The 117,666-nt window shown below is 41.0% G+C and overlaps 5 protein-coding genes, 1 non-coding gene and 1 pseudogene across 9 annotated transcripts; 3 read left to right on the forward strand and 4 right to left on the reverse strand.

Moving 5' to 3' along the window:
- Positions 1-2,236: 2,236 nt before the first annotated feature.
- LOC138192805 (protein-glutamine gamma-glutamyltransferase 5-like) lies at positions 2,237-14,102 on the reverse strand. Its single transcript, XM_069140478.1, has 15 exons — positions 14,069-14,102; positions 13,261-13,455; positions 12,849-13,085; positions 12,644-12,762; positions 12,412-12,540; positions 12,053-12,230; positions 10,196-10,331; positions 9,820-9,923; positions 9,319-9,558; positions 9,119-9,172; positions 8,695-8,751; positions 7,114-7,353; positions 6,772-6,932; positions 4,478-4,617; positions 2,237-2,719 (listed from the first exon to the last, which is right to left on the reverse strand). Exons 1-15 carry the CDS (start codon positions 14,100-14,102, stop codon positions 2,563-2,565), a joined length of 2,181 nt encoding a protein of 726 aa, XP_068996579.1. The 3' UTR covers positions 2,237-2,562.
- Positions 14,103-15,455: 1,353 nt separating this feature from the next.
- e2f1 (E2F transcription factor 1) lies at positions 15,456-27,456 on the reverse strand. Of its 2 annotated transcripts, XM_069141372.1 has the most exons (8): positions 27,344-27,456; positions 26,191-26,475; positions 25,783-25,882; positions 23,313-23,532; positions 22,242-22,394; positions 21,717-21,831; positions 21,337-21,613; positions 15,456-18,963 (listed from the first exon to the last, which is right to left on the reverse strand). In XM_069141372.1, the coding sequence occupies exons 2-8, from the start codon at positions 26,440-26,442 to the stop codon at positions 18,722-18,724; spliced, it is 1,359 nt and encodes a 452-aa protein (XP_068997473.1). In that variant the 5' UTR covers positions 26,443-26,475; positions 27,344-27,456; the 3' UTR covers positions 15,456-18,721. The 2 variants fall into 2 exon arrangements, with proteins under 2 accessions (XP_068997473.1, XP_068997474.1); XM_069141373.1 differs by lacking the exon at positions 27,344-27,456 and having other exon boundaries at positions 26,191-26,834.
- A 612-nt stretch (positions 27,457-28,068) lies between these two features.
- Positions 28,069-36,298, forward strand: znf341 (zinc finger protein 341). 3 transcript variants are annotated; one of them, XM_069140182.1, is made up of 16 exons: positions 28,069-28,109; positions 28,827-28,937; positions 29,661-29,851; positions 30,157-30,306; positions 30,415-30,756; positions 30,835-31,018; positions 31,257-31,350; positions 31,441-31,531; positions 31,742-31,934; positions 32,912-33,162; positions 33,319-33,527; positions 34,274-34,370; positions 34,465-34,597; positions 34,761-34,872; positions 34,963-35,033; positions 35,288-36,298. In XM_069140182.1, the coding sequence occupies exons 1-16, from the start codon at positions 28,079-28,081 to the stop codon at positions 35,920-35,922; spliced, it is 2,895 nt and encodes a 964-aa protein (XP_068996283.1). In that variant the 5' UTR covers positions 28,069-28,078; the 3' UTR covers positions 35,923-36,298. The 3 variants fall into 3 exon arrangements, with proteins under 3 accessions (XP_068996283.1, XP_068996285.1, XP_068996284.1); XM_069140184.1 differs by having other exon boundaries at positions 32,915-33,162; XM_069140183.1 differs by having other exon boundaries at positions 31,260-31,350.
- Positions 36,299-36,334: 36 nt separating this feature from the next.
- Positions 36,335-59,423, reverse strand: itchb (itchy E3 ubiquitin protein ligase b). Its single transcript, XM_069140185.1, has 24 exons — positions 59,275-59,423; positions 55,699-55,790; positions 55,009-55,150; positions 52,937-53,061; positions 50,874-51,008; positions 50,541-50,586; positions 50,258-50,439; positions 49,481-49,832; positions 48,521-48,616; positions 46,296-46,470; positions 45,924-45,993; positions 45,244-45,328; positions 44,971-45,099; positions 44,043-44,115; positions 43,743-43,814; positions 43,324-43,412; positions 42,610-42,769; positions 42,331-42,464; positions 42,048-42,188; positions 41,755-41,875; positions 41,565-41,669; positions 41,029-41,125; positions 40,615-40,687; positions 36,335-38,988 (listed from the first exon to the last, which is right to left on the reverse strand). The coding sequence occupies exons 2-24, from the start codon at positions 55,766-55,768 to the stop codon at positions 38,889-38,891; spliced, it is 2,772 nt and encodes a 923-aa protein (XP_068996286.1). The 5' UTR covers positions 55,769-55,790; positions 59,275-59,423; the 3' UTR covers positions 36,335-38,888.
- Positions 59,424-60,453: 1,030 nt separating this feature from the next.
- On the forward strand, positions 60,454-85,726 carry calcrl2 (calcitonin receptor-like 2). The gene is made up of 13 exons (XM_069141024.1): positions 60,454-60,561; positions 72,878-72,935; positions 73,067-73,241; positions 76,645-76,752; positions 76,921-77,033; positions 78,299-78,390; positions 78,661-78,790; positions 79,003-79,156; positions 80,403-80,463; positions 80,792-80,858; positions 81,331-81,549; positions 82,055-82,096; positions 82,281-85,726. Exons 1-13 carry the CDS (start codon positions 60,512-60,514, stop codon positions 82,596-82,598), a joined length of 1,587 nt encoding a protein of 528 aa, XP_068997125.1. The 5' UTR covers positions 60,454-60,511; the 3' UTR covers positions 82,599-85,726.
- Positions 85,727-86,503: 777 nt separating this feature from the next.
- trnaq-uug (transfer RNA glutamine (anticodon UUG)) lies at positions 86,504-86,575 on the reverse strand. The gene has a single exon. It is a non-coding gene; the product is annotated as a tRNA-Gln (tRNA).
- On the forward strand, positions 86,568-91,538 carry LOC138192806 (uncharacterized; annotated as a pseudogene).
- Positions 91,539-117,666: the final 26,128 nt, after the last annotated feature.

Consider the following 117,666-nt stretch of genomic DNA (forward strand, 5'->3'; position numbering starts at 1 on the left):
ATAGCCTCAGCTTTTCAAAGCAGCCCAGCGGTCCCGCTCCCTGCTTTCCCCTGACGTTTAATTTGTCTGAAAATCAGCGAGCGTGGAGTCTGATTATCGTCTCCGTCTGCCAACGCCTCTGCCTCAATCTCTCTGACACTGAGGTGAGATCACAAGCTGTTTGGTACACACGTCAGACTGGAATCCTTTAGGTTGGAACAATCCTCGTCTGGAAGATCCAAACAGATGCAAAGAATCTCTGTGTAAAGCATCTTTAATCTCATCTGCATGAAATGAAATGCCCAACACAGGCAGAGATCTGCTGTGTTATTCCTTTCAGACGCCCGTCATATTGACAGGAAAAAGTGCAGGAAAGTGTCTTCGTCTGCGGTTTCTCACTTTTACATGCAATCTGATGTATTTTGACAGAGCAACACATTATTTTCCTCTTTCTACAATCACTAGTTTTTCTGTGTGAACCTAAACTATTAAAATAAATGTAAAAACGATCTTCACTCACATTTGAAACTTTCAATGGTAAATGTTTTTTTCCTGTTCCCAACCCCTGACCCCCTGTCTATTTTTTTTGGTGAATGACAGGAAACAATTATAGTTAAATAGTCATTATGAAGAGAAAGTACAGAAGATGTGTATTCTATTAATCTATTAGAGTTTAATTATATTATTCTATTGGAGCTTAAAGAAGTCAAGCTATACAGTAGAGAGCACGGCAATATGAAAGGGACAAAAGTAAATAGGTTTTATAAGTTTTGTGGCTAACCTTTTGCACTCTGAGAGTAAAAGGAAAAAAGACACAAGAAGAAAGATCTGAAGACATCAATTACAACTGATGAAAAGGACCACAGAAGAAACAAAATAAATAATAAAACAGAATTGACTTCTTTTTCTTTGGTTACATGTAGCAGTGTGTGGAAGAAGTAAAATCAGACACAGGTGGAAACTCCAATACTGCCACCTTGTGGTGGTGATGTGTTACAGGAATGCAGGTCATTCCAGCCTAAGGTGTAAAGGGGAAATTATGATTTATAAATTAATTCAACTCAAATGACATGGCTTGAGTCATGTAAAAAGTCTGTGTTTTTATTGGGTCTGAAAGGCCAGTCATCTACCAGGCAGGGTGTGTCAAAGGATTTTTATAATTATAATATATATTATAATTATTATTATTTATTCTAAATTGCATATCAGTTGTGAAATAAAATGTTGTTCTTGATCTAGTGAAATATACTATTGAGTTGCATTATGGGAAAGGAAAGATTAATGTGATTTCGATATTAATCAGTAGAAACAAAAGAGGGACTTTTGATTTTCATCATTATTTTTTTCCTTTTTTTATCTGTTTGTCAACTTTCTGACATAACGTTATTCTGTTTTGTGTTGTTTATTTATAAGGAAAGATTAAAAGAGTCACCACACAAACCGGACAAACAGGAAGTCAAAGGCAACTAAATCTTCTGTGATATGGGACACTGTAGTGGAAGAATCTTCACCTGCAAAACTTTCATTATTTCAAGATTCATGATGATCAATTTTATCAATATGACATCACTTTTTAAAGAAACATCTATATATGTTGATACCTATACTATATTTCGGATTGAGGGTTTACATTTTTAGAATCATATGAATTGTAAAGTATATAGTTGGTGTTCTTGTCTGATGAATGGTGACTGTACCACGTGCAGATGTGGCTACAACCAGTCTGGTGAGATTAAGGGGCTTAGTTGTGTTCTCGATCTTGGAAGTAGTGGCTTGAAATATTTGTTAGTGCAACGTGCAACTTGCACAACAAATATCAATAATATTGTAATATATTTTTTGAGAGCTTTCAACCTCATCTCACAAACTTCATCACTGGATATTAGTTCATATTTCCATATACAGCATGTATTTTTTTTCCGACCTGGTTTCTTTTTTGTAAAGGTCTTCAGAGACTTTTATTCTATAAATCATAACATATATTTGAAAACATAAAATGTCTTTGTAAATGCTGCTATGGAAATGGTTCCTGAACTTGCCCTGTGTGTGGTTGATGACACTGTGAACACACACCTGAGACCTCCTCTCCACCTGACGACGGCCCAGTTCAGACACATTTTACCTTATGAAACAAAAAATATATAGTAAAGTATGCAGAAAACAGTGTTGCATCATATTCATTACAAACATATTTTTTGGTATAATTTGTCTTGAATCATTACAACCCATTGACGCACATATTATACATTAATATACTGTATATGTTAGTCTATTACATGTATGCAGAAGCTGAGGTACACCTTTTATTAAGTCACTGAAAAGTAAAGTATTATCACGTACTGTATGGCTAAGACTCTGTTCATATTTACAAAATAAAGGAAATGTTCTGCATCTATCAATGAATATAAACAGCTTCCGTGAACTTCAGTTTTTCTTTAGATATAAAAATGTAATAAAAGAAAAAAAAGAATCTTACTATTTTTAAATGTTAGTTTTAAAAATAATCATGTGCGTTTATTTGCATTAAAGAGGTTAAAGATGTTGTTTTATGTTTAATCTTACAGGTTGATGGACTATTCGGTGTCATGCAGTCGTAACAGACACCGTGTGGTAGCTCCTTGAAACAATGTTGGGGCTGTTGCTGTATGAAAAAGTGGCCATCAGCAGTTTGGTGCCGGGTAAAGTGGCCATGATGGACACTGTCTTCTCTATTTTCTCGCCTGGCTGCAAAAGAACCATCCTGGGAGACAGAAAAGAGAAACTTCATCTTTGGACATTTCCGCCTTCACAAATATATGTTATGTCCAGAGCACAGAAACAGTCCACAGACCTTGTGTTTTTGAACAATAGGAGGAAATAATAGTGGACACTAAATATGGGGGAAATTGGTGGGGGATTAACTGTCTCACAGCACAAAATGTTTATAATATATCTGTGTGTGGGGAAGTAATGGATGTTGATTAATACCACCAATTATTCAAGGAGTCCTTTCCAGGTACAGTGACATTTTTAGGCTCCCAGAAGTCTCTTTCTGCTCTTTCTCAGTGCCAAAGCAGTTTTGGTGACGATGATGTATCACCTCTTAACTAGATATTTCTGCTGACTCTCTTCTCTAGCATATCCTCTCCAGGGTGAAACTTTTACTTCATTGTCTGTGCAAATAAAAAGCCACCGTGGTTCCACGGCATCAGAATAACAAAAGGTGTCATACTTTAGTAGGTAAAGTAAGGTCCATAAAAGAGACAAGAGGAAATGGGAGAGGAGGTTTAAGTCTGTATGTCTTTCACAGTGAAGTATGTTTGTGTGATACAGACAAAAATTCTAGAAAAAAAAAAAATTGGGTTTAATAAAGAATGGTGTTTTTGGTCCATTAGAGCGACCTTTAATAGTGATTAGCACTGAACCAAGTTGCAACTCACTGTGACGTAACACAATGGTTTGTAAGCAAGCGCTTTGAAGCTTTGCATCTGGCATTTTGGCCCTCGCCATTGTGTTTTTTTGGAGCTAGAAGTGACCATATTTGAACATGCTCAGGAGAAACAAGGGGTGGATCTCACTTAGACCTGAGGACACTATGCCCACCTACCCATACAGGAAACCTGACTGACACACACTCAAACATACCTTTTTTTGATGCCCAATATATAATTTGCTATGGATTTATTTTCAGAAGGACACTGTTCAGAAGGAGTGAATTTAGTGACTGACACCATAATGACTTGTGGAAAAAAATATTGACTTCACTTCTTGGACCCAGAGACTACCTCCACTTGCACTGAACAAAACAGCAAGTGTAGCGTAGCATAAAGAAAATAGATAAACTGCTGAGGTTGACCATTGAGGCTGGTCAACACAGACAAGCTTGTCTAAATCAGTAATAAAAACTTTATCACCTTTCAGAGCAAAACAAATTAAAACATTTACTAGGGAAAAAAAAAAAAACATAACATTGGTTAACTTTTGCGCAACTGAATTTGAAGAATGTTTTGCAGCGTCCATTTGTTCTCTACACTGTGTGATGCAAATACATTCCTTCTTGAGGTCAAACAGATCCTGAAGGGATGCCCAGAGGTCTACTGTAGACTAAAGGAACTAATTATGGTTTAGTAATACATTTTAGAAAATGGAGACGGTATGCAGACGCTGTTTTGAAAAAATACAGTTCAAAGAGTATTTCACATTTTAACCAACCCACAAAGTTAGATAACAGCATTCGAATGTTGCAACCTTTTGTTCCTGCTGTTGCAAAAAAAAATACCTTGACAGCATTCCCAGACCGCATTCCTCAGACACATAAATCACAAACTATATTTTCTTCTCAACTGAAACATGAAAGAAAAACATGTGAATGTGGACCTGGAATGTGAACACAGGCAAGCTTTTGTCTTCTATTTTTTTTTACAGCACCTCTGTTGTTCCATTGAGCCAGTGCAGATAAAAAAAAACTGAAATATCACTTGAGAATGAATATTTGATGTCTTTCCTTAAAGAGACTTACCTGGCCTCCTGTTTTCCCTGTAACAAGCCAGATCCCACCACAGTCAGCAGAGCTCCAGTCAGAGTTTTGCTTAACTGGTTGGTGAAGGACACCTGGACTGTGTACTCCTTCTTCATCTGGATGTTGTACCCTCCTTCAATCTGCAGAGCAGCAATCACACAATCAAACACTGGATCACAAAATCATGTGTTCACTTAATCAAGAGCTCTGCTGCTTTAAACTAACAACTTTGTCCACACTGGGCTGAATGGTTGTCAAACATGAACAAATAGAAAACAACAAAAAAAAGATCTGTATTTTAAGGTACCAAGTGGTAAACCTTGTTGCTTTTACTAAATAAATCAAAGTAGGAAAAATATATTGTTTTTAAGCAGCAAAGGAAACTTAGATAAGAATTGAAGGTTGAAGCTTATAATGTTTACAGCAGATTTTACTGGAACCAACCATTGGTATTCTTAATGAGGTTAAATGTGATTTTTCACCTAAAGTTTTTTGAATAAAGTGTCATCTTTTATATTTACTTTTTGCTATTCTTGACTATATTCAAATAGTGCAGTGCTGAGTAACAGGAAATGTGGTAAGAGAGCAGAGGATTATGACAGAATTATGGGGCTGGGAGATGCATAAACAATTATCATAACATAAAACACGGTATAAGATAGCAGAGGAATGACATGCAGAGAATTCAGATTGAACCACGACTCACTGTTAACAACATTTATGCTCATGTGGTACGAGTCCTAAGCACTCGGCTGTCAGATTGCTCCAGAGATGTTGTAATTTATGGCATAACAGAGGAAATATTGTTTAATGGAAGCTTTTTGTGACTACAAAACATTATATTGGGTGTTTTACATGGAAGTTACTTTTTATTTTTTTAAATGTTGGTGTAGCTATATGCAGATGACTCAACTCTGGTCTGTGCTTCAGCAACATTAGTAAAACTGATAGAATCTACATGTTGAGTTGCATACCGTTAAATAAGGGGTGAGAATGAACAAATCAATACTGAACTAAATGAATACATTTTGGTAGTAGACTAAGAGATCCATCCATCCATCCAATCAAAAACAATCGGAAACCCCTGTGTTTCCGTGGTTGGGGCTGTCGCAAGCATTGGAAGCCTTCGTCCCCTTAAGCGCAGACCGATTCGGGATGCTTTGACAGGATTACGAGGCTATGAGATGCATAAACAATTATCATAACGTTAAATGTGGAGGGTTAATTTGAATGTGTGGATCCGAGGGAGACCGGTGGTCACTTTGTGGAAGCTAATGGAGATATAAATTGAGAAGGAAGCATATGTTTTTGGTGAGCTCATGGCCTTTACCCTGTAAGACCTTCACCCTAACACCAGTACAACATCAATGCAATATAATGTAATGCTCAGTACACAATGATACAAGTGAAAACATACTGCTAATTTGGGAAACAAATAGATTATTGATAAAGGTCAATGACCTTTTGAATGTGATTGTTACATATTTGTTTGACATTTGAAATAAAAGAGTACTTGTCATGCAACACAGTGATTACCAATTAAAACCCATTATTTTGACATTTTCCCACACTGATTTCCATTAAAAAAAAAAACATTGGCGGAAAACCAAGATAGAAAAGGTTATTCTCAGATTATATACACATAATGCTTTGAAATGGACAAAAGACTTGATAAGCAACTCTAATTGTGTTTTCAGTCTACATCATATCTGTATTATGTTGCAGTAGATTCACTTTTCTTTTAAGCTGAATAACCTGGTGATAAAATGCTCAAGTGATGATAGTTGCTAATTACTTATTGTGTACTGACATCATTAAGGCTAAAGCAGATTCGGTATTCGCTGGACTGCAGAGATCAATGTATGGTACAGCCTCTAACCATTTTTTGCTTATCATCCATCTAAAGTCAGGACTCAACAAAGGGAGCAAAGTTTGTTTTTCTGCTCAAAAGAAAATGTGTTTGTGCTCACTACATTTTCAACTTCAATGCCAAAGTATTGACAGCTGACTTACATCACGATATAATTTAGTCTCTGTGTTAAATAACTCGATTTAGGTCACCAAACTATGATGCACACATGAAGGGAGAGGAGAGCTTGATGTGTTTGATGCTCCTCTGATGTGATGTCTGTCTGTGCTCTTCATCAAAATAGCTTGATCTTGTCATATTCAACTGACAACCATGAAACAGATCAAAGTGAGGAAGATGAAGAAGAAAAAGAAAGGAAGACAACGGTTCATAATTAATTCATATGACTGGGAGGCTGGGTGCTGGGTGCTGGGTGCTGCTGTACCTCTATGGTTATCGGTGGTGGGCTTATGCTGAACTCTTGTGCAGCCAGGACTCTTTCTTTGGTCCTCACGTCCTTTATCACCACTGCCACATTTACAATATCATCACCTGCCAAGACGGACTCGTACTCCGAGTGAGGGATGGTGTGGTGGAGCGTCAACACTGTAGAGCATGGAGAGGAAGTGGAAAAATCAACAGAGAAACAAAGCAAATCACACAGAAGGTGCATAAAACAATAATATAAATGTAAGATAGCCAACAGGTTAATTAGTACTAAAAATCAAGCTGCACCAAATTACATTAACTCTATATGTGAATGATGAATTCCCGTGTATTCAGTCACCTTCAAACGGCTGTATGTGCACTTCTTTGTGTATTTTCCAGAAGCTCTCCTGTGGGTTGCTGTCGTAATCTTTCAGCTGAGCGTTGATGTGCTCCATCAGGACCCGGGGGCTGCTGCACTGGTTTATAACCGTAACAAACATGCGGATGCTCTCACCCAGTGACGGCACCCCTTCTATATTCAGGGACATCTCCAAACCGGGCGACACTCCTCCTGGTGATGGAGTGTAGGCTGTTTCAGCTGAAAGATGTGTTACAGTTTAAGCTCTTTAACACATTGATGCTTAATCAAACACTATAAGGTCAAAAGTGTGTGGAAAGCCCCCTCCAATTAGTGGGTTCAGCTACCTTAAGACCCAATTTTACCAGCGTACACAAAAAGTATTATAATCAGATTTTCTTTGTAAACTAAAAAATTGGTTGTAAATTTCACAAGGTAATACGTTATTAATAATATAACCAATTAATTGCTTAATAAGTAGGGCTAGCTATTCAATCTTTATTATGTCTTACTTTCAGTCATGTTGGATGCTCCGCTGAGGAATGGTCAGGGTTTACGTTTGTTTGTCTGGGTTACGGAAAAACTACCAGCCCGATTTTCATGAAATTTGGTGTAAGGGTGTAGTATGTGCCAAGCAGGAACCCGTCAATCACATTTAGGACGGATCCACAAATTATCTTCACTCTCATTAACATTACGTTACGTTAACATTATTAAGTGCCATAATCTTGATATCCAGTAGATGGCAGTAAAGTTAAATCATGACAAAACATAGGCCATGACTCCATATCACTACACATCCACAGGTACCAGTGAACCTCTGAGATACACATGTATCTGCTCAAACTCAATACAGCAAGCAGTTGTTATGGAGAACTCGTGGACTGTGGTTTCATTGAGGAGAACCAGAATCCGTACAACAGCTTCATTAAGGTACAAGTTTATTTGAAATCAATGTAATAGTTTTTGGAGATATAGCTGGACATACGTCGTGGTTGCAGTTGTAGAAAAGCAACAGTATTATATCAAAATGGCCAAATTCCAGTTCATCAGTTTTATAAGGAACACAAATCTGGAATAAATATCCAAAACTTCAATTCACATGCTTACCAGAATGAAGTTTTGATAGTTGTTTTAGTAGGGAGTAGTGGATGAAGGGTTTTAGAAACAGCAATGAATATAGGGTCTTTCATCACATGTTTCTTACAATATCATTACTATCGCTGAGCATATCACTAATTATTTTCCCCTTGTGGGATTAATAAAGTATCTATCTATCTATCTATCTATCTATCTATCTATCTATCTATCTATCTATCTATCTATCTATCTATCTATCTATCTATCTATCTATCTATCTATCTGTCTGTCTGTCTGTCTGTCTGTCTGTCTGTCTATCTATCTATCTATCTATCTATTAAGGTTTTTAGAAGATATGTTGCCAGTGGGAACTGAAACTTTAACCTGTACAGAATTAGTCATCTAATTATAAATAAATAAACACCTCAATGTAGTCAGTATGTGAACATGAAGCCAAAATAGTGTCTTAACACAGGTCTGATAGTATGTATGAAAGCTTACCTGCTCCACCATCTGGTGTACTGGACATTAAAGCAGAGGATGAGGTCAACATATCCGCTGTAAAAGTATATGAGATTTTGCAAGATAAAGAAACACAATCAGATGAAAATAGCAAAAGATCAACAGATCATCATAAAGCAGCATTTTTTTTTTTTTGGCAACATAATATAAAGATGGAATACGAGTTCACTCATAGAAATGGCAAGTAAATTTGTTTTTTCCATTACATACACCACATGGACATGTTAACAGGGCTCCAAAGTTGATTTTCACTATAGGGGGTCATTAACAAACCGCTCAACAGTTCTGTGATTCTCTTTTTGTAATCTGCACATAAAGTTGCAAAACAACTTTCCAATACTTATGTTTGTATGAGAAAAAGGCGATGTTAAAGTGCTGTTGCTTTGTTAAGATGATTTGTTACCCAAACACTGTCCACTCCTCGCTTTGCTTCTTACAGTGCCCGCTTGTTTCCTCCCTGAAATAGGAAAGAACATCATCACGCATATGGAGAACAAAGACAGAATAGCATCCGTCTTTTACTGTCTCTAAAAACTGTATTTGAATAACACTCACTTTCTTATTAAATAAAGATACACTACACTGAATCTGAAGATCTCTCACTTTTCTTGCTCTTATAAGTCTGCGTCAGATTCTCTGGTCTGTCTGAGCCGACGCTCTTGGTGTAGATCAGTTGCCCCACACACTCATTGTCCACCGTCCTCCCCACCACCAGGCCATCGCGCACAATCAGCCGGATGACGTCAGCATCAACACAGGCGTAGATGAAGGAGGAGTCATACGGGGCGCCAAGGCAGCGTCGCTGGATGGCAGCTACCGGGCACGGGCCACAGCAGAATGTCCCTGACCAGAATATTGTGTTTATTGTCACATACTAATCATTGATCATTAACAAATCAGTCCCGTGATCCATTATTTCCCACAAAGGGACATTTACTCAAGCAGACAACTCTTATGTGACATCTGGTTTTAATCATGGTACATTTAGTAAAGTTGGTGTTTCTGTCCAAATCTTTAGGTGCTTTATTAAAAAAGTACAGAAAATAACTGAATCCAAGTGAGGAACAGCATCATATCGAGGCCCACCTTTGGGCGGGGACTCACCTGCACTCTTCTCCTGAGGTGTTGGGTCCACGACCTGCCAGCCGTCAAACCCTACACCGAGGTCTGGTCTCCTCATCCAGCACTCCACCCACACGTGGAAGTTCCTGCAAGAGTACACACGAGTATAAATACAAACACTTAGACACACTTTATGGATGCATTTGCATGGATAAATGAGCAAGCAAAGATTTATAATAACACATAAACACATGTTGACACTGACTAACAGCAATGTAAGCAATGTAAGCAATAAAACGGTCATTACGTGAATGCTAAATTATACTAAATCAACATCATGAATAAACTGTCAGATTAATATTTAAGCAATCAAAACACAAACTGGTATCTTTGTTGTTTGAGAGCAAGTGACACCAACCAAATGCTGTCTTTTGACAGGCCGATCTTCTCCCCTGTGCTCGTGTAATACTCTTCAATTTTCACGCTGCCATCGGTGTCGTGGGCTGCGTTAAAAACTGTCACCACCCTGGAGGGAATCCCCAGAACTCTCATCACTGAGGGAAAAAAACACATCAGGCTTTAATATCACTTACAAAACATATTTTCTCTCTCTTACAGAATGTGGCCATGCAGGTGGCTTTGGTTTGTTACTATTTACCACAGAAGTCATGACATCAAGGTCGACCTGCAGAGAACTGTGAGAGTTGAGTGGGAAAATAAGTAGGAAAACATACTTGTTATTTAAGTGAATATTTAACTACTTAAATGAAAGAAAATATGTAATAATCCCATCCCAGTATGAACTAAACCATCTCTTTCAGTTACACATTTGCAGCTTCCAACCCCAAGCTGAAATAACCCAGATCAGGGTTTTCCTCCTGGTGATGTAGGCTTTAAAAAGCTCCTCCAGTGCCACAGAAGACATTATACATCACTCTGCAAAGACTGAGTTTATGACTTGTAACTAGCGTTCATCATCCCTTAACTTCCATATTGTAATTACTAAGTAATAACTACCTGGGAATTATTCTGAAATATTTGGAGTTTGTGTTCAGTGACACAAAACTGCTTTGAAGCCCACAAAATATGGATCTTCACTGTAAACTGTAGACCACTGTAAGGTATTATAAAAACCCAAATTTAACAGACACAATGTTATATTGCAAATCCACCGTATTTTAATCCTCACATGACCAACTTTGAAGTCTAACTGCTTTAATGATGATATGATGATGTGTCTCTACCATCAGTCCCATATAATCCCATTCAAGAGCTCCCATTAAAGCACCCGTGTGTAGGATTTAGTCAAGCAGTGAGGGTGCAGATTTTAATCAACTGAACACCCCTCACATCACTCAGTTCCCAGCACGTAAGAGAATCAGTGGCCGCGCCACAAACAAAAAACATAACAACAACTTTCTAGGCTACTGTAGAGACATGGTGGTGCAACATGGCGACATCGCTCCCTACGTAGATACGAAGAGCTCATTCTAAGTTAACGAAAACACAATGATTCTTCGTTTCATGTTATTATACACTAATGAAAACATAATTATGAATATTATATTCCATCTCAGCCAGTAGATCACACAAAATCCAACACAGTGGTCCTTTAAATGATAATGTCCCTAATGTCTTAAGCTTAACTTAACACACAGCATGGAAATTACAGTGGTCTATATTACTGCATGTATTCGTGTTTGATCCCAGTTGAAAGTAAACTGCAGTTTCGAGGACAGCTTTGTTGCTGCTTGTTATAGATTCTCAAAGTGTCCGGAGCTCTGCTGAATGCCGGAAGAATGAAAATCATTCTCACAAAGTCACTGAAAAATCCCTCATAAGTGCTAAAATAGGTAGAGATCAGGTGACTGTGAAGACCATAGCTCAACTAGTTCATACCCGTGTCATTCTCATGCCCTGTCTGGACTCTTCTCCACTTCTTTGGGTCCGAAGTACGTTTTTTTTGTAAGCAAACTAATAATGAATGTTGCCGTCTTTAATAATGAGCTACGAATGAAAGCAATAAATGATGAAATTCAATGCAAGTTTCACTACTGTAGTGTAAAACAAGTAAAAATGTATTTAGCTTAACCTCTCTGGAACCTCAAACTCAAACCTGTGATGACTTTCTGACTACAAATACTACTGGACTGTATACACCTATTAAAACTCAATGAGATCCACAGGGCAACTCTTTTGCCCTGGCGATAACTCCATAAATGTTGCAGCTGATTTGATCATAAACACACTCTTGCATCCCAGTGATTCAAAGTACCTGTGCAGAGGACGGATGCAAAGACCCAGCACTGTCCGTAGCGCACGGGGCTGCAGTTGGACGACACCCAGCGGTGAAGGATGTCAGCGCTGCCGCTCCAGTCGGTCGGCCTGACACCAGCTTTGTAGCCGCCCTGCCACTTTCCCTCTATGACACCCAGGTCGTCATTACAGTTCACCTTGGACAGGAGACACATTACTGACCTCACTCTCTTTCATCAATGTTGTAACTGCAGAGAAAATTGCTTGTTGATAAATTCCAGTCATTTTATTTATAATATTAGTAACCGATTTTGGCGTAACAGGGCACGCATGTGCCCATCCAGCATGCATACAGAGTTTATTCGTGTTGTCTCTCACCATAGCACAGACCACCCTGCTGAGGTAGACGGGGTCTGCTCTTAAAACGTAGTCTCTGTGTGTGTCGTCGAGGTGCTGAGGGCTGACCTGCAGCAGCTTCAGACAAGCTTCGAGGACTCCAGGTTCATACTGCGCACACAGAAACCCAAATGTAGCTGTACTGTATTGTTACCTGCATGAAATGCTGTGACGATCCATTCACAGTAGCTGTATGTTGTTGACCGTCACATACCTGACCAAAAGACCAGGGCCGCTTACTAATGTTCAGTTGCGTGCCCATGTAAACCAGCCCATAATCACTCTTGAGGTACTCCTTTATGTGGACATCCAGCGGCATGTAGACTGGGTCATCTGGAGAGCAACGACAGAACTGTGAAATGCCATCTCGGACTAGACAGAAGCAAAGACTGTGGACGATAACAGTTACATGGACCCGCCTTTCAGCCAAGGGTTGCAGAGCAGCACGAATGCTCCCACTGTGTAGCTCATCCTGTGCCCTCCGGTGTTTATGTGGACCAGGAGCTGATACAGAGCCACGGAGGAGTGAACAGGGGAGCAGATGTGGATGGTGACTGACTGAGGATGCATGTCCCCGGGGTAGATCGTGGCAGACCAGCCGTGGGGGTGGGACCAGTTCTCAGAGAACTGGACAGGGATCCTCTCTGACAGGCTGCCTTCACAGGGAAATAAATCACTGCCAGTTTACTGGAGGTGAGACTATGAGACAATCTGAATCCATGAGGAATAGAAAGTGAGAGTATGTGATTGAATAAGGGTACGTTTTACTGCTTCTGAATGTAACTTTTATCATTTAAAAGCATACGACTGTGTTATTTTTTTCTTTAATACCTAAACAAACCTCCAGCACCAGACTCTCAGTGCGAGGACTCCACGGCCGGCTGTGGAAAAGCAGAGTGAGTTTGAACGGTTTCCCTCGTCGGACCACCAGGTGGTTTTGGCTGAGCCCCTGGGTCTCATGGGAAATGCAGTTTTCATAAGCCTCAAAGTTGATGAACTTTAGTCGGCAGTGGCCGTTGACAGTGCCTGGAACGAAAACACATTATTAATAACATATTAATGTGGAGACAATAGGAAACAGTCTGCATGACAATGATCTATCAAAACAAAGGAAAAAGAAGAAGGGAGCTTTGGGAGATAAAGATCAAAGAGACATTTGATGTCATTGTGACAACACACTGTTGATAGTATCATGAGATTTCTGGCTACTGCTGAGAAACAAAAAAATACAAAACTATACAATATTTAAAGAAGACAAAATCTATTCTGAACTGAAAGATACTGAGTTCTTTTCACATTACGTGTTGAGAAACCACACCGACTCCGTCACATTCCTTTACTTGACCATCCTCACATTCTGTCAGGCAGATTCTTCAGTACGATATCCCGGTAATGTTTAGACGCTCTTTTGAATAGTATTTAAATTAAATGAAATAAATGAAAAAATACTTGATGTGATTCATCTGATGTGGCAGAGGCTAATAAAACATTGTGAGGTGTTTTGCCAAGTTTATGTAAAACCAGAAGAAACTACATCAGGACTACCAAACACAAATAAACTTTAACGTAACTCAAAAGCAAACGTGCACCTTCCTACGGAGATGCTTGAAGTTGAGTTTGATTTTCAGAGTGTACTTACCACCGATGTATGTTACCTCCTGCATGTGGCCCATTGTCTGACAGTAGACGCTGCAAGTGACTGAAAGAATGACAAGCATGCTCCACCTTCCTACTGATAAACATCTCACACCCACCCTTTTCCAGTCATCATCCATCCACCATTGTGTGTGTGTGTGTTTGTTTTTTTTAATCTTCTGCTTATACTTGTATATAGGAGTAAACCAAGTACGTGTGATCAATACTTTTTAACAATGATTAAACCAAAGGGCTGCAGCTTGGGGAGTAGCAGCAGGGTAGCGATGGACTTTAACCACACAGGGTATAATAAAACAAATTTGTTAAAAAAAAAAAAAAAAAAAAAAAAAAGCATTGTTGCTATTAACCAATTGGCACAATGAGCCAGAGGCAAATATAAGTAATTGTCACAGGACATTAATAAAAAAAAAACAAAGACTCACTTTGACATGTCAGAGGCTTGAGCTCTGCAGCATTTTATGTTCTGTATTATTAACTGGGTTTCTCTGCTGTTTGTGCCGTTTTGAGTGTAGAGCTCCCTCTAGCAGCAAACTTTGGTGCTTTACTATTGATACACAATCCTCCTGCAAGATTAGTTCCCGATCAGACGACTGTTTTTTTCTCATCAATTCTGTCGGCGGGCAATTCCACACTTTCCTAATGGAAACAATGATTTGACATTGTAAATCAAAATAGTGTGTATTTCCCCCAACACAAATCCCAGAAGTGAGAAATAAACCCTGACGGACAAACTAATGTCAAACAGCAGTCAATCAGTCACATTTTCTCCAGTAAAATGCCTCCTTATTTTGAGATTGTATTGACAGATGAGTAACGGACACGTTTCCACACAAACGTGCGCATGTGACAGAAACACCACGTTCACTTATTTCTCTAATTCATTGTTGCAAGTGGATAAGGGAGTGACAATTGGTGACGACTTCCCTTTACTTGTGGCCACCAGCAGAACATTTTCAGGATGAAGGGCTCCCTCTAGCTGCACACTTGAGACTGCATTTGCTTGAATCGGTTGAGCACAGTTGGAATGAGAGCTCCAGATCTCTGACCACATTTTGAAGTCTGAGGCCTTCTTTTGTCTAAAAATGATCATTTCCTCAAAATACAAGGAGTTTTGGATTTGTGGTGTTTCAAGTACACCGTATAAGAATTTAACAGCACAGGTCTCTGGTGGCTCCCGTGCAAATGACACCGAATGTGATGATGAAGTGGAAGAATCACATTTTACATTTACACCGTGACCCTTTCTTGCAAGTGTGGCGCATCGCAATTCTGAAGTCATGACAAATTCTTGGAAATAGCTCATTGGATTACTTTACTTTTAGTGTCGGGTTCACTTAAGTTGCACAAAGAGAAGATGTGGTGAAAATAAGTAAAATTAAAATAGTAAACTTTTATTATTTTCAAAGAAAATTGGATACAAAAAAGGACATATTGATACCATTAGTAATTCACAAGTACAAGCCTGCATTTGTTTTTGTTTTTTTAAAAACAGAACAAAGCATTAAAAATAAAATTTTGGAGAAATAAATTTAATTTTTCTTTTATTGATTGTAAAAGTGAAAATGTTTACGATGTTGTAAAGCTCGGATCAAAAGTCATATTTAATGAATCCAGTACAGCCCTGACCTATTATCAGAGACATATCCCACCTGTCTCCGTACACCGGGCATGCTTTGATTCCTACAATCCCAGAAGATTCAAAACCTCACAAATCCCGCACAAAACGCCTGAAAAACATGCATCCTTTCACCGTGAACCAAACACTTCATATTTTACCTCAGCAAGGCACTACAGTTATCCTGCAGGAAAGCAAACCGTGGGCTTCTCGCACTCGACGGACGACATCTGTCGAGGCTGAGGGCCGAGAGGGAGACGGGTTAGGGGTTGCATGGGCATTTCAGTGGCCGAGTTCAAAACTTTTCAGATCCTCGTGACGTTTTTTGTTTTTTTTGCTGCATTTTAAGGTTTCTGCAAAGCTGAAGGTGAAAGGAACCAAGAAAACAAAACGTGACAGTAGTTACAAGGTTTTTACACATTCAGATGAGTCGGAGGCACCCAGAGGCAACAAAATAACACACGTACGACCTCAGATTAGCAATGGTGAGTGCAACATGTAGATATCTTGAATCTAATCTTTAGTCTGTGACTAATTAAGGTATACAATTTAATTTACACGTCAGTCGAAGTCAGTTGAATTTTGTGAGGCTGTTTCTTTTCTTTTCCGGCACCATTAGCCAATGCAAAGGTTGCACATGGAAAACAACAGGTTAAACATATATTTTCTATGAGAGGAAAAAAAAAAACCATGGCAAAATATAAATGTGCTACAAAAACAAGAAGCTCATTTACAAACAAAAACACGTTTGCATGATTTCCATGAATTTACAAATTAAAAGTCCCTTCCTGTCAGAAAATAACTGGAAATTTTTGTACATCTTTTTTTTTTTCTTTTTTCATTTAAAACCCTTTTCTTTAAATAAATATGAAATTCAACAGAACAGTTTTTCAACACACACACACACACACACACACACACACACACACACACACACACACACACACACACACACACACACACACACACACACACACAATACTTAAGGAATGCAAAAACAAGTTAGCTTACATAAATTAGGACGATGAAAACAAAGTGTGACGTTTTTCAAACTACAACAGACGACATGTAGCAGGACAGTTTGTCATCTCATACTCAGAGTATGTGATGTAAAAATGTCTTTTATTGCTGCTTATTTTACATGAAAATCAAAAACAAAAGGCAGTTTATGAAGATGAAGCCTGGTGTGACCAACAGCAGAAAAACAATAATGAATGGATTAATCGGGGGCTGAGATACGATGCAGCACCCTTTACCTGATAAGTCATTGATTTAAGGCATGAACATTAATTTGGAGCTGATTTTGTGTGCGTATATTGAACAATAACAGGATGTCCCTGTTTCCAAGAGTTCATCACTTCCACTTCATCCTTCCTGAAGTCTCTTGTTTTACACTGATTAAATTAGTACAAGCAAAGAAGCAGCTGTGCTTTGAATCACCCATGAAGATCTGAAACCAACTGAATGCTTTTAGAAAACGGTGAAGAGTTCCCCCAACATGACATCAGCAGCTGGATGCTTTCAGGAGTTTCTGTCTGTCGGCATCTGGTGAACATTTCTCACTTGACCCATCTTCTAAAAAAAAAAAAAGTTGATTGGCATTTAAAACAAAAACACACAAGTTTGTTACGAACCCACACGAAACTCCATCTAAAACCCTCTCACACATGTTTGCACCAGAAACATGGATTTAAGACTTTGCTCTGCTCCGAACACCTGAGACTATGGCTAAACGCCTAGCTAACTAATACAGAACAAACTCAGTATTAGTCTTGACCCGCTAGCAGGACTGCAGCAGTCTGTTGTCAGCAAGCCTGGTTTCCCACACACTGACAAAACACATCTTCAAGTGTCACACTGGAGTTTCTAGTTCTAAAATCATTTTTCAGCACTTGACATTTTAAAGGACTAGCGTGGATTTTCTTTTGTCTTTCTTCAATGTGAAAAGCATTCCTAATAAAAATTTGCCAATATAAAAGTCACGGTAAGCCTTTATAGTTCCATTTATTCAGATAAAGATAAAAGGTCCGGTTCCCCAAAAGCATCTTAGCTCTTAGTTCATGTTCAAAAATATGAATTCAAATCCACTGACTTGTTTCAGTGGGTGATTAGAAATGACAACCCCGTGTCAGTCCTCCATGGGAGTCTGTGCAAATCGACTCGGAGCCGTGGACATCGCCGTCTGTTCTAGAGACGTTACAGGATCCAGTTTTTCAGGATTACAGTGTTTTAAACACTAATCATTCTCTTCTCCTCTGAGGGAGAAGCCTGTTACTAGTTTAGTTTTTTGAGCTCACAACCATCTGTGTTGTTGTGGGGGAAAAAAAAAATGGAAAAAAAAAAAAAAACCCTCGCTGAAACTATGTGAAACTGCACCGAAGATCCAAGATACTTTTGGAGAGCCCAGCCCTGAATGTGTATGCTAGAAAACATAAGTGAAATAGGCAGTCAATATTACGACTTTAAGGCTTCTTTAGGCGGTTATCGGACTTATTTTTCTTTGAAACAAATTTCTAAATATGTCGTTTGTTGAGTTTTTAAGGTTTTAATCAAAGCCGGGAGAGGAACTTTAAGAGTTGTAGCATCAGTGTTCAGGAAACCAGCCCGAAGAGTCCAAACGCCACACACACACAAAAACACCTGCACAATCCACTTGGATAAAACATCATCCATAACAATAACAACAACAACAACAACAACAAAATCCTCACTTGGTACAAAATATCAAAATAACATTCATATAAATAATTTAAATAGCTATGCTAAAGCTAAAGTCTGTGTCTAAAATTTTCAAATGGCCGAAGAGAAGTGCTGATGATGTGCTGAACAATTTTGGGGAAATTTGGAGATTTTGTATTTGGGGTGGAATTTTGCAACGATTACTACAGAAAACACTTCCCCAGAAACCCACCATTCAAACATTACGCGCGTGTTTCCGACAGGTTTGTCGATAGAAAGTTGGTTTCCAGCTCTCCTTCAGAAGCCCCAGGGGACGGAGGTCAAGTCTCCTCCGCTTTCCATCTAACTGTCCCCCCAAACCTGCGAGAGGTCACCAAAGTCACAGTCGAACAGTTCGCTGATGCCCTCGTGGTCCTCCAGACCAAAGTGGTAGTCGTGGCTGTGAGGGGGGGACAGGTTGATGAAACCGTCCAATGGGAGGGTGAGGCCCTCACCGTTCAGGAAGTCCAAGGAGGAGAGGGGTGAGAGGTCAAAGTCTGGGATTTCTCCGAGGCTGGAGAACGGGTCGCCTCCCAGGAGCGATTCTGTCACAGAGAGTAACGGGTGAGAAATGGTGCGGGACTGACGGGGGTCAGGGACATGTGATGGTACTGCTCACTGAACCAACAATTAATGATCCGATCGAATGAGGGCTGATCATCAAGTCTGTAAGCAACAGAGCAGCTATCTATCTATTTTTTAAATTTTTTTATTTAGTTTTGGGGAAAAAAAAGTATTGTTTGAAAAATGCCAGATGTCTTTATAAACCTCCATGTGACTAAGAGGGGAATAAGGCAGAGTTTTGCTTCTAAATGCCAAAAGACAGTGTTTCCCCACCGTTAACAGGTGCAGCACCAAAGTGTATTTTCACACCACCTTAGTTGCTATAGCTTCTCTATTAGCTTGGTTTTACCAATGTTTGGTGATTATTATTATTATTGTTGTGCTATTAATTGTCCAAAAATGCATAGTTTTGAGTCAAATAAGTGCCCACTATTAGCACGGCGCCTACACCCTCCAGAAACGGAGGGAGAACCCCGAGACAGGGCCGACATCTGTTAAGACTACGGGCCCGATTTACTAAGATCTCAAATAACTGGTACTAAATTGCGTGTTCCTTCCAAAAGTGTGCGCATCTTTTTGCACCCGTTTTGCGGGTAATTACAACAGTATTTGCGTCACCGATATCAGCTGCAAATCGCTGTATTTAAATGAGGTGTTTACGCGCGTTAAAGTGATTCCAGCAACGGAAAACAGAGCGACCGCGAAAGCAAAAAGGAAATCTGAACCCATCGAAATCGAGAAATATTAATATAACAAGAACAAAGCAAGTCAATACTGTGGAGGCTTATGCCTTTATTATTAAGCCTTGGTTATTACCTGCACCGGGTCTCCTTCTCACCACAGTAAGAGCAGCCGTCTCTCCTTATTTGCGCTCCTGATTAATACGTTCCTTTCGGTCGTACTAAAATACACAACAATCACTTTCTCCTGTTTCTACTTTCAGGTTTAGTGAATATCCTCGCGGGTGCTAAATTCTTCTATTTGAATGTTCCCTCCCAGTATTTTGCACCTTCAAGCACAACCCCCCCCCCCCCAATATTACATATGGATGCATGTTTAGACATTGTTTTTGCGGGTGTGGTGGAGTTTGCATGGAATTTCACACACACACGCAAACCTTTAGTAAATCAGGCCCCGTGTCTCTTCTTCCCTCGTTGTGAAGTACGGCTCTGCGGTGCATCCGTTGTAAATGTGAATGCAGGTACGAGGGCACGGGTGTGTGTATGTGATTGTTGGAGCAGCTCCAGGCTGCCTGACAAGCTGATGACGTCTGACTGTATAAAAGGAGCAAATATGGCGCTCCGACACCAAAGTAATCCTTTGTTCTTTAGTCTTAACAGAATATCTGGTAGTAGCTCAAGTTCGTCGGGGTGAGCCGACATTTCCTTTTGCAGTTTTCTCCTGGTATTATAAGACTTTGTGTTTCGTTTATTGATCTTGGTTTAGGTTATTCAAGTTATTTTTGTTTGTCGTTTTGGTCCGAGCTCACCCTGAAGACAATCTTAAATTACCTACACTTTTTTTTGTAAATCGTTTGTAAAGCAATAATGCTGTCGGCACCGTCATCACTCGTGCGTTCCTGTAGCTGCTTGGTGAAAACGGGTTATTTTTTTTTATGTTGTTTCTCTGTAACGCAGGACACATTGTGGCCGTGGAGATGAAAGTTCAACAATCTGAGGAGAACAGATGTGCGAGTCGGCAGAAAAATAGCCGAGAATCAAACTCATGACAGGAAGTCTGGTGAGGCAAAAGACCACGATAAACTGTGGCATCACCCGCTTCACTCCTGATATGCAATGCTTCACATGGCCTTGGGAATAATATGTGGCGCATGCTGAGTAAGTCCAGACACATTTTCACATGTCACAGCAGGAAAATCTCAGGTGTGTTAATGATGGCTGAATTCCACTCAGAGGTCCTGCAGCTGTGCACGCTGGTTCAGCGTCAGGCTTCATGGGATACTTAAGAGAACCGAGTCATCATTAATGTTCCCGATCGCCCCTCTGTGACACGTCAAAACATGTCTGCAGTGAAAAAGGTCTCTTCTTTCAGGGACAGCATACAAACAATGCAAATGAGCGTGGAGACAGTCTCTCCTTTTCCTTTCTGTATTTTGTCCTGCGCCCGCACAGCTCGGCTGAGTTTTGATGCATCATCAAAATTATTCGGGAAAAAAAGCTGCATTCTGGTCAAACTATGAATGCGGTTTATACATCGGTGCCTTAAGAAAGCGAAGCACTTTTTTCCATTAAGAATCCATTTCAACTGACTGAATGAATGAATGCTGCAGTTCTCCACTTTTTCCAGCAACATGTACTCAAAATAAAGTGGCTGCATTAACTGTGAACACTCACCTGAGTCACCTCCCAACACCAGAGACGAGGGTTCCTGCTGCGAGGCTGCAGTCACTGTGGACGACGAGGACGTCGGCGATGACAGCCCCGCCTCCGTTTTGGGTTGCGATTGGTCGGTGGGTTCTGTGGTAGGCGGGGCTATGGGGGCCATGGAGGGATCAGCGTTGGATTTGGAGGGACTGCTTCCCGTCACGGGGCTGCAGACGCCCGAGCTGTCTTCTGGACAGAGGAAGACGTCGATCGGACCTCGCGTGCTCTTCAGCGACACCTGGTAACCCTGGGAGACGCAGAAAAATACAGATCTGGTCAATAAAAACACAACACTCTCAAAATAATAAGATGGAAAAAAAAAAAAAACCTTCTTTATATAAGGCCTTTACCTCGCTGGGCTCTGAAACGTGCATCTGGGTCTCGGGTGGAGCTCTGATCACCATGACCAGCTGGTCCGGGGAATCAAAAGACTGCCTCAAGTCCTGGCAGCGCACATAGCCCAGCGTGACGAACACAACCATTAAGGAGCACAATGCATCTTCTTTATTTTAATTTTAAATGTATTTACTCGGGGCATATTTGCCGAACATTACTGTACACAACCGTTGGAGTTCATGTTCTTTGCTCAAGGGAACCTTGGCAATCACAGCTGTCCTCTCCACCTCTGTTATTCCACTTCATATTAGATTAGAAACACAATTTGGATTTACTGCGACATCTGTAGGTGACTGTAACGTGCGATTCGGCTCCACTCGTACTGCTAGAATCACTTTCCACTCGTCCAATCGTGGCTCATCATTGTGAGAACATACAGCCTAACATGTTTGGTGAGTCCGCACACGTCACCACTGGTTCGTAACCAGTTCAGGTCTACAGGCACCCGCTGGGACACCCGAGACGACTCGCAAGGATATTTCTTGTTCTGCGGTTCCTCTGTGAGCAGTCGGAGCTGCAGGTTGCATTTGGAGAGGAGCTCGTCCAGCTGCTCCTCAGCGTCTGTGAGGTCACACACCTCCCTCTGCAGCTCCTTATGGCGGGAAACCAGTGCTGCATCAACTCTATTTCCACTGCAGGGCAAGAAGTGGAGGTGTTGATGGAAACCAAACACACGTACCAAGCAATTTTACACTTTCACTGCTATAAGGCCCATCGTTGGCTTCCTGTTAAATCAAGAATAGAATTTAAAATTCTCCTGTTGACTTGCAAAGCTCTTCATGACCAGGCTCCATCGTATCTAAGAGATCTTATAGAACCACATCATCCTGACAGATCTTATAGAACCAGACTTAGACTGAAAACTTTCCTTTTTGACAAAACGTATAGTTAGAGCTGCTCAGGTGTCCCTGAACCATCCTGCAGCTATGCTGTTCTAGTCCGAGGCTGCTGGGGGACCTTGTGATGCACCGAGCTTCTTTCCTCTCACTCTTTCACTCTCAAATATACTCTCCCAAAGCTTATTGTCTGTTGCTTCTCCATTCAGATCCCTCGCTCGGGTAGTTTCTGTTCTTTCTTTTGCAGATGTCCCGCCATGGAGCTGCATGTCTCTACTCTGTGATTTTCGGCCCCACCAACAGTTCTTCTCTTGTACCTCTATGCTGTCCTTTTCTCTCTCTGCTCTCCTCTCACTCCAACCGGTCGAGGCAGATGTTCTCCACCTCTGAGCCTGGTTCTGTCGGAGGTTTCTTCCTGTTCAGAGGGAGTTTTTCTTCCCTCTGTTGGAGCTTTTTCTCCCTTAAAGAGGAGTTTTCCCTCCAAGCTTGTGGGAATTGTTGAATTGTTTTTTTTTTCTTCTGTATAATTCTGTAAAATTCTGCTGTTAGGACTTTAATGTGTTAAGTGCCAGGAAATAACCTGTGTTGTGATTTGGTGCTATATATTTTGAATTGAATTGAATAATAAGGCCCATCCAGAGTAAGAGCTGTAATTCATGTTTGCAGATTTTTCCTTTACTGCGTTATTTTGTTTGTTTGGTTTTTATTACTCACAGCCATTGGATGTTGTTTTTGGACTTCTTGGAGATGAGCTGGATTCCCTCCAGGACGTTGGTTATGTCGTAGATGCGTCTCTTCTGGACATCCAGGACCTGCGAGGCCCAGTTCAGGTCCACCACGCCGTCGGCCGACTGGGACAGCAGGTTCAGAAAGCGCTTGGTGGTCAGGTTCAACGAAGTGTCGTACCGCGACTTCTCCGTCGTGGTTCGAGGAACTGGGCCGGAAGGCAAAAAGAATATCTATACGGTTAAAGATCCTCTTCATAACCACTCTTGGTCCTTTTTCTTTCCTCATAAAACGACACCCTTCCTGGTCTACAGCCTGAGTTGAAGCAGGAGTTAAGAAGAGCGCTCCACCTTTCCTAAGTGAAGGATTACAGGTCCATCCTGTTTGTCCTGGAGGAAGTGGATAATTTAAACTCCAGAGTAAAACTAAGCTGAACAGGAAAAGATCTATTCCTACATTTTTAATCAAATGAGACACTTGGTCATGGAAGAAACGGGTCGGCATTCAGACAAACTTGTGAATAAAACTTTACTCTTCAGCTAGCTAGGAAATGTGCCATGTTATTCTGTACATCAACTTGTAAACAAATGTCCGTCACAAATTGGATTATATTCTTTTAAATTCTGTTTTACATCGATCATTAGTAGTTCATATTCAAATTCTCCCAACCATCCTATAAAAACAGTTCACTACTCTCTATAACTAACAGATGAGAGCAGCACATGCCCTTGCGTCATGACTCCGCCCCTTTATGAGTGAAAGCAGCCTCCTAATTTGATGGGAAATTCAAATTTTCAAGTCTTTGTGAATTTTTTTATTTTTTTAAATAAGAGTACCTCGTTACTTTTTATCCATTAGGAGCCCAAAACGTTTGGCCGGTCAGGTAAACTAGTCTGTTATGTTGTTTTTATGGGGGAAAAAAATTGTGAATGTGCATTTTCAGTTTGTCTCCTTAATGGAGGCAAACTGAAAATGCACATTCACAGCTTAATGCTGGACGAACAACCACACTCATATGCCAGAGGTGTTATTTCCTGCAATATAGAACTGCCTTATTGAATTATCAGGTATTATGTTTCTGACATCTGTTAGACACTATAGACACTGTATTATGTCAATAAAATGTCAATCAAGGCAAACATGTCCTTTTCTTTTTAGTGTGATTTTCTTCCTGTCGTTTACAATGGTGGCAAATACTGAAACCTATTTAAAACACTCTTTCAGTACAAAACTTTGATTTTGCTTTGATAAGTTTATAAAAACCTGCGGATGATTCAGCAAAACAAAAAACATGAAATACAGATGTCAGAAACACGTTAAAACAGATTCACTGTCCATTAACGGCAAGAAATGTGTCTCGCCCGTCATCCCCTGCCGCGATCAATCGTCTTCAATCTAAGTAGGTCTTCCCGTTTTCTCTTTGGGTCACGTAGTGAAGTGTAACACCAGTATGATCCTTTCAGCGTCCTCGAGTACATGTGATGTTAACGTAGTCATCAGAGGATGTCTCTGTGTAGACATCCAAGTACCTTAAATTGGACGTCTCAGTGCAGCTCAACACTACAAGGACACCAACTGTGCATGTGCTGGAAAACCAAAATGGATGCTGAATTTGAGAAGAAGCTGTGTGGGGAGGGCCATCTCTACATTTCATCTTTAAAATTATATAAAGACAACGAGAGTTTGGGATTATGTCCTCCTGTAGACGTCAATCTACTGCGAGTGTGGAACATGTCCTCTAGAGAGTAATTTAAACATAACTACACGTCCATGATACCCGCAGCTGTCTGTGTGACCGTGTGTGTGTCCGTGTGTGTGTGTCCATCCGTGTGTGTGTGTGTGTGTGTGTGTGTGTGTGTGTGTGTGTCCATCCGTATGTGTGTCCGTGTGTGTATGTCCATCTGTGTGTCCGTGTGTGTCCATCCGTATGTGTGTCCGTGTGTCCATCCGTGTGTGTGTGTGTGTGTCTGTCCATCCGTGTGTGTGTGTGTGTGTCCATCCGTGTGTGTGTGTGTGTCCGTGTGTGTGTGTGTGTCCGTGTGTGTGTGTGTGTGTGTGTGTGTGTGTGTGTGTGTGTGTGTGTGAGACGTCCGGCCCGGCTACCAAAGAGAACCATTCAAATTTCCAACATTCTATTTTGAACTTGTGAACCACAACAGCTGATCAATGTTAACGAGAGCGACAAAACAACATAAACACATTGACAACTAGTAGCAGCCATTGTTTACTCAGTGTTATCTTTTGTTATTTCAACAGACTATTATCTTGAATTACTCCTCAGTAACGGCGGAGATAATGACAGGACGGCAGGCTGTCATCTGCGCTGATAAAAGGACAGCTGACAACGACGGCGGGAGCAAAGGTCAAAGTGTGTGTGGATCGGATGGACGAGCAGATGTGGTGCTCACAGACGGCTGTGTTGCCTCTCTGGGGGGGGGGGGGGGGGGGGCGTGTGTACCTCTGGGAGGGGCAGGCGTGGATGGTGGTGCTTGGCCCGTAGACGGTCGCGTGGTGCTGACATACTGGTGGTCACTGTCCAGGTCCAACTTCCTCTTTACCTGAAGAAACACAGATCGAACATCATCACAGCAAACAGCTTATTATATGTACTAACTCTTTATTAAGAGGAAGGGAGGAAAGTGATTTACCAAAAAAGAAAAAGAAAAGAAACCTGGGGCAAAATGTCTTAAAGCAACCCACCTGTTGCTTTAAGACATTTTGCCCCAGGTTTCTTTTTTTTTGACTGACTTGAAACAGCTCTGGTAATATCCTATTTTATGGTACAAGTCCTTATGTAACCACTTCCCTTATTGCTTCTTTCACTTTCTATCACCTTTGCCTCCCACACTTCCCCTCCTCTACTCACCGGAGGTCTTCCCAAAGCCGGTCGTCTCTTGTCCTGGATCCCCACGTCAGCGGGGCCCTGCGGCGTGGCAAACAGCAGGATTTCGCCCGTGCTGGTCGGGGCTGCAGCCGGGTGGAGTCCCTCATTGCCGGGGCTGGTGATGATCACGATCTGATGGTCCTGGCCCAAGTCGATACTCCCAGAGTTGAGCAAAGTCTCGAAGTCTGCCAAGAGATCCTCTGATGTCTGCCCCGTGATCAGAGTCTCTGACATGGCAGTGTGTCACCGGGGACCCCCTTCACTGGACTTTGGGGGTAATGAAGGGAGAGGGGGGAGGGAGAGGTGGGAGGGGGGGTCACAAACTAAGACTAGAGAACCAGTTCCTGCTCACAGTGAAATCTCCTCGAGGTGTCTTTACAGTTCATAGGCAGCCGGAACATTTCGTAAAAGCGAACCACCACTACCAATATCACTTCGGCATAAGTGAAAACTGTGGTCGGAGACGTGTCGGATCGACATCAGACCGAGGGTGAAACAGTCAGACAGGATGTTCTGCCAAACAGGAAATCTGGCAAAGGAGGCGACGTCGCTAAATGCATACTAACTGTGCGCCCCGAGAGGAGTTATCAAACAACCCGAGTCGCGAACCGACCGTGGGAGCAGCGAGCTAACACGGCTAATCTTTTGTTGTCATCTGTCCTGTCAGTACAGTACAGCCGAGGCCCGGCCGCACACCCTGCCCTGAACACGGCCACACACACACACACACCCTGCTAACGAGCTAGCCACCCAGTCAGCAACAAACACTCCAACAAGTTCGCCAACAACAACCGTGAAGCCGCGAAGGAAGCCGCGAAATAATGTGACTTCTCCTTGCAGCTGACCCGGGGCTGAGTTAAGAGGCTGGTAAAACTTTAAATCAGATCACAGAAGTGAGCTTCCAAAAATAAAACACCCACAACGCGAAAGGCGTCGTCATCCCTCAGAAACACTTTCCGGAGTGCATTTGCCAAAGCGGCTGTTCGTCCAGAGCAGCACGCGGAGTTATTGTTGAATGTGGAAATATAGGGCAAATTAGCATGCTAGCTGAGTTATTAGCCTCGTTTTGTTGGGGGCACGCAGGAAGCAGTCCCGACAAAATTTGGAAACAGAAGAGGATAAATTAGGCGCATACTTTTAAACGAGCAGCCGCCGGTCCGTCAGCTGCTCACCCGGGGCGCGGTCCATCCAAAAAGGCGCCGTCCCGACCCAGTTATCGGCCTTTATTGTTGTTATTGTCCCAGCTGATGTACATCTAAAACAAGCCTCTGACGGTTTTCGCGCGAAATCTTTTTTGCCGCGAAACCGGCACGTGGTTCAATGCGACGGTTTCTATTGGTCGAGAATCTGCGCTGTCAGCAGGTGAGCAGCTGCCGGTCCCTGATTGGTGGGAGCGGTTGTCTGTATTGTTGCCGAGTGCTGATTCATCGATCTAAAGGTGCGTTCAAGTTCCTCAGAAGAAAACGAAACGTACAGGCGTCGCTGTCGTTATTTCCAATTTTACACAGAGCGTATGTATTATTGATTTATTTTATATCGCACAAGTATTTTTCAATTTAAAATACTGTCAGTGATAAAGTTTTTTTTCACAACTTTAGCGTGTTACACTCCGTCATTCCCTTTAATGTGGCGCGAGGTAAGAAGACCTCAGCCGCCACGTTTGGAGGCTTAAGACAAATAAGTTATTTTTCCAAACGGTGTTTTTTTTTTTTTTTTCCTCAGTCAGTGTATTGTCAACATTATTTGAATATTTTACGAAAATCCTCTGGTTTAAAGTGGTCTCGCAGCCTTTTCCTGAAATGAAGAGAATTCACCTGAAGAGGCAGCCCCTGCTAATCGAGCACCAAATGCGCAGAGGAAGAGCTACAAGATGGCGCAGGCAATATTTGAAGTGCTTGAAGGTAGGGGTAATTTTCTGTAATAGCATCGCAACTGCAACCCCGGTGAAACGCTAATGAATACGTCCAGTAATCCCTTTTTGCAGGCCTGCTCGGACATGCAGAAAAGCCGCCGCAAGTCAATGTAAAGGCGTCTATTTGTGTTACAACAATCCAAACATCCCACAGTGGTGGGTGTATGAATGTAAACAAACAATGGGATTGATTACTGTTCAGAGCTTCTGAGCAGCTCGTAGTGTAAATGCTTTTCATCGTATTACAGTCAGGCAGTAAAATGATCTGCAATTCAGAGTGATTGTACATTTTTTTGCTGCAGGCACTTTGGAGGACAGCACACTGTAATCTTCCTGTACTACACATATTAAGACTTTGTCTATTTTAATTTATCACGGTATTAATCATTATTAATACATTCTTGAGCCTGCCTAATTCTGTGTTATGAGATTACTGTAAGTAGAGCTGGACCTAAACACAAACTATTGTTTCCTTCCATCTGGTGAAGTTTTCTTTAATTCTTCTTACAAGATACAGAGTCTCTGCAATCTGCGTAAACAGACACCGCTCTTCCCAAACACCCATAAGAGACCGAACATGTACTTATTCATATTTTCAGATTTCAGTGGAACATACACTCTTTGAGCATCTAGAACAAAGTGTATCTTTCCAGAATGTGAATTAATATATTGATTCTTTAACCCCGCTGTCTTTCCGCCTCACCAGGCATGGACAACCAGACGGTGTTGGCGGTCCAGTCTTTGCTGGACGGCCAAGGGGGAGTCCCCGACCCAAACAACCAAAATGTCTCTGGGACGCCCACGATCCAGCCCATGGGTATGTAACCGGGTGTACACTATGTAACCGCAGCAAGACAGGCAGCATTATTCTCTCATCTAACTCCAGGACATCATATATGACAAGATTTTAGTTTCATCAAATTGGACCGCATCCCCGAGAGTTTTATTTTTAACCGTATGCCAAACAGATCTCGACAAATCTTGTCTTAAGATCACTAAAGTCGGTAAATGTCAGCTCAAAGGCTGCCCTTTATTTTACTTACATTTAATCATTCAAATAGGTAGAAACAGTGTTTACACAAGATTAGGACAGCACTTTCAAAAATGTGCTACCTTACTGTTGTGGAAGGGTTTGTACAGAACGCGTCATGTATTCCTTTGGGACTTAGAAGCAATAATCAAATTGTTACGAAGTGCTTATTTCTGGGATATTACTGCATTGCATTTCTGATTGCTTTTCCTGCTCACGATAATTAACCGGCCTTTTTTTAATACTCGAGTTCAAACGTAAAATGCATAATCACATCTTGCCTGCCAACGTAATTTTCTTTTAAAAGACCAAGCACATCCAAAGGATGGACTATAGATTGACAGCAACTCTTATTTGTTAATTTGTAATACATTGCAATATGTGAGCAGTCAGTAATGTCTTAAAAATGGACTTTTTCTTTGTATACAAATGCTGGTTGTTCTGACAGCAGTGTCCTCGTCTCCATTATTTTCTACGGTGATCGAACCTCCCTGTCTGTGTTCCCTGCAGACGACGAAGACGTCTTCCTGTGTGGGAAGTGTAAGAAGCAGTTTAATTCTCTGCCAGCCTTCATGACGCACAAGAGGGAACAGTGCCAGTCTAGCGCCCCCTCCCTGTCCACAGTGTCCCTGGCCTCCACCAACGCCTACACACCCGTCCCGTCAATCAGCTCCGTGCCACAGACTCCTGCCAACAGACAGGTGAGAGGGCACAAGGGCTGTTTTATCTGGCTGATACTGTGTTAGATTGAGATCAATTTAATAGTGAATCAGTTTGTAGGTTAGGTCATATTTTGTTGCTTCGTGTGTGAGGCATAACATTATTACAAAAGTGACAACAGATGTGGCAAGGAGATTATTAATTACATGGCAGAAAGAAAGAAGTCACACATGATTAAAAAAAGAAAAGAAACGGATATTTTAGAAATATTTAGTTGTTCTAATTTTTAAAACGATCCACAATTCAAACTGGTATGTTTGTGTATTACTGCCCATTCGTACATCAGGTGTCTACCTACATCACCGTCCCTCCCTCCCCATTGACACACACTCTGGTCCAAGGCAACGTGCTGGTCAGCGACGACGTCCTCATGTCAGCAATCTCAGCCTTTACCTCCATCGACCAGCCCATGGCCGCCATGCAGACACCTATACAGGTAAGTCAGCAAGGGGCGACATTCTCACGCCACTTTTGTGTGTCTTAACCCTTTAAAGTTTCACATCCGAGCTGCACCATTATCAAATCTGTTTCCTTTTTAATGCAGAGTAACCTGAGCATGCACACAGCCGGTGTGTCCTACCTTCAGCACCATCACCACCACCACCACCATCATCATCATCAACAGCAGCAGCAGCAGCAGCAGCAGCAGCAGCAGCAGCAGCAGCAACAGCAGCAACAGCCGTCCTCCCACCCCCTCCCCTCCAGCCAGACCCCGGCCCACTCGCTGCCAGCTGGACAGCCCGCACAGCAGCCGCTCTCCTCACAGGTCCCGGCGAGCCACAGCAACTCAGTGGTGCAGGTGTACAGCACGCTGCCTCACATGGCCGGGGGTGGTGGCGGTGCAGAGATCCACACCCTGGGTCTGCAGCCGTTCCATCCTGTACAAGTGAGTAAAGCTGGCCATCGGCATTGCCCACCCTTTTATTTCCAAGAAAAGCACCGAGCTCATGTTTGTGTCCCTCAGGTGCCCAGTCAGTGTGTGGAGAGCCAGTCATTCACCACGCCACCGGTCTACAGCCCTGGGAAGCAGGGCACCAAGACAAAAACCTGCAGCATCACCAACAACATGGCGGAGCTGGGGGACTTTGAAAAGGTCATCATTCCCAAACGACCGAGGGGTGGCAAAAAAAGCTCAGACGGAACGACGGGTATGTGAGGAAAACCATTTCTAGTTTTTCAAAATATCACCTATGAATTTGACGAACTTAATTTGAATCAATAAAAGCATCACAAGGAAAGGCTCTCTGAAACAATACCAAGGACCAACCGCACGTATTTGTACACACTTCTGTAAAAACAACTCAAAGCAAACTGTATTGAAGTATTGATAATATTGATATGAACTGTGATGATAATTGTGGTGTAATTATGGATTTCTCTCCTCAGCAGAGCAACTGAAGGGAAAAGGTCCGAAGCTGAAGTGTAATTTCTGCGACAAAATCTTCTCGAAAAACTTTGATCTTCAGCAGCACATTAGAAGGTGAGTTATCACCAGCGTTTCGACTGAACCCATTAAAAATAGATATCTATCCAGAAGAAAATTACTAATAATTATTATTTTCTTTTGCAGCCACACAGGAGAGAAACCGTTTCAGTGCATCGTCTGTGGCCGAGCCTTCGCCCAGAAGTCCAATGTGAAGAAACACATGCAGACACACAAGGTTGTTAATAGTTTGTGATAATACTCTGATCTCACCTCAGATTACTGAATATAGTTTATCCAACGCTACTCATTCTGAGTACTCAATATTCTTAATGGAATATACTGCCGTGATTTATGATACCAAATGTTAATAAATCACAGATTAGTCCCATGACGGATGCAGTGTTGTGCCAACAACACAGTAACCGCAGCTGTCTTTACCTTATAGGTGTGGCCTATGAGTGTGGCCAGCACAGTGTCCAGACTACCAATTACAGTAAAGATGGTGCCAGTGTCATCCAATGAGGAAGAAGGAGTCGGGGATGATGAGCAGCAGCAGCAGGAGCAAGGAGAACATGACGAGGAGGATCCGCAGGAGCAGAGCAGTCAGACACAAGCAGAGGAAGAGTCGTCGCAAACAGGTAATGACTGTTATGTATTGGTATTGTTATATCGATGACACCGTTATTATTCACATCTGTCAACGATTTAATGTAGTTTAGAAGGGGAGAGTGTCACCCTAATTATTTTTTGCAGCTACAATTTACAGATGTCTCCAAAAGGCCTCGTGTGGCCTGCAGACCTTCACTAGAGAAGCCTCGAGCCCTGCTCAGTTACTGCAGCACACACAATATTGTCAACTGTGTGGCCATTATTAGTTTAAAAGAGTGAAATAAGGAATTCGAATCTAAGATTAACTTAATGTGGATCCAAATGATTTCATCTCCCTATGTAGGCTTTGTAAGGGAAGAGCTGGGCTATAATTTTGTGCAACTATGTCGCTGTTTATGTTCTGATGGAGAATCAATCTTCCACATCTGCATCATGATGCATCTTGACATTGGACATTTCCACAGCTCTATAATAAGTTTCAAAGCTTAGAAGTTAATGTGACTGGCTGTCAATGCTCTGGACCTTTTCAGGACAATAATAAATTGGAACGGGATAACAAGACGCCTACTTTGAACATACAGTTTCACAACTGTTTTAAAAGAAACACTGAACATTGTTTTTGTACTGATATAAGCTACCTATAAGATTGTCTCTCAATTTCCCTTTCATCAGTAAAATCAAAAGTTATCGAATTAAAGAGGCATATAGTTCTTTGCAGCTTCCTCACTACAGCAACTCAATTTACATAACTCTTGAAAATAGTCTTGAAAAATTGTGAATGTGAACATTTTAAAATAGCAGGTTCTTTCTCCAGTTACCACTAATAAACCAGCTGCCGTTATATTGCTGTCGCTTATAGGTTTCTGTTACATGTGGAACAGTCTACCAACAGAGTTGTAGGATATTAAAACAATGGAAAGAAAATCTGATCTCGGTGGTAAAAGTAACAAAGCCCACTGCATCAGATTTACAGCCCTCGCGGTATAAACTCACTTCCTGTCTTCAGAAGCACCAGGAGAGTTGGAGGAGAGTGTGACTGAGGCTCAGGCTGATCTGGAGGGCAGCCAGGGGGAGGACCTGCAGAACGGGCATCCCCAGGTCCCGATGCAGGCGCAGTCCAACCAGAACCAACCGTGTCAGGCTCACACCAAACAGATCGTGGTGATCGACAGCTCCTACCAGTGCCAGTTCTGCGCCAACAAGTTCAAGACCTACTTCCAGCTCAAGTCCCACCTGACGCAGCACAAAGGAGAACAGGTGCGTGTGCGAGAAGGTGGCAATCATGTGAGCCGTGCAAGTTTTTTTTTTTTTTCAAAATCACATGGTGGGGTGTGAAATCAGTACGGTAGTTTATACATAAATGGCATAAAACATCCAAAAAAACAGGGAATATTTATATCTGCTTCCCTGCAGGTTTATAAGTGCGTGTTAAAGTCCTGCTCCCAGACCTTCCAGAAGTTGGATCAGTTTTTGGAGCACATCCGCACGCACCAGGAGCAGCTCACCTACCGCTGCCACCTCTGCAGCAAGGTGTTCCCCTCGCTGTTCGAGCTGGGAGTCCACCAGTACTCTCACTGCTTCTGCCCACAGCAGACCACACGCAAGGAAACCACCGTGTACAGGTCAGCGCAACCACTCTGGTGTAATGACAACATGTGAACTACAGGGAAGAACACCGGGCAGATATATCTCATTCCTTCGTGCCTCAGAGCTCAGTTGTTGCCCAGAATACATTAAAAACACATCAGTGGTCCATGCGTTACATCTGGTCACACGTTCCATGTTTTGAGTCTCAGTTACACTGTCCTGCTGCTGTAAATACAAATGTGTATAAATCCGCTACTGAAAATAGTCCCTGACAAATATGCTTTTAATGCCGCTGTTTTATAATGATAATAATAATAAAAAACAATAAACTTGAATTAATAAAGTTAATAAACTTTACTTATGCAGCACTTATCAAAACAAAGTTACAGCGTGCTTTACATCATATTTCCAGGATTTAAATATTGAATGGCTGAAATAAGTAAAACCAGGCAGAAATCATGTAGAAAATATCCCCAACGAAAAATATTGATCTGAGAATCCGAGGCTGACCGTCTGAAGATCAGACTGAGAGAAAAGATCTGATTTTAGGAAATTATTTTTTTTATTTATTTATTTTTTTTAACTTAAAGTGTATATTTATTAAGATAATAATCATGAAGATGTTCATCTTCAATAAGAATGAATGGGCTTGGGGCTGAGTGCCACAAGTTGGCTGTTTTTCTGGTATGAAAAAAAAGGAATCGGTGCCTTCGTGCTTTGGTTTAATGGGTGAAGTTGGTTGATCCTCCATCACATTTGTTTTTTTTGCGATTCCTTTTAGGTGTGTGAAATGTCAAAGCAGGTATTCCACCCAGGAAGCTCTGGAGCAACATCTGCTGACCGCCTCGCACAGCTTCCCCTGCCCACACTGTCAGAAGGTACCGCCCACAGCTGACGCCGTTCACGCTTTTGTTCTTCACGTCATATTTTAAGATCTCCGTGTCTGATCTGCGGACTCTTTGTGGCGACCAGGTTTTCCCGTGCGAAAGATATTTCAGACGGCACCTCCCCACTCACGGCGTTGGAGGGAGGTTCAAGTGTCAGATCTGCAAGAAGGCCTTCAAGACGGAGCACTACCTCAAACTGCACACACGTATTCACTCAGGTCTGGCAAACTTTCAAAGCCATTAGTCACATTTTGCGCTGGCATTATTTCTGCAGATAAGTCGGAGCTCGACGTGCCGATGTCACCGATGAAACGGTTTCACAAACACACCGAGTGTTCTAAGTGTTTACTATGTGTGGGTTTGATGTTGATTCTATTGCAGGTGAGAAGCCATACAAATGTTCCCTCTGTGAGGCGACGTTCAACAGGAAAGACAAAGTGAAGCGACACATGCTCATCCACGAACCCTTTAAGAAATACAAGTGTCCTTTCAGGTAAAGATCTTTGCTGACGTCATTGATTTTTTTTTTTTTAATTTTTACAAGTTAAATCTTTTCATGCTAACTTGTCTGTTTTCTCATCAGGACACATGTAGGCTGCACCAAAGAGTTCAACAGACCAGACAAACTCAAGGCCCACATCCTGTCACATTCTGGTGTGTGAATGAAATCAGTTCCTTTTTTTTTTTAAATTCGTTTCGGATGTTCTGATAAGCGAAAGCATTTAAGAAACTTCTTTTCCCACGTCATTAAATTCTCTATCAGCCAGTTTGTTTGAAGAATATGTAAAAGCTGAACCGATTTTTATGAATATAAGTGAACAGATTGAGCAGATTAAATATTGATGTGGGAATATTGCTTCTTTTAGTACTTTATTACATTGATTCCTATAAACTCGTCTCTCCTCCAGGTATTAAACCCTACAAGTGTCTCTTCTGTCAGAAGGCGTTCAGCCGCCGGGCTCACATGCTCGAGCATCAGCAGTCCCACACAGACAACTACCGCTTCAGATGCTCCACCTGCAACAAGGGATTCACCAGGCAGAGCTACTACAGAGACCACAAGTGTCCGGCGGCGGCAAACGGGGCCGAAGACGAAGGAGGGACGGGAGAGGAAGAGGATGCTTCGGGAGCGCTGACGGCTGAGGAGAAGGACGGAGAAGAGGACGGGAGGAGGTGCAGGTTCACAACAAAAGCAAAAAGATCATGGGCTGAGGAGGAAGAGGAGGAAGAGGAGGAAGAGAGCTCAAAGGGCAGCCAACAGGAAGTGGAAACACACGGGGAGGAGGACGACGAGGAGGAGGACGACGACGACGACGACGAGGAGGACGATGACGATGATGATGATGAAGGAGAGGGGAGGAGGAATGACGAGGGTTGTCAAGCTGCACTGTCAATCATCACCATTGAAGGGCAGGCGCAACGAGACGAGGAAGAGGAGGAGGAGGAAGATGACGATGATGATGACAGAGCGGATCACAGCGGTGAAGCACTGGACAACATTCAGAGTAACGATCAGAACTGTTTGCAGCCGCCATGTTTGTAGTCTTTATCGTCGTTTCCTGGATGCTTACAGACCAACTAACAAACTCGGTTCTCCATCTTTAAATGAAAAACAATCCGTCCGGGGAAAGATTTCATTATTTGTTTTAAATTAAAACATAATTTAAATGATTCACCGTGCTTCTTTTTCTGTAAGCGAAAATACTTTGTTACCCGTTTTATTATACTGCCAGTGGACCATTTCTTTGTTCTTGTGTAAAAAATGTAACTGCAGTGGTTCATGTAAAAATGTCATGAATGTCATGAAGGCAAAAGCAGTGCCAATGTTTTCCTATAATTATTTATATATAATTATATATAGGCTATTATTATTTATTTATTTATTTATCTTGTATGTCTAAAACGCAGTCACACACATGTCCTTGACACACACACAGATTCTTTGTCAGCCAAGACACAAACAAATTTTTGATTTAATTTATTAAGGTGGCAATTTCTATATTACACATCTTTCATGTACATCAGAAATTAAACAGGGAAAAGAAAATATAGAGAGTTACCATAAACCTCTTATTAAATCCTTTCTTTTACAAAAGAAAATTTGTTATTGACACCATTTACAACTTCTTCTCGTGTACAGGAGAGTGACAGTGGTTTAGTTGGATATGGAGGATTCTGGAAAAACAGCTTAAAAAAACGCACACAAAAAAAGTAGCGATGAATTATGACATTAACATATTTGCTTAACTACTGCATCCCCGGGATTTAAATATGTGATCGACCCAGAACAGCATCCTGCGTCGGGGGGTAACACTCTGAGGAAAATCTGGAAATAGGCAATTTTTACCAATAAACTTTTCATCGGGATACATTCATTATTTGACGCTAACTTTGTCTCAGTAGTTGTTACCCCCGTTAGCCGTTAGAAACGGGTCCCGTGTCTCCACCCAGCTCAAGTCTGACGGCTTTCCCACACTGGGAAGACTCCTCCTGGTTTGGTTACTCCTCCACAGCTGGGTCAGACCAGAGCAGGAGTTCAGGGGATTTATTTTTCACCTATGCTGTTGCTAAATAGGATACCTGATGGCCGAGGGTGGACATAAGGCTACCTGAAGGCTAATGACGGACACTGAAGACCCCCCCCCCCAATCTCCACGCGTGTGGAAACAAAAGAGCCCAACGACTCGGACTGCGCGTCCCACATGCTGCAAGAAAAGAAAAAAAGAAAAGTGCTGTGCTTTGTCAGACTAACGCCACCTGAAGCCGCTGCTGCTCAGTAACCACACCAGTCCTTTCAGGGTGTCATCTAAGCATTCAAAAGGACACTCCAAAATGACAAATCACACCACCGGCCGTTTGTTCAGATCCTCTTGAAGTTTGTTACAGCTGATCGGATGTGTAGCACACCTGCCAAGTTAGACCATCGCTGTACACATTCAGCACTGGACACCACGTTGGCAAAGCATCAGGAGGGGTTTCTTTGTACACACACATCTGGAATCAGTACAATAATCTGCCTGAAATCAGCTGTTTTGCGGATCTGTAAATCAATACCAGAGGTAAGAATCCTCACCTCAAGTCGGATCTTGAACACATCTTCAAAAATAAAAAAATAGTGTATTTTTTTCACTGGGTGTCTCAGAATATCAGTTTCAATCTGCTCATAAAACTAAGTAAAAATACTCAGGATGTAAAATGTTCCTTTTAGTGTAAAAGGGAAGACAAGCTTTTTAAATGCTGGCTGAATCTTTTTGAGAGACATTGTTAACTGGTTTATTGTGGAGCATTAAAACGTCAAAACAAGGCAAATGCTACACGCGTATGAAGATCTACATGCAGTTCCTGCATTTTGCAAATGATTCGTTAAAAACGTCTGTTAAGATTTAAAAATGGGTTTGGTTTGACTGGATTTTGGTGTTTTTAAAAGTTCTGACAGGTTAAATCATCATTCATTTCAAGGACTTTTTATGGATCTTGTTTTGTAATCACGACCACCCTGTGAATTAAAAGGTGTAAAATGTCTCTTAAAGCTGATATTAATATGAATAACTTAAAAGATTCTCCGAGAATACTCAAATCCACGACATCCCATTCCACAACCGCAGTGTGCAAAACTCCGGCCCTATAAAACTAGGGCCAGCTGGAAGTTTCGGCCCCACATTTCCCACCACTAGAAATTATGGAGGTTACAACACTTTTCACAATCATTACTCGATTCACAGGTCAAACACTGTATAACCAGGAACACCAAACAGGCATGTCTCCCGAATCTCTTTGAAGCACCAAGATTGTCTGTTAATAGAAGCGTTAATTTGGAGCACTAATAATTCCACCAAATCAAATCTGTCCGTTTCTACTGTCATGTGTTACTGTTTAGTTTAAAAAAAAAAAAAAAAAAAAAAAAAGATCCAGTTTAGTCAGAAGTAGAGTTGCAGATCAAAGAGGGAATCTGGTGCAACAAATAATCTGAAGAGCAACAAAATGTGTTTACCGGTGAAACTTAAAACACCCTCTCGATCGCTGCTGGAACCCGTGGCCCCGTCCGATCAGGAGATGTTGACGGTTACCCCGAGACCACCCGGTTCCCTGCCATAACATGATCACATGTGTGGGGAGGAAAAGCTACTGATGTCACAGAGGGTGAGAGTTCAGGATCCCATGCATTATTTTGGCGCACTTTCTGAGAGACAGGAGCAGCTTCTGTGTTTTGGTTTAGAACGATACGACGTTTTCTGGTCGCGACGAGGCGCTGAGAGGCCTGCGGTGAGCTCAGAGCTGCAGCAGCAGAGGCCCGAAATCCCGACGGCCGCAGTCTTTTGCATACGCTCCCGTAGACGTACCGTACAGGTGCACGCATGCATGAGCACGAACTCCCAGAAACACCTGCCTATTCTGAAGAGGCTCCCTGATTTGAACACTGGTGGGTTGTTTTTTTTTGGTTGTTTTTTTTGTTTTTTTTAAATTCCTTCAGACTCCTGCACCAATTATTTCACCTCCTCCTGGTTGCTTTCACTCCTGACCGAAGCCTTCAGTCTCCTCAATGGCGAACATCAGCTTCTCTTTCAGCTGCTCGTAGCTCTTGTAGGGCGGCAGGTCCAGTCTGTTGAAGCTGGGAAAGGAACATGAAAAAAATATATTACAGTTTGACATGTAAAGTCTTATTCTTGAAAAGACTAAACTTGGATTTGACCCGTGAGGAGCTACTTTCCCTGTGCAGCCATATTGGATCTTTTCTTGTAGCTGTCTGGGATTAGGGCAAGGCTACTCAAACCGTGGCCCTCGGGCCGGATATGTCCCGTCTGAATTTTGCAATGGCCCGCTAGAAGATGCCTGTCGTGTTAGTGATATGATAAAGAAAACTAATACAAAAAACTCTGAACCACAGACAAGGATGGAAACAAATATGTGGCATCTTGACTCATAGACGAGCTTTGTGTGTGAGGACTTTTGGGGGGGGGGGGGGGAGGCCTGGAGTGTGTTGCAGTATGTGCTGGAATAGACCACAATGGGAATTCCTGTGACACACCCGCTAAAGAAAGACTTTGTAAATTAAACCAAAAGCAAAATGTCTTTCTCGAAACTAAAGACACATAAAAATCGATTATGAAAACTGAGAGTTCCAAACCAAAAGGGCCGACGGGTATTGATTTGCTCTGCCGGCTGCAACAAGTAATACACTGATGTGCTTGTTCCGCAAAATAACACATTGCTGTGATGAAAGAACACAACATGAGGAAGAACCGAGTCAAATTATGCCTTGTTTTCTGCTAGTTTTTTCTGGGGACTCGGAGCAATGGAGACGGACAGTGCAGGGACTGCTGACACCTTTTTATCCACTTACACATGTGAGTTGAGCTTTTCTCACATGAATGCAATAAAACAAGCGTACATCTTCCCATAACCAATTAAGTTGCATAAGTATCTCGAGATTGGTCTCATTACCGATGAGCCAAACTATGTTAAGTCGCAAAATCAAAGCAGAGTCGTTGTCGTCACTCAAACAGGCTTAAAATGACAGAAGTCTGATGTATGATAGTTGTTTTGTGGTGAATCACCCGGCTGAGGGATGTTGTTGTTGTGAAAATGCAAAGATTAAAGATCTGTTTATGTTAATTCAAACACACCTAAGTTTTTGCCTGTGTCACTTTTTTCCCCATTAACACATCTGGAGCTGCTAGAAGCACCTGATGTCTGCTTGGAATTGTTTTGATCGTATCCTAAACCGGCCAAAACTGTTTTACCATGTTTACTGTAAAGTTAACAGGCAATAATATTTTGTACTGGTTGTAATATAGGTAGATTTGGTTGGATAACGGTTGAAGTAAAATTACACATTATCAGGTGTTCTTAGGAAGTGGGAACTTTTATTGCGAGGACCCAGGAAGTGGTGCACGGTAGAACAACTTCAAACTGTTTTTTTCTCATCGAGTAACAGTCGTCTTGTATTTTGCTGTTTGAAACTTATACCACAAAAGAGATGCACATGATTAGTTTATTCAATGTATTAATGACATTAAGAGTTATTTGGAGCCATTCTTTGACAAAATATTCTGTACGGCCCACGAGCCTTCAGTGATCTTTCTATTTGACCTTGTTGCTATGAGTATGAACGGTCCTGGATTCCGGCTTCACGTGTCACTTGAAAAGCAGAAAACACTAAAGTTTTCTAGAATAAACTGCAACACACGGTTAATCAGTCATTTGTCTGCTCCGATTTCAGTTTGCATAAACTCACCATGTGTGACTTCTGGGAAGCCAGTTTTCTTTCCCCACCTTCTCAATACAGAACTTTTGAGGACCGTTGCTTCCTATAAAGTGAAGCACAAGTCAGCAGGATCTCAAGTTATTGTGGCTGATTGAATGCATCATCATGAATGAGACAGTTATAGAAACCTGGAACTGATAAAACACAAACTGTTTCTGAGCAAACATACTAAAGACCACAACTGGTTTCACCAAAAACCTACAGATTAGAAGAAGTAGAAATGTGCTACTAAATAAACGGTAAATGAAGATCAGGGTACAATGCTTAAACCCTTTATGCGACTGAATGAGGCTCAGAGCGTTATCCTCACACTCGTCTAGAGTCATATTTCACCGGCATGTGAAATGAAATGCCAACTCAAATGGTAATTGCTGTAATCATTACCCATAAGGTCGGCGTAGCCTCCAACAGGCAGGCGGCAGGTGCCAGTGACAAACTGCAGCAGCCTCATCCTCTTCTCATTGTCCATCTCCTTTATGAACTGCAGGCAAAAGTGGCATTTAAATGTCACCAGAGAGATTATACAACTCATTAAATCAATTTGGGAGAAAGACAAACAGCATAAGTAAACTGCTATAAGAGGCCCAAGATGCACTGAGCGAATTATTTCTTTTAAATATAATTATGAAAAAAAAAAACATATTCAACTGATATATAAAATGGTGCTGCATCCAACATTTAAGTATTAGTTCAAATGTTTCCTTAGTCAGTTTTTGGGCATAACAGTCTATCAGTATATCTACCACCTACTTGTCAAATGCTTTACCGTTTAATCAAAATAATGTCAAAACACAATACTACTCAAAAAAGAGAAAGAATTCTTCATAAATATATAAACTGAGCGTCCAGAATATCCAACATCAACATTACAGTGAAAAAAGCTTAAATTAAAGTGCTCACTTCAGGAGCTTGACACTGACCTGCCAGAACCAGATGATCTGTTTACTGCTGCGAGCATAGTGTCTGTAGATGGTGTTTCTTTGCCAGTCTGCGAGGTCGATCTCCTGCATACCACAGAGCATCACCTGCAACAGGACATAAGTAAGTCAGACGAAGGGAGACACACTTTGGTATAACATCATGCGCCAAGAGGTTCTGCTTCCACCGTACCTCCAGCTCTTTAGCGTCAAAGTACTGCAGGTACTGCTGAGGGAGGACCTCGTTGAAGCCTTCGAAGAACGCCTGCGTCTGCTCTTCCACTCCTCTGGACAGCCGCCACTCTGCTACCAGCCTGCAGGGGGAGACAAACACACACCTCATAAACGTCCATAAACACTAAAACAACAGTTCAGTAAGTACGGTTTAACCATTGAGACATGTTGAAGCAACTTCACATCGAATCTACAACCTGAAATATGATTCACTGACTTAAAATTCACTGACTGAAAACTCAAAAAACCCACCTGATGTACTCCTCCTTGTTCTCCTCTGTGACTTGAATGTCTCCTCCTCCTGTTTTCAGCTCATGTGTGGAGATTTCTCCCAGGATCTCCTTGTCAACAGAGAAGAACATCTCCAGCTCGCACTCCTCGATGTCGTTATCCCTGAATAGCAGCAGACACCATCACAGCACAACCGTTAGAACAGACGTGTGATGGATAACGCAATCCATCACATTTTTAACCTTTCACAATTAACTGCTAAAACATTGAAAACCCCCTCCACATACAGCATCTCTGTACTCACTTGATCCAAATGAGGGAGTTGTAGAACTCCGGATCTATTGACTCCAGGTCTTTGAGGGCCAACGGTTTGTTGAGGATGCGTTTGTAAAATGGCAGAGAGAAACCCGTGTCGATGAACTTGCCGTGGAAAAGAGCCTGAAGGACAAAACAAGCTTCTTTATTGTTTTATTTATTTATTCACAAGCTAAGTAAATCTTTTCTCTGTACATAACATAGCATAACCTTAAAATAACTCTTCCTTGTCACACTGATTTAAGCAATGCATGTTTAAATGACTAACCATGGCAATGAAGCGTCCTATGAACTTGAAGTACTTGAGGTGGTCGGGGTTGATGTAGGAGGCAGGGTTGATCTGAAGACAGTAGTTATCTTTACCGGCATATTCAAACAGGCAATACATGGGGTTCAAAACCTCGTGGGACAACAGGAAGAACCACTCCCTGTGAGAGAGACACGACACAAATGAGGACAGGGTGAGAGATGATGCAAATACAGAACAAAAATGGCCGACAAGACAAGTCTCAAGGAAATTCAGCAAAAGTTGTAGATAAACTCAAACAGTATTAAAATATGACCTGCAGGGAAGAACTTTTGTCTCTCCCTTCTGCCAGTAAGAGTACTTACAAAAACCTTTTCAACGTGCTTACGTCATAGCCTCTGCTGTAATCTACTCTGTCGCCAAAGTGGGAATGTCTCACCAGACACTGGATTTAAAAACGAAGTGATTAATCTGTTGGTAATATACTTAATCAGGATTGTGTGAACTCATTTGACAAAAGCTTGAATGTAACAGAACTTCATTTTTATGTTAAAGTTCTGAACTAGCGCTTGAAGCAGCAAAATATCCAATAATTATTCTTGAGGAGAGGTTAAGTGACCGAAGCAAATACAATCAACACAGAATTTATGTTCTGTAACATTCAAATAAAAAAAAAATTCTTCACAAGGCATCTGAACCTCCAGAGAACAGAAAACAAAAAAATGAACAACTCACCTGGCGACACCTCCATAGTCGAGGCCTTCTTCTCCAGGGAAGATGATCCATAACCTCCTTCGTAGATCCTGAGCATTGAAGCTCATTATCTAAAACAGATGATATAATGATAGACTGGTGGTGTACTCACTTGCACATAAGAATCATTTATGATCAAATACTGTAATTTTACTCTGCACTTATTCTGTCTTATTGTGCATCAACAACTGTAGCTTTAAACAAAAGCTTTAAAACTATTCAGGGAATTTTACATTTCAATTCTAATTTTACATTTCATTTCTAAGAAATGTGCAATGAAGAAGAACACATCGTGTTAGGTTGGTGGAGCTGGTAAAGTTGGTAAAAGTAATAGTCTGAAGAAAAGGTTTCCTAGAGCCGAGTGAAATGTGCAACAGCAGGGCTGGCGTGGGTCACTGTACCTGCTGGAAGGAGTCCTCAAACAGGGTTTTTCTGGACACTGTGATCTTGATGTGTTGAGGCAGCGACAGTTGCTGGAGAAAAGGGAACATGTCACCAGTAGTTAGAGGTCAAATGTGCTTTAAGTTATGACACGACACCAACTGCCTGATAATAATTTATTTTCCTCTGAAGACTCACTGTTGCAAGACCGCAAGCACACAATGTGACTGCACGAGTATAAATGAGTGAAGGATGGAGTACATTACTTAAGAATAATTACCAAGTAATGCTGTCAAACTGTTCACGGTTTTGACTCTTACCTGACACCAGAATCTGAAGTACTGTACTTTGGCTTTGAAGTCTCGAACGTAGGTGATCTGGGGTCCATTTTCACTGAGAAAAAATAGGGGAGAGAAACTTGTGTTTGAATACCTCAAAGGATATTAAATGTTACTTTAAGATATGTTTATCCCACGCTATTACCAATATAAAGTGGATTTATCTTGAGACAATATTTGTGGCAATTAAATGTGACTTAAGTTGAAAACCGATGTAATTACAAAAAGTATTATAGTACAAAAGACTTTGCGGGTGTGTAAATATGTTGCGGTTTCTTGGTCAGGATGTTACTGCTCCTGTCAGATCATGTGGTCACACTCTTATCGTCATTCACCAAACTGGTTTATCCACCTTTAGAAGCACACCAGAGTAATTACCGAAGTCAGGCTGACAGGTTACTATCATGAGCGTGAATGACAGAAGCATGAGAGACTAGGTGACCCATTAGCCATATCAGGAAAATGCATCACAACTTCTAAATATGGACAGTGACTCATGTAGCTAAAGATCTGCTGAAACAGAACTACCTGGATCAACAGAGCTCCCTCCTGAGGTGCTAAACTAAACGTCCAGTTCAAGATAAATTAATATATACTTTTCAAAATCTTAGAAGCAGCTTATCGAGTTAATTTGAATGATTGAATTTATGACACTACTCCACCAACAGTCTGTGGTGTTATCTGGCTGGTGACACATCCATCAGTAATTTCTGGTATGAAAAGGGCATCGTGTTCACTCAATCAATCCAGTTATTTATAAGTTTCAAAGTATTATTATTGCAGTTAAGAGCATGCTGTTAAACTGCTTCTTCATTAGCTGTTGAGCATCTGCTCTAGTTAGCTTGCTTGTGTCGTATGTGACTCTCAGAAGATTTCGAGAAAGCAGAAAACGGCACATTGGAAGACGTACAGTGATGATTTTCCAGTGCGAGGGTCGATGTAGGTGGTGGTTCTCCTGTTGTGGTCTACAAAGTAAGGAATACCATCCACAGTGAACCTCATCTCCCAGCCCTCTGGAAGAGGCTTGTCATTCAACAATCTGGAAAATGAGATCACACCAACATTTGGTGATGGATGTTTTCAGAAGTAAATGCTATACAGTACACAAACTAACGTCATACTCAAGTATAGTGTATTTACAGGTTCATTTGATAGTGAGAGCAGTATACAAACACAAACTAACCCCTGCGTTCGTGGGTCCTCCCATTGTGTTGCCCGTGTAGGATGATGTACAAAATACACTCTTCCATTGGTGTCCGTTCTCTTCTCTGAAAAGACACAGTAAGGCCAGACAGTCATCTCGTCACTCTCCCGGTCCATTGTTACATTTGTATGTGTTCATCCACTAAAGTGACAATTCAGGGTGGTGACTTGACAAATTTGAAACTTTTCAGTGCTTTAATTCATAACTATTGAGATATTTGAGTTTAAGAGGAAGTCTATTACTTCCACCAGGCCAAATGCAGTTCACAGAAACTCAAAGAACTACATAAATCTGTCCATCATAGGGCTCATAAAGATACCGTCAGTATAACAGGATGATATTTAACAATACAATGAGTCCCACTACAGATGTCAGGATGCACCATTTCATATCAACAGGGATGTAAAAAGCTCAGCAGCAATCAGGCTGCAGCTAGCAAAGAGTCTCTTGAGTTAGACTCAGCTCAAGCATCAGGCAAGACAAGAAAGGCAACATCTCTTTTGTGAATCTTTATTTCGGAGTACCCACAACTCTACCACTGTGAATTACCCGTGTGCTGGGACTCGTTGTTGAAAGATAACAAACAGCAAACTTCTTGTTTGGTTAAATGATGTGTCAGAAGTCTGTGTAAATAAATTGAAAAGCCTCAGTGATCTTACCCCATCCGTGTGGCAGAGGCCCAAGAGGATCAAACTCCTTATTCTGTGTGGCTGAGACCTGATCTTGTACCTACGGCGCAGATAATCATAATTAATACGAATCAAAAAGCACCTGTGGTTGCATTTGTGATACGATGTACAAACATTTAAAAGCCGGTTTGTCATTAACAGCAAACAGTTCATGGCGAACCACAGTATGTAAACACAGTAAACTACCAGCTTGATCTGGTACTCCAACAACTAAAAGAAGTTGTTTGATGTTACATGCATATATGAACAAAGGTCAGCAACAGTTAAAGACGTGGCCTCCATATTTTGGTTATTAACACCCACATCTCCACAAAGTATTACATGATAAGGAGGACTTCTCACCCCGAATATGAACCTCTGGTTGAACTGCTGCATGGCGCCCTGCAGCTGGCTGCGCTGGTGCTGCCATTGCTCATAGTTGCGCACTGTCTCCATTGTTGGGCGCTGCCATGTGGTGGTTCGTGTGATGTGATCGACGAAGTAGACCCGGCCCATCTGGTCAACACGACGCTCCCAGCTGAAGACAAAGGGGACGGCGAGAGAATGGGAGAAAGAAGAAGAGTGTTTGCGGTCAGACTGGATAAAAAACTAAAGCACCTCAAAGCCATGCACAATTCAAACCAGTTAAATATCACACTGATTATTTTATGTAAATTGCTACACATATGGAGCCAGGTGAAGTAGGGTCAGGAAGGTTTTTGGTACTGTCCCTGATATATATATGATCTATAGCTGTATGCAGCTTCATCAGTGATGGCTTCTTCTATTATTTTGGTCGCGCTGTCGCAGAGCAGTGAAGCGTGAGATACTCAAGAGCACGGAGCTCCGTGAGATGAAAACATAGAGAGCATCAACTCCCGGGAATTAGAGGCTGCTGAGGACCGAGCACGAGCGGTTGGCATCCAAATTGCGCTGAAGGGAAAGACTCGAACGACAGGTCAGCGTAAGCAGCGGGAGAAGTTGCTGATAAATCCCGAATCACCTCGTAATTGGGTTTGTTAACCGTTTTGAGACATTGTGTTAATTTGTATGCGTCTGCCTCGTTTAGAGAGGAGATGAAAGCTGTTCCAGATGTGCGGGTCCGAGCACACAGGCTGCGCACTGAAATACGACTGACTTCTTTATTTTCTTTGAAAATGTTGGTGTTCCTGTAGAAGTTAATGCCACTTACACATCTCAGATTCTCCGTTTCTGCTTGACAGGAGGAAGCCACTGCTGTTGTTTTCTATGTAGCTTTTAAATATAGTGTTTCCTTGAAGTTTTCTTGTTTCCAGTTGTCATTCCTGGTATATTGTAGTCATAATTAAGTGGAAAGCAATTGTTTCATTTTGCTGTCACAGACATTATTCTGTACTTTCAAAATTTGCCAAATTAATGCTGTGCTGCAAGAGCGCAGTCGGGGGAAATAAAGGAGCCACATAAAATTTACATTTATTTTGGTGTCCGGTGTCCTTCTTTTAACCAGGCCACACTAATTTCGTACCAAACTTGGTACAACTGTATTTAATAACCAGCCATGTCAACAAAGTCTTGAAAATAGGTAGAAATAAAACTGTCGCATTAGAGAGAAAGCAGAAAGGGTTATGTTATGGTAGAAATGGCCCATTGGATTTACATTACCGGGTTAAATGGAGGAGTGGAAAAAAAAAAAAAAAAGATAGGTACGTGCATCACAGCTCAAGAATAAAGGCTTTAAAACAACTGTACCAGTGCATGGGCAATCCTACCTTTCACCAACATCTGTAACCAATTCATTCTGATGATCATGTACCACTGTATTTAATACACTTTGCAAGTACGGATAGGTCATGATTTTCACATTTTTGAGAAGTTATTTAATTATAAAAAGAAATTCAATAGTTTATGCGACTATCGTCTTGTCTTAAAAAATACATCTTTCCTTATTTTTATAGATGCCTGGTGGTAACAGAAAACTAGTGCCACAAAGTGGCAGTAATGTACCTAAACGCTTTTTGCAAGCCACCATTAACCATCAAAAGGAGGAGAAGAAGAAAATGTTGGTACAACGCTCTGGTAAAACACGTGGCACTATGAGATAAGATGCTCCAATAGAAACAGAGGAAACATGAAAAGATGACTACAGTGAAAGAGCTTCAAAAAAATAAAATAAAAAGGAGGTGCAAAGTAAACTCTGACAGGAAAAGCTAGCATATAATAAGTCTCCCACAGCTATTTCAAACATTTCAGAGCAAAACACCGAGCAGACTGTTGAGACAAAGATCAACAATCAATGGCCAGACGAAGTGAGTTTGATGTTGGAAGCTCAGCGCAAACAACAGCCCTCATTCAAAAGGTAAGAGTAAAGACATGCCTCCCTTCAGCTCTGCCCAAGACAAGGGTTTTACAAGATGAATGGCATTTGTTGAGCCGGAGTCAGAAATGGGAACAGCAGTGGACAGCAGCTACTGTCATTAACAATGCATGTAAACAGCATGCTGCGAAATCAGGACGTGAACCAGTATCAGGTATTTTAAAAGGAAAATACTCAATAATACTGTAATAATAATACTGTGTCTAAGAACTATCAGAAAGAAAAGAGTTTTTACCCAGGGGGCAGTGGTTCAGGCCGTTCCCACGTTGTTCTCTTTTCCACGTGATCAACAAAATACAACCTGCCGTTCTGATCCACCCGCTGCTCCCATCTAGATAAAAGGAGAACAATAAATTTGAGGACATTTGGCAATGACTTCAGCTATTTAGCTTGCGCATAGATTTTTAACAGCAATTTCAACAAGAGTCATACGACCACAGACGCAGCGAATAACCAGTGAAGGTTGCAGTGACGACAATAAAACAGCTCAAAAGGAGAGGAATTACAGCCTGAATAAAACAAAAGAGTAACAATAAGGAAAAGGCAGTGATGACCGTGAAGCGGGTTCATCACAATCACAGAATGGAAAAGAAGTGACAAACCTTTTGACGGAATCACTGTTCAGATACATTTCTGCTGTCTTCTACAGACAAACAAGTAACATGTCAGCTTTTTTCTATTGATAATAACACCCTTTAAGTCTAAGACATCTGTCTATCCCCACTTTTATCATGATTTCCATTGTTTTCATACAACCCTGTGCTTTTAATATGCACACTTATATGTATCCTTCGATGGCTTCAGGAATCAATAGATGCTCGCTAAGCTTTGGCTCATTGGTGTGTTTTTGTTGAGCTGCAATACATGAAATCCAGAGTTTGATAACACAACCACATTCACTGCTCAAACTATTTCTATTTACCACTCTTACTTTCCAAACGATTAATCAATTTCAATTAATGTAGCTCAACTGTTTTTCTTTTGTTTCTTGGTCTCTGTTCTTCATGCAAAGCAGCAACTCTTATAAAATAGCTGGCTTGGGTACTATTGTAAAATGATTGCTCAGCTGGCATTGAGAAATTAGATAATACTTGCCAGTCTTTTATGTTCCTTACATAATAAACTGGCATTAGCGTTTATGATTGTTTAACAAAATCTCCCTTAGGTCTGCGAACACTACAACATGAGAGCTAACCCAGGAGGCATCGGTCCGGAGTTGACTGCAGGGACTCTGGGAGAGACAGCAGGGGTGATGCTGCTGCTGGTCGGCTGTCTGGTTGCGGCAGCTCCGGAGCTGGAAGCCGACGTGGAGTTCCTGTCCGAGCCTGCCGACGGACTTGAGTCCGGGGCCGATGAGGGCGCTGTTGAGGGGGCCGTTGACAGGGTCATTGAGGGGGTCGTGGAGGGTGCCGTGGAGGGCGCTGTGGAGGGTGCCGTGGAGGGCGTCGTGGAGGGCGCCGTGGAGGGTGCTGATGTTCGCACCGGTGTATCGCAACCTGACTGACTGTCACTGCCGTCCGCTGGAGCAGAACCGTTACTGGAAGAAGCTAAAGAAAGATTCAAGCATCACAGAGCTCATCACAGACCGTCAGACCAGGGCAGCAGCAAGTACAGATACAGATATGTGACAAAGATGCACAAACGTAACTGTCTGGCTCGAGTTGGCTATGACATAACAGCTGACTTAAAAGAACAACTTTTCCCTTCAGCCTAACTATCCGTGCATTCCTCAGTGTAGCCTTGTCTGAAAACAGCTCTTATTGAAGTAAACTGGTTGTACAAAAAAATGTCATTGAGAGCGAGTCGAGTGTAAGCTCAACCCCCTACTTACCCTCAGGGTAAATGTTTGACATTGATATAATTGTACACAGTTAGTGGAGGAGAAAAGTGCTTGATCTTTGTCTCCCCCCTGTTCTTAGTTTCTAAGTGTCTTGAAGTGATCAAAGTACATGTCCTTCTGTAAATGTCTGACCTGGTGAGGAGGTGGGTCTGCGGGGTGTTGGAGGAGGAGGTCTGGAGGGCCTGGGTGGTCGCAGAGGCCTCAAGCCCCCTGATGACACTGAGGGAGACCCCGTGCTGTTCGCTGCCCTGCGGCCACCAGGAGAAGACCTGTGCTCTACGCCATCCACGGCCGGAGAGCTGTCTCGACTGCGCCTGTGAGGAAGGATGGTGGACGGAGATAAACAACAAAGGAAAAAAAGAAGAAACTACAAATTTGACACGAGTGAAACTTGACTGAAGGTGGGATATTGTACCTGATGGCATGATCCCCATTAGGCTGTGATTCTCCATTTGATGTACCTGAAGGAAAAGCACACGACAAAACTGAATTAGAAATGTGAGTTCCCATAAGAAAGCCTGTCAAACAAACAAACAAACAAACAAACAAACAATAGAATGTGCTATCTAATGTGTTCGTACTGTTGATATAAGTATAGGTGTTTTGCTCATTTATCCAACATCCTTCAACTTCAAACAAGTAAGACACGATACTGTCAGAATTAAAGTATGTTCACTAAACAGTTTGAATATTTTGCGTATTTGTCGTTCAAACATGCTTTTGATGGAAACTCTCTGCGTTGACTCACTGTGATGGTCGGCTTCGGCCGTAGCGAACATCTCGGGGTCGACAGTCATGCCGTCGAGGCAGACAGACAGGTCTCCCACCACATCTGACTGGTCTCTGTCTGCACACAGCTGTAAGGTCTGCACCACCTCAGAGACTACAGGGAAATGACAGTATGGTCAGAGTGAGACGATGGCATCTGAAATATACCGCCTGCTATTAATGAAGCCGGGACACTTTGGGCCAATCAGTGACTTGATGCACTGTCCCTTCAAATATCAAAGTCAAAGCAGCATTTAAAAGTAGATTTACATTAAGATATAACTTCAGAAGTTAGTTTTGCCACCAGTTGATTTTAAATCACATCCTGACAAAAGCACAACACCAACAGTAGTCTTTTCTTGGCTTAGGTTAAAGAGAAATTACGCTTTAAATTCCAACTAATTTTCTAAATACATAGGAGGAACATTTTCCTGCTCTGACATGGAACATCAATCAGCTCTCAACATCTGATGTATTTTTTTTTACCCGAGTTCTCCGTCACTAGCGCTGCGGGACAGCGTCCCTGCATACAAAATAATCTAGTTGAAGTCTTTATGAGAAATAAACCAAAAATAAACAGCCCAAAAATCTACCAACGCAAAAGCAGATGATAAAAACAGCAGCCTCTTGTGGAAATGTTAAGTGGAGGGGCAATGATTTATTTCCTACAGAGGAAAAGTGACTAGCCACAGCTGTAAGTGTTTTGAAATACTTTATGTATTTTAAGGGCTGGCTGATGGTTTTATAGAGGCTTTGACAACCGCAAACAGTTCAATTAAAATAACTTTGATGTGTGCTTTAAAACTGCTATAAACCTGTACCACCACAGAGACACCAGACAAGTCTTAGCCAAAAGCTCTTGTGGGCAGGAAGTGATACAGTTTACATTGTTGGCAGCTCCAACAGCGGTTTAAAATAAATGAGAGAAGAACAGACAAAAGATCAACCTTCAGAAACTCAAACTTCATCAACAGGAAAATCATGGAAATAACCCCCAAGCTGTATTTCTACAACAATATGTACTGTTTAACATGGAAGATGTCATTACAAAGACAGATTACCATTTCTCATAGTCCATACACAAAAACGTTTATATTGGACAACACAGATGTTTGGATCAGAAGAATTCAGTTTCACACAGCACTCCAGTATATTTACAATCTTTTTACAGTCTGACACACCACTATGGTTTTGGAAGCCCTGCAGGCCTTTGAGATTAACAGTCAAGCGATGTACTCGCTACCATTCATCCATCTTAAGTAGACAATCGAGTCTGAATGAGTTTTATTCGTTAAAAGAACAACGCTTCTTCCAGCAACAATTGTTAGTTGAAACTGGCACACAATCATGCATCAGGATTTAAAGGATCGGATAAATATAGATTTCCATTTCTTTTTTTAATCGTAAAGCAGGCCCAGGAGCTACTATAGAAATACTGTGACAGTATCAAAGGCCCAGTTAAACGGGAAATGCCAGCAGCCCAAAATCGGCAATTGTGCCGTTTATACGAGCCGTTTTAACTTCCTTGAATTTGTGACGTGACAAACTCACACTCATTTCACATGTCCGCCCTCAGCCCACTGTCCAACCTTTCTGTGGAAGAAACCACTGAGGTGTCATTCCGTCACAGAGCGAGCAAACTACAAAACCAAAAGAAACCGGTAGTGGATCTAGGTGTGTGTCACTCAGAAAAGAGTCAGCCAATCAGAATAGAGGGTCCATGATATCAATCTCGCCTTAAAGACGCAGACACAAAACAGCCTGTTGTTGGCTGAGCTCCAGAGAGAAGGTTAAGATATGGAGATGGTTTTTGGTTCTTATAACCACAAAAACATCTTATGGATTTCAAGACTGCAAATAAAAAAACAAAACAGAAAAGTGTAAAATAATAGACCTTTAAAATCAAGCTGCTAAAGGCTATAAACGGAAATTCTGAACAATAGAAATACAATATGTACCCACAATGAAGACTGCAGGTATAGTTTTTGAATGAATGTCATCTGGGACCAACGTATCAAAGTAAAAATCCACCCATTCACTCACTTTTCATGTCGTTAGTCTTGAGTGTGTCACTGACGTCCAGGGTGGCGATGCCTAGCAACACATCTGACTTCAGGGTCTGGTGGCTCCACACACGGAACACCAGTTTGCTGAATGGAGTCACGATCCTGTTGAAACAAACAGCTCAGCTGATACCCGCAATGCATGTGGATGAAAGAAATGATTGCCTTGCTATTGTCTGATGATCTGATATCGAAAAGCCCTCCGGGGTGGTACTATGAGGTACTATTACAACGTTTTCCACTCAGCTGCCTTTCAGGGAGCACGAGTTCCTCTTTCTCAGTTTATCTGCATTTAAAAAATAAACAAACAGAAAAACTACTTATACAACTCCCACCCAACATTTGTGTCCAATTTTACACACACAGTTGCCATTAATGAAAGCAATGAGAGTGAGTGATTACACTTGAAGGACAAACTCCTGAAAGATGCCTCCATTGCCATCAATTAATGCACATAATGAACACCATTACAAGCTGTTTGATGACAACTGAAAAATCTATTTAGCTGGCGAAAACCGTTGACAATGAAGTTCAGAAGCTATTCAGGGACAGCGAGGGTCTATAACCATCACTATGACAGTTGTTTAGCGAGCACCATCAGTGGCCCCAGGAAAAGACACTGTGGATTCATGGGCTCAGGTCCGGTTACATCCCATAGTAAACACTTGTTACATAATAACTCTGCCCCGCCGGGTCGAAAAGAAACTGGAGGAGAACTCTATATTAAGAAGGTCAGTGGGCACAGAAGAAGATCCTGCACAGGCTAAAATTAAGAGGATATCTGATGTGCGAATATGTTAGACTGCAAGTGTGTGCGTGTGCACTAAATGTGAAGTCTGTTTCGAAACAGGATTCCTGGAAATGCACCGGACACACTCTCTCAACACTGAGTGGGATTCTACCTGCGTGTAGAAGCCAATTCCAGCAACACGGAAATCTCTATGTTTCCTTTAAACTGCGCGCACACACACACACACACACACACACACACACACACACACACACACACACACACACACACACACACACACACACACCATTATCGAGAACTCAGAGCTGCACTACAGAAGAGAAAATCCCTCCTGAAAGCCAAGACCTGATGACTCATTCAGATAAAAGGTTGCTGCAGGAAAAACATCTGGAAACCGATCAAATGTTACACCAGCAATATCATAACAATTTTAAAAGGTCTTCTCTTTATGTATGTATGTATATGTGAGGAACACCCCGATTTCTGAGCGGCTTTCCTTAGAAATAATGTTGTGCAATGCCAAATACTAGAGTCAGCAGTAATGTTTCACATAACGGGTCTTCCTCTCAGCCAAAACCCAAATTACCACACCGTTTTCATTAATCACTTAGTTTGGACTCTGGAGAATAAAACCATCAAATGAGCTGTGAAAGTGTTTAGACAATACAGTGGTGCTCACTTCAATCAGCAGCACAGCCACTGATGACTATGAGCTGAGTGCTATAAGCTATGAATATGAAGTACTTCTAAAGTCATTTCAAACTGCTAACAATGCTAAAATGCTGCTACTTTTCCTCAGCAACCTTCAATATTTCATATACTGCATCAATAACGCTTTGTAACTAAAGAGCAATAGTTTAGATGTTTTGAGTCTGTAATTCAACAAGTGCTAAAATGTCATTAAAAACTCTTAGAGGTAAAACAGTTCTAAAGTCTACACTCATAAAATGTGCGCTGAGGTCAAAGCTGCAAATAGAAAGTTATTAGAGCTTTTGTAAATAACAGAGTTGTTTTGAGTTCCCCGAGACACCAGACAGGTGACATTTAACACACTAGGATGAGTAATAATTAAGGTGCAGTGTCTGGCAAAGCTGAGTAAATTGACTCTTAGATGTTTTCTGTGACCATTTAAACATTAGAATCCACCGTGTGTTCAGTCGCAAGACCAAACATTTGCCATTCAAGTACTGGTACGATTTTACACAAGTCTCTTTTATGAGCACCAACAGCAAAGGTCTGATTACAATAACTGTGATCAAATGTCAAGTGCGTCTGGAGATCAAGGCAAGAGTTTCACTCACACAGTGAGCGGCTGCTTCCATTTGGGACTGTGGGTGTTGTTGCATTTCTCTGTTTTCTTAGACTGCCCGTCGACTGTCACTTCCACATAGGGACTGGGACCAAACCAGTTTTTCTTGTTTTCTTTCAGTTTTGCTGACAGCACTGAAACAGGAAGAAGAGACCACATAACGGACAGTCAGATGTAGGAGATAGAAAGCAGAACTATGACAACAGTAATTCAGGGACAAGGAGAGATTGTGAATAAGCAGGCCTTTTTAAATGAAAAGCTCAAGTTAAAGAGGGGAACATGACTGCAATAAAAAGAGGATTTTAAAACTTTAGTAGTGCAAAATGTGTCCGGCAAGTGAAGCAGTGAAGCATACAAGAACTACCCTCAAAGTCCATCATGTAAACTACTTCCATGATAGATGAAGACAAGATTATCACACATGGCGATGAAGACGAGGCAGCAGACATTTAATACAGAGCCCAAGTTTTACTAAAAACAATAACCCTGAAACGAAAGCAGCTAAACGGAATTCAACCAGCTTTTCTTTCATTATTTCCACCTGCTCTTTTCCTGTTGTGACACATCTTGTGTGGGGGGAAAAAAAGCAAAGAAATAGAAAAAAAGAAGAAAAAAAAGTGAACCTGTTTTGGTTTTTTTTCAATTTAACCTCTGTCCACTTTGATAAAGACTGAAGACTTACCAATGATTTGTAGCTGTGCCTTCATAGGGTAACCATTGGAAGTCACCGACTTAGTGGCTCCACTGGCCATGACATAGGGCTGGGATGAAGGCCTGCAGCACAGACAACACATCGTTAGGGTGGTGATGAATCACTTTCCCACTGCTGCAAATGTACACCACACTGATGAGATCATTCAGTGTATTTAGCCCAGAACATGAAAGACTTGCAAAAATACACTTCTAACAATTAACAAGTAAAACAACAAAGTACACCCCTATGTCAATAATAAAAAGAACTCTGGGGTTTTAAAGCGTCCTGAAACAGACAAACAATACAATTGAAGTGACAACCTTAATTATTTTAAAAAGCATCAGCTTTCCATTAAATATTAGAATTATGTATAGGATCCCGAGAAGAGATTTGTTATGATTTGGCAACACATAAGACCAAACTGAGATGAATGGACTCAAGTACAGTTCATTCAGAAGCGTGATGTTGACTGCACAACAGTCTCTGTGAGAGGCTTGCAAGAAGCATAAAGCAAATCACGATCAACACATTATCTAATGCTGACAACATGAATGTCATATCATTATTTATATCTCAATTACCTCTAATGCACTTCCCACATGTGCACTTGTTTTGCCTGTATTTATGTCATTTTACTGCTTTCATCGGGTTGTGCCTGAAGCATGCGGTATTTTCCTGGCTATATTTACAGTGCAAGAAAAGTAAGAAAAGACAAAGACATCACGTCTCAACTAGATCAAAGTCACCTCACTGAGCCTCAGTAACAGCTCATGTCACTTACAGGAAATATCACCACTATAACCGTTTCTTCTATGAACATAGTGTAGATCGTTTTGGAGAAAAGTATCTGCCAAAATAATGTAGTTTAACTTGAGCGTCAACTTTCATAGATAAAGACCTTTCATTTATTCACTGCACTTCCTTCCCAGGATCTCTTTCACACTAAACCCAGTTCTCACCTGTTAACATCTGCATTAAAAATAGGAATAAGGGAACAGACTGACTCAAAACAAACAGTGTAAAGAGAAGCATCACATCAAGCAAAGAGAGGCACTGTGTGAGAGTTATCCGTCAGGTCGTCGTGCGAATGGGACACAAATTCCACCATTAAGGTGTAAAAAAGACAAAAGCCAGGCCTGCAGTCTGGAGGGTGCTAATTGTGTACGCCACCCCGCACCGTCACTGTAGCATCTTCAACTTTAAACTGATTTCTAAATAACAACATGTGCCTGCGTTCCAAAGCTGCGTCTGAGGCCCAAATACTCCTGACTGCAAAGAGCCACATACAAAACCGAAAACATGAAATACTTCGATGAATAAATATTTCCACAGAACATGTTGGTCTAGCCTGCAGCCTGAACCATCATCTCAAAAACCAAGTCATCTACTTCTAATTCAGTTTGTGATTTCCTACATTATAACAACTCCCCATAAAAGGATCATGAATTAATTATGAATGGGTGCCAACCAACAATTCTGTAAAAACTGAGATTTGGAGGAATGATGGAGAGGTGTGTATGTTTTTCCTCTTCTTTGCAGGATTGGCCTTGGTCAGATTTGAAAAAAACATTGATTATTGTATTGGCAGCTTTAGATCGAAGCCTTGTGGGTCTCACCAACACGTGATGTTTAAGATTTCAGTTCCAGATTACTTAAATAATACTCACATAATCAAATCCAGTGTAGCTGTGATGTTAATTCCATTCAAAGAAGCACTGAGAATAGCAACACATGATGTGGGGCATAATGATCCCTTTGAAAAAGGAAACGCTGGTTATGTAATGTTTATTTGACTGTATGATATGATCTCTGGAACTCCAATGCCAGCTAAGCTGCACTACTAAAGAATATGTCAAAGGTAAAGAGACAGGAAAGGGCAAACACTGGCACAGGAATCAGATCCTGTGATCTTGACTTGAATCTGGTTCGTTGCGTCACTGAATAATGCATGATCCTCAGACCTCAGTCTATGTCTTCCAGTAAGCACATAGCAGAGCAGGAGAAAGTGAGGAGCTCCTGGGTAAATTTTCACTTTGGCTACTGCCAGGGTCTCGGTCAATAATTCATAGCAATTGCTGACTTTGCAGCCTTGCAAGCAGGGCAACTGTGTTTTTTAGATGAGGGTATTTGCTGAATATTAAACTCTACAAAGGTCTGCTTTGGCTTGGATTTTTTTTTTTTTTTTTTTTTTTAAACCAGCTCAATAACATCACAGGCCAGGAAATTGCTTCTTGGGGGATCTTAAATTAAATTTGAGCTCAAATGGCTCCATCTCCTATTGCTATAGAGCTCTGGTGTGCAGATGAACTATGAGCAATATCGCACAAACCTCTCTTATGACCTTAAACCTCTCAGCATCTTTTCTCAACAGCAATAAGATACACCTGTATCGTCGAGACTACCTTGGCCCAGTTAACTCGTACACCGTTTACGCCATGACTAAGAGGGCAAAACAATGCTGCATATCATCAAAACATACTTTCCTCATGACAAGCTTAGTATCACTACAAGATAAAAGGGACAAACTGGTTCTTCTATTTCTCCAAGCAAATAACACCCAAGAATCTTCCGAGGAGCAACAGAGAGTCATCCTATCTCCAATCAGAAATCTAAAATCATTAAAGTATACGGCGAGTTGTTACAAGTGTGCATGTAATGAATTACTGACGTCTGAGGTGTTGACAAACTAGTCCTCTGATGAAAATGAAACACAAGTGACGTCATTCAGAGGCAGAGGTCACGTCAGAGATATTGTAATGGGTGATAAACAGTGAAAATAGGTTCCATAACAGCCAAGAAAACAGACAGGAAAACTATTATCCGAGGAGACGAAACTATGCACTGGGAGCAGCTGCTGGTAGGAGACACTGAAGAGGAGGAAACCTGCATCATCTCAATAATGCCGTTTGACAGGTGCTGTGTTTTCAACCGGTGTGCTTATAATACATCTGCAAAGTCCTTCTTAAAGCGGGTTCACTGACACGAGTAATGATTAATCATAATTAAAATGTAGTCGTGCCCTCCCGGCGGTTTAACACACGACCGTCGTGTTGAGGAGCGGCTCGTTTATAAAAGTCTGTTAAAGTGTGCTGTGCTCCGTAAAGCCAAGTAAACCGAGCGTGACGCACTTTTCCCCTCAGTACGTATCTGAAGAGATACAGCCCGTCGTCCGTGCATTTATTGCACGCTAAGCTAACAAACGTTGTTCAGATTACATAATTTAATCCAACTGGGAATAGACAGGGGGGGCTACCGCTAACTCAGCTAGCCGTGCAGCGTGGAGCAGCATGTCCCGGTCAGCTGGTAAGCTGCCCCGGACTCTTAAAACATCGCGCAGCTATATTTGCCGGAGCTGTGCGGTTGTTTGGGAGTTGCCGAGTACGTGTTGAATGTCAGCTGGCCACCAGCTCTGACAGCCAGTCCCGGAGAGTAGCCGGCCAGCTAGCTTTGTGTCATCATCATCATGGCTGGCTGGAACTCACAAAGTCCAACGGCTACGAGAAAAAAAACAACCAAAACAAATATCACCGACAACAGACGCAGTGATCGTCTCCTAACACCTACCCGGATCCGTTGGGACGCTGGGAACCTAAAGCGGGGACGCCGCGGTGTCCCTCCCAGCCTCGGCTCTGCGGGATGTTTGGGTTTCAGTCGGTGTTTCACTTCAAGGAAGAAGAAACTTCCACCATCTTCGCAAAGCTCGCGTCACGTGACCGAAACAAGGTGGGGCGCACGCTACTCCCCCTTTGCGCTGTGATTGGTCACGAGTTGGAGCAGCATGGACCAATGAGCGGTCAGGAAACACGCCGATGCGTTTAATGTCCTTTCAACCTTTTTGCGATCAATTCATAAAAGCCGTGTTTTCTTTCATGAAATCACCACAAAAACAGGATATAGCTTGCTGCACAGTTATTTTTTTTTTGTTGCTGTTGTATTGTGGGTATTTTTGAGCTGGTTGAGAAATCGAAATACAATGCACTCTTCTGTATGCCTCTGGCCGATAAATGCATAAAAGTGTTCTGGATAATGAAACTCAACTTTGTGATTACGGCTGGAATTAAATGACGATTCGTAGCGCTCACTGCACACAGCTGACAACTTCCAAGCGCAATAATTTATTGCTTCACGTTCCTCGAAACAATATAATTATCTGCCGTGTCCAGTAAATCCTGTTGAAGTAATAAAACCGTGCATAAAAAAAAAAACATCCGTGTTTTTATCCTGTACATGACTGTAAATATGGTCCTACCTGTGTAATATTATTTAGGAAAACAACGTAAATGATAGTTTATATGTTCCATACTTGCGGTTGATAATACAAACAGCAGATGGCATTATTGTACTTTACAGGTGCTGTTGCAGACCACAATGTAAATCAATTGTCTTTTCGGGGAGGGTATCGACTACTTTGGTATTGACAGCAAACTAAATGATCTAATAGACCTATATTAATAAATTATTCACTTTATGTGTTGTAATTAATAAATGTTATAATAGAGGTAGGCTACGTTTTTAAATACTAACCTAAAAACTGTAACAAAGAAAAAACATGTCGAAAATTCCGATTGAAATAATTACCTCAGACCCTTTGAAATTGCCCATAATTAGTTTTTTTTTTTTTAATCGTTGAAACATGAAAATATCAGCGCAGTTTCTTTGTTCATGCTTTATTTTGAAAGTGCTAACCGGAAAGTAGTATTTGCTGTGGTGCCCGGCTTGACTGCTGTAGCTGAGTGGTCGGGTTTGGCCAGTGTTGACAGAAAGACAGCATGAGACACTTCTCTGCTCGGATCATGCAAGCATGGGGATATTTGGAGGAAAACACAGTTTGACAGCTCACTCTGATAAAAGGTAAGAAGCAAGTCTCAGCTCCACTTCTGTGGAACAGTACACACATGACTTATTGCAATGGTTTTATGAGGCTTCACTTGAGTTTAGTCATATGAAAAATGTGTCCATACAACTCAGGATGTAATGCTGCTTAGACAAAAAACTATAGCAATGCAATACACAAGAAAAGTGAAGTGACTTTGGACATTTTTAATGCAAGCCTGTATGTACAATACAACATAAAGAACTTTAGGATGTCTATAAATTCACTGGTGACCACCAATAGAAATATGATAAGACTGTGTTTATTGTAATAAAGCATAAAGTCACTGAAGAGAAACCATTGATGGCCTCAGACACTCTAAAAGTTAAATATTAAAGTATTATTTCTTAGTTGTTTTTTTACGATATGGGGTTTTGTATATATATCATCAAGGATTAATACAGGTTGGGCGAAGGTCACACCCTGAGCTGGCTTGTTGCCTGCTTCTACTGTTGCAATTCTAAGTAGCATATGAATAGAATAGAGTAGAATAGAATTGTGATTATCTCCACTAATGTGAAACACAGCAGATGGTCGATGAGTCCTTGGTCAACACCAGGGAGCCCACAGCGTGTTAACACATGAAAGTAAAGATATGAAAGTAAAAATGGGCAATACTGCAGTGATTTAGTTGACAGGGTTTCCTGTCACTTGTTGCACTTTCAGAGTCTGTCAAGCAATAATCAGCATCTAGTGTAATAGATTTTTAAAGCAGGGCTCATGTTAAGAGGATATTTCTCCTGACTCACAGACTTTGATAAACTATCAAAATAGTGGAAATTAAGGGGAGAGCTCCCAAGTGTCTTTTCAATTTGATATTCAGTCTGCTTTAACAGCACAAACACAGAGTGGAACAATATATAGGGTGCATGCAGGTTTACAAACACACATCTTGAATATGTTCCGAGCTGGCTGGATGTGCTGTCAAGTGATTTTGTATTTTCTCTTAGAATTTGCATTTCTCCTGGGTGATTTTCATTTTCATTCACTTCTACATGCACATTGGCAATCAGCAGAAAAACCCTGCCACAGACTGATAGGGTTTGCTCTTTCTTTGCAGGAGTAATTTCACATCGATGACTGTGTCTGCATCAAGATAAAAATGAGACCCTTTATTTGTACTCTGTTTTCAGAGTGACTCTAATATTATTCTAAGCAGCTTTCATTTAACCAGCAGGGTCTTTTTTTCCCATTTATGTTGTGTTTCTATCTATAATTGCCATTTGAGTGGAGAGTCTTCAGGAATACCCATCACCTTCTCTCTGCCTACTGTTGCCAAGTTGTAATCCTCACACCCAAGACATCAACCTCTGACCAGCTCCTTTGCCTGACTTTCCAATACCTCGGTATGTTTCCTGGATTCTCCAGTCTGACCGTGCATCTGCCCGTGGGAAACTTTCACCCACCCCCCCGCCCCCCCCACCTTACAATTGTCCCAGTGTGTCTTTGCCTGGAACAGTCTGCTCTTGCTAGGCAGCTATCAGTATATTAATAGGTGTTTTGGCTGCTACTTTTGTCCCAGCCCCTGACTGGCTTTCCAGTCCTCCCTCTTTTTATACAAGCCAACAAGCTTTCCCCATCCCCCTCAACCCTCCCTCCTATCCAGTACATGAAAAAGCATGTGCTTATTTTAGACTCTGTGGTAGATTACTGACCTGTTGGGTTACATGCTGTATGTAAATAATAGGCGCAGGGGTGCAGGGTTTTGTCGTTAGAGTGGCAAAGGCTTCCTGTCATGTTGCATGGTGGGAAATCATAGGAATCTATTGAGTTAATTGTTTAAATTTAAATTTTTTTTTTTTTTTTTGCTATAAAGCTATAGAAAAATAACATCTTGTCAGTCCTTTCAATACTTTTTTAAGAGTGGGAACCATCCTTATATTGTGAGGAAATGTGTGCTTTTTTTGTGGGAAGTTGAGAAAGACAGATAAAGACAGAGCAAGACAGACTTTGTTTATTCTTAGGGGGAAACTAAGGAAGGAACTCAGTGATATGAGTGAGAAACGGGATGTGAAATACAATCAAAGCAGATGCTTTGGTGGCGAACACAGTGTCAGGCTGACCATATCTGACAACTGTGTCAGAGTGTACTGGCCCGGCCGCTGACTAATAGGTGGGAGAAACTGCTTGTTACCTTTGTATTGGTGCTCATCTTCTTTTCTGTCACTATCATACGGTCATGGGAGAAAAAAAATGTAAATAAGAGATAATAAAGCATCGCCTGGAATAGGTCCACGCTGGAGGAGCTATTTTGGGGTCCAGCTATGGAAATATAACCAAGTCCATAATCACTCATACATGGACAGCTTGGTTGCTGTAAATCCTGGTGCTGCCAGTGTGCTGGCTCTCGTCAGTGATTTACAGGATGAGACTGTGTTAAGAGACATGTTTTCCACAGAACTTAATAAGCCCAGAAATGTTGAACTTTAACACGGGGGACAGAAGATGTGACATCATTCACAGTGAATAACAGACACACAGCCTCAGATTCAATTGCAGCATGAACTTAAACAAACTACATTTTGTCTCAATCAATGTACAATGAAATTTAACCAGGAGACCACATGCAAAGCATCTGCACTCTGGAAGCGCTGTGTATCCCTTCAGTCACCCCCTGCCTGTAGGTTCAAGTACCCTGTATGACCTGTAATTGAACCTCCTTGTGGTCATTGCATAACAGGATCTTGTGTGTTGATTAGCTGTTGGCTCTCACTGTTCTACAAACTTGGTTAGCAAGCGGGGTTTTTTTAAATGCCTGCGCCCTTTTAACACAGCTGCCCTCAAAGAAGCAATTTGTTTTGCTCTTCATAATATAAAATGGGTCAAGCATATTGGCAAACAAATTAAAATTACTGTGTCTCCCTTCCAAGCCTCTGGTTTTGGTTTAATCTGATTTTTTTCTATGGTTGAGTCCCGTGGCTCTCATTAGATAAGTTTCTGGCAGCTGCAGCAGGCAGCTGTTTTCACCAAAATCAGTCTGACCAGACTTTGTACCTGTTCAGCATCAAACCACAGATTAAGTAAGCAACTAGCTGGTGAAGAAAGTTTAAAAAAAAAAAAAAAAAAAAAAAAAAAAAAAAAAAACGAGCTTAGCAAGCTAAAGATCCAAATACTTTTTTCTCAGTTGGAGACCAGAGCAGATGTAAAACCAGCGGTATAGTCGTGTCTTACTGTAGCTTCATCCTATAGCTACCCTAACCTCCTCTGGGTATCCTTAACAAGGCTATGAGGCTTTAGTGTTTACTTTGAAAGTAATTAAGTTTATGTACTTAATAGTCTTAATGTGTATGCCATAACGTAACACTTGCACTTGGCTAACTTCACTATACAATTCAGACAGAAATATTTAACTGTTTTTCTAGCACTTTCTTTTTGACGTAAAACAAAAAAAATGTATCCGCGAGGTAATGTCTTTCCTACCGACAGTAACAGCCAATCACCTTCAAGCATACTCTCGCCAGACACCTGTAAACTTCCTCATTCTAGCAGGAAAAAAATTATCTCCGCACCCCTGTTCATGAAAAGGTTTTTTTTTCTGCATATGGTTTCTGTTCTGTCTATTATCTTCACATCTAATCATGTGAAATCACAACAGTGCTTACTATTCTAATGATGAAAGCGATGAGAGACTATATTTGACCTTGCTTGGTGTTCAAGCGTATGGGTTAGTGATATCAAGGTTAATGCAGATTGATGTGAAAGATATGTTTTGTTTGTTGCTTCTATAGGCCTTTTGTCTCCGCTGACTGATCATGATGTGTGACTAATAACTAACGGTTTGCATGTACTGACCGTTAATTAGGTCAACCCCAGTTCCAAGCTGACATCACTGATGAAGATCCAGAGCCATTTCAGCTGCTAGCAAAACCGAATGAAAATTTTGAAAACCTCATTGAACCAACCCAGTGTTACACCAATGCGTGGACTACATCCATCAGCCTACTACGGGATACTGCGTCAGCATCATATTTCCCCTTGTCTAGGTGTAAAGAGTGTTCAGCCACCAAAAATTTTACATGGTTAGATTTAGAAGAAGCTACTTGATTAGGGTTAATAATCCATGTCGTTTTGTCACGGCCTGGCACCCTGGTCTTGTGGGTAAAAGTCCTGGGCTTGATCCATCCAACCCTACCTCTTCTAGTCTGTCTGTATTCATCGGGTTTCTTTATGTGTACATGCTGTCTGTCTAAGTGCTTTGATATTTGCTGCTTTGCTGCAGACAATCAGCTGCACCATCTTCATTTTTTTGCACTAAATTCTGCAGAATAAACTTCCTTACATTTCAATACGTAACAGAGTGTTTTCTAATGAAAAGGCTTTGAGAATGTTAGCTCACTTTGAATGTCCGTCCATGTCCCTTTGTGCACATGTAACAATGGCTTATTTTTAACCTGTTGGGCTTAGAAGTGTAGAGCGGAGAGAGGGGAGGAAGTGGTCGCAGGATGACAGCGTCCTCCTCAACCTTCATCCTTCCTCCGCCTTCCCTCACACACAGACATGGTTTGTGTTGCTTGTCTGCTTTTTCCCAGCTGCAATACAAATAAATAATGTGTGAGCAGATATTCACTGGCACACAAACACACACGCTTGCTGGTTCTAGGAGAGCTGCATGCTCTGTCAGTTTGACCTATAAGACAGTCAGCCAGACCAGTCAGCTCACTGCAGGGAACTTAAGAAAACAGTTGCAAATTTACTGTCAGTGCTGAATCTTAAAGTAACTCTGAACCAACACTGAGAAGATGAGAAACAAAAGAAAAGAAAGATGCAGTTCAGTTAGCCAAAATCATTTGTTGGCGGCTCTCTGAAATGTAATATGAAATTCAATAGAAATGAACTGCGAGTAAGTTTTACCCGCCTTTCAGAGCATATGTAGTGTATATGTATATGAGTATTTAAATTTGATCCTGCTTTACACATCTACGCCACCAGATTTCAAAGGTAGCACTGAACTTTCTACTCCACAGCACTTTATTTGACAGAAATAGTTACTTTTCAGAGTAACATTTTACATAAAAACTTACATAAACTCTAAAAAATACAATACATTTCAAGGATGAAAATCGTGGATTTCAAATCCTTATCAACAGTGTCTCTCATTTAGATGTCTCTGAGTTGTTAGCAGTTCTACAATGTTTGCCCCTTCTCACATCTGTGTAACTGTCAGTCCCAAGCGATACCTTAACCAGCTGCAACATGTTGTTTACATTTTGCTGCATCAGTATTAACAACCGATGATGTCCTATATATGAATACATATTTCAATCCAGGTTTCTGTAGAGTGACTTATACTCTTGATACCATACATTTTGCAGGTAGGTACTCATTCAATATAATTGAATACAAGAGGTTTATTTCAGTATTTTTACATCGTTTTAGTCTTACTTTCAGTTAAGTAAAGCATCTTGGGTACGTACTCAACCAACAATTCATATACATTTTGTGTTTTTTAGGGCTAAATACATAGATTAATCAGCATACATAAAATTAACAGTTGTAATGTAGCATGTAAATGAAGATAAAGCCCACTGTTTGTCATTCTTGGCCAGCTGCAGAATAATTGGCTGTGTCTTTTTGCTCCCTCTGGTTCTCCATGGTGTTTCTGGTATTTTATCTTATCTATGTCAAACACTCCCATCTGCATCGCAGAACTCTCTGATTGTTCCTTTGAGTTGTGTTTGTTTTGGTTATCTTAAAAAGAGCATAATTCAATTTCACAGTCACATTTTCTCTTTTGTTGTTCAAGGTAGTAGAAGAATTCCAGCCACGTTTTTTTTTTTTTTTTTTTTTTTTTTTTTTTTTTTTAATTTAAGATTTTAGTCTGGGTTTTTGTTCTGTTATTATATCCGCGTGTCTGGATTTTCTCAAATTAAGTGCAATGTTTCCCAAAAACAGTAGCTTCCAGTCACTGCATGGTAAAACTGTACATTCCCCTGCATCTTATATCAGAGTACTTCGACCCTGCAAAAATGCAAATCTGAAAATGGCAACACTTATATTAATAGTTAAATTTGAATGGTAAAATCCATGTTAAATTACCCATAATTCAGGCAATAATGACCTCTAGGATCAGCACAAATCCCTGTATTATGTCACAGCTACATCTGTGAGGGCCACTAAACCTAATTCTGGCAGAGTAAAACAATAATATTTGGATTTCCCATCATCCCAACTGATGACCCATGACCCCATGAGAGCAGTGAAATATCGTACATCCCATGGAAATTGTTGGCTCCTTTGACACATCCGGACAAGTAAACATTTGATCCTCTTTGATGCAGTACAGTCAAAGATGATGCAAATGCACAACACCACAAGGAAATTAGCTGTCATGTATTCGACAAAAAAAAAAAAAATCTACGGATGTATCACTGCTCTGTGGACAACATAAGTACGCGCCTCCCATGTCAGTCATATGTGAGGAGTCACTTTCTGGTTAGTCCAGGTCAAACTGGCAGTCATTTGAAATCTCCTAGCCTGGTGTTGTCAGACTCAAACTCCTTTTGTGAATTTACCTTAATGCAAACAGGGTTTCCAGACTATAATCACAGCAACAAAAACTGAAGATGATTATCCTCTCACTGAAATGTGTATTCCATTTTCCATGAATGGTGAGGTTTATAGATGGACTAAAGAAGATTAAAGAATCACATACAGTAAATACATACTGAGGTTCCTTAAATAGAATATTCAATCTAAAACTCCCCTAACATTTTTCATTTTAAAAGTTTTTTCTATCCTAATGGATACTGACCAAACAGATGACAGGAGATCATTTTAGGAGATACTATGGAGTTTGGAAAGTAGTGTCTCAGTGATCTAAAACAGGGCTTCACTGCAGCATATGCAGAGATATCAGTTTGTCTAAAACAGTTATCTCAAATCACCGGAATGCAGTGAGCCTATGACACATGCTTTGTTGTGTCTCCGACTTTGCCACCTACTTAAGTCTTATTGAAGGTTCTGCTGATAAAAAACACAACTGCCTCTCCCACCCATACATACTGTGCAGCTGACTTCTAAATGGAAATGGCCGTCCCCTGGAAATTGTCCAAAAGGCATGCTGGGAAATGTAGGGGGTCATAATTGATTTAAAGGCAGATGCAGTTTGAAGAAAAGTAGGCGTTCGAGTAGTTCATCAGTAAATAACTTGATTCAAATTCAAACCACTTTGTTTCTCCCTTATGAAATTATTTAGAGAAGAGACTGACAGTTCACACAACCAAACAAACAAAGTAAATGTGTGAATCCAGTTTAAGAGCTGTATTTAAATAGCCCTCATAATTATGCAGTTAATTTATACCTCTAGTTTAAAGTACTACTTTGTGAGACACTGTGACTATCCCGCTAGATCCAGTTCAGGAGTTCAGAAGGAGGATGGAAGCTGTGGCCCAGCTGAATTTGAACACCATGTGCAGCCTGTGGGTAGGAGGCTCTATTGATCATGGAGACAGTGTGTTGTGTGCTGGGCCATCGGAGTTCTTTGCCATTTCAGTGGTTTTACTGCTGATCCAAACAATATTTTTTGGAAACAAGTTGTCAACAAAGCTCTTATAAAAACTTTCAGAATAGATTGATGTGCAAAAATGATTCAGGAAATATGGGTGCTGTTGAATTGTGTCAAAAATGACTCCTTATTTGTGAGACTGGTTGGAAACCAAGGGTAGGCCCAGAACACGCTGGATTATATATCTCATCTGGTCTTGGAACCTTTTGGGATTCGCTAAAGGAGTAGTTGGCAAATGTTGCTGTTTAGCGGGACATCTGGGCTGATTTTCTTAACCTGCTGCCACCAATTACCAGACCCTGGATTAGGGGTAGAAAATGGATGGATGAATGTTTCAAAGACAGTTTGCCATTAAAGGTGGTGCAAGGGTACTGATGTTGCTCCACCCTCTCAGTTTTCTGTCTGTCAATTTCCAGTCCTGGAAGAGTGGGCTTATTCCAGCAGAAATCATTATCCTACTGCTTTTGGAAGCCCTGAGGTCAATGTAGTCCCTCCTCCCTCTGGTACTGAGCTTTCAGGATGGTCCATGTGCAAGGTGAAAAGTACAGGAGATATATCGGATTCCTTCAGAGCTCCTATGTACTAAGAAAGGGAGGAAATCTTAAGACAAATCTTAAGAAATGTTGTTGTTTCACAGCTTAATGACTAAGCCTTTCCTCAGTATGTCTGATCATGACTTTTCCTATGATCTGAAGTCATTGTCTGAATTTTTTGCTCAGAAAATGTGTGTTTAATTTCCTCATTTGGGATTTGGAATGTTTCTAAATATAAAAAGACCCCGAAGCTCAAACACAGGCCTTTAAATTATTGTTTTCAGCTGTGTTTGTTCCCCGACTTGATCCAATCAGACCACTTAGAATACACTGATATAGTATGCAAAAACATTGAGCCTCAATCGTCTTTTCATTAAATAGACAAACATTTAATCTCTTAATAATTTTGTCAGCATTTCCACTTACTTCCCATAATCCCTTGTGAAGTATTAGTTTGGCCCAATCACAGGAAGCTGTTATGTGTATATTTCGAGGTCTTTGATTCCTACACGCAAAAGACACATTACCGATCTTTAGGTCTTTGGTTGCCAAGAAACAATTACTGGCACTGCAGAATCTGACGTGTGTCTCCAAAGGCTGATTCTCACGTTGATATTTTGAATGATTAAAGCTGCCAGTAGCTGTTGACTTCCTGATGTTATTGTGCTGTTTTATCCTGAGTGTGATTCTCCAACTCGTGGCTTCATTTTGTTTCTACAGCTGTTACCACACAAGCAAACCATGCATTCCAGTTTGACAACGACTGCTCTCAGACCATTTAAACATCACACTTGAGAAAGAAATCAGGGCTCCTTTAAAGAATATACTGAACTATTGGCAGAATTATCATTAACGTCAACAATAACAGATGCCAGTTTGTACATCGTTGGCTTTGGTGCTACTTAAGATGACACTATGTTAACTTACAGTAAGAAAGTAAGAGACCTTAATAAGTAGGGCTGCGGTGGAGATATGAAAAATAATAAAACATAAAATATATCAAAAAAACTACCGAAGGTCGGTGCAGTGTTTATCATACCAAAACTCCCAGTGGCACCACCTTAGCAACCTTGCTAATAGTGCTACCAGTAAATTTCACAGATTAAAACTGGGTTTTTGTAAAGAACCTGGCACATGTGACCACATCTCCTTGCTACTATTTTGTTAAATGAAAATATTTTTGGTCTGGTATTGATATGAGTGTAATATTTTATTGTACAGAATAATTTTTTTCCATGCGTCTTTCAGTGCAACTGGTGAACAGCAGCCTGCTCTCACAAAGATCAGCGCAGTTTAGGACACTTCAATGGGTTCATCATATACCTAGACATATACTAAAACCTGAAAAAGAATGATAGGTAAAGTGTGTGTATGTGTGTGTGGGTCTCAGCAATGCACAAGTCAGCAATGCAAATATAATTTTCAGTGTTACGTATTTTTTATTTAGTGACATTTGAAGCTAAAATATAAGACATGTATTTCTGGTATTTTTCTGTGTCTCTGCATCTTCCTCATTTTATATAGTCAGTGTTCCTGCTGTGGATCAGCTCGATTAAAAATGAAAGGTGATGACCCTGGAGAAAATGACGGGGACAAGGGAAATGACAAATGCAACAGCCTCTCAGTTTGTTGCCATAAAACAAAGACAACCCAAACTACTTGGCTACAATTCAGAGTTAAATTGTGTGCAGTGTTTACTGGTGACAATGGCACACAGCTAGGACTGCCAAGGTATTATAATATGTGAGTGTGTGTGTCCTTCGGTTTACAATGTCCTCATCGGGAACAATACTTTGCTGGAGGCAACTGTGTACATAATAGATAGAAAGGCATTCATTGTTTGCTTCTTCAATCTTGACTGGAATTGTAATTCTAAATGTTTGTGGGGTGTTTTTGTGTCATGACTGTCATTGACAAAAACTCAAACTGCAGTCCAAGGGAGAAGATGTCAGAGTACGGTTTGAAATACAATGCAACAAAAGAAAGGGCAGATTTTACAAAACAATAATGTAGACAAAAGGCTGCCAAGGGATTCTGGTTTTGTTCTCATTCACTTGTAGGGAGCAATTTAAAGATCAGATGAGTGGCTTCATTTCAGAGGACTAGAGAATGAGATTGATTTACATGCTATTGTGTGGCATCTTGTTGCATTAAGTTCAGACGTCAGACAATACAGACCAAAGGGTGGAGTGTGTGTGTGTGTGTGTGTGTGTGTGTGTGTGTGTGTGTGTGTGTGTGTGTGTGTGTGTGTGTGTGTGTGTGTGCAAATGTGCATGTCAAAGAGAAGAGACAGAAAGGTAGGATCTATAATGTATGTTGACACTTGTGTTCAAAGTTGTGGATCAGTGACCACTAAGAGGAACAAAACTGGTAATTTAATTACTTCTAATTAGTTTAAAAAAAAAAATCAATTTGTGCATTAAAGCCGAATTCCCTTTCAGATGGTTAGTTGAAAATACTATACAATTAGGTTTGATGGAAAAGGCTGCGCTCTAAAGGTGTTCAATGAATTCAGAGATAGCTATTACTCCATGAACATAAACAGAAACCTTAGCACTAGCTAGCACTGTTAGTTTTAGTTTTCTGTGCCTTTCCAGCATCACAACTGGAGTCATGGCAGACATTTACTGAAAGGTTAGTTATACATAAATATGACATTCTCGAATACTCGGAAGTTATATACAGCATATGTTTTAATGATTACCTTTGGGTTTTGGGGGCACTCAAAAGAGCCCACTTCTGTACAACGTTTGCACATTGCTCGCTTTGGGTATGAGCCGTTGCACAAAATCACGGAACATTATTAAATTATGCTGAAAATGCTTACAGAAACATGATTTATTAAAATGCTCTGTTTCTGATAAATCTGGGCCATGTCCGTTTTTGCCTCTGGCTCAGCTATCCTGACAATCGCTTGCTCTGCGTCTGCTCCATGTGAGCAAGTAGGACAGATAATAAAAGAAAGTCCAAACAAAGCATGAAGATTGATTTTTTTTTTTTTTGTATTTTTTTTTTTTGTACTATTCAAAGCATTGGTTCCCAAAACCCTCACACTTGCACAATATTTCCCACATTTCTTTAACTTTCATTTCCTCATCTCCCTTTCTCAGCTGTCAAAATGTTTTCATTATTCTGGCCCCAAAGAAGAGTTTCTTGGCTTGAATTTCAACTCTAACAGCTTTTATACCATTTCCAGTGTTCCATAAATTTATATTACTTTGGTAAATGGTCTGCACTTATACAGGCCTTTTTAGCGTCCCCAAAGCGTTTAAAATATGCCACCTATTCACCCACACATTCAAATTCCGTGACAAAGCTGCCACATAAGGTGCTTCCCTGCCATCAGGAGCAACTTGGAGTTCAGCCTCTTGCCCGGGGACACGTAGGCCTGGGACACACTGCCTGTGCAGCATGTGCATTACCTGTCACGCACTGCACAGCAGCAGCTGGGTCGCGTGTGTGTGTCCACACCGGCTGCGTGTCTGTAGCGGTGCCGCGCCTGCAGGTCCTACCATTGATTCAATGAGCTACACACCACACAGGCAGTGTGTCCCAGGCCTTAGGCATGTGGAAGGAAGGAGGGGGCGAGATTGATCCACCAACCTTATGATTAGTACGATATGAAACATTGTTTTTCCTGCAGTTTGACTTTCAAATCACTTGAGTATTGAAAGTTATAATGTCATTTTATCATGTGTCTTTAACATTAACATAAACATGGAATCCTGTAAAATAATGTTTGGAGATAACTGGGTCACAACAGATATTGGGTGGCTCCTTTTCTGTCATAGCCTGCATAGACAGATCCTCTCTTTGTCATGTTCAAACAAAATGTACTGCAGCACGAGTAGTACAAATCTGCATTTCATTAATGCCTGCAATTGATATATGACATTGTGAATACCCGCAAAATAATCATCTAAAATGACATTGTGTTGACAACAAAACTTAACAGCACAGTCAAAGTTGTCCGTTTTACACCAAAAATAACAATAAACACACATCTGTTTCTGTGACCCTGAGTGGGCGAGGAAGAATAACTGCTGGAGCATGAACTTCCTGTCTTGATAGATGAGAAAATACACATACTGTGAACAAACGTACATGTGTGTGCTTATAAAAACATGCATTCACACAGGACCAATTGTGTTGAGTTTACAACAGTAACACTCTTGGAATGATATATTTAATGTAAACCCGTGACTTGGCATGCCATGTTTAACAACTGCACTGTCTTTATTCTTCTTTCCCTTTTAGAGACATGTGGAGAACCCTAACACTGTCACTGGTTGTTGCACTGACATTGGGCACAGAGGTAAGTACAGCTGTCACCCATTAAATGTTGGAACTATCTAATGTACTGTAACAAATTATGTCAAGAGGAGAGACTTTGTAGATTTGTAAGATCTCTAACATACTGAATGAATGAATGACTTCACCTCCCAGGTGTCCCAGTCTCAGGATGTGGGGTCCCTGGTGGCAAGCGACAAGGCAGTGGAGGAGCAGCAGGAGCATTTCAGTGACTTATCCACCGTACTGGGAAAGTCTAGACGCCAAATTCTGGCTGCACAGTTTGAGTGCTACCTGAAGATAATCCGTGATCCAACACAACCAGAAGAAGGTGATAAGATTGTTCCTATTCTTCAGTTTATGCACAATTCAGCTGATAAAACTCCTTCCGCAAATGTAGTCACTGATTCTGCAAGAAAACATTAAATCTGTTCTCATTGTGTTTAGATAGCATTTGCTATTAGTTCAACGGATTCAAATTTTAAAACAACTGTCGTGTTTGGATTCACGATGATGATCTAAATTAAAAGGAAACTGACACTGTTAGTATGGTGATAAGTTCATCTCATTAAAGTCATTGTGTGTAGGATTCTTAGCCACACTAGCAAGTCCTTTGAAAAGCTCAATGAAGCTGCTTTGCACTGCTGCTTAATGAAGGTGGGACCAAAGTCACAGTGGGTTGCCACTTGTTGGTTAGTGAACTGCCATTTCAAAGCCCGGCATCTTGGCCCTTACCGTCTTGTTTTTTGGGGACACTAGTGACCCCAAACATACACACTTTGAGGCCTAATTTCTAATTAATGATGAAATCATTTCCAGATGGACTACAATAACACTGATGGAGTGAATTGAGTGAATGACACCATAATGACTTGTGGAAAAAAAATTCTTGGACTTTGTATTGCATGAGAGTAGTTGGCGCTTCTTCAACAGGAGCCACAGGTGTTTTTTTTTAAGCGAGCCCCTAGTGGCCCTTAATGGTATTGCTGTTTAAGACACTTCCGTGTTGGCTTCTCTCAGACCCATTTTATGGTGTGTGAAAGGGCTTGTGGTCTTCCCGTATGGCTATTGAGGATAAAAGCAACCACTACAATTGCTGTTCTCACTAACCTCTCCAGTGGGTGTTTTCCACCCTTCCAGCTTCAGGGGACAGTAATGAGCCCATTGCAGTTTTGTGCACCACTATAACGTAACGGAGACACAATACCAGCCATTTTACAAAAGACAAAATACTACCTAATATCTACAGGTCAGAACATAAATGTCTACATTTTTCATTTGAAAAAAGATAAACCAAACTCCCTATTAAATAACATAGACAGTGACAACATTTTATTTATTTATGGTGATTTAGATATACAGTGCATCTGGAAAGTATTCACAGCGCTTCCCTTTTTCCACATTGTTGTTACAGCCTTATTCCAAAATTGATTTTTTTTTTCCCCTCAAAATTCTACACACAATACCCCATAATGATAACGTGAAAAAAGTTTTTTTTATTATTTTTTGCAAATCTATTAACAATAAAAAAAAATTTAAAAAAAATCACGTGTACATAAGTATTCACAGCCTCCATTATCCGTAAATGGAAGAAGTTTGGAACCACCAGGACTCTTCCTAGAGTTGGCCGCCCGGCCAAACTGAGCGATCGGGGGAGACATCCTTGATGAAAACCTTCTCCAGAGCGCTCTGGACCTCAGACTGGGGCGAAGGTTCATCTTCCAACAGGACAACGACCCGAAGCACACAGCCAAGATAACAAAGGAATGGCTTCGGGACAACTCTGTGAATGTCCTTAGTGACCCAGCCAGAGCCCAGACTTGAACCCGATTGAACATCTCTGGAGAGATCTGAAAATGGCTGTGCACCGACGCTCCCCATCCAACCTGATGGAGCTTGAGAGGTCCTGCAAAGAAGAATGGGAGAAACTGCCCAAGAATAGGTGTGCCAAGCTTATAGCATCGTACTCAAAAAGACTTGAGGCTGTAATTGCTGCCAAAGGTGCTTCAACAAAGTATTGAGCAAAGGCTGTGAATACTTATGTACATATTATATTTTTGTTCTTTATTTTTAATGGATTTGCAAACATTTTAAACACATTTTTTTCACTTTGTCATTATGGGGTATTGTGTGTAGAATTTAGAAGAAAAAAAAAAATCAATTGAATCCATTTTGGAATAAGCCTGTAACATAACAAAATGTGGAAAAAGTGAAGTGCTGTGAATACTTTCCAAATGCACTGTATACATTACTTTCTGTCCTATAATTTTTAACAGTTCCCAGTGTGTGCACATTCTAAGAAAGAGAGAGAGAGGAAGTGAGTCTGAAAGAAAGGAAGCCTGCCCTTTGTCTCTGTCCCAGTGCCTGTTACTCCCCTTCAGTGCTTCACTGCCTTTGAAATGTTATTCTGTGCTCCGTTTCCCAACATGCCACTGTGCTACCTGGTACCGCCAGGTTTCCGTCTATTGTTGATGAGCTTGGGGTGGGCCAGCTGCGTATAGACACACAGTTTATATAAAAGTATGACACACCATTTACGTTCAATAGATAATTTATACACTTCATCCTGTCAGCGGGTTGATTAAAAATTTAAAAAGTTCCCCCGCCGTTATGCTTCTATGTTGACGTGTGACGGACTCATTACACAGATGTTATACTTTATGTGTCGAGTGATACATACTACATACTACATACTGCACATAAGTGATAGAGGTATCGTGCAATATAGAGCACCAGCTTTTACTTGTGCTGCTTTAAAAGTGCAGGAAGGATTCATTTTATGATTTGATTGCTGTATTTGTTTGAATAGAAGACGAGTGGTTTGTATGAGGAAGTATCCTGTGGCCATAATGGATCGAGAGACAAACAGCACTACCCACAAAAACTCAATCTTCTACCATGAATTAAACCCCGTACTAAACATACTATTTATGGAGTCACTTAGCACCAGGGATGGAGAGCTTGTGCAATAAACAAAATATTTACTGCAAACAAGAACTGTGTTCCAATTGTCCACTCACTCACTGTTCAGTGTTTGCTACATAGAACACTCACAAGGGGAAAACGACAGACAGCTGTTGATGCATTTTGGACATTATTTTGTATGTTCCCTTGCAACATAAATTTACTCTGTATAATTATCATATATGTCACATTAACACACGCCAGAACATCAGACCACATTAGAATATGGGCACCAACATGAAGTACAAAGACATCTGACAGCTTTTCTTCTTCAGAAACAACACTTGAAAAACAGGCTGCAATGCATGATGGTCTAGGTCGATCGAAGTAGGCCACACCTTCTGTACACTACATTTGGCTGTGCCTTGTGACAATTTTGTTGTGCACTTATAGTGAATGACACTTACATTTGAGATTTCAAACAGCGCTAAAAAATGTCTGATGCACTGCAGTTTATCGTAGACGATACCATGATTCAGTGGACAATTTGAACCCAGCCAAGGTGTTATGAAGCATTTTAGGATTATGTTCCACTGTTTTCTTTATTTCTAGCTCTCCACCTGTTTAAAATTGCTGGTAGCTGATCAACATCACATTGTAAGGCTGAACTTGTCGCAAGCAGTATTTAAAAGCCAAGATATTTGTTTTTTGAGCTAGAAGGCCACATAATTAAAACTCTTGTTTGTGTTCTTATTGTTTCCCTCAGGCACAAATGCATACACTTCTCTAATGATTAGTGTTAAATGTCATGTCCCTGCTGCCCTCTGCAGGCTCCTACTGTAACCGTACGTGGGACGGCTGGCTGTGCTGGGGAGATTCAGTTCCAGGGACCGTCATGCAGATGTGTCCTGGATACTTCCTCGACTTTGACCCTGCTGGTGAGGCCTCAGCAGACACATACACACAAATATGCAAACCGTGTTTATGTTGTGTGTCTTATATTTTCATTTTGTTTGTGTTGATATATATTAAGCTTTTTGTGTACTCTGAGCTTTTCAACTACGTCAAACCCTTGAACAAGTTTGTGTGAATTTTGTCTTCAACAGAGAAGGTGACCAAAGTGTGTAACCCTGATGGCCAGTGGTTCCACCACCCAGAGAGCAACAGAGTGTGGTCTAACTACACCCAGTGTCAGGCCTACACTAAGGACAAACTCAAGGTAAAACAGCATGCAGTGAGACTTCTGTGTAACTCTGTGTAATCATGTATGGATCCATTTTTTCAATCTTTGTTCGTTTGGTTCCTTTGACAAAATTATGAGAAGATTATTATTATTACAAGAATAAGATAATCAAAGAACAAGGCTCTTAGTCCTCCTTAAAGTGGACTGATTCACAGTGACCATAATACCTTATATAATGCCTGAAGGTGCAGTTGAGTGCAGCACCATTTGCTTAATGTTCTTGGGTTAGTTTTTTTTTTTAAAACTGCTTCATTTAAACTCTACAGTTTGAACTGTGAAAACACAGAATGCAAATTGCATCTTTTTTCCCCCATAATTTGCTAAAGTAATCTAAACCAGGAACAGGAAACAACATGAGAAGTGTTTCTGAACAATGATGATGTCTAATAGTCTAAAGTTCCTTGTTCTTGGACAGCTGAGCATAACAACATGAACCGAGAGCAAACTGTAGTCTTGACTCTCCGACTTATGTCTGCCATAACTGCCACAAACACTAGAGACTGAAAATTACAGCTAACCAGCTGAGTCCATCTTTCTTCGCTCAAGATAGTATTAAGCAAATGGAATCAGATTTCTGAAACTTCTCAAACCGTCAAAATTTCAATGGTGGTAAAGGTTAGCATGCAACTTGAATTTGCCCTGATTCACTTGTAGCTGAGTGGTGTCAGTTTATCTCCGTGAATGAGGTGTAATAAATACCATAGTCACTGTTAGGCTAATTAAAGAACAATGTTCAAAATACTCCTGCTATTTTGGTTAGTCTCATTTCATATGCATAGTTTTTATATCCTGAACTTAACTGTTTACACTGCTGGGAAAAGTCCTTAAATTGTTTTAACTCAACAGCTAAGACACAGAACTGTGTCTCACTGGAGTATTGCTTTAAATGTCAACGTACCCTTCTACTCCTTGTGCAGAAAAACATCCCTGTAAGGAATTACATTGTACAGACTGTCTGAGCTGTGGAATGTGGTTTCATCAATGTCAGATTTTTTTGCATTAACATTTTGTAAACAATTATTTTCTTCAATGCATCTAAATTCATGGCCATTCAGGAAATACTTCTCTTCTCTTTGTAGAAGTTTTCTTTGATTCCCTCTGTGCTTGTTACACTGTACAGAGACTGTGCAAACACTACCTGCTTTCCTCGGCTGGTTTGCATATAGATTTTAGAATAAAATGATCCTTCACAAGTGGTGCATCTATTCATAACTGGCATATTCAACATTCTTTTCCTGCAGTTTGCCATCAGTCTGTACTACCTGGCTTTGGTTGGTCATGGGCTTTCCATTGTTTCCTTAATCATCTGTCTGATCATCTTCTCCTATTTCAAGTGAGTCAAGTTCAAGTTTTCTTCTGTCTGGTTTGACTAATTGCTATAAATCGACTCTTTTGTTCCTTTCCCGTTTGCTTCCTGTGGATATATTTAGTGAAAGAGAAATGTTGTAAAAACTGGCATAACCTGCTTTTATGAAAACCAATAAAAAGCAATCGTACTAATCCAACAATAATATTATCATATTTAACTTGATATTTAATAATACAAATCTGGAGTAATCTTAACTTAAACTGCCCCTTTGCTCTCTCCATCTCACTCTTTCAGGAGTCTTAGCTGCCAGAGAATCTCCCTCCACAAGAACATGTTTCTCTCCTTCATCTTGAACTCCATCGTTACCATAATGTGGCTCTCGCTCACTGCGGCCAATAACCAGGCCATAAGTGCCAGCAACCCTGTGAGCCACTGAATTGTTCTTCATCTCATTACACTGATGAATTTAATTTCCCTTTACCTCACTTCCCCATGTTAAAAATATCCTAAACTTAATGATGTGCTAATACGTTGTAATCCAGGGTGGTTTTCTGTTTTTAAGTTTTATTTTATGGGATAAAATCTGCTTCTAATAATTGAATTCTGACTGAAGTTTTATGACTTCCTGTCCATCAGGTGAGTTGTAAGATCCTGGCCGTGCTCACTCTGTACACGTCTACTTCCAATTACTTCTGGATGCTGTGTGAAGGCATCTACCTGCACACACTCATCATAGTCGCTGTGTTTGTCGGGGAGCAGCAGCTCTTCTGGTACTACATCCTGGGATGGGGTGAGTCAGGAGGATCAGATGTTTCACTTCCAACTCATTTCTTGGTTTTTATGCAAGCATTTTCTGTTGATATCCACTTCAAAACCACTTTTGGTCATACAGCTGGACCCAAAGATCCAAATAATGTCACACTATGTATGTCTCAGTGTATATTTGTATGAGGCTTTGCTACAGATGGATAAAACAGACAATTAACCGTTCTTACAGAAAAATTAACAGATGAATATGAGTTGCATTATACCTCCAATTTGTGATTGCTGCTCAGATAGTGTAGCCTCTGTCATTTGCTCACCATAATACACTTGAAATACCTCATAATGAGCACCACTATAAGTGAAAAGTTGCTGCAATATCCTCAGCAGACTCTGTTTTTAAGGTTATAGACATACATTTTCTTCCAAATGCACCTAATTATATGAGGGCATCTACCATTTTTGACTATGTTTTAACCTTGTCTGAATTTGCTGCACATTATCAAACATAATTCAGCACAAAGATGTACCTGTGCTTCGATAAGTGGGCTTCTCTTGTGGAACTCTCATCTAGGCTTTCCGCGAAGCCGCTTTCAACCAACTCTCATGTATTAGTAATGGATTATTTTATGTCTCTCCGAGGCTCAACATCTTTTTATAGCTGTGCAATATAGCTTTCCTGTAATGAGCGTGGCACATATGTCCGACGTGTCAACTTTACATGGATTTCACTTGATGTTGCTGCTGGTGCAGTAAGTGGAAAATGTGACTTTAGCTTTCTTGGATTTTAAAATGTATGCAGCCACTTGTTAGATAAGTTACTTAGAGGAGCAAACTGCCCAACAAAACTGCACCCAATTTGCCATTTTATTGAAATTGCAGCTGATACCTAGTTAGCATAGCTTACTATATTAGTTGTCATTTTGTTAAAACAACAATAAATAGCCACTGTAAAAATGCTGAATTATGTTTTTATACTTTTGTGTAAGATGATTGTGTTAATTTGTGAGCTTTGGAGGTGTCATAAAGACTTATGTTTCAAAACCATCAGACAGAGCAGTTTCCAGCTTTTGCGTGGCTTAATTTAACAAGAGTTTGTTAATCTTATTATTTAACTCTCGCTAACAAAACACATAAGCTTAATGAAAAATAACTATGAAGTCAGTTTGAATAACTGAAGCATACTGATGACCTAACTATTGTCAACACATTAAGATATTATGATTTGGGGTTTTGGCTTGACATTTCTGTAATGTTTCTCACTCTCTTCTAAGGTTTTCCAATCATTCCTGCCATCACGTACGCTGTGGCTCGCGCGCTCTTCTTTAACGACAAGTAAGTTAGAGCATGTTTACTATTCTTCAATTGTCATGAAGCTAAAACTCATCTTAAGATGAGGAATGCTACAGTATACAGTCTACTACTCTAACATAGCAGGCCGGGGTTTCTAGCTTTCTCTCCTTCCTGTGACCTCCTTCTACTCTGTTCGATCACTTTCAGGCTGGGAAGAATTAAGAGACATTGATTGGCCTCATCTAGTGGTGTTGGTGTGAGGCCTTTGTTCACTGCGTAGTGCTAGCGATTAATGATTCAGGCGTTCGTTGAGTCCACTGGGTTTTGTTTGTCACAGGAACGGTGTTAGGAATGTTTCTATGTGTTTCAGGTGTTGGATCAGCTCACACACTCACCTGCTCTACATCATTCATGGACCCATTCAAGCTGCACTGCTTGTGAGTTATTAATTCAAGTGTGTTTTGTACAGTCAGGTATGCCTAAACTTAATATAGGATTACTATTAAATTATCAGCTGCAGATTTTATTTGCTTCATTCAAAATGGATCTTCAAAAAAGGGTTTTTGATATTTATTAACAACTCATTGTGCAGCAATATGATAAAGTATACAGTCCATTTATATACATTTACTTACTGCTTGTTATGTTTGCCTTTAAGTAGTGAAACTCATAAGTATTGCCAGGGAAATGACAACAAAAACAAACAAGTGCTTTTTCTAATTGATCGCCATGAATAACAGGAAAAGAGGTTCAAGGATGACCTTCACAACCTCCCGATGTAAAAGTGTGGCCACAGTGTCACCATCAGGCCACTTCACTCATTGTAATGCTTTAGAAGTTCAATACATTTTTCATTCCTCCTTCTTTTCCGCTTAAATTTTTACCACCCATCTCTGTCCATCTATCCAGGTGAACTTCTTCTTTCTCCTGAACATCGTCCGGGTTCTGATCACCAAGCTGAAGGAGACGCACTGCGCCGAGTCCACTGCCTACATGAAGGCAGTGAGAGCCACCCTCATCCTCATCCCTCTGCTGGGAGTCCAGTTCATCCTTTTCCCCTGGAGGCCGGAGGGACGCATCAGTCGGGCTATATATGATTTCTTCATAAACATCTTCTCCCACTTCCAGGTACACTCAATTGGAAATGGCATATTTGAGTTTGAACACAGTGCTTTGGCTAAACTGCCACTCAAATTCATTTAAACCATGGATGTATTACAGGGAAGATGATTGTAACCACATTAACAACTTTTTTCTCATGAATAGATTTTTACATTCTGTTCTGAAAACGGGTGGTGTTTCACAAAAAAGATGTGGAATTAAGTCACATTAAACCCCAACATCAAACCACAGTGCCCTTTCAACAATTTTCACTTAACCCTTAAAAGCATGAATGAGCCACTTTCTGCTTTTAAAACTGAGTAAACAACCTCTAAGTGCTTGATGTATCCCAACATATAGGCAGTTTAAAATTCACTGGAACAAGAGAGAAAGAAACCATTCCCAATCTGGTGCATGTTTTACAATAAAAGAGGAGGATTTTATTGATTCATTCGCATGTATTATTTACTGGATTTTCTCAATGACATCTGTTTCTGTATAAATGTTTAATCAATGGCCTGTTACTTTGCAGGGACTCCTGGTGGCAATTATTTTCTGTTTCTGCAATGCTGAGGTACGTTCAAGTTAAAAATCATTTTAAATTCAGTCTGGATTTACAAAAATTTGATTGAGAATTGAGTAAAGAAAATTAATAGTAGCCTATGTCATTTACTCCGAATATAAATAAGATGTATGCAAATATGTAAAATTACATTAAAATTCTTGCTTCGCTATCATTGTTTATATCATTTCTGCAGGCTCAAACAGCACTGCGGAGGAAGTGGGCTCAGTGGAAGTCTGCCTGGGGTAAAACCGGCTGGGGAGAAACACAGATCACCAACAACCACTTTAAATACCACAACAACTCCTCCATCACTGAAAACTCCTCCATCACCGAAACCAGCCGCGCCACCATCAACTTTAAGCCGCCTGCTGCCGCGCACTTCGAACACAATGAAAACAACGACGCCCTGTCTGTGATGCAGCAGAAAGTCAACGGACAGGAGAAGAAGAGCAACGCGTGCACCAACGGGGAGGTGGACATGCTCAACATGCTGGAGACCAGTGACATCTGACCAGATGAAGCACTGAGGTCATGGCTGGGATGCCACACGCACACAATTACACTCACAAGTAGACATAGGAAGACTGAAAACGAAGGGCTAATTCATGCTTTCTGTGTCATTTGCCCAAGTCCATGAGTGTCCGCTCCGACTCCTCCGCAGACATCTGTAGGCAGCAACAAACCCCACGTCCACCATGGTGAAGCGACAATAAGCATCACATGCAGCTATAAAACAATGGAGTAGGTCTGTTTATTTGCACACGCTTGCCATCGATGGCACCCAAACACAACGGGAAATACCAAATTCTCCAGAAACCATGAGTCTGCCCACTCTACTAGGAAATAGGAAAGCAACAAACTCCAGCTCACGACTACGGAGCACACTGACGCTGGTGTGAAAAGAAAGCATTCAAAGTCGGTCAGCGTGCAGAGACACAGAAACCATGAACTGGCCTAGAGAGGTTGCAGGTGAATTTTCAAAATAAAATTTAACACGCTTTGTATGTATGTACATAATATCTAAAGAGCACTTAAAAAACACGTCATGTTTCACACACATTTTTTATAGAAACAGCTACCGATTTTGAACTGATGAAAAAAAAGCATTTATCTCATCCTGTAATCGTAGTGTAAAAAATGTTTTCTGTTGTTGTTCTTAAGTCAGCTTCTGTATTTCATTTTTTTTTTTTTTTTTTTTTTTTTTTTTTATTATATATGTCCTACGACAATGGTGCAAATCCCAAAACTGCCATATCGCAGATACAGACACGCATGTTTGTGTAATCTGTTGCCTCTGAATGCTTCACCCATGCACCACTGTGACCAATGAATGTCATGGCCCACTGAAGTGCTTTTATTTAGGGAAGAAAAGGTCATCATCACTGTAAAAAGCCAGCATTTAAACTGTGTCTTACAGAATACATTTCATAACACACTGAGATAATCATTCAGATTCATTCAGATCTAGTTTCGGATTTCCTGAGGACATGTAACAAAATTAGGATTTACGCTCCGGGGTGGTGTACGGTGGACAGAGGGTCTTAAACATACACTGTTTGTTTTCTTAGAGCATTATCAACTAATTTAGCCTACAAAGGCAAACAACATATTTTAGTCAAAATTAAGTTACGCCATAAAAATGTGAAATATAATATAGAAATGTTTAATTTCTGTTCAAACAGGATGCCTCATCACAGACAGGCAGCTAACTAGACAGCTAAAGCTAAGCTAGTTAAAGCTTATGTTTCCCGGTTCTTTTCTGTTATTGAAAAATATCAGTTTTGATTAAATGACATTTGGCAATGTAGTTTATTATTCCTCATAAGTGAATGAGACAGTAGCAAAATCCTTTGTAGCCTTTGACTGGGATTTTAAATGATGAGGTTGGACTGTAAAAAAAAAAAATCTAAATAAAGTACATTTTCTTTCTGAAGCAAACCACTTAAAATGGACAGGAGAGTGAACACGAAGGAACACGTTTTATTTCACTGCATTTCCTGCTGCAGTCTGTGAAGATTGCCCAAATGTTATTTTTGTATTAGGTCGGTGTTGAGGGCTAAAAATGTAAAAACCTTGAACTTTTTCTAGTGTACTTCTTAGTAGCGCACAAACGCTGAAAATATTTCAATTTGGTTTGGTAAAACTAGTATATGCAGGTATGTCAAGTGAACTAAAACCGTACACATTCTCACTGAAATAAGTTAGTTTATAGTCACTAGATTTACTCACACACATCTTCAGTTTGCTAAAGTAATTTTTTTAAAAAAATTTTTATGGCAAATAAGACCATTGACAATCTATAACAATGATATTTCTCTGTAATTTCGCATCCTGACTACAGGAAAGCTAAACATATATGTGAAGTAGTGCGTTGTAAACTTTGGGCCTGATCTGATTCAAACTGATTTGCTGAATGGCCACAAATGTTCTAACTGCTAGCTGAGCTTTAATACTTTAATATCTGATTCTCTGAACTCACTCCATTAACAAAACAGAGATTACAGCAAAAACAAACAACAAACACAATGTCTTTTTTCACAGTTAGTCCTCACTTCTTTGTTGTGAACGGTGGGGAAAATATACTTATATAATTGTCCACCATCTTTACTTTGGAAAGTGACGTTTCATGGTTTTTCAGAACTAATATCTATAAAGCGATCCCAGAATTATAAATTAAAACGCAGTTAGCTGCATTTTCAAAAGTCTAGGTTTTTGGGGGTTACAAAACGGTAAAGGACACAACGCGAGGCATAAACAAAGCAAAATATAATTACATTTTCAAACAAAGACTTGTTTGTGTGGATGTACCCTTATTCTGATGACAAGCTTTAATACTCTGAAGCCTAAAATGAAAATAAGGATGAGTTAGAGCTACCCAATTCCATTTCAAAATGGTTCAATGTCACGATACAGCTTTTGTAGACAGAACAAGACTGTGCCAAGTTAGTGTATACATTGCTAGAAATAAATGTTTTTTTTCTATCTGTCACTAACTCTGACATAAATCAGCGTGGGAAGGAGACAAAAGTTTGTTGTCTTTATTATTACAGTGTTCCTATTGCTTTTTATGTTCTGTGTTATTGTTGTGGCTATTCTAGTATTTCTAAAGGTTTTTATTACTCTTACAATATGCTTTTTTTTTTTTTTCAAATGCAGAAACAGATTTAATTAAATAGTTCTTCCAGTGCACCTGTACCAATCTGTATGAACACTGGCAGACTACCAGCACCTTTTCGGTTTCCACTGGAATAAGTCTTATTTTTGAAAGTGAGGTAGAAGAAGATTGGTGTTTTGGTGTTCGTCCAGGACGCATCCACTCACAGCATACTTGGAATACAAATGTTCCAGTGTGGATACAGCACCGCGAATAAAACGCAGTTGTGGTATAAAACAGCTGAGTATGAGACGGCTCTGTGAAAGAACAGTATCTGTCAATTCATTCTGCACAGGGATCCCATCCTGTTACAGTTTGGCCAGCGCTGCCCAGGAGAGAAACAGCTGTCGCGGTCACACATTTGTAAAGAAATTTGAGAAACATTCCAGCAAACAATCCAAAGAAATGTTCAATTCAAGCATATTGTTGTACTTATATTTTTAACACTGCCATGTACGTGTGGAAATAAAGTTGTTTGAACATAATCCTGTGGTACTCTGTATGAAATGATTTAATCTGTGTCGCAGTGTAACTTGTCACGGTCCTGTACTGTACCTAGGTATTGTCGGAGGATGCTCAATTCAAGCACACTCGAGTAGCCCACTTAACTATAGTTTTGAGATCCTACTTCTTTACTATTTTTGCTTTATGCTACTTTCTTTGCTTCACTACGTTTTGAAGGGAAATATTTTACTTTTTGTATTACATTTATCTGACAGCTGTAGTTACTTTTTAGATGACAATTTGATACAATAGATAAAATAATAAGCGTTTAAAATACAACACATTGTTAAAGATTAATCCATGGTTTCCAACCTCTTTGTCTTTAGACGTTTTAAAGAAAGCAGTGTGTAGTCAGTGTCACATATCAGAGGTCTGAGTTGTTAACAGCTTCACCAAATAGTGATTATTCCCTCTTAACTTCTCACATGGTTTAATTTCAATAAATGCTCAAATGATCCAATATCTCAACAAAAATCAAAGATTAGAGAAAAAGTCCAAAAAACTGAAAACAGATTTGCTGCTAATACTTATGTACTTTAACTTTGTAGTTTTTTTTTTTTTTTTTATGTGGAACTTAATTCATTTTATTTGCTGAATTCAAAGGTCTACTTATTGCAGATATGACGTTTTCTTTCCCCACTGCTCTTTCTATTCTGTGCTGTTACGTATTCGAATAGTTCTTTACAGACCTGCTGTTCGTTTGATTTGATCATTTTTTAACGTGAATCTGTGCAAATTTCCGATGAAGAAAAAGAGCGAGGTCCCACCGAGATTTGAACTCGGATCGCTGGATTCAAAGTCCAGAGTGCTAACCATTACACCATGGGACCGGATGGTACCGCCACGACTGCTAAGTATGTTCTGAAGTCTAATAAGAGCGTTTTCTGTCCTCATCGACGGTTGTACATTGTATGACTTCTACCATCAAATGCTGCAAGCCTATTTACGCTCCTTAATTGAGCCACAACGACACGACTGCAAACTCGACAACAAAATGTGCTCGATGACGTCAGCTAATCTAAGTTAGTTTTGCTAAAATGTGCAACCGATGACGTGCCGTGGGTTTTCTGCCGAGTAAAGCGAAACCCCTTTCATCTACCTCCAACACAAAGATGCAGATGATGTGAGGAGCTAAATGTTGAGGTGACGCACGTTGGAGTATTAAATACTTTTTGGTCAGGAAGCGCGTAAATATCGCCTAACTATCGAGTACGAAGAGCACGACGACAGACTTCACGGACGGTTTTTGGTAATAAACGTAAATGTTTGACTGGACCGCTTCTTCGAGCTTCAGTCCTCCTGTAACTGTTCTTTAGGTTGCATGTCAGTAATTACCAAAAGGGGGAAAAAAAAAAAGAGAGAATAGGGTGGAGGTAAAGTAAACTATACCGATAATTGATAGATACATATAGAGATACATAAATACAATTTCTTCTCAAATTATTTAGGTTACCCAGTCTGAGGTCATTTTGCAGTCAAGATAGATTATTTATACGGAATTCTTATATTATATATATATATATACAGTAAACAGCCTATTGTCCTATTGTTGTGGTTCGTTGTGTTGTTATTGCCAAGTTGTAGTAACACAAATCGCTACCTGAGGGCAGCAGAGGACGCATACATCCATGTTGGTCAAACTCAAATTTCTCACGTTTAAACGTCACATACAGTCTACGTTTTCAAATTTGAGTTATAAAATATAGTTGTTGTTTTTTTAAAATAAATAAAGCGGTAAAGGTGCTGTGTGTGGTCATCAGATGCACAATTTTAGTAAACTGCATTGCTGGCAGTATTAATAGCAGTAACTTGGTGTGTGTGATGTGTACGTGTGTGGTCCTCTCTGTGCTGGCCCTCAGGCTGCAGTAACATCTTCCTAAAGGCAACAGAGGGAAGAGTGTAGTTGGGGTGGCGGGGCTCCTTGACGATCTCCCTGTCTCTTTTCCTGCACCTCAGGAATAAATGTCCAGGTGGTGATGCTCCCCATCAAGATGCTCTTAATCGTCCACGTGTAAAAGTTCTTGAGCACCATGAGGTAGCGCCTGAAGTCTTTCAAGTGTCTGAGTAAGTACTTAAACGCCAGGACGCATTGTCCTGCTGAAAGAGGCCATCAGGGAATACGGTTGCCATGAAGGGGTGTACGTGGTCTCTGAAGATGTTTAGGTAGGTGGTATGTGTCAGAGTAACATCCACATGAATGCCAAGTCACAAAGTTTCCCAGCAGTACTTCACTCTGCCTGTGTTGGCTTGCTTTCTTCACATATTGCATCCTGTTGTCATCTTCTTCCCCAACAAAATTCAATTCAATTCGATTCAATTCAATTTTATTTATATAGCGCCAAATCACAACACAGGTTATTTCATGACACTTAACACATTAAAGTCCTTACAGCAAGACTTTACAATATTGTACAGAGAAACCCAACAATTCAACAATTCCCACATAAGCTAGAAGGGAAAAAACTCCTCTTTAAGAGGGAAAAACCTCCGACCGAACCAGGCTCAGAGGTGGGCGGCCATCTGCCTCGACCGGTTGGGGTGAGAGGAGAGCAGAGAGAGAAAAGGACAGCATAGAGATACAAGAGAAGAACTGTTGGTGGAGACGACAGGCGCAGGGCAGAGACATGCAGCTCCATGACGGGACATCTGCAAAAGAAAGAAGAGAAACTACGCGAGCGAGGGATCTGTATGGAGACAACAGACGATACGAAAAGGCTATGGGAGAGAAAAAGATGGTGAGGTATGAGTCAGTTAAAGAGTAGGAGGAAAGAAAAGAAGCTCAGCATGTAACGAGGTCCCCCAGCAGCCTCAGCCTATAACAGCATCACTAAGGGTTGGTTCAGGTCCGCCTGAGCCAGTCCTAACTATAGGCTTTATCAAAAAGGAACGTTTTGAGGAACAGAGGTTCTGATCCACGGCCGTCCTCCAATAACTCACTCACCGATGACAGAGGGAGACCTGCCACCCCCAGACGTAGTCAACGGAAACGTAAGTCCCCTCTCTCTTCCTCCGCTCACTCCAGACCCAGCGCTCGGGAACGAGTCTCCGACGACTCCGGCTCCCCAGCGCGCCGCGCTCAAAGCCGCCGCCACCGCTCCTGCGCTCCAGCCAGGTCCCCCGTCGAAGACGCACCAGCCAAGATCTCCGACCGGACTGTAGTCCGTCTGCTAAAAGCGTTAAAAGAGAAGGGGATACCTCAGCACCGCTCCGACAACAAAGCAAAACTATTCCAACTCCTCACAACTTTCCAAAAGTCACGTCAGGCTAAAAACACAGACGTACCTCCATCCAAAACACACCGGCGTAACGTCAACGACAGTGACGTCACCATGCACCTCCAAGCCCCGCTCACCCTCCCACCCGGGTTGCCAGGTCTGCAGCGCGCCACCTCTCATCCCCCTCCACTTCCTCAGGCAAACTCTTCTTTGCACAGCGGTACCGGGATGCCGATTCTCTTCAATTTCCACAGCATTCCATCCTACCTTCTGGCTTGGATCCATCAGTCTGTACTACTGCTGTTCTTCCACACACCCCTTTTTCTGCCCTCTACTCTAGCACCGGGTTGCCAGGTCTTCTTTCCTCTTTCCCCCTCTCCCATCCATTCACAGTGCCCATCATCACCACTGGGCTGCCAACTTACAACCCTTTTGCCCCATTTCCTCTGGCGCCTCCAGCGACCTTCCCCAGCACAACAAGGGCCGCAGTTTACCCTTCTACTATGCAGATTCCTAGCACCGGGATGCCAGTCCCTCCTTCTTCTTTCCCTACCATCCAACCATCCCATGCTCTCTTTTCCGGCTTTGCCGCATTTTTGCCACCCGTCCAGCTCTCCCCTGCAAATTATGTGGAGCTCCTTCCCATCCCGCCTCCGCGTGCACCATCCCCATCCAACCACATCCCCAAAGCCAACCTTCAGCCACCACTCACCCGCCAACTACTGCTCCTTCCAAATACCTAACTCCCAAATTTGCAGCGCCCAGCATTAGCATGCCCCTGCCCCAGGGATTAGATGGGAAAGGCCGTCTAACAATGCTCCAAGGGGGTAAAACCATATGCAATAATTTTAACGAGGCCAGATGAAACATGTCCCAGTGCAGGTACCTCCATACCTGCTCCTTCTGCGGTGGCGGCCATTCCCGCCCAGCATGCCCCCATAATCCAACAAAACCATGACTACCCATATCCGCATCAACCCCCATAAATGTCCAAGCATTAAAGCAAGCCCTGAAAAACCATCCAGATCCACGCTTTGTCAGTTTCCTAATTTCGGGTCTCCTCGACAGCTTCCATCCGGGGACCATCTCCATTCCCTCAGTCCCCTTCCAGTGCAAAAACTTCCAGTCTGCCCAGAGGCACCCCAACACAGTTGACTCCTTGCTAGCCACAGAGGTAAAACAGGGTTTCATGATCGGCCTATTCACACAACCACCATTCCCAAATTTCAGAATCAGCCCGGTAGGCATAGCAACCAGGAAATACTCAGGTAAAAAATGCTTAATCATCGACCTCTCGGCCCCTCATGGCAGCCAAATTCCAAGCATAAATAGCTTAATCCCAAGCGAAAATTTCTCCCTGAAATATGCCACCATAAACCACGCCATTTCCCTCACCAAACCTGCCGGCAGAGGTGTCTGGCTTTCTAAAACCGACATAACAAATGCCTTCAAAATCCTCCCCATCCATCTGGACTTCTAGTGCCTCTTCAGCGTCCACTGGAAGGACGCCTACTACTTTGCCGTGAGGCTCACTTTCAGCTGCAAGAGCAGCCCTAAATTATTTGACACACTATCAGAGGCCTTGTGTTGGATTCTCTCCAACAACCACAAAATTCCTCACCTGGTCCACCTCCTCAACGACTTCCTAGTTATAACTCCTCCTTTATCACCTCCAGCCCACGGTCTGTTGACCATGAAATCAGTCTTCGCTCAGCTTGGCATCCCTCTCTGAAGAGAAAACAGAAGGTCCTTCACACATCTTGGAGTTTCTCGGGATTACTCTCGACACTGCCCGGTTCCAAGCTTCTTTGCCCGCGGAGAAACTCCACCGCATCATTCTCCTCCTACAAAACTTTCTTCTTACTCCCTCTTGCACTAAACGACAACTACGCTCCCTCTCGGGACATCTGAACTTTGCCTTGCACATCATCCCCAGGGCCACTTCTTTATTTTGCACTTGCTCTCCCTCGCATCATCCACACCCTCACTTATCGATCCAGTCTCCATGGATACCACCTCCAGAACAGACATGCAGATGTGGCTGCACCTCCTCTCCAACTGGAACGGTGTCACCTTCTTTTACGATGACCAACTTTCCAACCCAGAAGACATTCAGCTCTATACTGACGCTGCTCCTTCCGCCGGTTTTGGGGGCCACTACGGCAGACGATGGTTTTCAGCTGAATGGCCCTTCGAATTCCGCAACTTCCTCCAAGGCTCCCTCCAATCATCTTCAGCAGTCCACGAGCTATATCCGGTCGTCATCGCCGCTCTCCTCTGGGGGCACGAGTGGCCAAAAAGGTCTATACTCATCCATTCTGATAATATCGCTGAAGTCGACATCTTTAACAAAGGCAGAACAAACTCTCCCACTATCATGCCCTTCATACGCCATCTCACGTGGCTGTCGGTCACTCATCCATTTATTCTCTGAGCTAAACATGTTCCTGGCCACCATAACTCCATCGCTGACTCTTTGTCTCGCTTCTCCTTCCAGATCTTCAGAACCTTAGCTCCAGATGCGGAGGAGAATCCAACCCCTGTCCCACCATTTTCAGACACGACATTCCTCATCTGAAACAAACCATCGCAGAACTCATCTCTTTTTCCCAACAAGCCATCATCAGCAGCTTGGCCCCCAGCACTCTTTCTACTTACTGGACGGCCTGGAACTCTTTCCGCTCCTTCCACACCGCGTTTAACCTTCCGTTCCCTTCCTTCGACGTGGCCTCCGTATGCAGCTTCATCTCCCATGTCCACTCAATTCTCCACATCGAGATACCCACCATTAAGCTTTACCTTAGCGGTATCAACTTCTTTGCAAAATTACCCACTGGCTCCCCTGCAACCCTCTCCCAGTCGTCTTTACTTATTAAAGTAGTAAGCTTCAGCGCCAAACACCTACACCGACTCCTCGCCGTCTCCCGCTAACCACCGATCTTTTTTCTTGCTGCATTGCCACCCTTCGCTCTAACCACTTTTCTGCCCACCTGGCATGCACTCTGAAATCCATGTTTCTATTTGCTTTCTTCAGTTTCTTGCGATGCTCAGAATTCGCTTCTTCTTCAGCCAAGTTTAACCCTGGTCTCCACCCTTGCGTATCCGACCTTTATCCCATTTCCGAAGATTGCTTAGGCTATTCGCTCAAACGGAGAAAAACAAACCAGGTAAGCAACCCAGTTCCCATATTTTACTTTGAACTAAATTCACATCTGAGCCCCTACGAACCCCTCATACACTATCTGCAGTTCAGGAAAACGCAGCAAACTTCCTCCCATGAACCGCTGTTCATCACCGAAACAGGCCACGTCGCCAATCGATCCTGGTTCCTTTTACACTTTAGAGCAGTTCTAATCACCTCCGGGATTAATCCTGACTCCTTCTCTGGCCACCCCTTCCACATAGGGGCAGCCACCACCGCGTCAAGCAGAGGAGTCCCAGACCACCTCATCAAGGTCATGGGCCGCTGGTCTTCCCAAGCCTACCAACTTTACACCCACCACAGCTTCGACGACCTGCGCAAAGGGCAGGCAGCCTTGCTTTCTTAGGATGGCTTCTTTTGGGGATCTGCAAGGCCCGGGAGCCGCAGTGGATCCTCAACTAAGCCTTCCCCAAACCGCGAAACTCTCACCCTGGCTTAATCTCCCTCAATCAATGAAGGTTTGCCCTCGGCCGAGGCGGGGTCCTAGCTAGTGAATTGGAGATAAAGTTTTGGCTGAATTTCAGGAGCAGGACCACGCCTCAACCACTCCCCCACTTCCGGCCACACTCCTATAAATATCCACCCACTCTAAACCTCGGCCTGTTCGCGTTTTCCGCATCCCACCCTCCCTCCCTCTTGTTAAACCGTTTCACTTATGGTTATCATGTTTCATAGCCTTTATCCTTCCGTCCCACATGGAGATCTCAGGGATCTGCAAGGCCCGGGAGCTACAGTGGATCCTGAACGAAGCCTTCCCCAAACCGCAAAACTCTCACCCTGGCTCAATCTCCCTCAATCAATGAAGGTTCGCCCTCGGCCGAGGTAGGGTCCTGGCTGGTGAAATGTTGGTTAAACTCTGCTTGACACCTTCCAGCCTACTCTGCTCCTATCTGCACCCCATCTTCTCTTTATGAGCACGATTACATTTTAATCTAATCTAATGCCTGATAAACTCCCATCTCCATGCTCACTGAACGTAGGCTAGACGCAGTACGGCAGAGGAAGCGTGACTGCTTCGGCCCACATTGTGCCGACCTGGATAATTACTTGGCACAAATGGATCAGACCCCACCCCCTCCCATCTGTGTGCGTCTGTACGGCTGTGAGCATGTCCCATACAGCTCCATCCAGCCATAGTTTAACAGGATGGTGCTGTGAGGATACGTCAACCTGATGTCCTGCAGCTTAGTCTATACTAACAGCTTAATGCACACACACTCAGCCCTATCATCGCAATCCCTAACACGTGAGCAGACCCCTCCCACTGGACCGTTTTGCCAGTTAAGAAGGATTCATGTTAAATCAATGTGGTGCTGGACTTTGGCTGCAGGAATTTGGCTGAAATCAATCCAGTGGAATCTAAGGTGGTCTGCGTGAACAGCATGTCGGTGCTGGTTCAGCCTGTGCCCCTATATGTTGGAAGTAGGTCAAGCACACAGGGAGAAATTAATATTGTATGATTTATTTGTTTTCAATCTCCCTGGCGGCGAACGGCTATGAGGTCTATAATTTCACACAAAGATGCAAGACAACCAATCCACTATAAGTATGGGATAACTGCAAATCATTGAGGGAATAATTTACATCATTGTTGATACTTTGAAAGTATCATGTGGTACAGAAATTATGTGTGTGTGTGTGTGTGTGTGTGTGTGTGAATATAGTCTATATTTACATCATGCAGGTCACACCTAGGCACACACAGGAATAGATGGGCTTTTTCTCTGTAATCCCTGTCAAAATCCTAAATCCTATTTCAGTTTAATTCTTGCCTGTTTGGAGTTAGTCAACAACCGGACCTGAGCAGGATAAGATGAACTGTGTGCTATACTGCCCTTGATGCCATGCAGCAGGTTAAATAAGGATACTAAAGAAAGTTTACAGTTAACCCTCAAGTCCATCTGGTTTCTGTCTTATGTAAATATTTTTTTTTCCATTTTCACCCCTTTCTAATGTGTGTAAATTTTAAGATTTAATATTTACACTGCTGTGACAATAACCCATGTGGGATTAAGAAAGTTTGTATCATCTCTTGTTAAACCTGGTCGCATTTCTCTATTGGCTCAGAGTCGCTGCTACGAAGCATTTCCAGAATCTGACCTAGGAACAGTACCAACAAACCACTGGTTACTGGGTCACGAGGAGTCAGTGGATTTACCTTTGGCCCAGTTTTAGACACTGTTTACTTCAAACATGTCAGTCAGTTAACAGGTCAAATGGAAGATTTAAAAGAAAAAAGATGAAAAAATACAGCTCCTCTCACCACAAGGACACCCACAGAAATTATAGATTAATCATGTATTGTCTTCAACTTTATAAAAATAACTTTATTGACATTAATTGACATTAATACACCTTAACCACCAGAATAATGTAGATTAGATTGGATGACACACCTTATAAGTATCAGTATTTTTCCAATTTTTGTGGAAGACTTTGGCGCATGTATCTGGTAGTGTCTGAGGTCATCCCCCAGGAAAACTTTGCATTTTATAATACAAAATATATAATTTCACACAAATTTCTGATCAATATTATTACTATATCTGTGTCAAATTTAATGTAGCCTAAATGTAATATATTTTACAGAAAATTAACAGTCTGAATCTAAAATAAAATCTCAATCATTAAAAAGTCTACTCTTTAATCTGTGTGATAGTAATTTTATTGTTTTGCAGAAGTGATTGTTGAAAACAGTCATCCTGTGGATTTCTTTTCTAAAATTATTTTTTTCTCTCATCTTGACTGGCAGCTTAAAGTGAATGAGTAATGTGGCCCGTGGGCCCTAAATTGGGTGGCTCTGAACTAGAGCGTGTAACAAATAAACAACACCCAAAAAGCTTAAAGACAAAACTTCAGTGAAAACTTGTTTTTCATTTCTATTTATTCAGCTTGGGTGTGGTCAAAATCCTAAATCCTATTTCAGTTTAATTCTTGCCTGTTTGGAGGTATATAAGCTTTAAAAAGACTTTCTTTTTATTCATCAAAAGGATTATTAAGATAATAGCTCCAGTCCAACCACCGCTGCTCTCCACACCTACAGCGAAGGAAGAGGTAGTAATAGACATTAAATGAATTGGGTGAATCATTCAAGGACTTTATTTTCTTTAACACATTTGTTTGGGTGGCGTCTTAAAATTTTTCAACTCCCCAGGTGTCTGAATTGTGGCTGATTTATATCCGCTACAAAAACTTCATGCTGAAAGTTTTGTTTCCCTGCTGGTGGGAATAAAAACACACCCAGCTAATAATAAATCAAAATCAAACATGAGCTGATGCTTTAATTATGTCAGTCTCTTGTAAATGTATGTGGTTTCTGCACCTTCTTGCTGTTAATGTGATTTAATATAACCTATGTAAGTCCTCTCTTCACTTTATATTTAGGCTTTGATGTCAGTGCATCATCCCATATAGGAGAATTACTTTAAGTGTAATCCCACAACTGTGCGAATGCTGCAACTTTCTCCCAGTTAACAAGAGAACAGTATACCTTTACCTTCCATGAAACTTTACAGAATATCACGGACACAAGCTGTCCCGCTGTGGTTTTAGCAGGATGAGATTTACAGGAGGTGCATCCCGAGTTCACCCTGAGAATGCATGTAATTGGTTGAAAGATTTATTTTGAAAGCGGACCCAGAGTGTATCGGAAAGTTCGGCTTGTTGTTGTTACCCCTCCACTCTTTTCTCAGATTACAGGCGTCCCAAAGGCGTGCTTCAAGTTGAACCGGAGAATGGAGCTTTCAGAGAATGTGTGTGTGTTTACTGGCAGATATAAGACTATCTATCAAAAGGCCAGAGGTCAAAAAAAGGGGGTTGCTGCTGCACACAAGGTTAGGTTAATATTACGGTTTTGATTTTGTGCTAATATCACAATGTGATTGCACTTCAGTTGACCTTTAGGAGCATGTGGGCCTCTCAAGTGTCAATGAAAGGTTTCAAAAAATTCCCGGAGCTGAACAAAATAACATCCACCATATGCAGCAAATATGGAACGAACTGACGCACAAAGCTTTCAAAAATGCAGCCCTCTCGTCTGAACTTGAAATAGCCTAGAAAGCACTAAGTCATCCCCTTATCTGTCCAGGTGGGCTTCACAGAGTCTGTTGTGGGTTTTTTGTTCCAGCTACGTTATAACCATGCAGCTTCTCTGCTGGCATGATCCCACTCATTCTGCCTTTGGCATTGGAAATGAAGCGAGTGCAAATATCAGCCTTCTGTCATGCATTTAATCTTCTATACCCTCTGATGTTAGCCGAGCTCTTAAAATGTAATGTGTAGATCCTGCACCGCTGGTGCCACATGTGCTGCAGGAAAGAGGAGGCAGCCAGTGCCTGAGTCTCACATGAGCACCATCGATTCAATTAAATGTTTTATTTGTTAATCGGCTTTTGTCCTGTCTTTGTTATCAGTGAGAAGCAGACTAAATAAAGATGAACGTTGTCTCCTGGTCTGAAAAGTGAAGCCAATGCGGAAGTGCCTTAAAATGTAATACCAATGAGGGCCACTAGGGGCTCCAATAGACTCCCATCCAAAAAGTGTGATATGAAGTACAAAGTCAATATGGTATCATTATCAAAACTCCCTCCTTCTGATCAGTGCTCGGGTGGCTCTTCTGAAAATACTTCCACAATTAGTTAGATATTAGGCCTCAAAGAGAGGTATATGTGGGGGCGTGTCTGGTTTGATTGACATGCCTAAGGTCCAGTATAGGTGAGCCCGCATAGTGGCCTCAAATTCCCCCCCTCACTCTTCGCCAGCTCGTCCAAATATGGTTACTTCTGGTTTTAAAAAAAAAACAAGATGGCGACGGCTAAAATGCCAGACTTGAGGCCGTTTACAAACGTGATTACCAGATGGTTTATTTGTATGTACATTCAATGCCAGGTATGTTGAGGTGTCCTTGCAATTTTCAGCGAGGTTATTTTCAAATACAAGCAATCTGTCAACCTAGTTGGACAACTAATCCTGTTGATTAGACTCGCTTCTTAAATGTCTCGTTAGAGTCCACCATCAACCACATTAGCACTCCACCACGAGAAGGGTTCTTCTGCCAACCAAACGGGAAAGAACACTTTCGTAAACCCTTGTAATTTAAGATCACCCCAGTGCACGGCATACATTACTGGTGTGTTGTCCCGCTGTGTCTCTTCTTGGCTGTACATAGTGGCCTGGCGGGGACCCTGCGACCTGACTTCAACCTTGCAGCAAGGCAGAGAGGGACATCGTTCATGTAACGTGCACAGCCTCAGATTAGTACCTTTATCTGCCCCCTTCTCACTTTGCTTTTATAATCTCTCTTGATCTCATGTTGACACCTCTCTCTCTCTCTCTCTATCTCTCTCTGATTGTGATTTCATAGGCAGGATGTGGTCTCATGGTGACCTGCATCTAAGGATTTATTTTTTTACACTGACATACAGCTTGCTGTCCTTTCCAATTTTCCTCCTTGCTTTCTAAGTGATAGAAAAAGCCTGTATATGTGTCTTAAATGAGCAGATTACAACCCCCTCCTTTGTTTTTCAGTCGCCCCAGGCTGTGACAGGCCTTTTCCTTCACTGTGTCCAGATCTCCTCCTCCTCCTCGTTCTTTGTTCCCTCTCATCATCTCACCCTCCCGCCTTCCTCTCCCTCCGCTGCTGGTTGACATGCAAGGCTCCTTCACTGCAGTTCTGTCACATGTGATGTAGTCACTCAAGTGTCCCCGCTTCACGGCTGCATGGACCCGATGAGAATCACCCTGTCTGACTTCCACACAGGAGAGAGCTGCAATGGGGAGCAGCAAAAGCAGCCGACTGACAGCTCTGGAAGACTGATGTGATGAACACACCGCTGACCATTCTAATGAAAATCAACCCATTAACCGAAGGTCAAACCATTTCCCTGCGATAGCGCTTCAGATTTGTGGGGGTTGTTATTTTTTAGCCTGTTTTACAGAAATAATTTCATTGCATTGGTGATAATTTCACTTTTTGGATTGTTGAATTGTTGCTGGAGAGTTCATATATGTTTCGTCACAGAACTGATTGAACTTTTGGCACAATAAGGCACAAGCAGTGTGCGCTCTGCTACTGACAGATATTCAAAAATGACACTGAAAATTTAGAACCAGAATAGAAGTTCAAAGGCATGTTTACCAGTGAAATCATACATTTGAGATAATGACATATTCATCAGCCACAGACAACAGTGAGTGCTCTATCGAGATAAGGATATCGTAGCATTTTTTTAATCCAAGATAGTGAGCAAAAATTTGATGAAATTGTAATTTGCTATAATCAGAGAAATGAAAGCCTGACTGAATGCTTGCTTCTTTTAACTTCTGTGATACTTCCAGGTTCTGTTTCATGTGTTATTACATTGCTGTTCATTTCCCCCTCTGTTCTCTACAACACTGCAGTGTTGCAGAATGGACAAGATTTCCCACTAAATAATCTTTTCATCACTGGGATGAGTTCTTAGTGACGGCCTGACTACTCGCTGTCACACTGCTTTCTTGCATCTGTTTTTTGTTGTTGTTACAAGTTTCTCATCTATTTACTTTGTGCTGTAATTGATGTAGAGAGTAAAAGGTCAAAGCAGTCATTATTAACCTGACCCATAGGAGGTGCCAAAGAGCGGGTTGGGGGTGCCGAAGCTGTGCCCAAATAGCCATAATTATAGTTCATATTTTATTTTACATTTTAATAAGTGAAAAATATATCATAAAATGAACACAAAAATTGATTTTTAAAACAAATGTTTGGACTAAAGAGCATAAAGCCAACACGTGACCTGATTTAGCCAATGGGCGCAGCCGCACTGAACCTTTGACCTGACTTCCACTTCCTGTTAGCCGGAGCGCACTGTTTGGGTAACTTAGCATTTAGCAAGTGGGTGAATCTGTTTTTCTCTCAACAAACGTCCACAAGGGCAGACTCAATAACAATCATGGAAGTGAGACTGACTGTGCACCTAACAAGGCTCATACAGGTGACGTTAATAGGTCTGGTGAAGACCACTAGCCTCGTGTATATAACACAAGCCTAGTAGTCACTTACCAGGACCAAGAAAAGCCAAAGAGGACTGAAGAGGAGCTGCCCGCCCATGGCTGCTGCTGCTGCCAGTTTGCTTTCCTTGCTCTAAGTTAATTAGTAGTCATTGCGATGGCCAACCATGCAGACGAGAACACAGTCTGTCCAAAGACGAGGCGTTTGGAAAGACCAGCCTACGTGAGAAGCAGGGGGGACTGTGGGACCGGTGACTTGCTCTGTTGGCTGTAGGCATCAGAGGAAAGAGCCCCGGGCACTGGCACAACCACCGCTGCCTTCGTACACAACCACAACACAAGACACATTTTTTTTGGTCATGAAGATGTCTAATGGTGAGTGCATGACTTTTCCCTCCGTTGCTTGATTTAAATTGAATGTATTTAGTGGTTGAAAATCCTGACTTCATTACAGTTGTTGCCAAGTCATTTAATGTTTGTCTGTTGATTGATTGGTCCAGGTGTTGGTAATTGGCACGATGAGTTTGTGATGTCACAATCTGAGGCCGAGATGTGCACACACACCTGCGTCTGTTGTTTGCTGCTTGTGTGAAATTTTATATTCAGAGGTGTATTTACACAGGCAGGCTTGTGGAACCTACATCTATATATCTTGAACTGAATATGTGGCCTTGTGTTTAACACTGAATGACACTGTAGTAGCTTGAGTCTCTTTGATTTATTTAATAGAAAAATTGTGCAGTACACAATACACGCACTGTGAAAAACAAGGAAAAAAGATGCACAAAAATGCAAGGAAGTATCCCAATTAGATAAAAAGAGACTTATCTTGAACTACGGGCAGAAATGCTTTTCTGACATGTTTGAGTTGGCATTGCTCATCAAGTTTTAAGAATCTAAGTTGAACTGCGTGAAATATGAAATAAAAAGGCAGACTCATCTAATCCCAAACCTGAATGAGAGCCAACTTCTGATGTAACATTCCTTATTATGGTTGATAAGTAATTAACACATAAAAACCTTTGGGTAAAGTAGCAATATTCATAGAAATACTGAAAGGCTGCAAACATCAATTATTGTCACTATTAGTTTGTTTGATATGTACTTTCTCTCATAACTGATGGATTTTTTTTTAATTATTTTTTTTTGCATAAAATATCAGAAAATATTGGAATATTGGATATATTTTTCATCATGAAATGTTTTTTTTTACACAGAGGTCAAAATTACTGTGAATGTAACTTTATTTGCTTTTCATACTTGTGTAGCAGAAATTGTGCGTGAGGACCTTACTCTCTTCCAGTGCGTCCTGTCCTAACCATAAGATCTAATGTAACTGGAACCCAATACCAAGATGGCGCCACAATGCTTCTAAATTGCTCACTGAGTGCATCGGTCGAAGTTTTAAAGGCCTTTTTGGGCCTAATGGCTCAAATTGTATGTATTTATTGTTTAACAATCATTTATATTGTAATAATCAGTGGGAAAATACTTCTCTGGCCCTTTGGCATGCACTGACCTGAAATTGAAACTGGGATCACTGAAGTAAAAATGGCTAAAAGCCCTCTGATGTTCCTATATGAGGGTTTGACCTAAAGGAACAAACTCTAAACATGTCTTCTACTACAGTACTGTGTATTTCAGTAGTATTGTGTATTTCAGTTCCATAACAATGGCACGGGTGCAGCTAATGAAAAAGTAAATAGTTACACAGCAACATAAGCTACATTCACCAACATTCAGACCCAAACAACGTTGATTAAAAACCCCTATAAATGTGTTACTTCTTATAAATTCAATATTTAGTGCATTAAAAAAATAATTAGTTTCGTTATTCAAAGGTTAGGTTACTTCTGCCTTCTTGCATGATGAATATGCTTGTAGTAATTTACATTAAGCTACTTCCACCTTATTCCACTGCTGACAATTACCAGAAAACTGTTAACTAACCAAAATCAAATTAAGAGCAATTACTGTCATGGACTTGCTCTACATTTGTATGGTTTAATAAATTGAATATGGTATGTATATATTCACGTTGTATTTTAATACATTTGTTGCAATTGCAACTCATAATTGGGTTTATTTCAAAAATATATTGGTAAGTGGCTATTTAGATTTGAATGTCAGAACACGACATAAACATAGTGAATATGACATTTCTGTTAGTGTCATCAAGCTGTTTTGATACAGATGAATGGAAAATATGTTAACGATTATGCAAAAGGATTTCAGTCAGCTAAAATATTTGCAATCAGGCGATTATGTAATAATTGTGACAGGGATAGATGCATTAGCGTCAAATGGGCCAGCCATCTGGTAGACTGGATGATGGTGGAGAGCATGATTGTAATTGATGTTGTCATACATTATACCTCTTATTACCCACAGATTGACTATAAAAATATTGTGGGAAATTCACCTTATCATGTTTATTTGATACCAGAAACCACAGAAGTTACAAGAAATGAGGTATGTGTGTGGGGGATGACAACAACAACAACAACAACAACAACATACAACAAGAGGCCCTGACTGGGATGCTGTGATTACATAGTTGAACTCGTAGGTCAGTAGGAAGCTCCTCATTTAAAGCATCCTGATGTCATCTGAGTGACATTATTTACACTGACTTAATCTGATGGTAGGGAGGTGTTGATTTATGTTAATGGTAATTTTGGAGACTGCAGTCTGTGGTACTGCTGAACTGTGTCCTGCTTATACTCAGTGGTGTTGCTAATATTTTGTCAGTTTAATGTAATTTAAATGTTTGGTTCAAAATATGTGGACGATCAGAGTGTTTTATATTGTTGAATAGGAAGATTTTGATGTTCAAATAAAATGTGAAAAATGTGTATAATAATAAATGTGGAACAAAAGATATCTACCTGCAATACATTAGAGAGTGAGGTGTCTCACCAGTGTGTATGTAATAATTTAAAACAACAGTAAACTAGTCCTTTAAAAAAACTCTCGTTATGACCTTTCAGGGGAAAGGCAAAACTTAGAGGGATAACCCAAAATCAGTCTTCAAAGAATCAGCTCATTGAATAGTATTGCACATGCTACATAGAAAGATATTAAATTCTGAACATATGTAAAAAATAATAAATAACCCACGTCATCTGAGGTTTTTATGAGCTACCTGCTTTAAATTTGGCTTCAGTCTTGTGCAGCCTGACTCAATTTAATCGGAGTCACATACCTAGAAACAGACTCGTTTCCTATTCTGGGTCCATAACTGTATTTTAAGAAGACACACAGTCCTCAGCACAGACAGCTGCTGAACACATGGCTGCTTCATCTATCCAGAGAATACATCCATACATTGTATAATGTATGTGCCTGCAGCTCCAATTTAGTGTTTTCATTTTTATTTTCTTAAACTGCCACATTTTTGTGGCCATCATTTCTCAACGAGGCGCTAAAAATCCAGGAAACAAAAGTTATGAAAGAGAAGAGTTCACATGGGAAGAGTAATGACCCACAGGCCAAGGACATACTTGAATCCAACTGTTTAATTTTTTTTTTCATATGCCTCAATGGGGCTTTTCTCATTTCTCTCACTCCATTAAAATCTAGTGTTCTGCAAAGAACATATTACATGTTATTTGTGATAAGGTTAAGGGGCATTCTTTGACATGGATTGCAGACTGTTTAACACCAACATTGAAAAGATTATGCAGCAATACGTACACAATTTTTATTAAATTCTATTTTTGTCAGTTCTGTGTGTCCATTTTAAAGATGCAAGACTTTTATCCAACAGCATCTTTATGCATCCTCACACTCCACTTACCAATGGGAGGCTCTCTCCAGAAAAGAGCACTATTCAAACACCACGCAACACAAACATTGCTCATTCATTCCTGCGGACCAGAAAGAGCACTAAATCTGTCTGAAGCCGTGTTTTTGCTCCCAGACTCCCTCCAGGTGGGACGCCTCTGATAAAACCCACAGACTGCACACTGTACAGAGGAGAACTCCCACAGACAGGCTCATACTGTAAGCAAAGACTCTGTGTGTGTGAGAGAAATGGCGAGACTGTCGAACAAATAAAGCTGAGACATAAGGAAAAGCATCTAAGGCAAGAAAATACGCAAATATGTACTTAATTTTTGGCGATCTTTTAGAGTAGAGCTGCATTCTGCAACACAATCAGTGTTGCGAAGGTGTGCTGCAGAGGGACTGCACGGTGCAGCTCAGATTACACACTTGTATCACAGAAGTGAGCTTGTGAACAAATGATGATAACTCGGGAAGCATCCATGACCTTTTGCTTTCTGAGAAAGGGAAGCCAATCAATGTTGGCCCGCCCTACCTTTTAGCCACAGCATCATAGTGTATAATACAGCCTGCTGCTACCTGTGAGCGCTGTGCTGAGTTCAGTTATATAGACGTTTTTCACTGCAGATATTTTGACTTGGAAGGGACGGCACAGGTGAAACAAATTGTGTTAATGATGGCCCATGTTTCATCAAGTATCTCAGTAACGTTGTGTTCCATTTGATGTGTGAAGTGCCAATTTGCCCTCCTCCCAGAAATGTTTTCTAGCTTGCACTGGGGAATCCCAAGGCTTTTCCTGGCCAGATGATATATATATATATATATATATATATATATATATATATATATATAGTCTCCAGCATGTTCTGGGTCTACCTTGGGGTTTCCTACCAGTTGGACAATGGACCTACGGTGGAAGGCACCCAGTCGGCATCTGAACCAGATGCCAGGAACACAAGCTCCCTTCCGATGTCTGAGCTCCTTATCTCTAAGGCTGAGCGCAGCCCCCCTGCAGAGGAAGCTCATATCAGCCACTTATATCCACAAACTCATTCTTTCAGTCACTACCCAAAGCTCATGATCATAGGTGAGGGTTGGATCAACAGAAAAATTGAAAACGTTGTCTTCCGGCTCAGCCCCCTCGTCTCCACAACGGTCTGTCACAATACCTGCTTTACTACTTACGAAGCATTTAAGAGTTCAACAGGAAGGCCACCTGAAGTCAGAGTTGGAAGAATCTTACCAACCTTAACATTCAAATCCAAATGGCTGCTCAAAAGTAATGAAAGCTGTACGAATACTGTTTATTAGCACTTCTGTCTCATTTGTGTAAATCAGTTGTACACACAGTACTGTCCAGCGTTTAAGTGTGGATATGTTGCAGGGTGATTGTATGTGCAAAATATTGTATAATGCGTGGTTATCTATTCGCACGACTGCCTTGTTTTACTTGAACGCGGTCAGCTCAGGTGTAACGTCATTCCCAACTCTGGAATGCAGCATCGCTAGCCTAAATGAACAACACTCGTTTTTTATGGTGTCAGTAACTCTTGTGCTTTTCCTGCGATGACAAGCCAAACTGTCTGCTGTGAAAAAAGGTCCGTTAGACTTTTTCTGTTGAAATAATTAATTGAACTTGGCTGCAGACCACTGTGGACAAAGGGTGCCAGTTTTTTGCGTTAACCCAAATCTTGTATAAGTGCAGTGTGGAGGAATGGCGTGACTGGTCACATATAAAGTCACATTTAGATTTAAATAGGCACAGAGAGGTATCAAGATATAAGTGTAAGTGTAAACATTCATAGTATTTTCTAGGTAGTTATATATCTGGCTGTGGGCTAGGTGATGGCACTTTGGACTTATAACAGGAGAATAGCAGGTGAAACACATTTTGTTAACAAAAGGTCAGTTGTATTATGTGTTTTTGCCAGTGAGTCAGCGTGTACAATAGATTCGTAAGAGGCTGAACCTTCTCACCTAAATGAAACGCAGTCGTTTTTAATGTTATCAGTTTCACCTGTGCTTCTTCTGCTTTAAGGTCTGCTGTTAAAAAAGCTCCAGTGCTGCTACAGCATTCGCTAAAGCTTGAAACAACTGGGCACAAAGATAACACTTAATATAGTTCAGCCTTGTGGGATTTATACTCATTGGCGTTCTTGTGAAGTTAGATGAAGATCGATGCCAGTCTCTTCATCTGTATGCTGAATATAGAGCCAGCCAAGTTGTTGTTGTTGTTGCGCAAACATCATCAAGCATGTTCATTAATGAGCTTTGTAGATGCTTCTTTTACCTTTGGACACAGCCAGGTTGGAAGTTTTTTTGATGCTTAAAAAAATACGAACTTTCTTAGCTGACTTAAACACCTGCTGCTGACTTTAGTTTCATGTGTAGCATAGAGAGATTAGAGTGGTTTTGATTTTGACACCCAAAACAACAAACATTGTTGCCCAAAGTCAAAGTATTCCTGTATTTTGTGGGCTTCATGAGTTGGTATCTTTAATTTCACACATGCAGGACTGCTGATTGTTCATCAGTAAATAATTACTTTTTGGCGAACAGAAAGTTTTATTCTGCTGTTTGCTTCACTCCTCAGTTATTCTGATCCACTGGATTACTTCACTGGAAGAAACTTCTTTCTCAAAGCATGAATGTTAATTGACCTTGGAAATGTTTGAATGCTATAAAATAATCTAAATCATAACTCTGAGATATGAATATGTTGTCACACTCTTTCCCAAACCGGAAAATGCTGAAGTTATATTTAATTAGTTCCAGTAGTGGTAATTTAAGTCATGGTGTCTCAGAACTATTTCACAGTGCTTCTACCCTTCATGAAATGCTGACATAACCCTTCCTCTCTTCTGATTGGCTTTGCAGGTCTTTGGCTGTAATCCACAGGTTAGGGTAGGTTAAGTGGTTTGCTAACAGACGAACAGTGTTAATGGTCTCATTTTAGCACTTTAAAGACGTGTGGCGCCCTGTGATGGACTGGCGACCTGTCCAAGGTACCCTGCCTTTGCCCAAAGTGAGCTGGGATAGGTTGCAGCCCCCCCCACCCCACCCTCCCACCCACCCCGTGACCCTGTTCAGGATAAAGCGGGTATGGATAATGGATGGATGGAAGACGTGTGGCCACACACTGGACTTTAGGCTCTTGATTTGTAAGAGGTACATGTAAAAGTCTGCGGTGACTAAAAGCAGAAATCCAACCAAGATGAAAGAGTTTCTATATTTCACGCTCATAAATTACAGGAAGTCAGTGTTTCTTGCTGAGGTGGAAAAGCCTCTGGATTGCAGTTAGACCCTCATGAGACGTTCCACTGAAACCCAGACGAATGGTGGGTCTCTGAGGCTTCAGGAAGAGAAACTCTGGGAATTTAGACTAATTAGCAACTCAACTCTGTGTCTTGTTTATCAATTTTTGATAATGATGGCTGCCTCCTGAAACGCACTTGGAACCTTTGTTGCTTGTGACCCTAAAACTTGCTGTTGAACCATGCGTTTGTGTTGACAGCCGTTTGGGTCATGAACACATTTGTTCACATACTTGACTGTGTACTACACGTTTTACCGGAGGACTTCACCAGAGGGTACATCAGAGAAACAATGCCAGAACATCCTGATTTGCTTGATGTAAACAATAAACATGATGACAATCAATGGGGGGCACTTACTTTGCTGATTCTGAGATCACAGGACAAAACATGCCGTTGGCACCGTACCTACTCCGTTTTTCCAGCATTTTCCGCCGTGCACGGACGTAACTTGATATCTTCGACTTGTTCACATTTAGTTTTGCAGGTCCTTGACCCCGTTACATTTCCGTACTGCCCCTACACCGCCCTTACCAGTCATGCGTACATTGCATCTTGCGTACACGTTGCTTTAATTTCTGAAGACAGACGCAGAATACATGAGGCAGCCATCATGTCCATGCAAGTATATTTTCAGCATAAGTAGTCCAATCAAAAACTGCAGCTTCCTCGGCTGCAGCAGTCTGACAATATATTGGTGTTCCTTCCCTTTCTGTTACATCACCATGTTGGTGTCCTGTGTTTCATCAACAATTTTTATGATCAGTTTAAGTACACCATGTAAATACTCATACTGCACTTATGAACTTAAAATAGCAAGTGTAAAGTACAACAGTGCCCTATTTGGGACATAGCCATGAACTCAAACCCTGGTCTTCTGGGAGAAAGTTCTGGGTTTGATCCATCCAACCACCTCCGACTTTATCGGCCTTTGCACTGCTTTACATGGCTTTGTGTGTCGCTGAGAGTATTTGCAATTACATTAAGGACTTAACAGTTGAGTTCAGTAAGTAAATACACAATCAATAAACTATAAAAAGCACGTAATTAATGAGTCATTTAAAGACAGTGCAAGTATGTAGATAAGTGAATATAGACCTTTAAATACACAGTCTCTGTGGTTAAGTACAGCAATACATAAAGAGCACGAGTAAGTAAATATATACATAAAAGAGGAACTGTGTAGTGAGGTAGTGTGTATACAGGAGTGCTGTGAGAAACCGCATACACAGATGTGATTATAGCCCAGGAAACAGTGTATGCACAGAGCTACAGATGACATAAAGATATATGAAAATGTGAAAAGTTCAGTTCAGGTTAATCGTGTGCGTGCTTCTTCCTGACTCAGATTTCTTGGTGACAACAGTGTCTCCTTCCCTTGTCAGGCCTCCTCTGCACACTAGCGTGCAACAAATACGACGAGCAGGGACACTCTTAGTCAAACATTTACCCAAGACAGGTCAGGAAGCTAATAGCGCTTTCTAAGGGGCTCTCAGCAGCCCTGTTCTTGTTCCCTCTCAAGTCGTATTGTTTGCCCGCACATTCAAAATGTACGCTGAATTGGTCCGTATCAACCATTTACACGCCAGAGCTTATAGCTCTAAATCTTCTTTTTTTTTTTTTTTTTCTAAACTTGACAAGTCAAAGATGGCCTTAAACATTAATTCCCAGATTGGCCGAACCTGTTTTTATTCTGGCCTCCCTGTCAGTCACACACGCACGCACACAAACAACTCTCTTTTCCCCTCTCTCATGAAAGATTTAACCTGAGCATGTCAGGGAGCTTATTGCTTTGCCTGGAGAGCTTCAACAATACTGCGTCTCCTACTTCTGCCTCACAGCTTTTAAAAACTTGAGGTTTAAAAAATTAAAAATGTGTCGCCTTGAATTGCATAACAGTTGGGTGGTTACCTAGCAGCGGCAGAACTTCATCAGCGCTGTAAATATGAAGCAGGATGTAAAGGGCAAAGTGCTGCTTGTGCTGAATGTTTTTGGAAAAAAAAAAGTCAAGGAAGCGTCATATACCGTTTGTGTCGTTTTATGTAATGGATTTTATGTAATGCGTGCATCTGTTGTGGAGCATTTCTATGCTTGCATGTGCAGGCTTAAGTCAGACGCCGTTGGCACACAAGTGTGTAATTTTCTATGTATAACCTTGGCTCTGAGGCATTACGGTCAGGGTTGCCGGTTTATGATTTTCATCTGTTTTTTTTGTTTTCTTACTTAATGAGATAAACACACACCACATACAAAGCAGAAATGCACAGATTTATGCCTACTCTAAACATGTGCATACAAACACGTGTGTTTCAGGAAACACATACGTATGTGTAGCTTTCCACTTGACTCTACATCTGCAGAAAACTAACACTTCACCAAGCCTTCCCTACCTCCTCCTCGCTTCCTTTTTCCCTCTGGGGAAATTATGAAGGATAATGGAGAAAGCAGTTGAGTTTATCCAGATTTGCACCTGTTGTCTTGGAAGGAGAACAAAACATCTAAGACGGGCTGTAATTTACTGCGGTTTGAGCAGCCACACAGACACGCAGACATCCTCGTATAGATCCCCAAACATGTGCAAACAGACACCTGTCTAAGTGTTCTTCTACTCTTATGCAGTAGCTGTCCACCTGCACACATATAGAGGTCCTAAAGTAAAGCAGAGTTAGTAGGTGTAACTTGTTCATATCATGTATTTTTGATTGTGGAAATAAATTAAAATTCAGAATATACTTGTGTCTGTGGAGGGCGGGGGGTGGGGCAACAATGATGCTAATAAGAATGACGATGATAATAACTTTATTTATATAGGACTTTCAAAAACAAAGTAACAAAGTTCTTTATGAAAACAAACAATGCATTAAAAAAGATCCAAATCATAAAACGAGTTGGAGTAATATACCTGAACTTTCCAGGCAGGGAGTTCCACTGCTAATGGGCCCCGAACACCAAAGTCCCGAGTCACCTAAAATGCATGTTGTGTTTTTCAACCAACAATATATCTGTGACAGTTTATATTTATATTTATCTATATTTTAGTTTGAGGAAAACACCCAGCTGTAATAAGAAAACCAATTGATACTATTAACCCTGTAGTACAGAGGTTGCACTTCAGTTCAAATAAGTGCCTTTGTTTCTGCACCACTTTGTTACTGCTTCATGATGCAGTATTGTGTACGGCTCATAACTCCGTTCACTGAAGTCCAATTCAGTTCAGGTTATTTCAAATGAATTTACTTTTGTTAATTCACATCCGTCTAAATCTATTCAACCTTAATGATATACAGCCAATAATACTGCTATTATTAACAGATGACAGTAAGCAATAAAAAGCAGTAATGTAGCACAAATACACATTCAATAATCCATATCCTCACCTTTTGCTGTTTTATCTTCATATATAGTCCTTAAGTCACATGCTCTGTGCTCTCTTTAACCCCCAGAGCTTAGCACGTGCTTTAGGATGTTATGATCTGTGTCACATGGATCTGCTCATGAATGGTGTAATGTTCATGCTAGACAACAGAGTTATGCATGACGACGGGGGAAAATCGTGCACTCAGACACCCTGCATGTTTCCAGAAATGATCACGGTCACAGAATCTTTGCATATAGGGATAACATCTTGGCGAATGGGCATCTGTGGTATAACGTGCGTGTTTTGTGGTCTCCTGACAGATGTAACAATCTTTGCAATATCGCAAAATGTGCAAAACAATTGAATGGAAATTTAATATAAAAAAATAAATTAAAAAAATGCCTACCGTTGCATGACACTTGTTTCACTTGTAAAATAGTAACAGAGACTATTGACATTTTGCAGAGAATTGCAGAAAATAGAAGACAACTAGAAGCACAGAAAATGAAGATGAATGAAGAAATTGTTGACAGGGAATAACCAGCCAACACAAGCCACTATGTCAACAAAATAGAAAACATCCACCAATAGTAGGTTGAAGATGAACTGTCTGAAGGGAAAATGGCCCCATCCTCTTCTTTGAAACCTGCTGCCAGTTTCCAGCCGTGGCAAACAAATGTGGGATGTGTGGTATATGCTACATAAAAACAGGAATCTAAGCGGTAGGAAATTACCAGTATGCAGCGAAAGTGTATGATTTCATAGTTCACTGAAAGTGACTCAAAAAGGGGACAAAAAAATGCCACGAGAAATCTGAAACAGAGGGCAAGAAATGCACTCTGGAAAAAAAAAAAAAAAAAAAAGGTCTTACCCTGCTCTGCTCGCTCTGAGTTATAAAAAGGCAATCCTCATCTTTTATACATGACGTTTATATTATTGCAGCAGTTGTTGAGCTTGTTCTGGCTGGGGATCCTCATGAGAAAGTGTGCCGTCTGTGGACGCGGGCTCCTAACTAACACTGGCACTCCCGTCATGTGATGATCCATTTTGGGTTCTGACGCAGTGCTGGAGGAGCATTGCATTACACGGTTACATGAAACACGGGCTAAGTGATGTGGGGCATTTTCTGAGGATACATAGTAAACGAAGAGGAAAACGGAGTGCAGAAGAGCGCTACAATTACGCTGGAATTTCATCCGTGCTTTCAGAAGTCACATAACTGCAGTCTGTTTGTTGTGGGAGGGGATCGTCAATGTTTTCAAACACAGACGGATTCATTTGAAGCTGTGATTTGGGCTTCCTCTCCACCACTTCCCACTAGGGCAGAGGTCATGAGGGACCAGAGGGAGAGGGAGGGGTGGCAGGAGTGAAAACGGCAAGCCGAGACAGAACAGAGACCACGCATTGTCGTTTGTATTTTTCCAAGTCTTTACCATAATGAGAATATAAGTAAAATCATGTTTCAGGATCAGACACAAGGGGACACGCTGCAAACAATTCAACCATTTCAAATATTGAGCAAATGATCCATTTGGGGTACGGTTCCATCATTTCCTTTATGTTGTAGTAGTTTTACATGTTTCTTAATTTGGCTGCTGAAAGACTTACTCCCTGTCAGTGTTTTTGCTGTGTGGACTGAGCAGACGCAAAACAAGCAAAAAGCCTGCAGGGTAACAAGAAATGAAGGAAGAAACGAGGACAAAGGAGAGGGGGTCTGGTGTTGTGCAACAGCTTGACATTGATCAGAGCTGTCGAACGATGACGCGGCAGTCCATTGTCTCATCCGTCTGCAGTGTGCGCAGCCTCTCCCTCTCATTTTGTGTCGTCTCTCTCTTTCTGTCAACTCTCCCAGCCCAGAAACTTTTCTTCTCCGTTTGTCCTCGTATTTCACATAGACACATAAAACCTTAACAATACTGCCCATAAAAGAAACATAGTAAGTGATCTGTGCTATTTTTGCGACGGCTCTAAAATTAATGGAATTCTACAACCGTGTCATAAAAAAATATGTGGCTGATCAATACTGTGCAGACAACACTGATGCTGATACAGATTCATTTATGTATTAAAACAGCTGAAATTGAATTAAAAAATTTGAAATGAAAAGAATTTTAATTTGTTGCAGATATTCAACTTGTTGATTTGAACAAACTGAATAGAATTTTTTTTATTTTTTTTTTGAAACCTCACATTAATGAATAATCAGATTAAATCTATGTCTAATTGGTGCTGGAATGCAACTGAATAGAACATTCAGGTACTGTAGTTTAATGTTTTCATTTTATGCTACTTTATACTTCAACTTCACAACACTTCTGACAGGAAGATTGTACTTTTTCTCCACTGCAGTTATGGAAACCAAGAGCAGCCATGCATGCAATTACTTTGATCTAAAGATCACAATTTTACTCATTCTTTATTTCAACAAAATGACATAATAATCACAAAAATATTTGACAAAAATGTTGTTTTTTCTTTGTACTTACTGTATCGTGCTAATCAGAGACCAGGAGTGCATGCCAGCATGATAGATGGTGTTATGACAGCTGTAGCAACTGATTTAAGATGAAAACGCAATATCAAGGAGTACACATTATTGATGATAGCACCAGACTGTTCTTCAATCAAAGTCTAACACAGTCATAAATTTAACTGTTTTTCTGTGAGAGATAACATTCCCATCAGTCCTCGTCATGTAAGGAAAATAAGTTTATGGCTGCAACCTGAACACCATGTTTTGGTGCCGTAACTCACACCATCAATCTTTGGCATCGTTCAGCTGTTGGGAAGTAAATGTTTCATCATAGGGTGTGTGAGTGTCCATTTTCATTTGAGTACACATGACATCCTGCTAAATTAGCTGCGCAATAAATTTGTTGGTAAAAGTTTGGGGTCACATTGAGTGACGCCTGTAGGTTATGTGAAGATGCCGTAGGGGTCACTGTGTGCAGTGGGACCGGATTGCAAATCTAATTATGTTTTCTTGAGATAACGAGATAATGTAATCCTTTATCACAAGAAAATGTTGTTTTTTCTCCCTAAATAAGGAAATACAATTAACTTGTGATATTTAGATAACAGTTTTAAAATAACAAAAGATATTAAAAGAATATGGCTTTCGTGTCTTATTTTTATATTATTTGATCTCCTTTTTTTTCAATCGGAGATTTTACATGCAAAATAGTAATGCAATAATGCAAAACATTTGTTGTTTGCAGTTACACCAAAGAATAATTTCCTCTATAGACCTCTCAAAGGGTTTCATTTAAATAACTGTCTGAGGCCAAAAATCACCAAAAAGCAAACAATAAGATGAAGAAACTATGTGTGCACATTTGTTTTACAGAACGTTTTCCTCTGTTCTGTTTTTTCTTCTCCCTCTTAGATTAATCTACCTCAACCAGTAAAATGTGCTTATGCATTGATGCAATCCAAACAATATAACTAAATTTTACTCAAATGAAATGTCTCAGTACTTTCTCTTTTTCTGGAATTAAGTAACATAAAATGACTTGTGCAACACGTTTGTGTGTATATGGACCAATCATATATTTTACAATGAAGGAACACAATTATTTCTTCTCTTGATGAAAATAAACTATTTTCATCTTCTCGGTTCTGGCGACACTGATGGAAACTATTTTTACTGACACTTATGATGGAGGTGATTTATGAGTGTAGCTGTGTACCATGCACTTCATTCAGTCTGGCTGGAAGTGTCTGTGCTGGGTGTGTATCCTCTTTCCAACTCATGCACTTTACGTTGAACATTTCCTGAGCAGCTGAAACAAGTGGAAATAATCCATCAAATATATTTCCCCCTAGAACACAACGCGTATCGGTATTTACTCCAGATTCAATTCGGGATTGCTTGTAAAGGAAAAGAGGAATTCACATAAGTGCAAAAGCAAATACGTTTGGTTGCTCGGATGGGGAAGAAATAAAACGAGCTTTTGAGGCAAGTAAAAAGAAACAAGGATTAATGTGTTGTCTGCACAGGCGACACATTTTCAGCACGTCACTTCCTTAGGAAATATCAAACGTGTATTTGTTCCGACAAAAGGAAAAGGCATACAAATTGCAGAAGCAGCGCAATGACTTTGACATTTAATTAACAGAAAAAAAAAAATTAAGAAATGGGTGCAAAAAAGAATGACAAGATACAACAGGTCAAGTTTCATGTTTTCTCTACCTCGACTTTTAGGTGTTTGTGTTTCATAAAGTGGACTGCAGAGAGCAGAAGTTGGTTTGCTGCTGAACAGGTGATGCCTGTTGTGCATGAGTTTAAAATACAGCTATAAGTTTATAATGTGTTAAGATACAAAGATGGACTGTGCTGCTGCATGCCAGTGTGAGGCAGATGCACCGACAGGTTGTAGAAGGACGCTTCTGTTTCTATGAGGTGCAATGTTGACAGCTGTCAGAGTAGCAATCATAAAACTTTCTAAAACGTAATTAATTAAAAAAGTATTTATGAGAAATATTGGATGTTATAATGTACGCGTGAGCAATATGTTGTACTCAAATCTATGAACCAGAATGAATATATGAATGTTTGAATCCTCTTCCATTAGTGCCACCATGAGGTTGACATTTCTGGTTTTGAGTGAAACGTTTTTGATGGATTCCCATGAAATCTGGTCCCCACATTCATGCCCTTGTTTCTAACTGTGTTTCCTGGTTGAATGAAGTTAAAAAAAACAAAAGGTATAAAAGTGTGTAATCGATTCAGTTTCACAGGACTGGAATCTATTACAAAGGGACATGGAATCCACACTGGAACACTTCTCATAATATGTCAGCTCTTGTGGATTTTAATGAAAGGGGACTATGTTCACAAGACCCGGACTGTGGCAGGTACAACGAGAAGTGTTTTCTGACTGACTGACCCAATGTTCCTGTTTTGCTCAGATATCAAATTTCCCCATGTCTGATTGGAAAGAATGCACCAAATTTGTTGTGAAAATGGTTCTAGTTTATTGATATTAGAAGCTGATGATGACATTGTGGAGGAGTTGCAGGATGAAGCAGAGCCAAGGACCATAAAGCCTTCAAAATGGGGACAGAGGAAAGATCTGGTTGTGACTGAAAAAGCTCTTTTCTGTGTGGGTGTGATCCTGCGTGAGGCCACAGCCGCCGACATATCTCTGAGAAACCTGCGGCACACGCGAGCGACACGGCTACCAATCTTCTGGCCGCACACTGTGAAGTTGATCAAAGAGTGTGTTTGCCGAGTGCAGCAGCATTCCTTTAGGTTTGTGCAATTGCACTGCTCCTTGTGCTTTTTGACTGCAGCTAAAAAATCTGTGTGAGGACTGCATTCATCCAAGTAGAGGTCCAGTCATGTATGAGAGCCAGTGGGCCAGGGCTCGGCCTGCCTGCGACTGTTTGCTTTTCCAGCTGTTTCCTAGACTCACCCTGTGAGTGGGAGAGAAAGTGGTGTATGTGCGCGTGCGTGCGTGTGCGTGTGTGTGTGTGTGTGTGTGTGTGTGTGTGTGTGTGTGTGTGTGTGGGTTCTGAGGTGGGGGCGTTAAAATGAGATGGAGAGATTCCGAGGAAGGAAGATAGTGAGGAAGAGGGAGCTACAGAGAGAGAGTGTGTGTGCGTACAATTTAAGTCTGAGTGTCTCCTGTTCCTATTACGCTGTAGTGTGTTTGCACAGTGGAAACACCTCAAGACAACCCAGGCACAGTACATGCTCTCTCTCTCTCTCTCCCTCATACACACACACACACACACACACACACACACACACACACACACACACACACACACACACACACACACACACACACACACACACAACACAGAGGAAGATGAAGTCCCTGTGTGCGCATGCCCCCAACATAAACACGCCCATATGCCTGGCTGCCCCTCGTATAGACTGATCCGCCTCTCAGACACAAAGCCACAAGGGATGGCCTAGATTCCAGCACATGCACACACAGGCAGGCTGTAAGGAAAAATATCACACACAAATACACGTGAATTCCCGGTACGTCTGTATGTACACACACGGGGGAACAGATTGTTTTTGTATATTTTGCTGATAATAACTGGCAGAGTAAAAACTGATTTAGTCTAACATTTTGAATGCTCGATGTTCATTACTCGTGAAAATGTTAGTGAATCAGGTAAAAGGTACAAAAGAGCTCTGAGGCCACGCTGGTTTAAAATGGATTTATGTGTTTTTGTGGTTACAGATTTTTTTTGTGCTTAAAGACATATTTAATACTGTTTGACTCTAACATATTTACCTGTAAACTTGAATGTGTGACATTCATATTTAAGCAGTTAGTGGACAGTCTTACAAAACGAGCACAAAGTTAACATTAGAAGCAGAGAGCCCGGATGACATTCATGCACTGAAAGAACTGGAAGCTGGAAAAAAAACAAAGAGGAAAGGTTGTTTCACCCAGATCTTTCTCACACATACTTGTAATTTGCCATGACTGGATCTAGCCACACAGATCATTTTAGTTGTTTTTCCCCAGGGATACCAGCCTTTTTTAAAAAAATTTTTTTTAATGATTTCTGTCACAACTGCAATTGCAATTGCTGCAGCAGCTCCCCCCTGAGAGCCCCCCCTGCTGTAGCGACGAAATTTCCCCTCGGGGATTAATAAAGTGTATAAAATCAAAAAAAAAAAAATCAAAACAACAATACAACAGGAAACAACTTTGTTTGCATGAGAAACCGTTTGGTTTTAGTTCGTGTGGACTGACTCTTGGAGTCGTTGGATTACAAGATAACAGCTGTTAGCCGGAGTTGCATGCAATAAGCTGTGATAATCAAGTTGATGTAGCTGTAACGGCATCAAACTCCATCTATGATACATCACCTCTGCCTCACAGCAGCTCCACCACTCAGAGAAAGCAACTCAAAGGCATTCTTAGATACAGTTGTAAATTCATTCACAATGCCTTTAGAAAGGCTTCTTCTGGACTTACTTAATGACATGCTAGTTTTTAATATGTAACAACAGCATGCCATATATCACACAATGAATAGGACGAAAGGCGTTTTAAAAGCCTCCTTTCACACAGCAAAGACCACAACCTTTGAAACAGCCTAATCCTTTTACAGAAAATCTAAAGCCACCAATAAGCAGGCTTCAAGTTGCTCTTTTTTCAATATGTCAGAGAGGAGTTAATGTTGCCTGTTTCATTTGTATCATTGGCTTTGGCAAGAAGTTTACAGGAACTTCAGGATTACTTACTGGCATGTCGCCAATATGGACCTTCATCAGTTGGATCTTTGTAACTGCCAAAGGGCTAAAGTCCAGTCGATATGTCCTTCAAAAAATAAAAAACACACCAGAGACCAACTTTTCCAAGCTTGTGCTGTCCACTGGGCCATGCAGGGAAATGACAGAAGGAGGATATAAGAAAAGACTCACTACTAATTACAGAGTGGGTAATGTGGTGATTGAAGTGCTATAATAATAGCTCCCAGGGGTGACACAGTATAGCTCCACAGGGCCCTATCATACCCTCTGAATCCTTCCACCAAGTCGACAAATGAGCCCTCCTATGTCACCATCTATATATATATATATATATATATATATATATATATATATATATATATATATATATATATATATATATACATATATATATATAGACGAAAGGCGTATATATATATATGTATACACACATCTTATATAGAGCATATATATATATATATATATATATATATATTTATATATCTTACAGTCTTGTTATGTGTATGCTATCACTTACCACCAGTTTCCAGGACAGAGAGAGAAGAGGATGCTGGAACTTTCATATATTATGTATAGGTAAATCTTGAACAATTCATGGTGAGAAACGTGAAGTTACAAAGTATATTTAAGGTCAAAATTCAACAATGCGAAAACATCCATTTTTACAGAAAAACATAATAAAAAAAAATGATCACGTGAACATTTTAACACCTCTCCAGTCTTCATAAATGCATGCAAGAAAATGCCCTGAACATTACAAGCTGCAGAAAATAATCTTCATCATTTCAATTTGCTGTCGTATAATTTCACGTCTTTTTTTTTTTTTTTTAT

The sequence above is a fragment of the Embiotoca jacksoni genome, unplaced genomic scaffold, assembly GCF_022577435.1.
Source record: "Embiotoca jacksoni isolate LCO1_2020_lvr unplaced genomic scaffold, fEmbJac1.0.p SCAF_9, whole genome shotgun sequence".
NCBI classification, from domain to species: domain Eukaryota; kingdom Metazoa; phylum Chordata; class Actinopteri; family Embiotocidae; genus Embiotoca; species Embiotoca jacksoni.

Bases quoted from the DNA above. Each gene is read 5' to 3' on its own strand.
- LOC138192805 (XM_069140478.1), bottom strand. From the start codon at position 14,102: ATGGGCCACATGCAGGAGGTAACATACATCGGTG. The intron at 12,763-12,848 runs GCGGGTCCATGT...GTTGCTCTCCAG, and splicing joins CTGCAACCCTTGGCTGAAAG to ATGACCCAGTCTACATGCCG. The intron at 10,332-12,052 runs GTACTTTGAATC...TTTTTCCCTCAG, and splicing joins TGCATCCGTCCTCTGCACAG to TGATGAGAGTTCTGGGGATT.
- e2f1 (XM_069141372.1), bottom strand. From the start codon at position 26,442: ATGTCAGAGACTCTGATCACGGGGCAGACATCAGAGGATCTCTTGGCA. The intron at 25,883-26,190 runs GTGAGTAGAGGA...GTGTTTCTTCAG, and splicing joins CGGCTTTGGGAAGACCTCCG to GTAAAGAGGAAGTTGGACCT. The intron at 23,533-25,782 runs GTACACACGCCC...CTTCCGGCCCAG, and splicing joins CACGCCTGCCCCTCCCAGAG to TTCCTCGAACCACGACGGAG.
- znf341 (XM_069140182.1), top strand. From the start codon at position 28,079: ATGGCGCAGGCAATATTTGAAGTGCTTGAAG. The intron at 34,371-34,464 runs GTACCGCCCACA...TGTGGCGACCAG, and splicing joins CCTGCCCACACTGTCAGAAG to GTTTTCCCGTGCGAAAGATA. The intron at 34,598-34,760 runs GTCTGGCAAACT...ATTCTATTGCAG, and splicing joins GCACACACGTATTCACTCAG to GTGAGAAGCCATACAAATGT.
- itchb (XM_069140185.1), bottom strand. From the start codon at position 55,768: ATGGCCAGTGGAGCCACTAAGTCGGTGACTTCCAATGGTTACCCTATG. The intron at 55,151-55,698 runs GTAAGTCTTCAG...TTCCTGTTTCAG, and splicing joins GGCACAGCTACAAATCATTG to TGCTGTCAGCAAAACTGAAA. The intron at 43,815-44,042 runs GTAAGAGTCAAA...CCTTTTCTCCAG, and splicing joins ACTTCAGATTCTGGTGTCAG to CAACTGTCGCTGCCTCAACA.
- calcrl2 (XM_069141024.1), top strand. From the start codon at position 60,512: ATGGGGATATTTGGAGGAAAACACAGTTTGACAGCTCACTCTGATAAA. The intron at 72,936-73,066 runs GTAAGTACAGCT...TTCACCTCCCAG, and splicing joins CACTGACATTGGGCACAGAG to GTGTCCCAGTCTCAGGATGT. The intron at 73,242-76,644 runs GTGATAAGATTG...TGCCCTCTGCAG, and splicing joins TCCAACACAACCAGAAGAAG to GCTCCTACTGTAACCGTACG.